General features: G+C 28.3%; 6 protein-coding genes, 1 long non-coding RNA gene and 1 pseudogene across 9 annotated transcripts; 3 read left to right on the top strand and 5 right to left on the bottom strand.

The window, feature by feature from the left end:
• Positions 1 to 1712: 1712 nt before the first annotated feature.
• LOC145183297 (rab3 GTPase-activating protein non-catalytic subunit-like) lies at positions 1713 to 35628 on the bottom strand. 2 transcript variants are annotated; one of them, XM_090084353.1, is made up of 37 exons: positions 35064 to 35628; positions 34848 to 34912; positions 34553 to 34679; positions 34381 to 34453; positions 34102 to 34149; positions 33889 to 33964; positions 32909 to 33007; positions 32075 to 32174; positions 31729 to 31830; positions 31173 to 31318; positions 30430 to 30518; positions 29337 to 29420; positions 28916 to 29055; positions 26253 to 26377; positions 26106 to 26164; positions 25472 to 25621; positions 24524 to 24603; positions 24098 to 24168; positions 23915 to 24002; positions 23269 to 23691; positions 23052 to 23068; positions 22658 to 22738; positions 22448 to 22547; positions 19641 to 19810; positions 17816 to 18098; positions 17207 to 17389; positions 16983 to 17086; positions 15508 to 15574; positions 15337 to 15407; positions 15217 to 15252; positions 14057 to 14131; positions 13820 to 13884; positions 12575 to 12725; positions 12358 to 12444; positions 7391 to 7600; positions 7070 to 7237; positions 1713 to 1977 (listed from the first exon to the last, which is right to left on the bottom strand). In XM_090084353.1, the coding sequence occupies exons 1-37, from the start codon at positions 35164 to 35166 to the stop codon at positions 1831 to 1833; spliced, it is 4263 nt and encodes a 1420-aa protein (XP_089940479.1). In that variant the 5' UTR covers positions 35167 to 35628; the 3' UTR covers positions 1713 to 1830. The 2 variants fall into 2 exon arrangements, 1 of the variants encoding a protein (XP_089940479.1); XR_016451571.1 differs by lacking the exons at positions 1713 to 1977; positions 7070 to 7237; positions 7391 to 7600; ... (9 more) ...; positions 17816 to 18098; positions 23052 to 23068 and having other exon boundaries at positions 19642 to 19810; positions 23256 to 23691.
• A 430-nt stretch (positions 35629 to 36058) lies between these two features.
• Positions 36059 to 36985, bottom strand: LOC149889428 (guided entry of tail-anchored proteins factor 1-like). Its single transcript, XM_090085540.1, has one exon. The coding sequence runs from the start codon at positions 36851 to 36853 to the stop codon at positions 36362 to 36364; it is 492 nt and encodes a 163-aa protein (XP_089941666.1). The 5' UTR covers positions 36854 to 36985; the 3' UTR covers positions 36059 to 36361.
• A 1359-nt stretch (positions 36986 to 38344) lies between these two features.
• Positions 38345 to 38689, bottom strand: LOC145183449 (UPF0728 protein v1g117062-like). Its single transcript, XM_080058803.2, has one exon. The coding sequence runs from the start codon at positions 38687 to 38689 to the stop codon at positions 38411 to 38413; it is 279 nt and encodes a 92-aa protein (XP_079914929.2). The 3' UTR covers positions 38345 to 38410.
• Positions 38690 to 42708: 4019 nt separating this feature from the next.
• Positions 42709 to 91947, top strand: LOC145183845 (lysosomal-trafficking regulator-like). Of its 2 annotated transcripts, none has more exons than XM_090086423.1 (55): positions 42709 to 42951; positions 43153 to 43215; positions 45700 to 45776; positions 46055 to 46208; positions 46453 to 46516; positions 52003 to 52980; positions 53285 to 53447; positions 55789 to 56701; positions 57067 to 57246; positions 58046 to 58387; positions 58512 to 58569; positions 58750 to 58859; positions 61070 to 61617; positions 62042 to 62180; positions 62417 to 62597; positions 63023 to 63194; positions 63672 to 63828; positions 67666 to 67905; positions 68004 to 68177; positions 69792 to 70079; positions 70218 to 70413; positions 71020 to 71699; positions 72016 to 72102; positions 72264 to 72349; positions 72522 to 72639; positions 72802 to 72911; positions 77963 to 78034; positions 78160 to 78239; positions 79599 to 79722; positions 79808 to 80141; positions 81818 to 81886; positions 82184 to 82312; positions 82521 to 82682; positions 83005 to 83060; positions 83175 to 83363; positions 83457 to 83599; positions 83721 to 83811; positions 83993 to 84054; positions 84331 to 84383; positions 84578 to 84664; positions 84756 to 84821; positions 84913 to 85001; positions 85591 to 85749; positions 85927 to 85993; positions 86077 to 86230; positions 87472 to 87612; positions 87989 to 88092; positions 88234 to 88347; positions 88451 to 88670; positions 88893 to 89302; positions 89426 to 89565; positions 89672 to 89769; positions 89863 to 90016; positions 90196 to 90267; positions 91394 to 91947. In XM_090086423.1, exons 2-55 carry the CDS (start codon positions 43168 to 43170, stop codon positions 91521 to 91523), a joined length of 10032 nt encoding a protein of 3343 aa, XP_089942549.1. In that variant the 5' UTR covers positions 42709 to 42951; positions 43153 to 43167; the 3' UTR covers positions 91524 to 91947. The 2 variants fall into 2 exon arrangements, with proteins under 2 accessions (XP_089942549.1, XP_089942548.1); XM_090086422.1 differs by having other exon boundaries at positions 84331 to 84389.
• On the bottom strand, positions 75037 to 76431 carry LOC149889427 (uncharacterized; annotated as a pseudogene).
• An 808-nt stretch (positions 91948 to 92755) lies between the features above and the next one.
• On the bottom strand, positions 92756 to 95113 carry LOC149889426 (uncharacterized). Its single transcript, XR_016452224.1, has 2 exons — positions 94894 to 95113; positions 92756 to 94497 (listed from the first exon to the last, which is right to left on the bottom strand). It is a non-coding gene; the product is annotated as an uncharacterized LOC149889426 (long non-coding RNA).
• Positions 95114 to 97624: 2511 nt separating this feature from the next.
• Positions 97625 to 98831, top strand: LOC149889425 (ornithine decarboxylase antizyme 2-like; the record flags this gene model as incomplete). Its single annotated transcript, XM_090086424.1, has 5 exons — positions 97625 to 97733; positions 97978 to 98108; positions 98260 to 98414; positions 98501 to 98586; positions 98686 to 98831. Coding segments are annotated over 5 exons (597 nt in total), but the record flags the coding sequence as incomplete, so codon positions are not given.
• A 6827-nt stretch (positions 98832 to 105658) lies between these two features.
• LOC149889424 (testis-expressed protein 30-like) lies at positions 105659 to 107600 on the top strand. The gene is made up of 4 exons (XM_090085347.1): positions 105659 to 105847; positions 106163 to 106402; positions 106732 to 106777; positions 107177 to 107600. Exons 1-4 carry the CDS (start codon positions 105839 to 105841, stop codon positions 107536 to 107538), a joined length of 657 nt encoding a protein of 218 aa, XP_089941473.1. The 5' UTR covers positions 105659 to 105838; the 3' UTR covers positions 107539 to 107600.
• The last annotated feature ends 4568 nt before the right edge of the window (positions 107601 to 112168 follow it).

Genomic DNA, 112168 nt, shown 5'->3' with positions numbered 1-112168 from the left:
ATGATGATAATAGTAATGATAATAGTAATAATAATAATAATAATAATAATTATTATTATTATTATTATTATTATTATTATTATTATCATTATTATTATTATTATTATAATTATAATAATAATAAAATTATTTAACAAAACATGATAGTCATTAATTAGTTGCGTTCACGTACAAAAATAATTACGGAAATCAAAAAAAAAAAAAGAAAAGAAAAAAAGAATATTTCAATTATCTTTGATACTTCTTTACACTTAACCCAATTCTTAGCTGCTTTATACTTGCTAAGTTTACATCGATTCTTTATTAATTCATTAACTGTAGATTCAGGGGAAAAAGTAGTATAGATGGTTTGAGTTTTTTTTTCCACGTTCCATTTCACTTTTTTACATTTAAATTTCACTTTTTTATATATATTGTAGCGTTCATTTTACATTTCATGAGCACCTTTACCGAAATCAGTTCAGTACTCAAAAAAAAAGTTTACGCGTTATGGAGAATCTATTGATATAAAATTATGTAAAGGGTTTTCAAAGTTAACTTATCATGTCCTTGTTAAAAAAAAAAAAAAAAAAAAAAAAGACAGGTTGCAGTGCTTATCAATGAATTAAATCAACAGCTTAAGAATTTTGACTTTTGCACATTAATCTTGTTTACGCAAAAGCAATTGCATGTTTTTGGTTAAAATGTTTCAGCAAATAATTTTTTTTTTCTTTGAAGTCCTCGTCTTTAACGGACGTTTAGTTTAACTTTATTGTCTCAACAAGTTTAGATGTTTTTAAATGTATTATAATCAACTAAATTAATAACCTTGACTGCTTCATCTAAAAATTATAACTTTAAAAAATTTTAAATTTTACAAGTTGCCTCTATTCCGCTCAAATATTTTCTAAACAACATTAGAAGTGTTGAGATGGTGGCGTTCGTTGCATACCCTTCATTAGTTTAAAAAGGGTTTTTGAATAAAGGTTCTCACTAAAAAACTGTATTATAATGAAGACTAAAAATAAAAAAAAAACAAACGAGAAAAAGGATAACAGTGTTTATTTTGCAGTTGACTCTTTTCATCGCCATCTTTTGACCCAGTGCAAATTTGTAAAAGGATTTCGCATTTTATTATCTCATATCTTTTTTTGATGGATTAAAGTTGGGACTCAGTGTTATCTTCAAATTTACAGGAGATTAATTTAAAATCCTCAATCAGAACCCTTTTATGCATGATTTTGCTTTTTATGAGCCGACGGATTTTTGAAAGAGATCTTAACGAGACATGCAAACAAAACCTGAGTTCCATAAAAATAAAATATGGAGGAACAAAAAGAAACGTAAAATGTAAATCTAAATGATAAAAACATCCAAAAAGACATTTAAAAGTTATATAAATATGAAGAGAAAAAAAAGACATTTAAAAGTAGATAAATATTAAGAGAAAAAAAAAACAGTGACAAAAAAAATTCCAGCTGAGGATATCAGAATAATTTTTTTTTTACAAAAATTTTTTTTTTAAAATTCTTATAAAGAGTAAAATTTCGTATTGAAAAAAAAAAAAAAAAAAAAAAAGATTTCAAAAAGAAACTATTAGAATTAAACCTCTATTAATCGTAAATTACGGATTTATAGTTTAAAAAAAAATGTGATTGTTAAAGTTTTAATTTATTTTTCATATTTTTATATTTGGACAAACTAGAAAAAAAAACAACAACATTTTTTCAAAATTTTTGAGAATGCATTTTAATCCTTAATCATAAATAGTTTAAAATCTTTTATCTTTTTATTAAATATAAAATATCTTATTAAGTGAAAATTATTTTTAGATACTGGACATGTTCGCAATTAAACAAAATACTGTAAGCATTCGATAAGTTCTCTAATCAACTTCGAGTGTTTGGAATTCTTCGTCGTCGTATTTGAATGAAGGAATTGAAGTATCTCGAAAGTACTTGAGAGTGTAGGTTGACCAGCGCGAAATGTTGACTTATCCTAGAAAATTAGAAGCAAGATCAGTAAAATAAACTAAGACAAATTTAGATCTTTTCATAAATAAATCTTTAAGTGTTTAAACTATTAACAATGTAACAACCAAGCAAAACAATCCTCGATTATCTAAAAGCAACGTTTGTTTAAACAGTGAGAGGAAAAATCTTAACTTAATCAAATAAAAAAATATTTAAAAAGATTTTTTTTTCTCGGCATCAAGATTTAATATAATAAAACTCATAAAATAACAAAACAAAAAACAAAAACAAAAAAACTGCTGATTCAGCATCGCAAATTTTCACTTAGTTTATAGAAAATCCGATGGAACAAAAGTTCCACATCAAGTCATCTGCCCCAGTGAACCACACTTCTCATTCTTGCTCAAAATTTTGAGCACTCATTAACATTATAAGGAGAGAATATATAAAACTTCAGCTCGAAATTTAAAAAAGTTCACGAGATTTCGGAGCTTGAATTTCGACCTGGCTTCCATGAAATCATAAATTTTTTTAAAAAGTAGACAGAGAAATAAAAGCTTGAAATTAAAAGTTGCCATTTAGAAAAATTGTACAGCTCAGTACCCCTTTCAAGTGAGCTTTAATTTTTTGTAGAAACTGTAATGGCTGAACATACAGGTTATGGTAAAAACTATGAAGGCTGAATGTCCAGATTATTACTTTCAGTCGATTATTTATCACTATCGTTAAATACATCACAAAGATATAATAAAAATATAACAAGTCATGCTGCGTAATATCAGCCAAATTATATTTGAAGTTTTCTAATTATATTGAAAAACAAGAAATATTAAATGAAAGGACGCGCAAAGTCGATTTTTTCGCATCGCTAGTGGATGCCATTATTTCTTTCTTAATTGAATGCTAGTTTAGCGTTGTATTATCATTTTTGTAGAAAACTAAAATTCCCAACTAGCCAAATAATTGTCAACTACCCAAACAATTGTCGAATTTTGAATTGTAAAGGTAATTACAATAGCTGTAAACAGCGCCGTGTGAAAAATGTTAGCTTGAAACAACCAAAATGATCAAGATACTTGGAGACTATACTTAATCAGCGTGAGCACCATAGATTTTTAATGTTCTTTCTTATTGTTTACCAAAACCAAAGCAATTGCCTGCCAGTATAAACCGAGAAGATAAATTTTTATTCATTTTTAAGACAAAAGATTGCAAGAAGAGTCACATGAAAGTAATAGTTTATAATAAGTATACCTTGTGTCTACCACCACCTTTTCTAAAATTGAGATTAGCTTCTAAAATTGGGATTAGCGTTACATTTTGTAAAGTCATTAATCCAAACAATGGCCTTGTCTACTACTCACAGCTCTTTGAGTCTGGTAATTTAGTTTATAATTGATCTTTATGTGATTGATTTATTGGAAGAGTGACGTTGATTTCTCAAGCTTAAGATCTCAAGTTAATTGACGGTGACAAACAACTTTCATTACAACTGTTCCGGTGGAGCTTTAAACGGAACGATGTAAAATAATCCAGAATCCAAGACAACCACTAGGTTATGTGTCGTGATGCAATACTTGCACGGTGGAACTAGCTTGAACATTACTTTATCAATTCATTTTTGTGAAAAAAGCTGCTGCTATATATTTGAAAACATAGTGCATTTATTTAATGATCTATGACTGATGATCATAAAACCAATCAGTATTACAACAAAATACTCAACAGAATTACGGACTGTCAGGCGATTCATCAATTAGATGATCAGTGTAATTGGCTTCTTTTGCTCGATACACCAGCGTATTTAGCTTCTTTTGTTTATTGTTACCTAAAATATCAGAAAGTTTTGTCGGTTTGATGTATGCTATCTTTGTCATTTAATTTTCTGAATAAATAATTTCTCAACTGTCATTTATTACATAGTGTTCGATGCAGAATTGAACGCTCTTTCTGAAGATGCTATTCATTTTTAATACGCATTTTAATTTTCTGTTTTTTTAGCCAACTGTAATGAATGTCAATGGGCAATTTTGGTAAATTTTCTTGTATGAGTTTAAATTGCAACAAAGCGCTGCCAAATCGACTAGAAAGATTAACTAGGCATTTGGAGTTAATAGTGTCAGCGAATGCACCATTCAGCGTTGATTCACGAAATTTCATTCAGGAGATTTAAGCCTCCATGCTGAGTCTCGTAGTGGTCGAGCTACAGTAATCCTGCAAGAGGATCTAGCAACACTTTCTTGGATCAATCCTACTACATGGCAACCACACATTTCACAAATCACCTTTCGAAAAATGAGTTGAACGTAAAAGTTTTGCCTCACCCACCATACTCCCCAGACCTTCCACCAACCGACTACCACCTTTTCAAGCACTTCAATAACTTTCTCACTAGTAGAACCTTCGTCAATCAGGACCAAAGAATTACGTTAGTATTTGAAGAAAAGTTCACAAATAAAATATTGGAATTATCGAAACATCAAACTGGGGTTTAGGTAAGCTAAATATTAAAGAAACGTATACAAATTTATATGTAAAACCTATTCGCTTTGTAGAAAAAAAAAAGAGTGTATGCTTGAAGAATGCGAGAAGCATCCTGGAAAAGAGGCGTTATTGATTATATTGAAAAACTTTTGTTGAATATAATTTTGAAATTACATACAAACAATGGCAAACTGCTATGTAACACTATTTGACAGCAGATTCAAAGATCATTCAACTTACAGTATTAAGCCTTCAAAAACTTCAGATCCACTCTTATCTTGTAAAAACCATCTGTTTAAAAGCCAAATAGGCACATCAGACGCTATGGTAGAATTTTCCAAAAAAAGCAATTTTTTTGAAACCAGGTCAAAATTCAAGTCCCAATGGCTATTTTATACTATGAGCTAAAATTTTATATATTTCATTTTTTTAAAAAGAATAAACCAGTGTTAAAAATTTTAAGCAAATCTTAAAACTTCAATGTTTTAAAAATATTGAATGATATGAATAGGGGTGGTAAATTAATCGGTATTTTGAATTAATCGATTAACGATTAATTTTAGCTAAATTAATCGATTAATCGATTAATTTTCGATTAATTTTTAAAAATTTTTACGAGTTTCAAAAAGTATATTGCTACTCATTAAGGTTTTATTTCTATTTTTTCGTCAGATATGATCTTAAAAAACATAAGTTATTGTTAATATTAACATTTAAACTAGTTCGTTACTTAGTAATAAACAAACAAGCAGCCCTAAAACGTCTTTCTGCTTCTATAGAAGACGGGGGAAGGCTTGGAATGGCGTTTTAAGTCTTTTATAAAGCGCATAGTCTTTTTCCAGTGCTTTCAAATACTGACACTTTACGTTTAATACAAATCAAAATTTCTTGAGGGGATGAATTACAAGTCCTTTAGCTGTTCCTATTGATGAAGTTGTAGGTGATAGAATTTCTGCTTGTTCTTCAGCTTTAGTTTTTTTTCTCATTGGTTCCATATTAGAAGTGGATTTAAACTCAGATGCTACTTCTAATTCACTATTCCTTAGGTTATCATTATGTAGAAACAAGCGTACATACATTTCTCTTGCTGTTTTAACAATACCATTTTTCTTTGGGTACTTTAAAAGATTACCTGGTGATTCTAAATCTGACTTATAGTCACCCGGATTATCTAAATGGCAAAGTAATCCAACAATATTACAATTTCTTCTTTCATTAATTCTCTCAGAGACAACAGTAAATAAATTTTGACCTTTATTAGTATTTTGCTCTTTAAGATTAAAAACAAAATAATTTTTTCAGATTTCATCAGATTACAGTCTTTTTTTCCCAATGCTATAAAACATAGCTCTACAATATGAAGAGCCTGAACAATATCAGAGATCTGTTTTATTTCTTCTTCTTTTAAAATCAAATCAGTTCTGGATATATCCACAAGAGCTTTTCCAATAGCACTTTTTAATTCCAAGAATCGTTTTAACATACTGATTTGAGAACTCCATCCTGTTTTAATATCAGAATAAGCTTAAGCTCTTTTCCTAAATTGGCTTTACAAATGTTTTGAAGAATATCATTTTAAGTGGTGATTTTCTAAACATTTTGACTTTTTTACAAACCTTTGATATAAGAGTAGCATAGGCCTCATTAAACTGGGTTCCCTCATCAACAAAACTATTATTTTCTTCATTCCAGCATTCTTCATTGTCATTAACATCATCAGGATCAGATTCACCTTCTGCATTTTTATCATCCTCATCATTGATTAGTTCTTCTTGAGTTGTTTCCATTGCTGAACTCTTTTTCTTATAAAGAATATCACATACTGCAAGATAAATCTCATGGCAATTGTAAAGTTGGTGAATAAGCCCCATTTCTCATCCCATTTTCTTCATAATAGAAGCACCATCAGTGATACATCCGAAGATATCAATGGTCAGATTCAATCCGGATTCTTTCAACCAGGCTATTTGTACTACCGCACTGAAAATACTGTACAATCTCTGTAATTCGAATTTTTACGGGGAAAAATAAAAGTTTGAATTAGAGAGATTTTCGAATTATAGAATGTTGACTCTTCTTAATCGCATTTCACGGTGACTTTACATTTAATCAAATTACGGAAGTTTTGGAATTATTGAGATTCAAATTAGAGAGATTTTACTGTATATTATTTGTTTACATTTCACAGCGGTACGAGGTAAAAGTTTATTGTCAAAAAACGCCGAATTTTTTTGATTTTTAAAGCAACTTTAAAAATTAAAACGCTTGAAACGATTTTTAAAATTATTCGATTAATCGGTTGGAAATTAATCGATTAACGATAAAGCTTTTTTAATCGATTAATCGATTAATCGTTAATCGGTTACCACCCCTAGATATGAAACACAATTTAAACAAGTTTTTGCATCTTCATTTTTCTGCTTTTATTGTGTTAAATTTTTTTTTTAGAATGAATGATCTTTTACATACACAAAAATCTTGATACAACATCATTTAAAATATTGCAAAACAATCGAATATCATCAAAAATCATCTAGCAATATATTAAACTTGAATTTCTGTGCAAACCAACTTTTGTGCTTCTATGTAAAAAACATACTTTTCATTAACTCTGCTAAACAAAAAACATTTACCGATATAACAATTGATTGCAGCCATGTGTAAATGGTAGTAGGAATTCTGCTGTAAACTTCAACATTTTTAGTGACATCTTCTTGTAATAAACTTCTTGCTAATCGCAGACCAATTATATCAATCATCATTACAGAGAACATCTCTTTATCTTGGATGTATAAGGCCATCTATGAAAAGCAATTTTAGTTCTTAATCACAAAAAAACGCTACAAAACATGTTTATCAACAAAAGGAATTTACTAACAAAATAAGAGAAAAAAAGAAAAATATAACAAAAGAGAACAAATCTTGGAAATTCCATCCAGAAAACATCATCCTACTTCCTTTCCATCATTATCAAATCCAGCTGCATAGAGATTGCATGCAATATGGCAGCGCAATAGATCTTCATTCAGTTGAAACCTTTTTCCAAGCTCTAACACAATGTTTAAGTTCCATAGTAAATTTGAATTATCATTTCTCGCCTCTTTGTCTTCAAATGTCAAATCCAAGTGACATTTTACAGCAGAAGTGACATAATTGATGCAAAACTTTAAAAAAAAATGATAATAATAAGTTGACAAAAACTTTATTGCACCATCTTATACTTTTTAATTATCCTGTTTAATATATAAAGTTAAAAATTTGCTTTCTAAACTTTTAACAAATGGCTCCACTTGCAAATATGTTTGAGTTTTTCCTTTATCTTTCATTAAAAATTAAAACTTAACTTAAAAGTTTAACTACTGATAAAGTTCTTGTTGGAATAAAAAAAAATGTCTTTTATCATTTTATAACAAATGTTATGATAAACGAGTCCAAACGCATAATTGATTTGTCAAAAAAATTCATTGTCTATAAAAAAAGTCTATAATTGCCAGAATAAGTCTATAAAACCAAACTGAACCAAAGTCTACTGCCTAAAATCTTGCTGTACAAATGATAAGTCACAAAGCAGCTCCTTCAATTCTGAAAAAATAATTTATTTGTCAAAAGGAGACTTTGTTCAGCTGATCTTTATAGCTGCAAGAGTTTGTTGTTTAGACAAAAATCTTTTGTGAAGAAAGTTACTAAGATAGAGATAAGAATTAAACTGTTAAAGATTTTTTAAAAATTGCTGTGGACAATATGAGTCAAGATTTAAATACTTCCAGTAATAAAAGGAGAATGTACAGTGCTCAGGAGAAAATGATGCATAATAGCTCTAAGAGCTTAACATGATGAGTGTTTAATTATGATCCAGGGTGTTTCTCCAATACATAGAAATGATTTTAGATAAAAAAATAAACACCTATCTAAAGTTTACAATAGCTGTCTATTGAAAAGGTAAAAAGAAGGTAAATTGTAAATTACTGAGAAATAGATCATCTCATCTCATTTGCTTGATCTTAATTCTTCTTTGGGATTTTCTTGATTATCAAATCAGAATATAGTTTCCTCCAATTTTCCCAATAATTAACTTATTTTCTTGCTCTTTTCTCTCAGGTTACATTTTTTTTCTCTCAGGTTACATTTTTTTTTTTTGAAACTTCTTGTTCTTTTAATGAACTCAGGCTCCTCTAGATTTGATGGGTTCACCATTTTCACAGAAATTAGGCTCGCAAAGCTGACCCAAAAACTTTTTCGAGAAAACAATTTCAATTACCATAGAAATTAATTTTTATTTTCCAACGGGGACACCTAATAGACTTGAACAAAATGGGGATTAAACACCTTTAACCTTTTCCTACCTCAAAAGAGGGGTTTTTTGTTGTTGGTTCTGAGCAAATACATTTGCAACCTTTATTTAGCTTTGAAACATTTTTTATTTTTAAAATGGTCTACAGAAATAGATGATGAATTCACAGGTCTGATATATAGATTTGAAGCATTCTTAAAATGGGCTTAAAAAATGATGTCAGGTCAAAGAGCTCACACCTATCCAAAATTAGTCTCAACCTCAATTTTAAGAACCAAAAAAAAATCAATGGAGCATTAAGCTACAAGGTCTCAGGTACCACAGATATCAATAGTAAATTATTTAATGTGACTTTAAACATTTAAAAAAAAACCATGACTCTTATTTTAAGAGCTGTATCTTTGCGCAAATAAAAGATATCTTACTTCTGTTTTTAATGCCTAAAAACTGCATGCCAAGGCTTCATTCTATTAAAATAGATTTATGATGGGGCTCCAAGCATGATCAGTAGCGCAAAATACTAAAAAATTTTAAACATGTTTTCTTTATTGGCTTTAAAGTTTAGAAAGACTCTTAAAATGGCCTTAATAAATATGGAAACATTCTTAAAATGCAAGAAATGCGTGTAAGCATAAGATAGAGAGTATATTTACTTCAACTTCTTTTGCTTTACCTGTATTTAATGGAAGTGTTATAACTTCTGTTGGCCCTCTCCTATGATGTTTGCACATGGAGGATTCTTAGTAAAGCATTTTCTTTATTGCAGGTAATGTTAAGATAGGACAGCTATTTTGTGTTAACTCTTTTCTTTCAGTATACTCTTCAAATATTTTACCACAAATTTACAGAATTTTAATTTTATTGCCAATTATAAAAACAACATTTGCTGCTTAATTTATAACTTTAATACCTGTTCAATCCACTATTACTATTAGCTGAGAAATCACAATAATATTAAGTGTGTGAAAAATAAATTTAAATATTGGAGTATTTATAGATGGATCCAAAAACTGTAAAATTTGAAGAAAACATCATTGAAATTTAGGTAGTTCTAGTATGTTACTATCAAATTTATTTGTCTATTTTCACAATATCACCATGACACTACCTTCACCATGTTTTACAATTGGCACCGCACACTGTTTCATCATCTGTAAAGGTTATTTGTTGACATCCTGATTGTTTCTGATTAACCACACTTCCAGCTTCTTCCTTATTTTTTGTAATGTAAGTATAAATTTTAAACTTTTTTTTGGAATTTGTCCCATTGCTAATTGTGTTTCTACTAATAATTCACATCTTCTACTGATATTTTGCCAATATTGCAAAAAATATTAACAAAAAAAATAACAAAATTACAATTATTATTGAACTTTACTATGGCAAAACTACATCATAACTTAATCTTTTGAAATAATAGAAAAGAATAGCTAAATAATTGTTTCTTAAGGTCCTTAACGTGAAAATTGGTCTTGAAAAACCGCAGAAGTTAACATGGTTTATTTAATGAGTATATTTACGTAAAGAAATGGTAAACAACCACTTGAGACAATATGAAAGCATATACTGTTTGGTGAATTTCAGTTTGATAGCTTGGGACAAGTCAAGTTTGGTGTATTTCAGTTCTATGGCTAACTTAGTTAACTAGAAGCTGTAATACACCAAGTTAGCTTCTATGGCTAACTGATTAGTGGTTTTAGGTACTGGATAGGTGTCTACAGAAGCTGCTTGATTTATTGTAACTATAATCCCCACATATGAAATGGACCAGTAGGATCTTTTGAATTCTTCAGAATTAACACTATAAGGGCTGCCCATTCTGAGTACTGAACCTTTTTCCAAACAACCATGTTCTTGTTCAATCCTTGTTCTTAAGGCATAGGGCACAAATCTTGGTTTAAAAATTTTGGTCGTACACCCTCATACACAGGTATGTTGACTTTGAAATCTTTCAAACACTCTGAACACTTCAGGGAAATTCCTCTATTAATGTCTTCACTCTTCAATAGTTCTAATATAAAAGTTAATCACTCTCATCCCCTTAAACAATTCTTCTCATTGTAGGTTTACCATCTGCATCCAGTCTTGTCTCATCAATATAGGTACATTTCACTTCAAAAAAGTAATAGGCACACTGCAAGATTGCTCCATATAAATCACTTTGACCAGTCCTATAGCTAACATAACCCCAGAGTTTGTGAACCTTTCATTATCCTCTTTTACTCTTCTATATGCAGAAAGACCCAGCTACAGAGATAGCTACCTTTCATACAAATCTCATTGCAATTGATTTTTTCATCAATAATAACTTCATCTAGATTTTCACTTACTGAATACAAAACTGAACAATCACTTTCAGCATTATCTACTTTAATAATGTTTCCTCCAGATGATCTCTCCCTAATCCCAATCTGTTTCACTCCAAGTTTTATTTCTACCATCAAACTATATGGCCTTCCCACATAACATATTGAATTATGATAAAGGCAGTTATTTGCCAGATGACCAATGTATTTACATCTAAAATATTCCCATTTCCCATCTCTTTGAATTTGTTTTTACAACCTTGTACACTCCTTCTTGCTCTAAAGGGCTTTCTCTAATATGACATATAGCTTTAGCATCTATATGTTGTTTCATATGTCCTTACTGTGTCCAATATTACTTCCAAAGTTAGATTTTTTTTATAGTCAATAAATTTTGTTGTAAACTTAAGCTTTTAAGTAGTCATTCAAATTTTCACCAAAATCACAGTGTTCTTATAATCTGCATAACTTAGCGATATAACCATTTACTGATTCTCCAGCTTTTCTGTGTCTTTTATAAAATTGAAATTGCTGAGCAGTGGAGTTTGGGATTGGCTTTAAATGGCTGTTCATTAACTTTGATATTTGAAGAAAACTTTTACTTTTAGTGCCATTTTTACAAAAACATTTTTACATAAGTTCACCTTTGAGTTTATAAGCAGGTCCTCTGACATATGACAAAAAAACTACTTTATATATTTCTGCATCTTTTAAGCTGCAGACCAGTTAATTACTCTCGAATCTTTGAATGTACTTAGCAAAATCATCATTATCCATATCCAAACTAGAAACATCATTTGAATGCATTTTTATTTTTGTCACCAATCGGTATAACTCTTTTAAAAAACACAATAATTAACTCTAGTAAATTATTAAAATTTCCACTCAGCCACAAAAACTTTACTCCTCTTACATAGATTCCCCAATCAATCTGGATCTCCTGAGAACCCTCTTATATATAACATCATAAAGTTTTTTCAATTTGAAACAACATGTTTTCCATGGTCTTCCCCCTTATGTTCCATTTCTAAAGGTCTGTCTTCATTAAACTGCTTGACTATTCAATATACAATTGACTTGTTAATTGAGTACTTGGTGGCAATTTTTTTTTTTGTTTGACTCCTTTCAGATAACATTTGATAATGTTCTTAATATGCTAAATAATATTTGTTTCCTGCCATATATATATAACATATGTGTGTGTGTGTGTGTGTGTGTGTGTGTGTGTGTGTGTGTGTGTGTGTGTGTGTGTGTGTATACACACACACAGACATGCGTCTTATAAAGAATAAAAATATATATATACACAAATATATATAAAAACCTGTTGACGATCAGCAATAATTTTATCATCAAAGTGAGTAGAAAGAACAGGTGTTGCATGAAGGTTTTGTGTTAAAGCATGTTTACCCTGAAAGACAAATCTACATATTTAGCAGTTAAATATAATATAATAATATAATAATATTAATAATATATAAAAATATAATAAATAAATAAAAATATAATAAATTTTTTAAATACATTAGGAAAAAATTTACCTTGGTGTCAAACAAAGACCGAGGCTTCACACCTCTGACACACCCATGCATAGTTAAGTAAAGTACAGTCACAACACACCACAAATGTTCCAACATGTAAGGATTGCATAATGGTTCATCAAGAGCTTGTTCAACAATTGATCGTTGAGCACTGAAAGACAGAAAGGTATAGATATACATTTATTCGTTTTTAGATTGTCTTATACATTCATTTGATGAGATTTGATGATATAAGATTACAATTAAGAAGTTTCTCCACAGTCCTCTAGATTTTGCTTATGATCCTGTGTAACTAATGGTGAAATCTGTAACTTACAATAAATTATAATACTTGATTAACATCAAATCTGTGGAGATCTTAAGTCATTAGCATGTTAACGAACATATGAATGGATTTAAAAAGCTCTTCTGCTTCCTCTGTTTTTGGGTTATTGAAATGATATCAAAAACTTTTGACAAAAAAATCTTGGGACAGTTTGTAATGACAAGATAAAAGACTTCACAGTTGATGTAAAAAAAGGAAAATATGTTGACAAACTACTGCTGAATGTTCCAGATCAAGTGCCCTAGTACCAAAAGTAAGCTTACAGTTGCCTTGTGTGACCATCTTGCAAAATTTCTAAACATTACAATTAGATGTGAGGTTGATGATGGATTCAATAAATATTTGAGATAAATGTTCTGATTTCAATGCTATAAAGAAAACTGTTCCAGCATTTAAGGTGGTAAATGATTTGTCTGATTAAATGTCTTAAATCTTAGGACATTCTTCTTGAATGTCCTAACTCTAAGGCTCTTAACTAGATAAAGATTGAATGACTTTTTTTTTTTAACATTGATATCATTAATTTTTTAATTTTTTTTGCACTTAACTAGTTTTATTTAACTAATCAGTTTTATTAAGGTATCTCATATTAATTATCAAATATATAAAATATGGTTTTGAAAAGACATTGCAAAAGATTTTAGTAGATCTTGGGGTATCACTTCTCATTATTTGATTTCAAATAAAATTTTATAAGAGAAATTAGATGGGAGCAGGGGGAAGGGGAAGGAGGGAAGCGGGGTAATTGAAATAATTTTAAAAAAATCTATTGTCACCCTAACCTTCTGATATAAATACATCTATGCATAAATACATAAACACAATTATTACCCAATCATGATAACAAACGTTAAATAAAATTCATCAATACTCAACAATAACTAAATGTAAAAAAAATATTTTTTTTTTAAAAAAAACACCTCTTATTTCTTCTCCAGATATACTCAGGCTCAAACTGCAGTGGAGGATCATCAGAACTTTCAATCTAATACAGTTATAAGAATCAAAAATCATAAGTAAATTTGCACAAGGGTTATAATGATTAGCACATGTTTGACAAGATTAATTTAAAAAAAAAAAAAAACTTTAAATACCAATGGCAATCACAAAACATTTAGTAAAAGCGATTGTTAATCTTTCAAAGAAAATATACTTACTTCCATTAACTTTTCCAACAGCATTTTTGCAGCATTTAAGAAACTTTCTAATGATTTGTAACCAAGCCCAACTGCCTGAAATGATTATAATAAAATTATAGCTGCAGAAAACTTGTCTTTTTAGAAATTTTTATTCACCAAGAACACAGAGTAATCTTTTTTAACCTTAAGAATTAAATTTCTTTTTCTTTAAACACAGCAGCAAAAAAAATTGTTTTTTTCAAAAATGTGAATTGTAATCTACAAATATATGCATCTGTATGCATAAAAATAGTATACAGTACAATCTCTCTAATTAGAATCTCTTTAATTCGAAAACTTCCGTAATTCAACTAAATGTAAAGTCACTGTGAAATGCGCTTAAGAAACTCTTTTGTTTAACTTTCTATAATTCGAATCTCTATAATTCGAAAAACCTCCATAATTCGATTGGATTTTTTGGACCCTTTAGTGAGAATCTCTCTGTAAATCGATTTTTTTATTTTAACTGTTGAGTTTTTTTTTCAAATTTCAAATGTTTTGAGTTTTTGAAAAATGATTAATGTGAATTATTATCTTTTGTTTAAAAAACGTCATGGCATCAAAGAGACCGCATAAAGAAACCAATTTAAAGTGGAAACACAATGTTCTACTGGGATTGGAGAAAGGAAAAACAAATAGAGGTTTTGAAAATTTTTGATATTCCACCAAACATTCTTTTAACCTGGAAAAAGAATAAAGATAAATTCATCAAGGAAATTTGGCTAAACGGGTGAAGGTTGATACGTATTATCATGTCAACAAAGCTGTACTTAAATGTTTCAAACAAATGAGCTTATATTCAAAAAAGGCGATCTACAACTACTGACTTTTTTTTTAAATAAAAAAGTTTAAAACACACAATCTCTATTGCATTTAGGCCTAAGAATCACTATTTGTTTTTTCATTTCTATTTGAAAAAAAAATCAACTTTCTATAATTCGAAAATCTCTCTAACTCGAACTTTTATTTTTCCCCATAAAGTTCGAATTAGAGAGATTGTACTGTATAATCATGAGCTATTTACAAAAATCCTGATGCTTTATAATTATTTTAAAAATTTTTTGTAAGTTTGGAGTTTTCAATTTGTTTGTGTTTTCCCCCTGGTAAACAAGAATATTCTACATAACTAAAAATTTCACCTTTTTACATAGTCTATCTTTAGGAGCTTTGCCAACCTAGAAATAAGGTTAAAAACACTTAAAACATAGTGCATTTGTATATTTTCCATATAAATTACAAAAACAGATAAAAAGAGCAACCTTTTCAACAAGATCAAGTAATGATTGGACACTTTCTTTAAACACAGCTTTCCAAAGCATTACAGCCAGCCCTAAAAAGGCACAATTGTATAAGATTTTTCAATGGTTTCATGTGGTCTTTAAATTTTTAAATAAAAAAATAAATTGAATAATATCAGCTAATGAGTTCACCTTTTTGCAAACAAGAATTATTAATACAATTCAAATGCACAAGTGCACTGGAAAGCATGGAAATATCCTTAAAAAAAAAGAAACTGACTGTAATTATGCTTTCAAAAAATTAGGCACATTTTTTATTATGGTTTATTTAAAGTATTATAACATAGAAAAAGATAAAAAAATTGCTTATCTAAAAATAGTTTTTTAAAAATAAATTGTACATCAGGATATTAGAATAACCAAAAATAAATAAATAGAAAATTAACATGTTAAATAAATATTAAAAAAACCTCCCCTTCCCTCCCTCCCTGTGCTTTTGCATAAGCTTTACTAGATTGAAAACTGATGATCAAACAGGTTGGGGATCAAATTGGTTATATATAGACTTATTTATAATTTATTTTGCAAGTTGTTGAAACTCTAACTTTGTTGGAACTACTATATTTATACCAATCAGACAGAATGCCAATGCAGCTCTCTAGCTAATTTCATCAGCATGCTGACTGATAGCATCTTTCTAGCAGTTGATTCAACCTCTATATATTGTATTAACCTATCCCTTTATAAGTTTAAGCAAAAATACAAACACTGCCATCAAAATATTGCAACCTTGGTACAACAGAATGGTTGCTATAAAATTTAAGGTAATCTTTTGAGTCTATTCCTGAGAGTCAGCAGCAGTTTTATGGCAGCTATATGTAAAAGAATATTAAGTAAATATGTTTCTTACTTAAAAAAAAAAATTTCTCTTCACCTTTAACAAAGCTTCTTGCATTGTTATGAAAATATTATTATGAAAACCATTAGATTTATAAAACAAAACAAAACTAACTTTTTTTAAAATACATTTTCACTGTTTTTTTAAACACTTGCTAAAAGCTCAAATCATAAAATAATAGTAAATTTGTAAAACTTAGTAAAAGCAAATCTGCAAACAACTGCTTTCTCTACCAAACAACCTAAAAACTAATGCCCATTTTTTACTTTGTAACTTTTCTATGATCTTTTGACTTTTTTAAAAAGAAAAAAAAAAAAATTTATTAAAATTTGCATTTGTTTAAATTTATTTTCTTAAATTTTTTTTTTTTCCATTTTATAAAATACTTAGTAATGAGATCTAGCAAATTGTGATGTAAAAATGAAATGGTGAAAAGCCAAGAATGTTCAAGTGCTACAATAATTCATTACACCAGTTTTACAGCTCCATACCCAGTGATTTGTAAAATGCTGCAAATTTGTTGCTTTTTTATTTTCTAATTTAATTACTTAACTGAAATCATTATCCAAACAAAATAACTGACTGAGAATTAAAATTCAATATACTGCCTAACACCATAATCACCAAAAAAAACAGTAAGAAAAATGTGTGTGGATGTTTTGCTGCAAAGCTATGGGCATTTTAAACATTTACTGCAGTTTTAGGTTTGTATACCTGTATATTGTTATTCTTTTTCAAATAAATATTAATGATAAAATAGGAAAAATACCTCTACATCTTCATTCCAAATCATAACAGCCTCCCATGCACAATGCAACCAAAGTACATCTTTATCAAGGCTGTAAGGGAAGGTTTCCCGCAAGGTAACTAAACCTGTTTTAAAATGGAATCATCTTATTTACATCTTTCTGGTTTTTCATTGTAATTTTTACAAAGACAAATTGAAATACCTTAAGTTAAAAGTAATACAAAAGAAATAACATAAATTTTTACTTTGTAAAATGTAATTTTCATTTTCAGTGACTACTTCAGGAACATCTTCTGACTCCATAACAATTCCTTTATTAGCAACTTTTTTTGCATTAGTGACACCAAGGCAAGGGCCAGGTACACCTTGCCGAACTAAACAATCTGCAACAATTTGAGCAAAAGCGCCAAATCCAGCATCTAGCACTCCTACCAACAAAAGCATATACATACATACATACATACATACATACATACATACATACATACATACATACATACATACATACATACATACATACATACATACATATATATACATATACATACATAGATATATATATGTATATATAAAATCCCATAAATGATTGAAAAGGTTTCTGACCATAATTCAAAAAATATTAATGCAGAAATTTCTCACAACCTCACAAATATTGATTACATTTTTAGATAATAAATTACAATTATCGACATATTTTTGACAGCAATTTAATGTAAGCAGTGTTGAAAGTTCATACATTAATTTATAAAATTTCTCACGAATAAAAGAACTTTTTTAGGTAAAATTAAACATTATAAAGCTGAAAATGAAAAATTAAAAAAAAAAAAAAAAAAAAAAAAAAACAAACAAAAAACCTTGAACTGAAAAAAATGGGTTTCTTGATGAAACCTTTTTGTTTTCGACCCCTGTACTTTTGTGTTTATCTCCTGCTTTACATAATGCTGGGTCATAGTAATGCCTATGTTGTTTAAAAGTAAAGTTCTCTTCACCAGATAAAATCAGGTTAGCATGATTTGAATGGACAAAACAATCAAGTTCTACAAGATTTTCTAATTGAGCTATCAGCAGATTCCAATGTTCAATTTCTACTGTTACAGCTTCCCAGCCATTGCTTGCAATATCACTTTCATCTTTCATCTAGTCAAAAAGTTGTAGAAATTAAAGAGCCTCTCACTATAAACAGAACCTCAAAGTACTAATAAATGATGTGGGAATACAACTTTTTAATTTGAACTTGAGATGAATCAAATATATTTAATCTCAAGTCAAGTTCCTTCATTCAAGTAACATTAAATAATTTTTATAATTTAAGATAAGGTTTCTATTTCAATTTGTTTATAGTTTTTACTTTTAGAAGAAATTATATACAAATTGCTGCTAACAACAATTAAAAAATTGGCCTAAAGCAAAAAGTAATCTAACAAGTTTTTAACCTACATTATTGTATAGTATATATTTTTCTCTCAGTGTAACTTTTCGTGGAGCCCAAATGTTCCTTGGTGCTCCAAAATTTAAGTAGCATAATTTAGCATTTTAGACATTAATTCATATTAAATATGATACCAAATGTGTACACATAAAAACAGTCTGGAATGATAACAAACCATGGGATTTTTTAAACATTTTGAGAACCACTTAATCAGCTTTGATTATTGTTTTGTTATTTTGAAGCAAATTTATCTCCCTTTCAAATAATATAAAGGTAGTTTTAAAAAAGTTGATTGTAAACAAATAAAATTTATTCGCAAGTAGAAATGAGAAAATTAATTTTGGACAAGTTACCGAAATATCCTGAAATGCTCCAATTAATTCGCTAGTGAAAAAGTATAGAGTTTAAAGGAAAACTGTCAGTCATTATCATCAAACTGTGGAGTGAAGGTTGGAAAGAAAGTCAAAAAACCAAGAAAGAAGCCTGTCAAGTTTAAAACTTGATCAAAAAGTGATCAGGGGAATCAATTCAAACCCAGAATACTCCATTTAGGATATTGAAAAGAAAACTTGTGTTCCCAAGTCAACAATCCAGTAAGTCAAAAAGAGATATGGCTACAAACATACAGGAAGCAGAAATACCCTGGAATATCCCAACAGCAATTTAGTGAAGGCCAAAAACACTGTTGAAAATTGCTACAAGAAAAACTTCAAGGAAATCAAAAGTGCATTAGAATGGATGATGAAACTGCAAACTCAACTGTTCAACGTTCCCAGCTCAGCAATTATATACAATCTGGAAAGAAAAAAAAAAAAAGCCTGACAGTTTGCTAAAAGCAATTAAAACCAAAATATTTGGCAAAAAAGTTATGGTTTGGAAGCCATCTGCTCATGTGCTTTCAAAACTCAGGCATTTTATCATAAACAGAAACACTAACTTTGAGGTTTACAGGAAAGAAAATATCCACACCACAATACTATGTGATTTTTATTATATAAATTGAATATTTAAATAAAGTTAAATAAACATTTTCACAATTTTCCTAGATAAATAATTACTGAAAGTTGTTATATTCTTTCATACAACAATATTCTGAAATTGCAACAAATAGTGTAAATTGCAACAACTTGATCTGTGTGAAGATGTTGCCTTCATTCTTCACCCTAGGTGATGTTACACTCATCTAAAGAACATTTTATTCCTGCAGACTTTTTTTAGAAGTAAGTGAAATATATCAAAGTACAAGTTACCTTTATTTTTTGAGCAGAGCAATTAAGCTCAATTGCAACTGAACGGCATATATAAGCAACAACCAAACTTTGGCCGATCATAAGTGATTGAGAAAGTTTATCTCTAACACACTGCCACCATTGACAAACACTTCCAACAGACAGCTCTGCTACAATACTTTCTGCTCCTCCTAGTAGATGATTAAAGAGTATTAAATTAGATGCAGAAGGTGGTTAAAAAAAGTATAAAAATAGCTTTAAGTGACTACACTTAAATCTATTTTTATACTTTTCTTGTAATTGTAAATTGCAGTCCCTTAAAATCTACTCACACCATAGATCAAATTTAACACTATTTCAGGCGCAGCAGGCACATCAGGAGTATGAACAAAAAATTGCAATTAAACCAGGGCTTAATAAATAGCAGGCTTCCTCACTGTAAAATGGTTTAGAAAATGCTGATAACTTTTGATGGCCAATGATAATTTTATATTTCCATTCATCTTTGAATAAAACTTTTCATTCAAAGATGAATGGAAATATAAAGTCACATCTCATTACCAATTAAATTTGTCAGGATTTTGTTATATGGTAAAGAATGAAGTTTGGCTCTTTTAAACTGTTATCTAGTGTAAAACAGCCTTTAAAACTTTTAAGGCTAATTCATGCAATTTATATACTTAATAGCATAATATTTCTTGATTTGTGACTAAGACCATCTGAATTTCATAGCAAAAGTTTGAATTTTGCATCTGATAGACTTAATTATTCTTGATAGACATTTTTAATCTGTTGCAATGACCTTCCTGTCATTCTTAAAAGCCATGAGAGTTAAAGATAGCACTTAATGATGGTACTGACAGCTATTGGCAGAAATTTAGTTCTTTTGCAGTTTTTTTTTAAATTTTTATCCAATTGAATTTTAAATTTATTTGTGCTGTTCAACTTTTTTCATCTTAAAATACCTAAAATTCTTACAAAAAACTATCAAGAAACAACAAAAAAACTTGAAATAAGATAAAAAATAAAGCATATTACAACCTAATGTAAAGAAGAATATCAATTCAATTGTTATGCTGAAAAACGATAAAGAAGTGTTAAAGAAGAGTTATATGTTATCAGAGAGTTAGAAGAGATCTTAAAAAAGCCTTTGCAGTGGCATGATAAAAGGCCAAGTTAAATGCACATTGCAGTTATATATATTAAAAGCTGTTTCTTCCAAATCATTTTTTAAAATAATTTATTGAAAATAATTTACTGTAAATAAACAGCCAATTTTGTCTCATGTTTATAATGAACAACTTACTTATGATAAAAACCAATTTTACTGTTCTCATATGCCATTAACAAGCTGTAGAAAGAACAATCAAATATATAAATGCAATCAAAGATGTAAATGCAGCCGATCAAAATATTGACACAAAGCACAGCATGATAAAACAAACCTAAGTGCTGCAGTTAGAATTGATAGCAAAGACTTTAGATTTTAGCTAGATTTTTTTAACAAATGGCTTAATTTTTCCCTCTTACTGTTTTTTAATATGGTTCAGCTGTTGCAAGCTACAAACATAATTTAAGTCATAACTTTACATTTCAGTCATGCTTCATATTTAAGAAACAATATTGTAGATAGTATTGTTTGGTTTAATCAATAAGTACTAGCTTAACTGCTGATGTTTCTTATTTTAATTGGAAAAATGAAAATGCAAGACAGCCAAAACGCCAGGTAGAAAATGCATGAAAAATACAACTGCCCCAAATTTTAAGAGAAAAAAAGAGAAAAAAGTAGAGAGAGGAAAAAGAAAGAGAAAAAAAAGTTTATTATATGGGTTTAGGTGTTAGTAAATTTGCATTAAGATTTTGTTGTTCATAGATCTAAAGTGTTAGAAGTTAGCAAGTCTACCATTACATAAACCACTCAAGAACACACAAACACACATACAATGCATACAACACATACCCACACACATACACAAACAGACACTGAGGGCAACCCAACACCCATATCATAAACACCCAAACTCCATACATAACAAGAAAACTCCAAAATAACAAGAAAAAACGAAACAACCACATCAGGAAACACCACCACCCTTACATTACCAAGAATGTAAGACCACAACTCAAGTAAAAGTATAACACTGACCAGCAATATTTTTTGAACTCATATATTCTATCATTAAAAATACAGTGGGCGTTGATCAATTATGAATATTTTTTAACAAATTTCAAACTGACAGAAAAATGTTAATAAAAAAACACACAATATGACATCTATTAGTCAGCAGGAGCACTTAATTTTGATAGATATTTTTAAAGTTTGTTAATTTATATTACAAGCTGTCATTTTTATAGAAATCGATGACACACTTTAGGACAAAAAAGTACTTTTCTGCAGAACAATAACTAAGAAAAGCATCCAGTAATGTATCTTTTCAAATTGTCAACCTTAATTTTAAAAAAATTATTGTTAAATAATCCAAATGAAGAAATAGTACTTTGATTCTATAGGAAACTTTAATTTTGACCAAAAATCTAAAAGGTTCTATGTATAAATATTTGTTTCTAAATCATTTGTTTTCTTTTAAGTATAATAATATATTATACTTAAAAGAAAACAAATTATATATTATAAGCTAAGATAAATGTTAAAATGAACCATCAGGAGTATGAACAAAAAACTCAAATTTAAAACCTTAATGACGATTTATTTTGGACATAAAGATATATGAATATAATTATAGCTGTTACAAATGTGTAAAATTACTTTTTTAATTAAAAATTAAGTTTTTTTTTAATTTAATTTTTATATAAGCAGAAAATTTTACCTTTTAAAGAACACATAGATGATACAAGACAATGCAACAGATAGAGAGTTTGAAGATTTAAAATATTGTAGCCACCAAGACTAAAATCTATCAACAAAATCTAAAAGTAGATTATACAACAATCAGACACAAAACCAAAATAAATCAAAACAAACTTTTCTGAGTAACTTTTGTCAAGGTATTAGCAAGGTATTAAAAAATCAAAACTACCAAAAGTTGTTTAGGAGGCAACTTTGAAGCCTCAAGAATTAATGAAAGATGACCATCAGATAACACACCATCAATTGCATTCTGAAATATATATAACAACATTAACAAGGTTTAAACTAATATCTTGCAGAAGTAAATCTTTACAAGATTTTAAGTGTAAATTGTAAAAGAATTTTTGTTTGAATTTGTGTTCTTTTGTAAATAATATTTTAATCCTGAAAAATTCAAATTAGATTCTCTACTACTGTCAACCTTTGTTTGAAATCATTATAAAACATTTTTGAATCCCCATAAATTAAGTAATATAAATTTAGAATGTTTATAATAATAGTACTTAAAAAAACACATAAAAGTACTTAAAAAAACAACATAAAAAAACACATAAGAAACAAACCTTAAAAAAGAATGCACCTGAAAAAAGAAATGTTTATAATAAAATATCTTTTTTGTAATGCAAAAATTTCCCTTTTTTAAAAAGTTTTTTCTTTAAATATTGATCGAATTTTACATTTAAAAAAAAAAAAAAAAAAAATTAAAAAGTAAATAACATTACACACTTCTTTTATCTCAAAACTCTAAAAAAAATTATTTTGCATACATAATAAGCTCACCAAGCTGAATAGAAAGATCTGATCCTAAATCCTCCTTGACTTCAATATTGGGCAAAGAATGAGATGTTGAACCATCTTCTTTATAAAACCCATCTTTAATATCAATGTGAAAGCAACCAAGAAACGCAGCTACACTTAACTCCTCATAAGAACACAATCCTTTCTTTTTGTCTATACAGATATTGTTGTAGTTGTTAATGAGGTTTATGAACTTTTTACATTCTGATGACGTTAGATGCAGCAAAGTCTCAACAGCTTTGTTTTCATCTGCACCATTAAACTCAGCTGAAATATCTCGAGCTGATAATTCAATATTGTTTATTGATAAATAAGTATCAATCAAATGGAGCTGTACATTACAATACTGTATGAGCTTTTGTCGTTCAGATTCAAATTCTAGATCTTCTTCTTCATTGGCATTTACTATAAAATTAAATCATCATGATTATCAATTATGATGATCACCTTCACGATCATCATGATCCTGATTGATGACCATGATAATTTAGTTTTTTTAAATGCTGAAATATTCAATAAAACATAACCTCTGAGTCTCATTTTATATTATTATATATTATATATTAGGATATGAATTAAAGGTATATAAATAATAGTTTAGGCAAAAAAAAAACCCATATAAACTTACATTTACTAGTTAACTGTTTAATAATTTTTAGCAAGCAGTCTCTAAGGAAATCTTCAGGCAAAGATGAAGCCAATATACACTTAACAGCCTGCCAATAAAGTATAACAAAACAATTCATAAAATACAATTTTTTTTGTCATTCAACTTTACATGACATTTAACTTTCTACAAAATTCAATTTACATTGTGTTGTGCTGAAGGGACTTGAATTTCTATAAAAGTGCTGATAAGATTTTTGCATGTTTCTTTCATATCTATGAAACAGTAAAATAAAATTTACAATTTTAAACAACAATATATACTTAAACAAAAAAATGATTTTTTTTAAAATGAAAATGATTTTTTTTTAATTCCTAAAAAATTAATTCATAGAAATAAAAAATCAGATGAATTTAGATTTTACCATTTAATTCTACAAATTTGTATTTGCTAAAATCTAACTTCTTATCTAAAATATTGCTTACAAAAATTTTAAAAGTTGAAAAATGTTAAAATTTTAAGAATTGAAGTAAACACTGAAATGATCTTTCTCAATACTGTTTAGAAAATGCAATATTATGAAATGACCTTTCTCAATGTTGTTTAATAAATGCAATATTATTAACATACCACCTAAACAACCTTTCTCAATAATGTTTGATATTCTTTTTAACAAATGCATATCCTTTGCTTGGACACTGTGTATTGTGCTAAAAAAAAAGTGACACCCCAACATAAAAAAAATTTACTTTATAGCTATAATAATTGAAATCAAACATAATTTAAAGCGCACTGAGTTTTTGAGATCGAAATATAAATTTCTGTTTTAACAAAACTTACTTATGTTTACATGTAAAAGGTTTTCCTGTTTTTCCTGCAATTTCTTTACTATGGTTTTTATGTGTAATATGCATTTTATTTAATGATGAGCTTTAATTTATGAATCTCTTGTGGAAATTTGACACGCACATGTAAGTTAACTATACAATGAGTAAATGACAATTATCTCTTAATCAACTTAAAAAGCTTTTTGAGCCAACTTTCAACAGGAACATATAGCTAATATAGTAAACATCAACAAAGCAATCATTTGGAATGGCACCAAATGATATCAAATGATACTAAATCTCATTTTCTCTTTACAGCTTGACTCCTGTCCACCACCTTGATATGATGTGTTCTTATCTAGTTTTGTTTAGCTTTTTTTATATGTTATTTTCATTTTTTTTAATGAAATGATAAGCTTTATAATATGTAATTTTTACTAAATAATATGTAATTTTTACTAAATAATATGTAATTTTTACTAAATAATATGTAATTTTTACTAAATAATATGTAATTTTTACTAAATAATATGTATTTTTACTAAATAATATGTAATTTTTACTAAATAATATGTAAGCTTTATAATATGTAATTTTTACTAAGTTTTTTAGATGTACATATAAATTGTTTTACACCATTTGAATTGATTTAATGAAAAGTATAACTTTTTAAACTTTGAAGTCAAAAAGAACAGGATGATTCTATTGGTAGATTGCTATGGGTAGATTATTAGAGAAATTAAAGGTTTACCTTAATGCACAGTGAAACGGAATGTGAACAGCTTTGATCAAACCATCCATTTGCAAAAGGATACATTGATTTATTTGGTTACAACTGCGCAACACCGAATTTGAACCAGAGGGGGTTTGACCAAGATAACTATAACCATTGTATATCAATCTGAAGAAAAAGGGCAACCCAACAAAAGTAAGAATATGTTGAAACAATGAAATCCTGATAAAAACAAATAACACTTTTTTTTTTTAAAGAAACAGTTATATTTTTAAAAATGCTTATAAACTACATTATTAAATATAATTTAATAATATAATTTAGAAATAATGATTTTTTTGGCTTATTAAAAAAAAAAAAGTTTTTAGTATACGCCTAACTTTTAACTTTATTTAGAAATTTCAAAAACACAACGATATGTTGCTGTTGTTTTTTTCCCACATTTTTATTAAAGCTTTAGTGTAGTTCTACATTTTAACTTTTTTTTTTTTTATGTCATTTCATTCATATTTTGAATTTTACAGTGTAAATGACTTATTTTATAAAAATATGATTAAATAATAAAATAATGATAAAATAAAAATAACTAAAACATTTTTTAACTTTTTTAAATGCTCCAACAAAGAGTAGAAAAATAAAATAAACTTTTTACCTACAGTCTTTACCGACATGAAAAGCTCCGACTCTTGTCCCATGCTCAGTCAGATAAATCTAAAATATTAATTATAGTAATTTTTTCCAAAACCTCTTTAAAGCAGAGAAACAACTAAAACTAAACAGTTATATATAAAACCTTTACCTCTAAAATACCTCTCTTTGGTGCATAAATGATAAGAAAAAGAGATCTCCTGCAGGAAACCTCTTTAGAATTATTATCAAGTTCTTCCTCAACAACAACCCACCCACATTCAGCATCTCGATAACCTTTCATTACAAAAAAATATATATATTAGAAGAAACAGCTTTAAGGAAAGCTGGACTTCTGCAAATTACATCTGTCACTGAAGGCAGAAGAATTGCTAACACTAAAGAAATAAACTATTAACTGTCCCAAAAAATTACAAATTGAGAAGATCCAAATGAAACTGTGTGGTGTAATAATATTAAAACACAAAATAATAACAAAAAAAAAAAGAAAATTGTGATATTGTTAAAAGACATAATAATAACAAAAGGAGAATATTTGTGCATTTCACAAAATCATGTCATCAATTCAGAAAGACTGATAGTTGAACAACCATTCATTTTTTAAGAAGTTAATGACCCAAATCAATCCTCAAAACTTTGTAAGAATCAAGTGAATTAAAAAACGATAAAATTATTGAAAAAATGATTTGGCCTTCTGAATTACCTAAAGTATCCCTATTGAATGAATTACCCTTTTATGGGATGAATTAGACAGAAATGTTACAAAGTTAATGCCCAACATTGAAAAAAGATGTGGCAAAAAAACAAAAAATTAGACTTTCAAATTGTTATGCAGAATGCCATGAATATGTAAAGCAGTTATTGCTGTTGAAGGTGGCAAACAAACTACAAATTGAATAATTATTTTCATGTAATCCTACATTAATAGTCACAGAGTATACGATATAATATAATACTATAAATGAACTAAAACGTTATATGATCAAAAATGTACGAATACTTGTACCTTAAAATTGTAGGTGGTTTTATGAATACCCATATCTTTTTTGTTACAATAGCTGAAAGTTTTTCTTCAGAATTTAAACCTCCCTAGTGTTTGTTTTATTTCCCTTGGGGTAAATTCAAAAGTAAGGCTAAACTACCATACATACCTTAAAATGTAGGTTTTGTTTTTTTGGTAATAATTTCACAATGACTTGTTTCTGTTAAAATTTTGTGTGATTATTTCTTAATTGCTTTAGGTTGAATTCACAAAAATAGATTGTGACAATGACTTTTAGATTTTCAGGTATATTTTAAAATCTAGATTTTTTTAAAAAATGAAGATCAGAATTGTGAAAGTTCACAAAAATAGGAATTGAAATTACTCAAAACGGTTTTTAATTGAGGTATAATAGAATGAGATCAAAAGTTCAACCTCAGGTTGAGACCCGAGATGAAACATCAAGCTGCTTCTTATACAACAACTGTCAACATTAATATAAATATTTGTTATTGGAATTTACTTTTACTTAACCCATTCCACCACAATTTTTTTTACATATTTTGTTAATTAAAACACTATTTAATTTTTACAAGTTTTTATTTCAAAGAAACCTTAACACTAAATTATGAGTAATATTTACATGAATAAAATTATTGACAATGATTTTTTATGCATAAAATGACCACGTAAAGACAGACTGGCGAAACACCAGTTTAGTGTTTCAATACCATAATGTAGTAGACTGGCGATTCGCCGGCTTTTTGTGTCAATGGGTTAATATACATTGTTATATTTTCTTTTTTTCATGATTTTTTTCATGGTTTTCAATGTTAACTTATAGGAGTTATCAGTTCAAATATGTTGAAGCTGAAAAACTCAACGTGGAACTTAAAATGTAGGTTTAGTATTTTTGTTTAGTATTATTGTTTAGTACTTATGACCTGAACAGGACAGTAAGATTTAGATCTTTTTTTTTAAGTTGAAATTGAGGCCCTTTTATTACTGAATAATTGCCATATATAGTTATAACTTAATTCTTTAATTTAGCAGTCAATTTTAAATTACAAATAAAAATGTGCTCTAAATTTTGGAAAAAAATTACATTATGCAATCAGTTTTCAGTGAAAACTTGTCATGGATTTAATGCTAAAAATAACATTTTTTAGGTGATTTTCTTTTTTTAATTTTCTCCCTCATTTGTCAGTAAAAAAAAATTGAAAACTCTGAACAAGTAGCTTCTTTTGAACAGTTGCAGACATGTATACAATATAAGAAAATGAAATTTTAAAATGAAAATTTATTCAAAATCACCATGAGAGCCATGATTTGTCTTTGGTTTTTCTTTGAAACTATCCTTGAGCAAAATATTAAAACTATTTTCACTTTATTTTTAATCTTTAACATAACATAATTTTTAATGTTTAACATGACATAATAACATAGCTTAACATAACTTTTAGCTTATTTTTTGCACAAAAATGGATAAAAGTAGGACAACACTTAAATACGCTAAAAGTGGCAGGTACCATAATGCACTTCATAGAAAAATATCAAATGTTAACCCTATCATTTTTTATTTAAGCAATATGCAATAAACACACTCATTGTGATTTGTTAAAATGAACAGAATGCAATAAACACACTCATTGTAATTTGTTAAAATCAACAAAATGCACATAATTCAATCTTATATTTAAAGATTATTCTCAATGAACTTAGTTGTTCAAATAGTATTGAAAAACAACATAATACTTGAAAGGTTAAGGTTACAAGATAATCATGCCATAGATACTTAATTGAAATAATAAAACAAAAACAAAAAAAACAACCTTTCCACATTCTTATCATCAACCCAGTTTGTGTGTCGAAAAGGAAAACTCTGTTAAATGCATCATTAACTACTGCTAATTTACCAATAGGTGCTACAACAATATTCTCTGAGCAACGATGCTTATCATGTAAAAAATACCTAAAAACAATTACAGTGATTCACAAATATTATCAATCATAACTTACTTTATAAATTCCATTTAAACTGTAAGGCCATCAAATAATTTGTACTTTGTAACTTAATACATTGAAAAAAAGGTAACATTATTTCTGGTCACATCTACTTCATCAAATCTGTATAAATACAGAGGCACTAAACTTTTAAAAATTCCAATCAGACAAAAACCATTTTTGGTGAAATCAAGAAGAGTTTTATTGTGCTTACTGATAAAAAAAAAAAAAAAAAAGGTTTACACTGACCTACTTGAAAGATTGGTACCAGCTTCAACTTTTGGTTTTGTAGGCACTTTTGTATTTTTTTCCTGTGTCATTCCCCACCAGCCTCTGTTAAAAAATATGATAAGTTATAGTAAGATATAATATTGAACAACTGTTTTAATCTAATTGTTTTACAGAGTGTCTTAATCCTTGAAATAATCCATGAATTCATTTTTTACCAACAATAAAAAATTTCAATATAAATCTTAAAGAATAACAATAACTGTTTGATATCAAACAGCAAGATTTTTATTTCCAAACTTTTTCTTTAAAAAATGTTTTACTTTTTTGTTGCATTTTTTCTTTGAAATATATTTAGTAAGTGTTCTATATGTATATTCAGGATAGGTATTACTTATGTTGTAACAACACAAATGAAGTTGGTTCAATTAGAGAACCACAGATTTAAATTTGATTGAAAAAAAAAAAAAGTTAAAAAATTAATGATAAAAATTATAAAAATGAAGATCTGATGTGGATCAAAAAACACAGATTTAAAAAATGATTTCTATATTTGAAGAATTAACCATTTGATATTCATGGCAATTTTTTATTTTAGAAATGTCACACTGAGAAATTTTAAATGCTCATAGAGAGAATTTATTTGACAAGAAAATATTGCATCTAACCTTAGTAAAACATTTTGGACTAGACTACTTTGGATAATCAAGTTTTTGTCTTAAAAGAATCAATAGAAATTAACAACTGCAGTTATTTTAAAAAACTTTTAAGCCATTTTTTTGTGTATTCATTACGCTGCAATATATTAACTGCAAGCTGTGACTAATCAACCTCCCCTTTGTAATCATTTACATCTCATTTATATCTCTATAATCATTTACATCTCATTCCTATCCTATCGTTCTCTAAAAAGAACGATAGGATAGGAACGAGATGTAAATGATTATAGAGATATAAATGAGAAAATCAGAACAATAGGAACAATAAGATGCCCTTAAATATTAGGTTTATGTTGAAACTTGCTTTTCATTTCAGTTAGAGATTATCTGCATGTTATTTTACATTATGTTAGATTGCAGATTATTTGGAGATTGAGAATTAGGAAAATCCATACTTTGCAGCTGTAAACTGTGATAAAACTGCTGATGTAAGCTTGCTTGCAACTGCCAATGCAACATCAGATATCATAGGCGGACTACTTCCCTAAAAAAAAGGGTAAAAAGTGATTACAATATTACTCCAAATATTGCTTATTACTATTGATTAATATCACTTTTATTTATTATATGATATTGTCCATTCTTTTAAAAAATGAACAATAGAAGTTTTATTGTTTAAAAAACTAGTAAAAATTTGTGTTTAATTAAGAATATATTCACACATTCTTAAACCAGATTTACTGAATAAAATCCTCAAGACCACAAAAAACAGTGTAGTAGAAAGTAGCTGCTGTAGTAGTACACATATGTAAAAGGTCTTTTGAAAAAAAAATTGTAAAAAAAAATATAAAATTGAATTAATTAGTTTTATCAAAAAATAATAAACATCAAAATAATTTAACTTTTGATTAAAATATCACTTCATAACTAAGATAAGCTAAATTAAAAACTGTCTGAACAAATTTGCTAAAAAAAAAAAAACTACCCAAATATTTTGTCTTTTTTAAATGAAACAGGTTTTATTAATTTCATCAGGTTGTATAAGTTACATTATTTGTAAAGTGTATAAATGATTTTAAAGTTAAAAAGAAATTATATCAAAAATTTGATTTTTATTCAGTTGATTTTTTGCTGGTATAACTCTTGCCAAAAGCAAATATATCATAAGAACTTTAAATACTAAATACAACAAGCTTACTTCTAAAGCATGATATACACTCAAAAATTTGGTTTCTCCTGTTATAATGAAATGATTGAATGCAGGTGCAGATCCACGAACTGTTTCATTAAAGCCAACATTACAAGCTGTCATAAGTCGATCAAAAAAGCATGGTGTAAATGTACCTGCAAAAAAATACTTAAAAGGTAAAAAAACAAATTTGCTACAAATCATAGTTTAATAAATCATAACTTGTTTAAAAAATATTTATTTATTGCAATAACTTTGAAATAATAAGCAATAAATATCTTATTAAAAAAACTAATAAAAAACATCAATGTTGTTGTTGCCATCATCAACTTTTTAAAAAGAAGCATTTTTTATTTATCATTTTTTTTTTTTTTTTTTAAAGTTATCCTACATTATTTTAAAGGATTTTATTTTTTAATGTATATTACATTTATAAACATTATTTTAAAGTATGCCACAAATTTTAGTTTTTTTCTAATTTTTCATTACTGTAAATGAAATATTTCTCATTTATTTATCTAATAATTATTAATTTCCTGAAAAAATATGACTATATAATACTTACCACAGTTTGCAATATCTGTTATTTTGTTAGCGTCAGTTACACGCCATTTTCGATATGCAAGAGATGGGGAGTCAACCACTTCATTGATCAAGCTTGCTTTTGCTAAAAAAAAAAAAAAAAAAAAAAAAAAAGAAACAAATTTTTTAAGGACATTTTGGTTGATAAATCAATTTAACAAATGTAAATATAAATAAAATATAAATAAAATGTAAAAACACACATTAATTAACCAAAATCTTATTCCTATTCAAATACCAACAAAATAAATCTTTATAACAAAAAATGCTTTATTTTTGCCACAAAGACCTCCTTAAAAAGTAATTTTTAAGTAAAAAATACTAAATACCTTTTGCTAGCTGGTTTCTACAAGCCCTTAGAGACTGGTACAAACTAAAACCATCAATAGTGACAATTGCTTGAGAATACATGATCAACAACTCATCAACCTTAAAATTTGTTAAAAAAAAGTAGTTTAAAACAAGAATTACACAAAAAAAAAACTTTATTTGGGTTCTAATTAATTTTCATTTAAGTCCATTTGTGAATTTTGCTTCACAAACTTGTTGATTGAAAATTAATTTGAATTAATCTTGCATATGCTGTTTTGGTGAAACCAGAAAAATGTTTTTTTAATCTGCTTCTGACAATAAGTGAAAACCTCAGTTTGTGATTAGCCAAGGATCATTACCATCAAAAGTTTTAAGATAGCCTTGAAGGTAATTTTCTACATAGTTCTTGGTAAAAAGATAAGCATCAGAAAACTATAAATCTATTGTTTTTTTTTACACAAAAGTATTTTAGAAGTTTTTGTATTTCTTTTTTTATTTAAAGTGTTAAAATTATTTGAATAAAACCTCAACTAGATGTTAAGTTAATTTTTTTCAAATAAAGTTTAAAATTTTGAACTTTTTTGGTCTAGCGGCATTAAATAATAAAAGTGCGATATACCATAGTGTCATAATATTACATATGATATTCTGGGGTATATATAACCATATATGGCAATCTGTTACATTTAAACTTTAAAAATGTTACGCTTTAATGTATAAATATTGCCAGTATTAATTTTATTCATCGTTTAAAAATATCACCATTATTTTTACTTGTCCTAAATTTAATTGTTATTTTCCCATCTACTTCGATTTAATAAACTTTATAGAAAGATCTGTTCAAGAGGTACCTCATTCATTCCTTGAGTTAAAAAATATTGTTTTGTCTTTAACTTTATTGAAACAACTGGAGCATCATGAAGAAACTGAGACAAAAGCTGGCTACCATTCTAAATAAAATATTTTAGCATTTAATTGCATATTTTAAACAACTATGGTAATGACAGGTTCATTTCTGATACATACAATTACATAAATTCATTTATGATAAAATAACAACATATATAAGTTCTTCAAGTAAGCAACTGTATCTATTAATTCTTTAAGCAATTACAACATGTTTTAGGGACAAAAAGAGCATTTTGTATGTCCTGTGCTGACTAATAAACTTTTTTTGTTCTGATTGCCAAAACCAGTTAAACCAGTTAAAATGAGTTAAAAAATAGAATAAATTTTGTCATAAAAATAGTAAAATGGATGATTAACACAGCTTTTAACCAATACTTTTTTTTTTTTTAAAAAGCATTTTATGCTAACAGCATATAACATGCATTTGATTTTCAACCTGACTACTAAAAAAATCGTTAAAAAGCTTTTGGTTGGTTTGGTTTGGATGGCTTTTGGTCGGATGATTTTAAATTTTGAGTTAAGTAAAACATTCTCATTTTAACAAGTAAATGATAAATATTTATCAACACTTTTTAGGTATAAGATAAATATAATTTTTGAATATTTATAAAATCATTCATTAATCTTTGCTTCCAGCATATTTATTTGTTTAAATCATCTGCCCAGTGTGCAGAACTAAAACAAAGTATTAAAAAATTGTTAAGTAAATAAAAGTTTAAACAACATGAATTTATCGTATAACATCAAATAATAATAATAGTCAGCACCTTTTTTCTTATTTTCATTTTTTATATCTATCTTTTTATAAGTTTCACAAATTTGTTAAAGTTCTGAGAACATTTTAGATCATGGAGTACACAAGATAAAATAATTTGCAACATACTGATATTAACTGAAAAACAACTTAAAAGATGAGCCATACTGTCATAAATATGCGAATATATCCAGATGAAAAACCAGCAATTATACAGGTCCAATCAGGATTACCCTCAGATGATCTAACAAAAATATACTTACAAAAAAAAATCTTTAAAATCATATCATCCCTTAAAAATTTTTTTTTTTTTTAAATCATATAAAATCCTCCCCTCTTTCTTTTGGTTAATATCATTTAAAGACATAAAACAAAACAAACCTTTGTTGTGATGCCAACGGAACACATACAACACATGTGATAGAATCACTATAAAATACAAAAAAACAAAACAGTGATGAGCATATTGAACATTATTAAAATAACCTAGAACTTTTTTTTTTTTTAATTGATAGTGAAAACAAAAAAACATTAACCAATAGATATAATATATATATAATAAATATAATATATATAATAAACATAATATATTTAATAAATATAATATATATGATAAATATAATATATATAATAGATTTGCAAAGAAAAGCATTTGCTTACTCATCTTTAGATGAAAGATTCCCACTCCACAATAAATCATAAAAAAATTTATCATTCTTAGTTTCACATCTTTCTAAAAAAAAAAGGCAAAATATTTTAAGCAACTTTAGTGATTGTGGTAATTAGTAAACTAATCCAAAAAATCCAATCTAACTTTCAGAAAACAATTTACTTGTCAAAAAGATACATTTATTTCCCTTTGCAACAACAAGCAGTTCTTCAGAAGGAGACATTGCTACACAACATTCTTGAAGCCAAGGCTTTGCTTGCTTGTTTGTTTTTGAGATATTTAAATCAGTCTAGTATAAGAACAATGTGTTCTTTAGAACTTTGATTGGACCACTTTTTTTATTATTTTGAGGATTAATATCTTATTAAGGGATAACACAATAATAACTTGATCTGTAATAAATAGTTAAACAAAAAATGAGAAAAAAAATTAAATTTTGAATGTTTAAAGTATTTACTTCATCGGTAGAACTTTCCCAGTCATCTTCCCATTGATTAGCAAACTTGAAATTGTCTCCAAAACCTTTATATTAAAAAGGGACAAACACTTTTATCTAAAAACTTTACTTAAAAACAAATTTTTTAAGAACTGTAAGCATAAAAAGTTAATTTTTCTAATTCCATTAAAAGTCATTTCAAACTAAATAAATTTTTTAGTTGATTTGTTTGTTTACCTTTATCTATGCATTCTTCCTCTTCAACATTAAGATCTTCAAGTAAGCGCACTACTCGATTAACGTCCTGTATAGAGCTAATATGTTGAAGAGTGCATGACATTTTCTATATTAACATCTGTAAAGCAATCAAAATGATAATTTCTAGTGAAAAATATCAATATGCTTTGACCTCTTTAAATTATACAAAAATTTATTATTGAAATTATTGTTGTTGTTTTTTTATAGATTTAAAAAAGTGATGAAAATCTAATATTAAACTTGAAGCTAACAATTTCAAGTAGAATAAAATTCCCTTTTTTTTAAATTTAGTTAATATAAAAATTTCAGTTACAGTTCATAAAACAGTTCAGATATTGAAACTATTCTTGTAAACAAATTTAGAAGAATTACGATTGTTACTATAATACTTTACACATGAAGACCACACTGGAAAAACGATCAAGCTACATTTTTATTGTTTTGAGTAAACTAGATTCTAAACTTCAAAACACCATAGCTCACTTATTTAAGTTAAATATCTGTGTAATTTGATAGGTTTTCTAGTTATATAGCCAATTATTATATAGTTAAACTGCAGCCGAATATAACAGGGGGAAAAACCCAAAAAAAGCAAAAATGTAGCTTGATCGTTTTTCCAGTGTGGTCTTCACATTTATATGGAATTGAATTATTTAAATATTCTTAGACATATTTTAGTTTAAAAATTCATTTATAAAATATCTACAATTGCTGCATTCTGCAGCATTAAAATCTAAAAAGCTAAGATTTAATACATGCATTGATAATTGGGTTTTGATCACTGTAATGCTACATTACTCATCAAGCATTACAAGAATTTATTATAATTTGACATTTTTCCAGTTTTAATAGATATATAAACATCTTGTTTTTTTCACTTCATTTAGAGAAAATTCCAGAAAATTCCAGAGAATTCTTAACAAAATAAAAAAAGTAAAAGCAAGTAGAAAGAAATAAGAACACATTTCAAATTAGATAAACTATTAAATCTGAAACCTATTGTTAAAAAAAACCAACTCCAGGTTATTACAAGTTACTGCAAACAGTTATAGTATAAAAGAATATGCAAAAACATATTTTTATTTATATTATTTTCATTATTTATGTTGTAAGTATTTTTATAAGTATTTACTAAAGGTTTTTGTCATTATAAGGAAAGAGAAATGTTGCATAAAAAAAGAAAAATGCATGGTTAAAGTTTTTTCAAGGATAAAATGTTTCAGAGCTATAAAGTAAAAATATTTCTATTTATTACAATATCATTATCTTTTAGACATTTAATATAAAACTACTTTAGAAACCTGCTTACAAACCATCAACCAAAATGGTAAACTAACTGCACCTTCTATATTGCAAGGATATGCAATAAGATAATGTAAATAGGGAAACCAGTTCTTGGGTAGAATAATAACTGGATCATAGCAATATTTATAGAGAAGAACAACTGATAAAGTTGTGAATATACTATTCATTACTAATTTAGAAATCCAATAGTACTTCAAAATGTCTGAAGCTTGACTTTTCTTGATTCCACTTAGTTTATCTGTAAGAAGATTAATTTTTCTTTGCAAACGAGCATGCTTTGGAAATTCATTTTGAATGCTTATAGATCCTTGCTCTCGTCTTAACGAAAGCAACTCCAAATTTATATCACTTTGTAGTTTATGAAATGATGTACAATTGTTCATAATCCAAGTAACATATGATTTTAAAACCGTAGACATCCACTCCCACAAAAATACCATGAATGTGACTGTTATAACTAGCATTGCTTAAAGCTTGATAAAATTAAGAATCAATACATAGCATGTAACTTACAATATTTATGTATAACAAAATGTAATTATGTATATATTTTAGAATTTCGATATTATTACATAAACATATTATTAACATTTATTATTTCTAACTATAAAGAAATGTTTCTGAAAATGAAATCTTTTTCAGAAAAAGTTTCTTAAGTTCAGTTCATTAATTTCAACTGTTTAATGCAGTTAAAAAGGTTACTGATTAAACAAACTACTTAAAAATAAATAAAACTTCTTAAAGTTGACTATTTTGTTTCAATCTCCTATAATTACTATTTGGGCTAAACCTAAAACCAATTTATTTTATGTGTAAGAAACTTATTAAACTCAAAAATGCTAAAAAATTTTTAAAAAAAAACTATTTTTTTCTTCAGATTAAAGAAGACAAGGAATACATGATAGAATTTAATAATACTGTTTTAATTTAAAAATTAAAATGTTTCAATTGAATATTTTTTTAATTGAATAGTTACTGAATCGAAAGGGTATAGAATTATTTCATAAATTCAATTATTTTATGTTTCCATAGATTTTTACTTGTGCAAGTAAACAAATTGATAGCAATAATAAACAAAAACTTTCTTTTAAATTCTCAAACTTTATTTTTTTTACTTTGTCTTATAGATAAACTTTTTTAGAGAAAGATTTTGTATAAATACTTATAAAAATATTCAAGCAATAAAACTTTCAGTAACTTAAGTTCAGAAAATTAGTTGGTGATTAAAAATTTTCATCATTTTATTCATTAAAAAGGGTTAAACTAAATTTATACTACTAGCTATTTCAATTGTAGCAATAAAGGAAATTTTTTACTAAATCTTAATTTTAATAAATAATCAGGTATTACATTATTTACACTGTAGCTTTTCATTTCAAAAAGTCAATTTAGACCTTTAAAGACAAAAGAAAACAGATATGCCCATTGAGCTATTATTCTTAGATTCTTGTTTAAAAAATATAAGATTATTGTATTAGTCAAAGTGCAGGTAATTTATTGGAAAATCATTCAGCGTACATTACATTAGTGTTTTCTGCATTTAAAATTTGTATTAGTCATTTTTGAATGCTGTAAGCATTAAAATTAGATAAATTTTATTAAAACCAAATTTTAAAAACTCAGGACAGTTATTTTCAGTTCTGAATGAACTTTTTTAGTTGCATTAGACATTTAGAAAATAATTCTGAATAAGAAAATATTTTCAATTTTCAATCAAGATAGATAATTAAGAAGATAAATAACAAAGTGTAATAATTTGGAATTCTGATTGGAACAATTTCTACAAACCTTCCTCAAGATTTGTAATGTGTCAAATCTAAAATTACTATTTTATCTTTATTATAATTTAAGATTAAAAGATATAAAAGATCAGAATATTATTAATCATAGCTTCACTTTTATTAAAAGTATAGTAAGGTATGTTTTTAACTAATTAACTATTTAAAACAATCTGATTATTGACATAAACCTTAACATTTCATGAAAAAACTTAACGTTTTCTTAAAAACTAATCTAAATAGCTAATAACATCTAGAAACACAATCAACTGCTTCAAAACATTTTGCATCTAATTTCCCATCACCTCCAAACACAAGCTCTTGTATTTTACAGGTATATACAATCTCATCATGAACAACTATTTGAACCATATTTCTTTCTAGTGTTTTTTCAAGAGTAATATTGTGATTCTGCTCCTGGAGTAAAGAAATTAAACCCTGTAACCGATCTAACCTGTAGTCAACTATTCCACAGGATAGGTATGGTCCATAGAAAATGGTTACATCTTTTTTTTTATTCATCTAAAGAGTAAAACAGATATAATTAATCAAATTATATAAATACCATATATCTATATTTTTATAAAATATTTACACTTCTTATCTAAGCACTAAATGCATTATATAATAAAGGTACAAAATATTATGTTTTAGGTAAAACTTAGTTTTTTCTTATAAGAAATATATGGTTCAGACATAAACACATTTGAAAAAGATTGTAATGCATGGCTATAGACATTAACATATTAGAAATTTACAGAAATAAATATAGGCCTATTATGTAAGCAGTTTATGTTTTGATACCAAAAAACTAAATTCAATTGACACTTTCAATTATTTGGATGCTTAATTTATAGTATATAAAATTTAGAGAAAGCAAATAAAAAATTAAATGATCGTTTCTATTTGAAAATGAAATTACAAAACACATTAAAACAGTTTCGGGTCTGAATGATAATCAAAATACTTCATTGTTATAGGCATAAGACCAACTTTCCGAGCTCTTCTAATATTTTGAGCAAGTTCTTTCTGTTTGCTTGAACACAGTCCAGTAATCCGCCCACTATATATTTTGCCTGTATGAGGAGAAATAAATTGTGATAAGAGACGAACATTCTTATAGTCAAGCTCAATTTCAGGATTTCTATGAGGACATAGTAAGCATCCAGTAGGTCTATCTTCTACATCTAATCGCTCATATCTTGCTTCTAAAGCCTTCATCTTTTTGTCTTGAAATTTGATTCTACCTTCTACATTATGATATTTTTTGCTGTCAACTGAACTGCAATGGAATGATTGTACAGGTACATAAGCAATTAACTTGGGATACCTTAGAAAATGCTTTACAAGACTGTGACAATTCATAATATATTATTATTCACCTGCAACAACAATCAAAAAATTGAACAACTCTATTATATAAATGATACATAGATAGATACATAGATACATACATACTTACATTATATATATATATATATATATATATATATATATATATATATATATATATATATATATATATATATATATATATATATATATATGTGCATGCTACACATTGGCCATCCTTAAACTTGCGCACTTGTTTTCCTTGGAAATCTATTATCAATTGCATGCTTTTATTATTAACATTAATTGCATGCTTTTATTATCATTAACTAAGAACTAAAGAAGAAAAAAAACGCAGAACTGCTCTCAAATAAATGTTTAAGCCATGTTGGTATTTGATAAGTATCGATTTTTTTTTTCTTTTTTTAATAGTTATGAAAAACGATATTTTAAAAGGGATCTTTAAAATTGCAGTATCGTTTCTTGGCCTGGTTAATATTCGGTTGTTTGTTTTTTTTTGTTTTTTTCTTTTTATTTGCATTAAAATTAGAAAATTAGTTCTGTTTTTATACGGAAAAAGAGAACAAAGAACAGCATCCTTTTAAGGCATCAAATGCCAGATTCTTATTTAATAGTTATCTTAATAGAGTGTCTTTTTTTGATACCGTGCTTTTTTATCGTTTAAAGTGGTACTGTGGTTTTTTAGTAGAATATGCCGTGCTTTTTGCGCTTTTTTACTAAGGTCTGAAGTTCCCGAAAAACGGTTTTTCGGTTCTTCGGTTCTTCGGTATTTTTCGGGGAATCGAAAGGAATCGAAGGTTTCGGTTCTTTATCAGAATCGGAATCGAAATTTACCGAAATTTCGAATCTTGCCTAAAATAAGGAATCGAAAAGAACCGAAGTTATCGGTTCCTTATCAAATTAGGAACCGAAATTTACCGAAGGAACCGTTTTTCGGTAATTCCAGTCTCTGAAATGAATCACAGTCTCAAAGTCTACTACAAAGAGCTAAAAAAAGGAAACTTGTACTTGAATCACCAATGAAAAAATCACCAATGAAAAAAAACCCTATATATGATGCATCTAAAGATTTATTTAATACTGAACCTAGTGATAGTTCTACTAGCGTAGCTTATAGCAGTGCTAGTAGTAGTCGCAAGGGCAGCAAGGACAGTGTCACTGATCTCACTGATAGTGATTTAGAATAACTGTATTTTTCAACTGTATTTCAACTGTATTTTTGAAAATAAAAATTAAAAAAATTCAAGTTTTTCAATTCTTAGTAACAATTTCGATTCTTTGTAGCATTTTTGATTTTTTGCGATATTTCCCGCTAAGAACCGAAATTGTAACCAAAATTCCAATTTCGGTTCTTAGCGGTTCTTAGCAATTCCAAAATTCCCGCTAGGAATCGAAAAGAACCGAAGTTATCGGTTCTTTATCAGAATCGGAATCGAAATTTACCGTAATTTCGATTCTTTCTTAAAATAAGGAATCGAAATTTACCTTTATCAAATTAGGAACCGAAATTTACCGAAGGAACCGTTTTTCGGTAATTCCAGTCTCTGTTTATTACTGCGATTTTCGTCTGTCCCTTCGGTATGTCAGATTTTATTATGTTGTGAAACAACAGAAAATTTGCTAAAATAACAAATAAAAAAAAAAAAATCTGCTAAAATAACAAATTTTATATATTTGTGATTTGTGGCAAGTTGAGAAAGTCCGACGTTTTATTAAAACTTCTGGCGTCCTCCGCAAATGTTTTAAGGAAAGCAATAAGGAAGGCTGCACAATATAAAAAGGCCCTTAAGATGGAGTGACGAACTTTTAAAGATTTCATCTTACTGTTTTAATTTATTAGTTTAAACTTTATTTTTGATTAATAGACTTGAGCATATGAACAAAAATCAAAATTGATACCTAGTCAATCATTTAAGATTGCATTTTCATGTTATAAATACTTGCATAAAAGTATAGCATATTTTTATTGACATGTTACTTGATATTTATTATAAATACAAGAATTAGATTATGAATTAAAAAATATAAGAAATATTTTGTAAATACTTATGTGTTAAAACGTTATGTGTTAAAAAAATTGTATTCATCAAATAGACAGTCTAATTGTTAGTTAAAGCTGGTAATACATCATAGTGGTTAAAGCTTCATTCTGAACAGTAATTTGAAAAAACCTTTTCTGAAGATTTATAACTAACATTTAAAAACACTGTTCATCTTATGACGTTCATTTATTTGAGCTTAAGTTTGTTTTTTCAACTTCAATAGAAGCACAACAAATAAACATTAAGCTATTCTTGAGTGCTTATTTAAAGTGGGATTCTAAAATACTAAGGGGGGGGGGGGGAAGGGTGTGGGAATTTATATTGGAAATATATAAGTGAGGGGTTCTTATTTTACTAGGGTCTGGGAAATTTCTAAAAAGCTATTCTATTTTACGTTGTTCAAGAAGATAATTGTATTTTATGTTCAGAAATCTTTTGAGATACTGTTCAAACTATAGTAATGTCAATTTCTAATTAGACGGAGCCTGTACAACAGTCATACTACTAATTTAATCTAAGTTAAACAGTCAGGTTTAAAACTTGATTTTTACTCACTAAGTTATTTTGAAGTTCATAAACATTTTCATGGTTACCTCATTGTAAATTATATAGCAAAAGTAACCCGAAGTAAAGCAAGAGAGACAAACTTTTGTTGAGAAAAAAGTGAACAGTTTCAACAACTATAACTAAATTTACAGGAGCGAATTCTTTGAAACAACGATGAATATTTAGATATCTTTAACATAAAGTTTATCTATAGTTTATTATATTCATCGAGATGTGCAAACATAAAATCTCATGTTTTCATTATTCAACAAAGGAAAACAGTTTGGATAGAAGACTTTCTTATATCACTAAACTCATGGCCATTTAAGTGGGAGGGGCCGAAGAGACACTTTCTAACCTTCCCCCTCTTCTTTATCTATATCTACTTCTTGAAAGCTATAAAGTTACGAGTAAGAAATTTTTTTTTTCTAATTTAGAATTGAGCATGTTTTTGCTGTAACCTATTGTTATTGTCATTTATATGTCATTTACACAAAAATGTGTAAATGACACATTTTTGTGTAAACGACATTTATTAGCTAACGGTAAGTGTTAATTTGTATCTTTCAAAATAACACCCACCGCTAGCTAATAATTTACCCCGTTCGCTTTAAAATTGTTTTCGACAGCCCTAGTATCCTTTTTTTCTAAATTTATTCGTTTCTTTTTTTAAAAAAATGTATTAAACCACCTGATAATTAGTTTAAAAAAACACTAAACCACCTTTAAGAAACTCAATGTCGCGTTTGTAAAATTACAGTTTAAGTCATGTGCTACTCGGCTTTAAAGAAGTGTACTTATCAGTCCGTTATCATTAGAAAATCTTAGTAAAACTTTAAAGTTGTACGTTCATTTTAAAATTTTTCTTAGTTAAACGTAACCTTTGACTATTTTCATTAAACTCAACCTCCCCTTTGAACATTTACTTTGTGAAAAAATATCTTTTTTTAAAAATTAACGTGGTTAATCTAAAACTTATAATTATCTTGATACCCCTTAAAAAATTAAACTTGATATTTCACGTGAGTGATTTTTTAATTGCAGTTCTGATCAAATACAATGGAAATAAATGTGTGGCAAGAATACCAAAATTGTCCAGATGAAAAGGTATTGTGTATATTTTTTAACTCTTGCTATATATATATATATATATATATATATATATATATATATATATATATATATATATATATATATATATATATATATATATATAAACACACACACACACACACACATACATACACACACATATATACACACATATACATACATACATACATACATACATACATACATACATACATACATACATACATACATACATACATACATACATACATACATACATACATACATACACACACATGTGCATTACCTAATCAAATTATAAGCCCATTTTTATGTATTCAATTTTACTATTTAGCTTTTTTTTTAAAAAATGATATGTATATATAATTTTATATAGTTTCAACGCCAGATAATGTTTTCTAATAACTAGATCTTATTGTTCATCTCATTTGAAATTTGTCTTTTTAGAAATTCCCAACCAATTTTTTATTAGGTTAAGATTACCATTCAAACCGAGATCCTAAATAAGATACCTTTGTTTGTCATCAAATATTGTCTCCTCAAGTTTCTTAATTGATTTTGCTGTATGGCATTTATCTTACATGAACATTTTCAGTTCAAAAGATTGTTTCTCTACTACTCTTTTTTTGTTTCTCTACTACTCAATATAGAGACCTCCCAAGTCAATGGTCATTTATTATAGACCAAAACAGTTTTGGAGCGTGTTTTATGGTTTTTTATGTTTTACAGAATTTTCAGAAGATTTTCTCCTAACAAACTGAGCCTTGTGTGGTAAATTATCTATTATAGATTCATTGCTAAAACAAACCTGCAGTTGAAAAAAGATCTTATTTGAATTACATTTTGATTATCACTCTTGTTTTCATTGTTGTTTGTTAATGTAGTTTAACTATGTCAACAAAAAGATTGCTATATATTCTTTAACTTACAGGTGTAATCAGCAGTATTGCTTTGTTATAATTTGGTCAGTTTAAGACATTATTTTTCATTTTATTCTCAACTTGCTTTCTGCTTTTAGTTCAAAGTAAATACATCAATTGAAAGTCATTTCTGCAGCGTTGATCCCACCTTGTATAAACATTTAAGTAATAATATAATGATAATTCTTAAAGAATTTCAAATTTACAGATGGTTTAGTGCATTATCCTATATATTTTAAAAGTATGATAAAAGCAAAGGAGATAAGCATTACAAATAGAAGTGCGATTATCACTTTTCACAAAAAACATTATTCTGTTTGAAAAGTTGCAAAGAAAGTTAAAACATTCTGAATAGGAGTTCAAGGGACAATAAAGAGACTTTCTAGCCATTGTCTAAAGGATAGATTGCAGTAAAAAGTTCTCTGTTAAAGATTGAAGTAAGCAAAGATACATTGGGGTTTCAATATATACCATACATCTGAAGAGAAGATGATACCAGTCTGTATTGCTCCAACATTTAAACACAGTGGTGGCTCAGTTTTGGCCTGCAGATGTTTATCATCAAATGGCGCAGCTGACCTTTAAATCCATGGCATATTAAAGAAGGAGGCCTATAGAAATATTCTAAAGTATAATCCAAGTCCACCAGGGGTACATTTAATGTTGTTCTGTTGTTCTACTACAAAAAAAATGTTCTGTTACAGGATAACAACCCTAAACATGCAATAGTATGTAGAGAAAATATAGAAAAGAAAGAATGCAAGAGTTTCCCATAGCAACTCAATGAGGTTCAAATTCAAGGATTTGAATCCCATTGAGTTACTATGGGAAGAATTAGACTATAATATCCGAAATCATTTTCCAATATTCAAAAATAACCTCTGGGACTTTCTACATGATGCCTGGGAGAATCTAACAACAAAAATACTGGAAAAATCAGAATGCCAAGATTGTTTAAGGCAGCTATTAAACAAAACAATACATTTATTTTTAACAAATACAATAGTTTTAAAAATCTATTTCTATTGAAAAAAAATACAAAAATGTATTTTTTTCAATAGAAATAGATTTTTAAAACTATATTTATTATGTTATTATCTGTAATTTACACAAAATGTTTTCAAAAAAGCAAATAATTTTATGCAAAAATACAAGTAAATGCATTATTTTTAAGTAACTCCAAACTTTTGGTTGGTAGTGTACAAGCAAGCTAAAAACCTTTACTGTGGCCATAATGGAATTAAACAAAAGTGAAACCTTTAATTATAAGATTTTGCCTCTTAGTTTGTTAACTTTGGAGCTCCTAGACCACCCTTAAATCTGCTTTTATTCTAAATCAATTCTGCAGGTGTTATATATATATATATATATATATATATATATATATATATATATATATATATATATATATATCTGTGTGTGTGCAACAATATATGTACGCATATGTGTGTGTGTGTGTGTGTGTGTGTGTATATATATATATATATATATATATATATATATATATATATATATATATATATATATATATATATAATATACACACACATTCACTCACACACAAATACACATTTTTTAGTTAAAAAGTGACATCTGGAAAAATCTTGTGTTTCAAAGTATCACTGATAGTAAAAATGGCTTTGCATCAAGCATTGGGTAAAGTTTTTTTTAATAAATTTTAAAAAGTTTTGTTTGCAGCATTTCCATTTATAATTTTGTTAAAATTTAATTTGAAAAATAATCAAGAAACTTTTATTTAGCAATTTACCAAAATGAGTTAAAAAGACTTTCTTTTAACTTGTCTCTGAGTTTATCTCATATTATATCTGCTATTTGTGTATTGCAATAACTGGGATTTAAAAAAAAAAAAAAGAATCAAACTTATCAAATGTTTGCATATGAAGATTTAATTAAGACTTCTTTTTTTTTTTTAGAAATGATTTTTGCAATGTTCTTGCTTCACAATTCCTTTTGAGTGTTGATGAAGAGTGTATGCTAACTGGTGATGAGCCTGATCATCTCTTAGATTTTTTATCAAAAGGTTATGGACTCCATTTAGTAGTTGCGATCGAACGCTACGGAATAAAAGTAGTTCCTAGTCAAAGTTTTTTTTTTTTTTTTTTTAAATTACTCATCATAGCTTGTAAATAAGTTATATAAGCTAAGTCAATAAAAGTAAAAAAAAAGTGTAATACAAAAAATAACAAAAAATATAGTATGCTCATAGTTGTTATTAAAAGATGTTCTAAGAAAACACATTCTATAAGAATTTTAAACTTTTAGAGTTATCTTCATGATAAATTTTTTATTTATTTTCACATTTACCTTTTAGATTTTAACATGCTGCAATGAGCTATCTAGTTTGCTTTTCTCTCTACTTCCTCTTATATTACAAGGTACCATGATTCTTTTATATAACTATTAAAGAGAAACCTATAAAAGATTTTTTTTTGGTTTTTTTAAAAACTGTTGCTTTAAACAAAAAGTGATATAAAACAGTTGAAGTATTAAAATAAGAATGCACAAAAATAAACTATTTTTCATCAAATGTGTTAATTTTGAAACAAATTTTCAGGATTATATCATTCCTAAAATGGAAGAGAAAAATGTTTTATTAACCTTTTATCTTTTTTTAATTTAATAAAACACATTTTGTTTTTCTCTAAGAGCAAAGAAATGCACAAATATGTAAATAAGCGGCAAATATAATCTTCAGTGACAAAATGAAATTTAAAGTAGATCACTCCAAAGTTCAGAAGAAAGGCAAAAAAAAAAGTTGATAAATTAATTTAAGTCTTTGAAAAACAAAAACTTGAAAAAAGTGCTACTTAACACAAGTTTAATAAGTTCAAAAATTGATAAGTAAAATGCCAGAACACAACAATTGCTTTAAAAATCTAGTTAGTATTATTCAATACTTATTTTTGTCCTTGAATAAGATGCATTTAAATTATTTGATGCCAACAGATCATTTTCTTAAAAGTGAGTACCAAACTCGGCTTAATTTGATTTTTTAAAAGTTGTTGCTCTAGTTGTTGCTATAGTTGCTTGGACTATAGCAACAACTAGAGCAACAACTTTTAAAATCAGGTTAGCCAAAAAAACTTTTTGGTTGTGGTAAATCGTATGTCAAATATGAGTCATTAAACTTGATTTAAAAGAATGCTGATTTGATCTTGGATTGATTAGAATTGACTCTCAGCTGCTTGCTTAACCATAGCTCCTATTCCACAGCTATTCTTTTTCCATGTATTGCTGCAAAGAAATGTCAGTAGAATTTTTTTTATGAAATTTTTCTTAACATTGCAGCAATAATGTCCTTGTTTTTAAATTGAAAAGTGACATTGTCACTGAACATAAGCACTTCTTTGACTTATTAGGAATAAATTGAGGGATTTTGTCAATTAATATTACAACTGAAGACTTTGTATAATCAGTTAAATCAGAAACAAAGTGGTGAATATTTTTAATTCAATGTGTTCATGATTGAAATTTAGATTTGACAAAAATGAGCCGCTTGTGGCTCAATTTGATCAAAATACTTTACATTTTCAGCCCAGTTAACTTGGGTTACCACAGTTTGTGTGATTTTTTCATTGAAACTCCCTTCAATTTCTTGAAAATTGTTAATTGGCTTTGTTTAACAATCATGTGTTTGACAAGTTTCTTGTACTTTACTGCAATATGCTGAATAAGTTCCACTCCAGTAAACTTCTTTGAGATCTTTTTGATGTTTGCATAACATTTAGTTTTGGGTTTTCTCTGTGAGTGCAAGGATACTTTAAAGTCAAATTTGTATTTTTTGAATTGTTTTATACTTTTGCATGCAGTGCATTTTTCAATGACACAATCAAATGTGTTTGGCTCACAAACAAATATTTTTATCATTTAAAATTGAAATTTGATTAAAGGCACTTGAATTGATTTCTTTAACACATCTAAGGCAAATCGCATCTAATCAAAACCTTTATGAAAATTGCAAACACAAACATGTGGAAATTTTATCACAAATGTAGCTTTGAGTCCAATTTTGATGTACAAATGCTTTTCCTCTAATGAAAGTATTATGCTCTGAAAGCTTCTAGAGTATAATGCAGATGATGTATTGCAGTGTTGTTTGTTTTTTCATCAGGAAATTGAATCCAAGCAAAGACATTTTTGTTGAGTAATTGTACTTGCAACTCACTATCAACAAAAATCCTAAAGGCTAAGTTATCTGGTTTAATCCTCCTTTGAGCAAAAATGTTAGCACCAATATATAGGAAAGCAATTTTTAAAACTAGTTGACCAACATTTTCCATTGTAACACAACCTCCACAAAATGTTTAATAGAGACTCCATCAAAGTAAACTACAGCTTCATGCCAAGCATGAAAGACAATAAGTTCACACAATCACCACATTTTACAAAAATTCACCAATCTTAAAAGAAAATCTAGTACCTGCATAGGTAAAACAAAATGTCCCTTATTTCAGTAATGTATTACAAGAAGCATATAATACCAAGCCATTGTCACTTCCAATAACTTAGAAAAAAAAAAAAAAATGAAAAATACTACAAAAGTTGCATGCTATGCCTGTAAAAAAAGTATCTGATCATAATGCATGAATACAGAAATAGATATAAAGGGTGTTTAAAATTGCACAGTTTTTTTATGAATAAATAAAATACAGATGGCATGCTAAATTTATCTGTGTGTTTTTACATTTAAGAAGTGTGATGTATGACATTTATAAAAATGGCTTCATGCACCATACAACAATCTATTCAAATTGTTGAATTATTTTATGAAAATTAGCATTCTGTGAAAAGTGCTTTAAAAAAATTAAATAAGTTTTATGGTTTGCATAATTGTCCATCTGAAAGCACTATTCATCAAATTGTTAAAAAAATTTCAAAAAACTGGTTCAGTAGAAGATATAAAAACTGGAAATTACCGTCATAGTGGACGTTCACAAGAAAATATTGAATTGGTTTGTGAAATTATTGCTGAAGACCTTGAAGTGTTCATTAGACAATGCTCACAACAAGTTGGACTCAACAACATGGTGTATTTTACACAAGGATGTAACTTTGAAGGCATATAAGATTCAAGTAACATAGGAACTTAAGCCATTATATCATATAAAGCGTCGTTCATTTGTCAATTTTATAAATGAACGAGCAGCTTTTTTTTCTCACAAAATCAAGTTTTCCGATGAGGTACATTTTGAACTTGGTGGCTTTGTTAGTAAACAAAATTACCATATACAGTGGAGAAAATAGAATTAGCCTCACCATGTACTGATCCAATATTTTGTAAATCTGTGAACAAGTTTGTGCGGTACATCTTTTGTTTCCACACACATATACTTGTTACAAACAACAACTTTTTAGATTATAATATAGCATAATTAAATTGTGGTACATTTGATAAAACCATAAAATTCATAATACTTGATATTTGCGGTAACAAATAGAATTAGCCTTATCAATAATTATTTTCAGTTTACTTGTATATTTTGATCTGGTGATACACATTTGTGAGTTAGTTTTTTATTATTATTTGTAAGTTAAACAAAGACTGTGAAATCAGTGCTCATAAAGTTTTTAACATTTGGTTTTTGATACCTTAATTTGAAATGGGATGTGGTAAGCGTTTAACGAATGAAGAATTAGCAGTAATCAAAGCATACAAAGATACAGGCTTATCTAATCGGGAAATTGCAAAGAAAATTAAAAGATCTCCAAAAGTGGTTAACAATTACTTCAAGATTGGCGTTAATTATGGAGCTTATAAGGGAAGTGGTGGCAAACGTAAAATTGATAATTGTACTAAAGGAGTTATTGTACATGGTGCTGCTGCTCAGCACATGACTGCATCTCAAATTCGTGCTGATTTACAATTACCTGTATCTGTTCAACGTGTGAGACAAATCTTACATGAAGATCCAAACACAGTTTGGAAAAAGCATAAACCAAAACCAAAACTTACTGCTCGTCATAAAAAAGTTAGATTACAATTTGCAAAAGAACACATGTCTTGGCAAGAAGAGTAGCATCAAGTTCTCTTTAGTGATGAAAAAAAGTTCAATCTAGATGGTCCTGATGGCTATTAATATTACTGGCACGATCTTCGAAAAGAGAAAGAAACTCAGATGAGTCGTAACTTTGGGGGTGGAAATGTTATGGTTTGGGGGGCTTTTTCCTTTGCTGGAAAACTTCCACTGGCATGGATTTCAACAAAAATGAATTCACAGGACTACATTGACTTATTAGAAATAAGTTTACTTGAACATGGTGAGGAATTGATGGTTGAAAATTTCACTTTCCAACAAGATAATGCTACTATCCATAATTCAAAGGTTACAAAAGCTTAGTTTAGAGAAAAAAATATTCACGTAATGGAATGGCCCGCACGTAGTCCAGATCTTAACCCAATTGAAAATCTATGGGAAATACTTTCTAGAAAAGTTTATGAAAATGGTAAGCAATTTGAATGCACCTTGGAGCTGAAAATTCATATCAGAGAAGCTTGGAATGAAATATCTGTAGAAACTATCCAAAATCTTGTGACTAGTATGTCAAACCGCATATTTGAAGTCATTAAAAATTCAGGAAGCAATACTAAATACTAAATGAGCATAAAAACAAAATATTTTCTTTATTTTTTGTATATAACACTAATGAGGCTAATTCAATTTTCTCCACAAATTGAATCCTTTTAATTTTTTTTCCACTTGTAATAAATTAAACATACCAATTTATAAACTTTTTAGTTGTAGTAGAAGTAATAAGAAATAAAGTAGATTTCATAATTGTTTCACTGTGATTTTTGTTAAATTAGAACAAAAAATAAAGGTGAGGCTAATTCTATTTTCTCCGCTGTATGAGGTGAGGTAAATTGACGGATTATTAAGTAGAAACCTATGCATCCTAAATGAGTCACTGTTTGAGGTGGTGTAACTGGACCTCCTTTGAAAACACTAATGTCAATGGTAATTGATATTGTCGGACTGAATTTTTGTGGTCTGAATTAATGAATACTGATCTAGAGAATATTTGGTTTCAACAGGATAGTGCTACATTTCATTCTGCTAATAAAACAATCACTTAATTGTGTACCAAATTACAAATTGGACATGTTATCAGGAGAAATGATAACATTAATTGGCCACCATGATTATATGATTTATCACTGTTGGATTATTTTCTTTGGGGTTACATGAAAAGCCAGATCTATAAGAATAATCCACAGTCAATTCCTGAACTGAAGGATGAAGTTATTCATGTTATTGGTGATATAGAACCTCATTTTGTCAAAATTTCATTAAAAATTTTAACAAAAGAGTGGATGTCTGTAGAGCTGCCCAGAAGAGGCCATTTGACAGATACTATTTTTTGTATGTAAATATCATAACTGATGCTTCAATTACCAATAAAATGTTTTTGAAAGTGAATTAAAGTTATGTGTTTGATTTATTCTCAAAAAAAACCATGCAATTTGAAACACCCTATGAAAAGAAAATTTTTCTATCCCAATTTGACATAGGTGATGAGGCAAAAACTCTTTCTTTTTTCTTTTGATGTGTCAGTACACATACCACTTTAGTTTTGTAATTTTGTAACTATTTTTGTTTTGTATTTCATGGCTGATGATTACTGCTAGACATGAAACTTTAAGTATCATAAATAGTTGTACTTCCTTCGTTTTTGTATGTATGTATGTATGTATGTATGTATGTATGTATGTATGTATGTATGTATGTATGTATGTATGTATGTATGTATGTATGTATGTATGTATGTATGTATGTATCAAATTTATATTTTAAATTGATTTTTTAAAGTGGGAAGTATCACTTTTTTTTGCCTTTTTGTATGTTTTTTGTTGTTTATTTAGGGCAATGTTCTGATGAAGACAATTTCAGTTTTATTGAATCATTATCTGATAAATGGGATGTTGTTTCTATAAATGCACAGTTTAAAAAGTTAATCAGAGACATTTTTTCAACAAAACTTGCATCATTGAAGCTAGAAAGCAAAGTAGATAATTTACCAACAACAACTTTATGTTTTGATAGGACAGTTAAACGGAATCAGTTATTTCTATTATTGGCATCTGGTTTTCTTACTCTTATGCAGAATGATACAATGCGTAAAAATACAGCTACAAATATTGATTTTATAGGTAAATGTTTATCAGTTGTTTTAGAATGTGAGGCTGCTCCATTGAGTTTTATTTTGATTAAACTGATAGCAGTGTTACTTTACCAAGCTGGATGTTCCCGAATTGGTGTAAATTTGATTTTATCAAGTGACTTTTTTAGCAACTTTTCTAAAATTTGTAGTTTATATTTACAATCTGGCCTAATTTCTGGCTATCTTGTTTGTCTTAACACCTATATTGCATCTCTTGCATGTCTTAATCAGTGCACATCAGTACTTTTCACTTCACCATGTAAGCACAGTGATGTTAATAAACTTATTACTCAATTCATCAACAAAGATTTTTTCCATTTATTAAAACAAATACTTTTAAGCTATGATCAGTATAGCCATTTAGATTCAGACAAGTTTTTAAAATGGAGCAGGAGTTGCATACATTATATATTTAAACAAATTATTAAGCTCAGCAAAATTGTAGAAGAGAATAACTCTTGTTGTATCATATGGAAAAACAGAAAAAAGAAAATCTCTTATCACTCTGCAGATAAAAAAGTGGTTAAATCTAAAAATACCACAAAAGACATGATGATTAATTTGTCTGTGGAGTCTCATTCCAGTGATATATCTGACATTGAGAATTTACTACTGACATCTGACGAATTCAATATAGATAAAAAGCTAAATGATGCGAAGGTAACTGGAGTCAGTTCAGGTCAGTCATTTTGTTTTAAAATTTAGCAGCATGGTTACAAGTAACTTTTACACACTGTAATTTAAAATATTGCTTATACTTTGAAATCTAACAGCATGCATTGTACAAAAAACAAGTTGAAATACTGAAGTTTAAAAGGCAATTATAAGCAAATCTAAGTATAGTGCTTAATCAAGTTTTTAAAAAATTTGGATTTTATGAACATAAAGTTTTTATACAGATTTGTTATACATTCAACTGATATATGACCTGAAAAACTATTTTTTGAGAACTTTTTAGTCTTAGAATACTGTTTAAAAATTAGGTGATCCTGTATGTTTCGTTTCTAATTGTGGAAAGTTCCTCCTCAACTGGTTTATGGAAGAGAACAATGTCTATATTATAGAACAACTTTTATATTCTCTTAGCAACATCAGTTTGTGTCAGTGCATTGATATTGATTCAACTTTAGTATTAATTCTGTCTCGGTAAGTTTAATAAATTTTTATATCTTTCTGTTAATTTTTTTAGTTTTTTGAACAGTTTATAGAAAATAATTTATTGTAACAAGTAACTTTTGCAATAAGTAAAATAATTAAAATAATTAAAAATTCTAGTAGTTAAGTTTATTTTTATAGGTATTGTTCTGTTAATTTTTTAGTTTTTTGAACAGTTTCTAGAAAATACTTTATTGTAGTAATAAAGTAGTTAACAGCTTTGATAATTTCATGATTTATGAAATTCATGGAGTTAGTCTTGTAAAAAGATTATAGAGTAAGTAAACTTTATTTGTATTATGAATTTTCAAAAGTTTATTTGTAATATTATGAATTTTCAAAAACTTTAAAAAAAAAAAGTTTGTTTACAAAAAAGTTTATGTTTTACACATTTGCAAAATGCTGCAAAACGAAGTCTGTTAAAATTCCTTTGAAAATTTACTTTAAACTTTTTTTTATAAAATAAAATTACAATACAGATGTTTTTTACCTATCAACTTGCCTTAACTTACAAATTTCTACCTGGTATTTTAACTTACAATAATTTCTACCTGGTGTTTTAACTTACAATAATTTTTACCTGGTATTTTAACTTACAATAATTTCTACCTGGTATTTTAACTTACAATAATTTCTACCTGGTATTTTAACTTACAATAATTTCTACCTGGTAATTTAACTTACAATAATTTCTACCTGGTATTTTAACTTACAATAATTTCTACCTGGTATTTAAACTTACAATAATTTCTACCTGGTATTTTAACTTACAATAATTTCTACCTGGTATTTCAAGGCATCCATGCTCTTTGAAAGTAACATCATTTTATAGATTTTATGCCTTCATAGCATAGTTACGTGTATTTGTCACAGAGTGAATTTCGGCCAGAAAACTTGTTATATGCTGCCATTATACTTAAGATTGATTTTTTTGTAAGTTACTCTAAAAAGAAGTTGGAAAAATTTTTTTTTTTTTTACATTTGCATTTCTTAAAGACATTTTTAGATAAAAACATGGGACTTAAAAGATTTTAAAAGAATCATATTGCATGTTAAGAGAATGTTAACTAAAAAATAGCAAAGAAATTCATTAAACATTAAGCGTGTTCGAAAATCTAAAGTCTTTTTTTTAAAAATCCCACACCAGCTCATATTGTTACTTTATAGTAATAAATATCAAATAAAAAAACAATAATAAACATAACTTTGCCTGCTTGAATAAAATTTCTAATCTTTTTCATAAATCTCCCATGTTCTTTTTTGCATTCAGAAATAATCTGGTAAAACATTTTAAAGAATAAAATGTTTTTCTCTTTTTATTATAAAGCAATTTTGAACCCCAGCTATCAGCTAAAGCATATATTATTGTTACTATTATTATAATTGTTGTTGTTGTTACTAGTGTTATTAACAATAATAATGATGATGATGCTGATAATGATGATAATGATAATAAAAATAATGATGATAACAATAACAATGATAATGATGATGATGATGATGATGATGATGATGATGATGATGATGATGATGATGATGATGATGATGATGATGATGATGATGATGATGATGATGATGATGATGATGATGATGATGATGATGATGATGATGATGATGATGATGATGATGATGATGATGATGATGATGATGATGATGATGATGATGATGATGATGATGATGATGATGATGATGATGATGATGATGATGATGATGATGATGATGATGATGATGATGATGATGATGATGATGATGATGATGATGATGATGATGATGATGATGATGATGATGATGATGATGATGATGATGATGATGATGATGATGATGATGATGATGATGATGATGATGATGATGATGATGATGATGATGATGATGATGATGATGATGATGATGATGATGATGATGATGATGATGATGATGATGATGATGATGATGATGATGATGATGATGATGATGATGATGATGATGATGATGATGATGATGATGATGATGATGATGATGATGATGATGATGATGATGATGATGATGATGATGATGATGATAGTTTTTTTTTAATTGTAGAAAGTTTATATCTGCTTTAAGTTAGAAAAATTTTGCTATTAAAGGTTTTTTTTAAAAACATTTCCATATAAAAAAATCAATAAGTTCTAACAATCAAATAGATAAAAAATTTTTACAAAAGAAGCTGCTTCTATTTATTTAGTATTTAGTAAATAGAAGCAGTTTTATTTATTATAAGAAATTTTTATTTTCACTCTGAAGAAGCTTTATAAGAGAAAAGAGACTTTTTTAAATAAATTATGTTATTTAGTGATAAACTTTTTTATTTCTACAGGTCAGAGACAATTAATGAATCTGTCATGGATAAAACTCTAGCTTTGGTTTCACATATCCTGTCTACAAGCCCATTTTCACAAAATCAATCTATACCTCAGCAAATTAATGGCACATATGATGAAACTGATAACAAAAACAAAAAGACATTTCAGGCGTTCAATTTCATTAACAAACTGAATAATTTGATCAAAAGTTCTTTTGTTATTACGCAGCGTGTAATCAAGCATTTTGCATGTCTTGTATTAAATATTTCCCCATTCATGCAAGAAGTTTTACTTTCTTTGATCATACTTCCGAACTTTAAACTTTTTCTACCCAATGAGTACTTTGAACATTGTTTTACTTCTGTTGCAATTTCTAATGAGTCAATTGTTGAAGGATTTCTGTGGCTTATTCTTTTGTATATGCAGCCTGATGAGCATTCGGTTGATTTGCTTTATTCATTCAATTATGTTTTGGCATTACAAAATCTAGCTATCAATAGTAACTGTCATCTTGCTTGCAAATCTGTGGAGATACTTAATCAAATGTACAAAGTTGTATCAGCTAGTAACCTTACAGTTTTAAAAAAAAGTGGCATTGAAATTCAAAAAGCTCACATAAACATTATAAATACTTTTTTTATTGTGGCTTGTGAGCTGTTTAAAAAACCAATTGAAATTCTATTTACTGAAAATACAGTTTTGGTATATGTTCTTGCAATTATCGATTCTGTATACAAAGAGCATGAGATAGTAAAAACAGAGTTTGACAAGTATGAACTTATAAATAAATGTTATGTCATGTATGAGGCGCTAATGGAAAGAGCTTCTGGTTTTTTAAAAAGTAATCTTGAAGAACATTTTGGCGATATTTCTACTGCTTTAGTGTGGTTGCAGGTTTTAATACGGTTGCTGGTTGCTTCAAACACAGTTAGTAGCAATATTATTTTTGATAAAAAATTAACTGCATTTCTTCTTATGAATAGAGAATCAATGTGTTTTGTTAATTTGAAAAAACACACAGAAATAGGTTTACATTTAAAATTGACAAAATGAGTTAAAACTACTAAGCATATAAAAGGTGAGGTTTTTAATTCTTTTAAGACTTTTTTTACATCACCTGATTTTCAAAATTGTTTAAGCATTCAAATGGATATTTTTGAAAGTTATGTATTTTGAAGATCAATTTTGCTTGCAACCCTACATTATCTCAAAAAGAATAAAAAATGATTTTTAGAGCACACATTTTTGTTTTGTACTTTTACTATTTTAAAGTGTGTTAATATCATGATTAGAACAAATGCTTGAAGGAAGATATTACAAATCACTTAAAGAATTCATTCATAAGTCAACAGGTTCTTCAATCACAAATAAGACAACATGTCTGCTTATCTATTGTTAATACTTCTATCTATCCACAAAGAGTGTTTGTTCCTGAAATCAAAGAACGAAATGGTTCATTTTCTTTTCAAAAGGTACATTTTACTGGTTTTTTAAATTGCTTGTTTAGTACTAGGAAAAGTTTAAATATTATAAAAAAATTTTTAAATATTATTAGGAAATGTTAAATATTATTAGGAAATGTTAAATATTATTAGGAAATTTTAAATATTATTACAAAATATTAAATATTATTATGAAATTTTAAATATTATTATTAAATTTAAAATATTATTAAGAAATTTTAAATATTATTAAGAAATTTTAAATATTATTACGAAATTTTCAATATTATTACAAAATTTTCAATATTATTATGAAATTTTTAGTATAATTACAAAATTTAAATATTATTACAAAATTTTCAATATTATTACAAAATTTTCAATATTATTACAAAATTTTCAATATTATTATGGAATTTTTAGTATAATTACGAAATTTAAATATTATTACAAAATTTTAAATATTATTACGAAATTTTAAGTTACAAAATTATGAATGTTAAGAAACATTTGAATGCAAGTTAAAATTAAAAAAAATAAAAGTTTTTTTAAAACTTTTTTTATAAACTGTCAATGTAATATGCATAACTACTAACAGAATTTATACTAAAAACATATACTACTTAATTTATGAAAGAGTAGCACTCAACCACAATCAAGCAAAGATACTATTCATAATTTTTTAACAGTTCAGGCTAACTAAGATATATGTTTACTTATTCAACACTAAGGTATATGAAAACAATATCAAAAGTTTTTGGCAAAAAAATTCACTGATAAATCATTTAAATTTTTCAGATTTTTTCTACATAATATTTTTTAAACTTAGTCTCAAATAGAACTGTCTGATGTCGATCTTCAAGATGTTTGTTTTGGTTTTGAAGAACAAGGGTATGAAGCAGATGAAGAGTCTGATGAATCTGAAAAAAATCAGTATGCCAAACACTCAGTTCCTCGCCATAAACCTATGTTTTCTAAACAAAGCATTAGTAAAGGAATTTCTTTTTCTCCTATGATTGATCAACCATGGTTATGCATCGTGCTTTTAAAGTGTTTGATAAGGTTTGCTCAGGAAAACTGTGAAAGTGTTGGACTTTTGACAGAAGTTCTGGAAGAACTTCACTTACAACAGCTTTATTCACTCCAGAATAATAAAGTGTTATATGAGCAGGTGTTTTTTACAATTTGCATTTTTTTTTTACATTTATTTCAGAATAAATAATTTTTTTTATATAATAATCCTTTAAATAATATATTTATATCAAATCTTTATAACAGTGGTGTTGTATTCACAGGGTTTATTTGGTATTATAATTAATGACTTGTCGACCTTGCTTACAGTGAATCAAACAGGTAAGTCTATACATTTTTAAAATGTTTTTTTTTTAATTATTTTTCCCCTACAATAAAAGTGATTATCTCTTATGTTTGTTTTCTTTAAAATTGTATGCTACGCATGTTTTCAACATTTACTAACAAAAGATTTAAGTAGTCTATTCACTATAATGTTGAGTTTTTTTTTATTTATTTAAGATTTACTCAAAGTGACAGGCAAGATGATCTCTCAACTCTCTTCTTATTCTTTAACTGCTCCTGAGCTTAAAGGGTTCCTACACCTGTTTAAACTGGCAAATATACCTAAGGTAAAAGTATATAGTGGCTTCTGGTTTATTTTAAGATTGGTCATTTTGTACTCCAAAAATGTAAATTGTACCTCATATCTCAAGAATCAAGGGGAGTGATTTTATAATGTGAAATGAAGTTATGGTAGTATTTTTATTAAAGCTCTAACTAAAATGGTTCCTTACTTGGTAAAAATGGTTCCTTACTTGGTAAATATGGTTCCTTACTTGGTAAAAATGGTTCTTTACTTGGTAAAAACATATCCAAAAATTTTCAACAATTATTTTCAAAAGTTGTAGTAAATGTCAGTTTAAGAATGTGGTGAGGTTTAAAGTTGCATGTTTGACCTTTATGTCAAACCATATTTGTAACAAATATACTTAGTCAAGTTAAGACAAATCAGGTATGTTTGGTACACATGTAACAAAGATACCTGAGACACCATATTTCAAATAACATACTAATTTGTATCTTAGAGAAGCTTCAATAGAATATGATGAAAATTGTGTCATCACTAGGGACTTGAGCAAGTGGTTCAATTTATTTTGTTAGTTCAAATATTTTTAGACTCTTCATTTGATTTACCTTTGGTAAAAGTTTGGCAATGGGACCAGTGAGCTTATTTTTTGAGTTGGTAGGTCCCATCCATGTTAAAATGAGATATTTAAGGTTAAATCATCAGAATGCAACATACAGGCAAAAAAGTCTCTTTTGAATAAGTTTTTCCAATCAATTCTTTCTAGATAAGTCATTATCACACCCTCCCTTCCTGAACTTGTCCGTAAATAAGTAGAATTTGAACCAGTAATATCCATTATGGTTTGATATATTCCTTGCTTGACTGTTTTGTTTTTTTTTCCTTTTGCATGTGAGATCATATAGTTCAGAGATTGCACTGATATCTTTCCTACAACTTAACCTTTTGGTGGAACTCTCCAGTAATTAGCCCTTTAGTCAACACCATCACAGAATTATTCCTTTTTTGTACATAAATTCTTTTAATGAGTTCTTCTGCTACTAATTTCTCTGATGAATCCATTTCTTCATCTACAATTTCTAGCTCTCCAAACCTTTTTTTGGGGTCAATTTTTAAGTAAGACACTTCAAGATCAAAATGTTTTCCTTAAATTAAACTTTAAACTTGTGAGAAGGTGATATATCAAATCTAAGTGAGGCTAGTGCTGTGTTGGGGATCTTAATGTTGGTTTTTCTATTTGAGCTTGCTGCTGAGGTTTCTTGATTCAAAAGTTCTTTAGATTCCTGACTTGGAGACTATACATTTTCAGTGTATAGGTCCCCAGTTCAAGAATGCAATTTTCAATTTTGGTTGAATAATCTGGCAGGAACTTTTTTCTCTCTGAGATCTAACCCAAACTAACCCCAGTAGAGATATTTCTCTTTCTCTAGAGACAATTACACAATATAGGTGCCTTATTTGAACAACTGTTGTGGACCCTGACCTACTAATAACATATTTAACATAATCAACATTAATATTATCAAATAAAAAATTAAGGTTTAATTAAAAAAAGTTTTTGTGGAACCTTTCATTTATTAGTAGCAACCAATACCTTTCATAGAAGTTGCAAGTCATATTTTTGGGGTCACTAAAAACAATTTGATAGACATAAAATAAGTAAAATATCAAACTGTGGACAAATAAATGAAATAAATCAAATTAATTTATTTCACTGAAACTTTGTGTCCTTTCACATTTACAAAACTCATCTGTCGACATGTTTAATGCTTATATAATATTTAATGTTTCATCTTTAATGCTTAGTAAAGCATTATATAATTTTAACAAATATTCAGTCTTCTGTCAGGTATTTTCATATAAAGCACCTGGTCACATTTTTACATTTTTACACTGTTCAAAACCTTTGCTTTTTTTGTTGTTAAGTTTTTACAAAAATTTTTGTTTGTTTATTCTGAAGCTCAATAAAAAAACACAATGACAGAATAATATCTATCCTACAGAACAAAATTAATTTTTTTTTTTTTTTTGTAGTTTTAATATTATAGGATAAAAAATTTCCTTTCTTGTAAATTATTTTTAACTACAAAAAATTTATAAAAATAATAATTTAACATTGAAAAATATTAAAGAAATTTATTGTAGAGTACTTATCATGTTTCAATTTCCAAGATTTCCAAGAGCGTAGAAGATTATATTGAGCGTGGAATATTTTCTTCATTGTATAAATTTTATGTTTTTTGGTTTCTATAGAAATGGCTAGCCTCTGTCTTGCTGGAAATGAGTGAAATTGCTTCTAAAAGGTTTGGACCTCAGAAATATCTTTCTTTCCCTGTTCAAATGAATATTGGTTGGATAAACTCAAGAAGAAAAGTGGCTTTATTTCAATGCCAAACAGACACAAAGTCTCCTCAACAAGCAGACACAAAATTAGTTCACAACATGGAAAGTATCCAGTATCATGGAGTCTCAAAAAAAGATGAGGAAGATGGGAGGAAAATTTTAAATTGTCAAATTCAGCAGCGACCAGCATCTGAAGTTGCTCCTATTAAACTTCAACTCAAAAGTAACTTTTTATGGCCTGATAAAGAGTTATGTTTTTCTCTGTGGTTCTGTCTAAAAGATGATCTTTTTAGCAAACCAAATGAGTCAAAGCTTCGAAGAAGATTCAGTAAATTGAACTTCTCATTTGAGCAAAATGAATATATTTCTGAGGAACTTATTCATTTATGTTCATTTGGTGCTTTAAATGCAATGTTTGAAGTTTGGTTAGGGACTTCAAGTGGACTTCTGCAGTACAGGTAAAATGTTTTTTTTGTAGGGAAAGCACATCAGGAATTTAGAAAAGATAACCAAAAAAAAAAAAAACTAAATTTTTTTTTTTTAAGAAATAAAAAGAATAAAATATTAGTTTGCAAATCCTTAAAAAAAATCCAAAAATTTATTAATCTATTGTAAATTTAAACAGTAAAAATTTAAACAGTAAAAAAAAAGTTTAAACAGTAAAAATTAATTCATGATGAAATTGGTATGGTTAAAGTTATTTAACAATACTTTAAAGCTTGACAATTACTTTAAATTTAACAATACTTTAAAATTAGGTATGCTTAAAATTATTTAACAATACTTTAAAGTTTGAAAATTACTTTAAAATTTAGCAATACTTTAAAATTAGGTATGCTTAAACTTATTTAACAATACTTTAAAATACTTTAATAATTATAGATGGGTAGTTTCTAGTTATGGCAACAATGAGGTGTTAAGTACTTTTGATCAAGTTATTGTACCGCATCGTGTTTTGTTCAATGTTTGGAATTATCTAATTGTTACTTTGTTAGTTCCATCTGAACCTCACACTGCTAAGGTTGATTTTTTTTTTATTTGTTTAATGTTATATGTTCATTCTAAACCTCATACTGCTAAAGTTGGGTTTTTTTTACTTGTTAAATATAATGTTCAAAGGTTTTAAGACTTTAAGAAAAAATTTGATTTTTGTTTGATGCACTGAAGATATCATGTCAAGTTCAGTAGATGCTATTTTAAAAAAAATTTAAGAGAAAGCTGCAAAAAAAAAGGCTAAAGTTATAAAAGTTTGTTTAGATTGTCACCTTTTTGGATGGTTGTCAACTTCCTTCAGTTCAAATGAAATACCCATGCCGATCAGTCCAAAGTCAGGCATCATTATTTGCACTTATTGGACATGGTTTAAATGAAGTTGAACTAAAGGCTAAAGTATTGGCTGGTAAGCTTCTCGATACAGGTGTCTTCATGGTGTTCCAAGGTATCTATCAATATTCTTTTACAATAGACTTTTAAGTAATACTTGTTGTTAGTTTTTTTAATTTTTCATAAATCTTTTGAATATTTTTAAAAGGAATGCAATTAATGTAGAAGTTCCATCAAGGTTTAATGGTTCCAACAAAATCTAAATATTTAAGCCTATAGATTTGGTTCTCAATAAAAACGAAGACTGAGGAGGGTTGAAATAAGTATTCTAAGAAAGAGACAATTTGTTGTTGAAACAAGTTGTTTTTTAAACATTAACTATAAATGCTTCATATCCAGTTATGTTAAAGAATGAGAAATTAACTTTACTTATCTGCAGTTTTGGTTTCTCCTACTTTAGATCTGCACCCAAGTTAACATAGCTAACATCCAGGAGATTTATCTCTTTTTTTCATTTAATTTTAAACAATTTTTCTTTAGGAAAACATTCCTTTATGCAGAAGCATAAAAAAGATGCTCAAACTCAACTTAATGGGGTTGTGGAAGAACAAGTTATGGATAAGATGAAAGCTATATATATGTATTCTCTTGGACCTAATAATGCTCATGTCAATATTGAAAAAAATGAATACTTCTCAAATCAAGGGACAAGGTATAATTTTGTAATTTACTAAAATTAAACATAAAAAGATATCTGCAAGTTATGTCTAAATTAATTTAAACATGCTGTTTGCCATTACCATTTTCCATTTTTTAGAGCTTGAAGATGACAAAATTTCATATGGTGACTTCCTGTCGCCCTTTAGTCATATTTTTTTCTTCCTGTCCTTTTTTTTTTTTTTTTTTTTTTTTTTTTCTCACAAGTTCACTCATACCATAGTATACTAACTCACTTTTTGCAGTTTCTGAGTTACAGCTTGATATGAGGACACCAAATCATAAGATTTTTTTATCACTGTGAACCATAGTGATTGTTGTATTCACACAATAAAACCATATGTATAATCATTATTGTAAGTTTTTTGACTTAGTTCTATATGGTTTAAGATTATCCAATTCTTGTTTACATTAACTTTTATTACTTTTTCTATGACTTTTTACATTTTTACTTAGTTTAAATTTTTTTTAGTCACATGGATTCGTCTTTAAATTGGGATAGTATTGTATTCAAGGAGCTATCATTTTGCATGAATGTTGTTACTGAAAATCTTGTTGCAAACTCAATACCTCTGAAGTTATTTGAAAATCCTTTAGAGATTCTTTCTTTATTTACTGCTGAGTTGCAGGTAGTTATTCATATGCACACTTAACTGCAAAATTAATGCACCACTTATACATTTTGATTTATTTTATTTATTGTCAATATTATCATATATTTTGACAAACATATTAAGAATAGAGCAAATGAACACAATTATTTTGATGATAATGAAAAAATTAACTTTGCGGATGGTGGAAAAAAACAAACAAAATATGGTTTATTTAACAAAATAAAGTAAAATGATTATTATTGTTGTGCACACTAATACAGCTTAAATTGAATTATTTTTGACTTAACAATAAGTGTTACCACTTCTTGATGTTATTACAGCCTGACAGCACAGTGGCATACTTTCAATTAAAGATCTAATAGTTTCTTGAGGTATATCTTCCCACAGGTAGATAAGACTTTGTCGTAGCTCATATAAAGTGGCTTCTCAAATGTTACAAATGAAATAACTTTCATTTGGTCTTCTGTACACTCTTGGGCAGCACTCAGAACTTACAAGGCAAAACCTTGACTCATCTGTAAATAGGACCTGTCCCCAATCATGTATTTCCCAATTTATATGTCTCTTTGCTAAAGTCAGTCTGTTTCTTTGGTAGTCTACAGACAATCTGGGACCAGTAGCTGCTGCCCGAGGTGGTAAATTCAAAGCACAAAGTCTTCTTTTTATGGTAACTTGACTAACAGCAGTTCCATGAACCTCAGCAAGTCATATTTGGAGACTTTGTGCAGTAGTGAACTGTTCTCTCAGTGTTCAAAGCAATAAAAATCAGTCCTCCACAGCATTGGTAGCTCATGGTCTTCCTTGGCTAAGTCATCTAGCGTGATCATTGGTCTCTACAAACCTTTGTAGAACCCTAACGACTGTTGTATGAGACACTCCAAATCTTCTACCAAGTTGGCAATTTGTTAATCCTTCATTGGACAAAGTAACAATTGCAACATATTCATCACGACTTAAATTTCCTTTAGAACACTGCGTTGCGAACAGATGTGTTGCTCAAATGACTGTTATCTTTTCTGTTGCTCAAATGACTGTTATCTTTTTTTTTTTAAATCCATTTAAAAGCAATACATACTTTTCTTTTAGAAGTGAGGTTTAATTACAGCAAAACATGCTACTTATGAAAAGCTGCTATGATTTCAAAATTAAATAAGGAAAACGAAATAAAACCTACCAAAGTTGTAACAATAAAGATTATTATCATCTTTGAAATCGATAATTCCGAGAAATACATAATATTTTTCAAAATAAGTTGGAATTTATAAGTGGTGCATTAATTTTGCAGTTAAGTGTTAATATGTTTATTTTCAGATTTTCTTTTAATATAAATAGTGACTTTCTAACTAGATGACTTTCTCAAATATTGATAGTAATATAAATATAATATCTCTATCACTATAAATTTCTCAACTTTTGTTTCTAACCCACATCACAATCTCTTACAAACTAATACTTCCTTACTAACACAATTCAGCATCACCAAATCAATACAACTAAGTTACATTTATTTTTAAGAGCTACAAAAGCAAGCTTTAAAAAAAAATAAAATTGTAATGTGGAAGAAATATCAATCAGATATGCTGTGCCCTTTCTCAAAATCCCTGTTGACAGTTGTAATAAAATAAATTATCAGTAAGCACTTCATTTTTCTCATCATTTGTGTTATTCTGTATATAGTAGATATGAGTGATTTTCAATAATTTTGTGAAAAACCAGTTGCTTCAAACTTCAAGAGAACCTTAATTAGATCATAAAACAATTATGTGCAAAATATGAGGGTGAAATAAGCTATAGATCTTACTGATTCTTTCTTATTTTGACTTAAGTTTTTGAAGTTTTAGATCATTATTATCATTATTTAGGGTAGGACTTTTTTTGATGTATTACGATGTAGAATAGAACATAAGTATATATGTTTTTTCAATTTTAAATTTTTGTTAAGGGTGTGTAAGGCTTTTGAAAAATATTCAGATTACCTAAAAATTCATAGAATAAACTGTTTCATGTATAATTTCACTTTTAGCTAAAAAAATAAATTAAACAAGACTTTTTTGTCGAACAAATAAAAATAGTTGTCATCAACTAAATCTGTAAGTAACTGATTCCCTAATCTTTACAATGTTGACAGGACAGGAATTGAGAGATTCTATCTTCAATATGTAGTTCCATTCATATATCTAAATTAAACAAAAATGTTAGCTTTCTACATACAAGCAAACAACCATATTGTACACCAACCGAGCCATTTATAAAAAAACATAAGAGTTAACACTTCTTAAGTATTATTGTCAATCAATTCTAGTTAGGTGAAAACTGTTAGGATTTTTGTGTAAGCTTAAAAAGTTACTTATTTTTTTGATTACTAATAACTAAATTTATACAAATACAAATTAATACTAATTAATTTTTAGGGCATGTTAATTGGATACATGTTTGACTTTCAAAATAAAATTACAAATGCTAACAAAGCCTTTTTATAAATTATTTAAAAAACTTGTTGAAAAAAAAACTAGTTTTTATGTTTAACTGTTATGTATTCTAAAAACTCTAAAGTTAGACTTGAATTGAACTTCTAAAAGACAATGGCATCTTTTTTTGCTTCTAAAATAAAAAAACCTTCAAATTTAAGTATTTGCTGCTGCCATTTTTTTTTTTTTTTTTTTTTTTCCAGTCCTGAAGAATATGAATAGTGTGATGTCTAACATTTTTATTACTCTATGTGTTTTATGTTTCAAATGATATTTCTATTCTAAATAATCAAATTTTCTGTGCAATATTTACCCTTAGAGCTCTTGCCTGAAGATTTTAAAATACTCTTGGGTTTTTTTAATTTGTCTTTTATTACTGCAATCAGCTGTAATAATGGTTCTTCAGCGAGTATAATCACCAATTGAGTTTTTTAAAGTGTCAAAAAAAAAAAATTTTATGTGGTTCAAAGAAATTTAATTTATGCAAAATTAATTATGCGCAATTAATTATGCAAAATTAATTAGCGCAAAAAAAACATTGAAAATCAAAAACAAAAACCCACACTTTTTAAAATTTTATAGTAAAAAATAATGAAATAAAATTTTTTACGCAGTTTTACATGACACTAATTATTATAAAGATAAGATAAACTTATTGTAAATATACAGCTATACAGAGACAATAAATAAGAAATAAAAAGCTGTTCTTTCTGCAGGTCTACCAAGTTAATTTTCAATTCTTTTAAAAATGAAGATGAAAGTGTAAAGAATTTGTGCAGAAATAATGGAAATTTCACTTTAAAAGAACTTTTGGTTGGAAAGGAGAGTAGTGGGAAATAAGTTTTAAAAAAAGGTAAAGTGCAGGAAAATACTTGAATAAAGTAAAAAAGGAAGAGGCATTTTTGAGAGCTTTGTTTTGAGGGATAAAGTACACAGCAATATAAAGACAATATAAATCATGTAAAGAAATGTTGGAAAGAATTTAGAAGAATTAATAGAAATATTTAAGTTGTATAAAAGTTTGCAAAGTGATTAAATGTATTTCAGATCAACGTGTAGTTGCATCCCATACATATATTCTCGCTGCAACAAAATTTAAAACAACTTACAATTGTTTTTTACATATTTTATTTTGTATTTTATAGTTATAACTGTATGTTATTGTATTTTCACTAACTGTATATACAATATATATTGTATGTGCATAATATATATTGTATATACAATAACTGTATGTTATTGCATTTTCATAGTATTAACTAAAAATAGTAGTAATTACCTAAAAAGGGACTAATTCTTGATGTGTTTATCATGAATGTATTTTCAAATGATAATTTTGATTTGTTACTTAAATTTGTATTCAAGTTTTTTATGATTAATTTAGTCTTCATTAATGCTTGTGTACAATCCAAGTTCGTACAATGAGTTTCTCCAGTTTATACCCCAGTTAAAAACCAATGGAAAGATACAACATACATACCTTAATGAAAATGATGATCAACATGATGGCATCACGACTAATGTAGAGTTATTAGGAAATATTCAATCAAATACACATTATAGCTTTCTTGAAGCATTAAACAATTGTGGTGGAATTGCTGTGCTGATATTTCTTCATGCTTTAGTGAGCATTAACCATAAATATGAGATTGTTTTTTATAAAACATGATGCATTTAAGTATGAATGTTTTCTCTATATATTTTTTATATATTTTTTTTCAGGTTGCTGAAAACTCACATTCAGAAGAAGTCCATTTGTTTGTGTTGAAAACTATATTTATTAGTCAAACTTGTTGTCTGTACTTGCAGAGAGAAATGAATGATATGGCTGGCTACGTTCTCATAAATCATGTGTTAGATTGTACCCCAAACAAGCCTGGTCTTAAACTTCTAAAAGTATGTTAGTTTTCATTCATACAATTTTTTTTTTTTATCAATATACAGTGTTGGAAACAAATGTTTGTACATACAATAAATTCTTTCAAAATAATTGTACACAAAAGCATTCCTGCAAAAATAAATTTACAAATAATAAAAATGAAAAGAAAATAGTGTCTAGTTTTTGCATTTACATTTATATTTTAAAATAACATGTGTATAGTGATAAATATGTGTATAAGAAGAGATTTTCAAATTGTAGTACAAGAAAGGTATAGGAAAAAACAGGCTCATACATTTTATTTATTTAAGATGTTGATGTAACAATATAGTTAATATTTTTTGAATATACTTTGGTTTTGTCTTTAATTTCAGCACTTTGAATTCTTCTATCCAGTCCTTCCCAAATTTTCTCAATGTGGTTTAAATCTGGGATGAATGGAGCATATAACCAATGTTATAAAGCAGCTATTGCTTCACTATATGTGCTGTATGTTTTGGATTGTTATCTTTTTGGAAGTAAAATCATGGAATTGAAGTTTTTGTGCCCTTTGAAATAAACTTTTCCTTAAAATGTTCAATTTCTTCATCATAGTTTAATAAATATAAAATTTCCAACAATGTTGGTTGCCATGCACTTCCACAACTTTGCATCCACTGTGTTTCACTGTTGGTTGCCATACATTCCCACGTCATTACATTACCTCCATTGTGTTTTACTGTCAATTTGATATTCTTTGTTTAAGTACTTCATTTGTCATTTTCCAAACAAATCTTAATCCATCTGAATCTCATGTTATATTTACTTTTGTCACTGAATGTAGCCTTTTTCCAAAATTCATTTGGTACATTTATGTTTTAGCAAATGTTTATGCTGATTTACATAACTATTAAAAGGTTTTCTTCAAGAATTACAAGCTTAAAATCCAGCATTTTTATTTTTTTGTTGTCTTTGCTGTTATAGATGTTCTTGCAGCATTTACCAGCTGAGATGCAATGTTTTTAGAACTTTCAAACAAATTTTTGTTTATTTGTTTGAAAATATTTTTTTAGATTTCAGAGATATTTTCACTGCCACTTTTATAAATGAACTAATTTTGCATCATAAATTGCTTAGAAATACATAGTTTAGCCTTAAACTGTAAAGTAGGGTAACTCCACAGCAGCAGCCCAATATAATTTCCTCTTGAACTGTGTATGAATTAACATATGAACTGTATGAACACTTTTTTCCTATTTATTTGCTGTAAAATATTACATAGACTTTCATGGGAAATCTGGTTGATTGGTTGGAAATATTTGAATGATTGAACAAAAAATGTTTCTTAAGATGCTTTTTCCTCCGAGAACCACATCATAACCAGATCAGTAATGTTAATTTATTGTTTTAAAAAATAAATCCCCCAAATGTGACCTGTATGAACACTTTTTTCCTATACCTTTACTGTAATATAATTTGAAAATCAGTTCATTTGTTACTGTATTCTTTTTATTTTCAAATATAAATGTAAATGCAAAAACTAGATACTATTTTCTTTTCATTTTTATCACTTATACATTTATTTTTGCAATCACGCCTTTGTGTACAACAATTTCAAAAGAATTTATTGAATGTTTTTTTTTTTTTTTTAGGTTCTTTTTGAATCAATTTGTGATGGGCAAGTCTTTTACCCATTGTATGATGGAGAAATTCCTGAATTTGTTGTAAACCCATCTACTACTGCTGTTGTGAGAAATGTATGCATCTTGCAACTCTTATTGAAAAACTGGAAATTTTTACGAAGGGCAGGTTCAGCTGTTCATGAAATCTGCCTTACTGTTTTAAAGTTTTTGGTGCGCTTTGACCACCCACATTATAATTTTAATGTAATGCAATTTCAACGAGCTCGTGTAGTAGAGAATATGCTTATGGGTTGCAGGGTAATTAAATTAGTTTTTTCACTGCTTTTAATCTTTTGTTTAATACTAAACCTTTATTTGATGGAAAAGGGAAAAAGGCTCTTTTCATTATTTTTCTTTTAATGGTTTCTAAAAAATTTATTTTTCTTTTTGTAATAGGAATTGCAGCAAGAACAAGCCACAAAACTAGAACCATCATTGTGCAACTTATATGTTGATATTGTGCATAATCTGTTGGGAAAACCTGTTGATTTGCCAGTGTTGCAGTCTCTTTGCAGTTTCCTTATAGCTACACACCCAACCATTGATACTTTAAATCTTCACTCACCAAAGAACTTTTATTTAATTCCAAGAGGTTCCAAAAAAATATTTTTAATCTTTTTTCTTTATCATACTAAGTAATCAAGATAAGATTGAAACACACATGTTTCAATCTTATCTTTTTTATATTGGTTTTATATTATTCACACATTGATTTAGTTGTGTAGTCAGGTTTATAAATATCAATAACTTTATTAAAAAAAGAATTTTAAGAAAATTTTAAAGAAAAAACACAAATAATACTGTACATAAATAAGAGTATGCTTCATTTTCACCTCAAAAAAATTTGCCTTTTTGCTTCACTCAAAATTCAAAGCTGCTTTTACTTGTAGCAAAGTATTCAGTGAAAACAAGGTATTAAAGAACTTCTAATAAGTTGACTGTTATATTTTTAGTTATATTTTTAAGCAAAATATTCCCATACAAAAATAGATATAAGTTTTAAAAAAATACCTGAGTGTATTTACATGATGTTTTTTTTTTAATAGTTTGGTTGTGTTATTAATTCTGTGGTAAATATCAAATAATATATATTATTATTTTTATATAGGATTTATAAGTAATATTTTAATATATTGTTTCTCACAGAAATTAATTTTTTATTTTGCTAAAAGATTAAAAGATGTTTGTTTTTTTTTAGTTTTTTTAAGCAAACATAGCCCTTATTCAAGATTGCTGAGTGAAAAGTCATCAAGACGAACTTCATCATTTAATGATGCAGAAGAGAAATTAGGCCTTTCTATAAAAGATCGTAGCACCTCACCTCAAGTGATACTTTCTCAAAAAGACTCAACACCTGGAAGTATTATGCACTCAGAAGTAATTATTTTGCGCAATGATAATAGCTCTGATTCCTCATCTCCATTATGTAATGCAAAGCCACCAAAGCAATCAAACACATTGAGGATGCCAGGGCATCGTAGAATACAATCAGATGGTGCAGTTCACCTTAAATTTTCTGCTGATTCTTTAAAAAATAAAGTGGTCACAATAACAAATTTTACTGAGTCTCAAGAGTATGATATAATTTCTGATTCTGAGCTTCCATCATCATTTGAAGGGCATGAAGAGTATCTAGTTGTTGATGGTTTTATTGAACAAAAGGTGGGCAGCTTTACACCTCATACAAATTTGATAAATTCACCTGATGCTGACTGTCTCTTTTTCTTAAGACTTGGCTTGTTAGAATTATTACAATCTACATTAAAGCTTTTGCCAGACAATCTTCTTAAAAGAGTTTTTGGGAACATACTAAAATTTGAGCACTTGCTTGTTTTAGTGAATCAACCCTCTGATAAGTTAAGAGAAATAGCTTTAGAGGTATGTGAATGCTGTTTTTAAAGTTAAAAATAAAAAAAATCTGTATAGTTTGTTTTTATCATCTAAGATTTACATTTTATTATAAAGTTATCAAGCATGTATCTGTAGTCTAATTTTTCTGTATTACAATTATGTGTAATCAAGTTATTTAATATATTGTAGTATATCTTTGTGATTGCTTACACCAATTATCATTTATAACTACTTAAAACTAAAATTATTAAATATTTATAAATTAATGCATATTAAATACATAATATAGTTACTTAATTTATAAACTTTTAATTATTTTAAAAGAGATGTTTTGTTTGTTTAGAACCTGTTTATATATTTGGAACGTGGAGGTAGAGATTGCTTTTCTAACTTTAACAAGTTCATGGGGTTTCATTTATTGGCAAACATTGTAAGTGTTAAAACCTTTAATAGAGAGTAACATGTTAACAGGATTTTTATATCTGTTACTGTGTTATCATATCTGTTATCATGGCACTATATTTCTAATATTTTCTAAATAAAATGTATTGATTTTAATTAACAAAACAATTTGTGCTTTTTTAAAAAAAGCTTCACCAACATGAAGTTACTGTGAAGATTATTGAACTTTGTTTAAATGTCCTGAAGATTACACCTGTGCTGTTAAAAGATAATAGGTATTTGTTTTATTTTTTAATTTTTAAGTTTATTTAGTTTTCTTGCTCCAATAAATGGCTTTATTTTTTTTTTAATGTTAAGAATTGATAATCATGATAATTATGATAATTATGAACATAATATGTAATTGATAATCATGCTAGATTTAATTACATGATTTCTCTTTGAAAGTTCGAAACAAACCATTGAAGATGCAAAAAGAATAATGATTGCACCATGTATGGTTCTTTTGCAAGATTCTATACAGAAGCCTGCAGGTTTTGGCTTACTGGTCAAGTTTTTTATCAAAGTGGGTTCTTTTTAAAATTTTTAGTTCTTCAAAATTATTTTTTATGTTGGACTGCTTTCAAACTTTAAACAGTGTTTGTTTTTTGTGAGCATTTTTTAAAAAAAATAAAATGACTGTCTTAGTAAAAATATAGAAATAACAACTAATTTTCTTGATTCAAAGATTTTAGATGAGCAAGAACGCTTACCTTTATTAGCATTTGAAAATGGTTTTGCTGACATAATTGCTAATGTGGTGATTGGGTTGTGCAATGAAAATTTGGGACCAATGAAGTAAAATTCACTAGCTTTTGTATTATTTTTATATTATTTATAACAAGGATGTAAAAATATTTAGATCTGATATTTCATGTTTTTAGAGCTTTATCATTGAGTTTGAGTTTGCCATACCTTCCCAAAACATTTGCCTTACCTTCCCAAAACAGTTTGCCATACCTTCCCAAAACATTTGAGTAGCTATACCTTCTTAAAAGCTTTTATTTCTTAATAAGAAAAAAGCTTACAAATTTTTCTATATACATTTTTTATCAAGGGAAATTTTTATTGTTGTCAGACTTTATATGCTTATTCATCATTTTGTTCATTGTTCATAGTAAAACATCAAACTACCTGTTAATGATGCATGTTTAAATATGTTTACTGACTGTATACATGCACAATGAAATAAAATATGTATGCTAGACCAATTCAAAATTCTGTAATAAAAAAATAATAATAATTCAGTTTCAGTTGCGCTAGTTTCTAATTTGATGTGGTTTGTATTCAAGAAAACTAGTTCAAAATTGAAAGCTTAAATAATGGTGATAAAACGGTAAAATTCTTGCATGAGTTTGATGGAATATAAATGTTACTTAGGTGTTTCATACATTGTTTTATCAAAGCATTTCATTATTTCATTAAGCATTATAAAAGTGTAAGGAATGATTGACTTTCTACTCTGCTGTAAAAAAGTTTTTCTTTTACAGTTCATTTATAAAAGAATTAAAAATTTTCAGATGATCAAATTAAAACAGGAATCTCATCCTGTTCTCATTTGATAATCTAAAGTTTAAAGTTTAGCTCTATCAAGTGTAAGCACGTTTTATTGAAGTCTGTTGCTCAGCACAGTCATTGGTGACTTTGTGCTTGCTGCTTTTTGCTTGGCATTTTGTTAAATAGGATCCCTGGATTAAAAGTAAGAAAAATTGGATCAATTTTAAATGCATCAAACCAACTTATTGATCTTTGTGTGACAAAATCTGACTAATTCTTTTCCTGAAAGTGTGCAACTGATTTTGAATAAACTCTTCTGAAATCAGTTTTGATTAGTGATATTTTTTTAGAGCAGCAATCAAAGCCTCTTTAACTATTTGGGACAAAGTCATAAAATAATGCAAATCTAATCAAATTTTTGCATTTTCTTAATTACAATCTCTGCTACCTGTGTGTCAACAGCACCATAAGTTACCAGAGTTTGGAGTAGATAAAAGTGATTGTACAGAGCATTAAAACTGTTTGGAGCTTGAAATCAGACTTTCACATAAATGGTTATAATCATGGCCTTCTATAATAACAGGCCTTGACATTGTGCAAGAGGCTGCAAAAAACTGAAGGCCAATTAAAAATTTTGTTACTTTAATCGATACACAATTTATGAAGAGCAAATTAATTTTAGAGTTTTAGAATTTTCTCATGTAAATTACTAACAAAAATAAAATTATTAGAGAAAAATAGCAGCACTTCAAAAATCAATATATTTTGCGGTATTTCACGTTGCCAGAATAATATCAATGTTATAATTAACACAATTTGAAGACTAAAAACATAAGTAAAACCTGTTGGTAATTATTTTCTTTAAATACAATTCTGTAATCAACAAAAAGAGTGGATAACTAAAAGCCTAAATATAATGATGAAAATGATCAACAAAAAAATCCATCCTACAAAAACAATCTTTTTATGTATATATATATCTATAAAGTAAATATCTACAACTCCAAATATATTGAGTTATAAAGGCTTAAAAAAAAAAAACGGTTAAAAAGTGTAACAAGAAAATTTTAAAAATGAAAAACTAAAAATTCACAAAAGTTATGATAACTTCAGTATTTTCATCCTTGACTCTCTGTTACTACTAGGAGTGGTGATAAGTGCATGATTCTTTAGCAAAATATTGGAATATACTCTGCATTGCTTTTTTGTTATTTCAAGTCTAAACTTAGCTGCTATAGAGCTATAGATTGAAACTGAGTAATACAAAAGGTCCTGCATAAAGACCCAGTGGCACCTGGAAAAAATAGAAAGCAAAATAATGACCATTGGACAAGAGTATCAGTAGGGACTTGAAGTCCACTCCTGTTTAGACTATTCAGATAATTTCCATATTTGCAATAATAATTAGTTGTATCATCATAAATTTTTATTTTACTTTTTTACACATAGCCAGCTATGTAAACTATAGTTATTAATGTTGACTGATTAACTGAGTTTTCAAGATTATGCAAATTATCCAGCAGTTCTTTTTCATCAGTAGAAGTATCTCTGCAACATATATCACAAGTATGACCATTAATGCCATCTAGAGCAATATCTAGTTTTAAAGTCAATTTGGTATGTTGAATATGTATTTTTTCAATTACAGATTTAGCATTTACAAAGTAGGTACCTCCTGATCCCTGTGAAGCTTAGAAAAAGCTTTTTTAATTGAATCTTTTGAAAACCAACCTAACAAAACATATTTGGCTCCATTACTCAATAACATTTCCACTAAATCAATTAAGCCATAGCATGTATGTGCCATTGGTGTACTGGTATCTTCTGTAAGCTGTTGGACTCGTTTACCAAAAGACTTTATAAAATTTGACAGCTTAGCAGTTTCATGTAACAATTGTAACTGTGGATCATCAACTGAGTGGATTTCACCACATAATTCATTTCTAAAGCGAATGCCAGCACCAGGTACTTTGACATTGGTAACACACCAAAAAGAAATAACTTTTTCTATAAATATGGCAGTACCTTCAAAAGCTTTATTTTCAATGTCTGGGTTCTAAAAGCAGCAACTGTTTCTTCACAAAAAAAACACAAACACAACTTCACAGACTGTCTCTCTATTGGTTTTGGATAAACTGATTTAGCTGTAAGTTTAGAAAGTTTAAAAAGACTATTGCACTCAGCTTTATATAACATTTCTAAATCACTCCACTTAGCCAAGAAAAGTGCTCCATTATGCAAAAATTGAAGCTGACCAGTCTTTTCTGTTAACCAATTGTTTCGTATAGATTTTAAAAGATGCACATAATCATATAATAAAAATGTACCTGATGTTGATAACTATGTTTTACTTTCAACTGTTTTAAATGTTGCAAAAAATCGCTGATTTATTTGGTTACCATCAGTTATTATTGCTAATGTCCTACCATTATCAATATTATTTTTTGTATCAACAATTAGTTAACATTTTGCAAATTGGAATTCAGCTGAAAGATTTGCAACAGGTTGAGCTCTACATATCAACTCTGGACCCCCAAAGAGATGTTTTATCATAAATGATAAAATTGTTGTAGCCAACTTTTCAGGGTGGTTTACTGCATGACCAAACAAAGTGCCCTCTGATAAAGAAGTGAAGCTTTAACATACACTTCATCAATTAAAAGAATACAGTTTCTTTTCATTGGATCTGAACTCATAAGAATTTACTATTTATGAAGTTTAAGTCATTCATTGAGCTAATTTTTGAGGTCAGCTGTGTTAGAGTTCAAATACTTGGCAACTTGGAGTCAATCCAAAAACAGTCATACAAACTTCGTCGCATAGCAAGATATTCATATGCCCAGCATATAATAACTGGGGTATATAAAATTTTACCTACAATAACCTTTCTCATGGCATCAAAGTGCTCAAAAATAGAGTATTAGATTGGTGAGAACTTTCTATAGACTTCAAAAATCTAACTGCTTCAAATAAAGCAGATTTTGTTTTTATTAATGTTATTCTGTTTGTAGTTAAAGATGAAATATCACAAGTTTTGCCATTGTGATAAGCAACAAAAGAAAAATCATCAAAAGTTTCCAAAAGCAATAAAGGAACACCAAGTTTGAAAATTTTTGACTGTGTGTGTGTGAACTTTTTTCATTAAGCTGAAATACAATACAATCATTGCTATAAATGAACATAGATTAAATGTCATCAAATACAAGTGTATCATCTTTTAGTAAGACATTTAAATCATCTGGTAAAACATTTTGAAATCTGCTTGCTGCCATTTTTTTGTGTGCTTTGTTTGGTGGTGTTGGTAAACAATTTGGTGGTACATTTTTAAAAATAGATGGTCATTTTTAAAACTGGTAAAGTAACTTATCATTAATTCGACAATATTAATACAACTTTATAAACTGTTAGTTATTACAGTATCTAGTTAGCTGTTAAATCCTAAAGTTGCTTTATATAACTTATCAACCAATATAATTTCATAAATTACTAAAAAATGCACAATTGCAGACTTCACTTAAAGTAAAAAATCAAAATGTAAAAGTAGTATTATAAATTGGCCTTCAATCAAACAACTTTATTGCGCGATGTCAAGGCCTGTTATTATAGTACCTGACTATTGCACAATGTCAAGGTACAATTCTAATGAAAAGTCAGGTACGGTGAAGACCCTGTAGATAACAAATAGATTCAACAAATAGATTCACCAAATAGATTCACTTGATGATAGGCTCTTGCAGAGCTAAAATAAATTACATCATCACTTGATGATGTAATTTATCTTAGCCCTACATGAAACAAAATAGCTATTTTTAGTAAAGTGAATGCATGGGGACCCATAGAACAGCAAGAAAGATGAAGAAACAAAAGTTTGTCAAATGAAAGTAACAGATATAATCATTGCAAACATGTTTTGTTTTAGGCCATTATTTAAGATACTATGATTGCCTCGTTTCGTCTTTTTATTAATATGAATATTGAATGAGAAGTATTAGTTTGCTGACCACACTTGTGTGATTCTATGTTTTAAAAAAATGAGTTTCTTCCTTTTAAAAAAGTTTAGTGATGTTTTTTTCTATTTATTTTACTTTATTTGGATTTTTGTAACAATATTATCCTCTTATTTTGTAACAAATACTTGCTCATAAAATCTTACCTTCTACCTCCGAAATTCCAGTAACTTTAATTATTTTTAAAACTTTTGTATGGCTGCTATTAATACAAAGTTTTTCTTTAAGAAAAAATCAGTCTTTCTTTTTGTTTGTTTGTACATCTTAGCGAAGAAATGTTTTAGCAAAGAATACTTGCATTAAGTTTATATGTTAAAACCATTAACTAGTGATTTTTCTTTGTAGTTCAAGCTGGAAAAGAGATTGTTTCAGTCAATTTCTTTTGTTGTTAGACTGGTTGGTCAAGAAAGCTTGTTGGTATGGCAACTGGTTTTATGAAATGTTGTTTCAGCTTATGTTTGTTTGATTCTTTTTTAAAAAAAACTTCAGAAGTTATATTCTTACGTGAAAATATGCAGAATGAAATTGTTTTTCTTTTTCAGCACTTGTCAGATGGTTTATTTTCAGATGTACAAGGATGTGCAATTGATGTTGGAATGCATCGATGTAAAGAGAAAGACAAGTATTTTATTTAGTAGTAATATTTTTAGGAATAAGTATAAATTTTTAAACACTGAGTTAGGAATCCAAGTCATTTCAAGTAATCCAAGGATTACTTGAAATGACTTGGATTCAAGTACTAGATAATTTTGTTAAAGTCTTTGTTTTTTACAATTACCTTTTTTCATGAGTATGAGCATAGTGATGAAATCATCATTTTAAAGAATTACTTCTATTAAACACAGATCCTTTTATTACATAAAAACACTCAGTAATTGATTCCATGCTTTTTTTAAATACTTAAAGCAATAACCAAGTAATATTTTTGTTAACTATTAGCATATATATTAGTGTCTGAAAACAAGTAAATATATAATAAAGAAGTACTAAAGTCCAAAGAAGAAATATCAACAGAAGTCTGTAAATGATATGACATGATGATAGAAAGAAGAAAATTTCTTTTTTAATCAATAATGACGTAATGATAGAAAGAAGTAAATAGAACGTTCTTTTTTTTAAAACAAAGTTTTTTGAATGAATGATATTACATAATGTAAGTAAGTAGTGAAAAAGAAAATTTTTATAATCCATGCAAATGGTTGTATGGATTAGGAATGTGCTGACCATCTTATTCTAAATTTGATTATTATAAAAAATTATAATAAATATATTAAAGTACTTGATAATCCTTGGATTCCTTGATTGGTATGGCATCATGTACTTGAGTACAAGCCATTATCAAGTTTATTATAATATATTTAGTTATTTTATTATAATATATTTATATCATAATATATTTATTATAATTTGTTATAATTTAAAATAAGATGGTCAGCACATTGAAATGAAATCTTGTTATGTAATAGAATAATTATCTACTAAAAGCAATATTAACTCAATATGATAACAATTCTCCCCTCAATATATTATAAGGTATTTTAAAAAGCTAAAGGTTTGATTGAAATTTGTCATGTGATGATTTCGCAACATGACTACTTTTCAACTTAAGTAAGAGTATGAGCCGGAATTGATCTTGAACCTCTCAGTGGACTGCATTTTGGGGCTTGGCAAATGTAGATAAATCAAATATTCTTATTGGAAAATATTTTTTAAATAAAGTTATTGAGTGTAGATCTTTGATAACAATTATTAAGAAAGCAGACAGTAGCTTGAAACCCATACTAATGTTTACAACATGTTTAATACACAATTTTTAGATGTAAGAACCATATCATATTGTTTACAAAATTTGTAGATATAATAGTAAGGGCCATAAAATATTGCATGCAATTTATTTAAATAGAATACTAAGAGCCATAGCATATTGCACACAATATTTGTAGCCTATACAGTGTTGTAGTTGTATTTTTTGATTTTTTAGCTGATAACAACATCCTTCTTTACAAAACCTGTCGTTTCTTAAAATATTATTTGATTCAAGCAGCATTTTCCATATTTCAACATCCAAATTCTTACATGTCATCCTTATGGTGCTCAGCGAGTAGGTAAGTTTTTTAAAAAACTGTTTTTTAACTGTAAAATTAGAGTTGATGCTTCTACCTATTTTACTTAATATTCATTAATTTCTAGTCAATTTCCTGGTTCTCCAATTGTTTCTCGCCGTTCAGTACGTGGATTTGTTGCTCAAAGTATTATGCCCAAGATACGTGGCAGTAACTATAATAAAGTTCCCTCACCTGTTGCCACGCAAACTGATATTCAATTGACTTTTCAAGAAATATTGAATGATGCAGTTAAGTTTGTAACTTTGTTCAATAAATGTGAGCGAGCAACTGAAACTGTTATGTTTGGTCATACATTAAAATCACTTCAAGAAACAAAAATGAAAACTGGAGGAGATGCTGACCGAGAGTTTTGTAAATCTCTATTGTTGTGGCTGTTTAACAGTGTCAAGACAGCAATTGTAAATAAATTATATTTTCGTAATCTTGTTTGCTAAATCTCAACTAAATAGTATTCTGTTAAACTAATTGTTACCAAGTTGTATATATTCATGTTTCATATCAATTAGTTTGCATTTGTGTTAAAGGTTCTGAACTATTTTAAAATATACACTAATATTAATTTAATATAATTAACATAATTTAGTATAATTAGTTAACATAATTTAGGATAATTAACATAATATAGTAAGTTTGTTATTTTAAAGCTTTTCTTTTTTTGTTTAATATTTTATTTTAATGGTTTATATATTTTATAAAATTTAATTCATTTTGTGTAACGGGTGACAACTAAAAAACGAGACTGGATTTAAAGACACATATCTCTTTAAAGAAGTAGGATAAAACAAAAAGGAAAAATGTTCTAGAAAGTATTTTTATTCTAGTTTTTATATATATAATCAGTTGTTCTCAATTAAACCATTTCTTCTGACTTTATCAATTAGGCCTGGTATAGACTGAGCTAGGCTCCGTATGAGCTCAATATCAATTTTATTAAGGCAATAATTGATTCTAGAACGTAATTTTTTAAGATTTTCTGCATGCCAATTATTCTTGTAGACAAGGCCTTTCAAAATACTCCAAAAATTTTCGATAGGATGACATTCTGGCAAGTTTGCAGGGTTATCCGCTTTCTCAACATAATGCACGTTTTCCTTGTTTAGGTACATGATTACTGTTTTTGCATAGTGAGATGATGCTAAATCTGGCCAGAATACATATGCACCATCTGAATGATACTTATTGATGAATGGAATAAGTCTCTTCTTAATACATTTGTTTAAATAGATTTTTTGATTTACAGCCAGTCCACTTGGTACAAAATAAGGCCGAGAAATTCCATTTTCAGAAAAAGCAATCCATAGAAGTAATTTCTTTTGAAACTTTTGTTTTGTTTGGTATTTAACTGTAGATGGAGTAGATTTTACATCACTAGTATAAAATATATCATTTCCATTGATACTGGAGTGATTTAGCGTGAAATAAGACTCATCGTCAATGATTGGTTTACGATTTTTGAATTTCTGACATAATCGACTGCACTTAGTTCTAGCTGCTGCTTTTTGCTGGTCAGAGCGTTTTGGAATCGTCATTTTTTTTCTTGACTTAATATTTGTTCTTTTTTTTAATGTTTTATTAATGTGTTGCTGAGTACAGTTGAACTTCTTAGCTGCCTGTCGTTGAGAAACTCCGTCTTTATGGTCAAACATGAGTTTGAGCCTTTCAATGTTTTTCCTGGTCATTTTTTTAGCTTTTACTCCACTTCCTTGAACTCTTTGGTACCCAGATTCACTTTCAGCACGTTTAATTATCTTGTAGATAGTACTTTTAGGTATATTCTCAACTTTAAAGTGGTCATAAGTGAACTTTTTACCAGCATTTTTGTAATTTGAATAAAATTCATACACACGTTTTCTAATCTCTTCTTGTTTTGAATTTATTTTTTTATTCATTTTTCTATAAAAACTAAAAATACATAAAATATTTAAAAACTAGAATAAAAATACCTTTTAAAACAGTTTTCCTATTTTTAAAATCTTATTCCTTTGAGAAGATATGTGTCTTTAAATCCAGTCTCGTTTTTTAGTTGTCACCCGTTAAGCTGGTTTTTTTCATAATAAAAATTTGTGCTTTTTAGGGAGCTGGTGTACATTCAACTATTTGGGTTTCTTTGTTGAAAAATATGAAAGATGAGTTGATTGCACAAGTGAGTTTCTTATCTTTTTTTAGTGAAAATACTGTCAAAATATTGTAATACATGTAATCACATACACACATACACACATGTGGATTTAGAGATGCTAGTAAATAAATGTTGATGCATGCATGTAAAAAATTCAGATTCAGTGTGTGAAACTCAAGAAAACAATAAAAATGGCATTTGTCTAGCTACTTACATGGTTTATATATATAACTTTACATGGTTTTGCTCTGGTGGAAAGCTAAACATTTCTAACTTTAAGTTCACTTGCTATCATCATGGTATATTGTTAGTTTATTTTAGGGCACACATATCATTCAACATATTATTTCACCTTTACGATGCAACGAAATTCGGATTTATTTTGCAGAATTAATTCTTGAAAACTTCAGCTTGCTCCAATACATGCTTCTGTCAAACAACATTCCAAAGGTTGAGTTTTTTTGTTGTTTTAACTTTTAGAATATAAGTCTTTATATCTGCTTTTAAATTCAATGTTTGTAACAAAATTTCCTATATTTTGTTTTCTGTGATTATTTGAGTATTCTGTTTTGCATTATTTTAAAGCTAGATAAGAGTAAGGTTATTCTTTGAGTTTTATTTGATAAGGAAATTTTAAAGTTAATAAAATCTTTATTAGACACAAGAGAGATTCTATGCTTGTCTCAATAACCTTCTAAATACTCCTGTTAGTCAACTGTCTGAAAGTGAAGTGAAAACATTGGACAAGCTTCGCATAATGCTTTCCCATATGAATTTGATAAGCATCAGTGACCAAATACTTGTAGAAGAAATACGAGAGGTATTTTAAATTATTTCATGAAGGAGAAATTTTTTTTGATTATATTATGATTTCATGTTCTAAAATGCTACCATTTTACAATGCAAGATATTTTTTTTGTGTCATTTAGCTTGTTAAAAATGGTTTTAACTTATATTTTGTAAAGTAAAAATAGCTTTAATTTATGATGGTTTTTACTTATATATTCTTATTTTTAAAAAAAAGCTTAATACAAATTAATAATAGAAAAATTGGATAATTAATAATAGAAATTTTATAGTTTTATTGAATTGTCTGATGTTATGTAGATTTATTCAAAAATTAACTGAAAACTTGATTTTAGATAAAACACAAGAAAAAGGAAGAAGAAATGGAGAAAACAAAAATTGCTTTTAAAAGGTGCTTATGTATTTGTAATATTTTGATAAACAGTTTATATATGTGGATTATTATTATTTTTTTTTGGTATAAGTCTTTTTTTATTTAACAAGTAAAATTTTTTTTCTTTGACAGAATTATTGATCGCAATGAAAGACTGTGCAACTCTATTACAGAGCTAGGTATGGAAGTTTCTAAAGTTATTGTGGATGTACAAGATAGACTGCGGCAAAAACTTCTACGAGTGATTCGTGGCTCAGATTCAAAAAATATGGAAGTTCGGAAAGCCTGGAAAAATGTTATTCAACATCTTACTCAAGAAAGGTGATTTGTTCACTTATCTTCTTTTTTGTAAATAACTGCAACACCCTTTTGCATCTTTTTCAATTAAACGTAAAATGTCTTAATTTTTTATAGAGCCCCTTGGTATGATGAGAAATGTTATCCATGCTCATGGCAATTAGATCCTACTGAGGGACCTTCTAGGATGCGAAAACGATTGCAGCGTTGTCACCTAGATATTCCTGAAAGATTTTTTTTACCTAATGCTAAAGCTAGAAGTTAGTGATAAAAAGTGTGATTAAACAATTGAATTTTTATAAGCGCAAAATGTTTTTTTTTGCTTATGAAAATCAGTTCAGTTTTCAAAAATCATTTAAGTTTTGTGTATTGCATTTCTAGAACAGTTGCACCTAAAACCTCTATTATCTTATCTCTTTGATGAAAGTGGTAAGCCTGCAGCATACAGCTTCAAAACAAATGATATTATCAGGTATTTTTATGCATTTGTAATAAATATATTTTTAGTTTGTTTGCAGTTATATATGTTATCACATAATGCATACAAAATCATATTATATTAATTTGTTTGCAGTTATTTATATTATATTATTGCGTACAACATACAAAATCCTGCTTCAGATTCTGAAGATTTTAAAGAGTTTTTTATTTAGATTTCCTTATCACTGCCAAAGAGTAACACCAGCTGCCAAGAGTGCTGGAGAATTTTTAATCGGTAAGTTTTTATGATAAATTTTTTAAAAAACTTATTGCTTTTACTTTCAGCTTCATTTTGTTAGTTTTTAGAAAATCAACCAATAACATGTAAATAAATCAACGAATAACATGTAAGTAAATCAACCATTAACATGTAAATAAATCAACCAATAACATGTAAATAAATCAACCAATAACATGTAAATAAATCAACCAATAACATGTGAATAAATCAACCAATAACATGTGAATAAATCAACCAATAACATGTAAATAAATAGTTTATTTATCTTAGGTGAGACGCATATGTATTTTGTTGTTGAAGATACATTGAAAGATGAAAACAAGGCACAAGTATTTTTCTAAAAACATCTTTTTTTTTTAATTTTATTTTTGCATTTTATTTTTCTTTTATATGTTTTATCAAATATTTTGAAGTCTTGAGATCAAAATTTTCCAACTATTATAATTTTAAACATTACAATTTAAATCTGCAAAGCTAATCAGCCTACTCTAACTAGTCAAATTGTTTTCACTAACAGACATTCTTCAGTGAGAAAGACATTATTTCTATATCATGGAGGTATGAAGAGATTCGTGAAATCCTAAGAAGACGCTATTCACTTCAGGTACTTTTTATAAAGATTTAAGTGTTATTTAGAAACGTTTTAGTTTTTTATATTTCAGCGAAAAGTTAACTTATGACATTTTATTTTTGAGGATAATGCTTTGGAAATTTTTTTGACATCAGGACGAACTTTTCTTCTTGCTTTCAAAGATACAAAGGTAAATGCAGTGTGTTGTTTTAGTTTTTTTACCTTTTTTAAACCTTTTTTCCTTTAAACCCCTAAAACCTAAATTTCTTTTCTTTCATAAGGTTCGCGATGAAGTGTTTGATCATCTGATGTCTAGAGAACTACCAAATTTAGTTGCTACAGCCACCGACCTTAATACATTAACAAATTGGTAAATTTACACAAGCATATGACTTTTTATGATCAAATAGAATTGAAATGTTGAACAATCTCTTCTGTTTTATCTGTGTTTCTGAAAATCTCTTCTTTTTTATCTAAATTGATCAAAATTAGTAGAAAGAGCACAATTGCTCAGCAATTTTGTTAATCAACTATTAACTGATACTTTTTATTTGTTATTATTAATTAGTATTGGTATTAGTTTATCAATAAATACAAATTTTTAATTCTGTATTATAACAGAAAAATAAAATATTGGGATATTTTTTTAATGCAAAAATAGTAAAAAAATAGCTTATTTGTTTAAATATATATTTAAAATATATGTTAATATATATTTAAAATATGCAACAAGATTGTTATATATATTAATATGTATTTAAAATATATAACAAGATCTTGTACTGCTGGTAGTTTTTCTCAATTATATTCATAATCAGAAATATTAAAAAAATATGATTTATTTGAAATTTTACAGAAACTTCTGGTATTGGACCTCATAACATAAATAAAAGTTGTCAATACTAAGGTTTGTAAAATTTTCCAAGATTGTTTTTATGTTTGTTTTTTTTTCTTTACAGTTGGCGCGAAGGTTTACTTACTAATTTTGAATATCTAATGGAATTAAATAAAAAAGCAGGTCGTTCATTCAATGATTTAATGCAGTATCCTGTATATCCATTTGTTCTTGCTGACTATGATAGTGAATTATTAGATTTACGATCACCCCAATCTTACAGGTAAAAAGTCAAGTATAATTTGTGTTTTATTTTTTCTATTAAAAGTATTTTTAAAAAAATTATTTTAATTTTTTAAACTTTCAAAGGTTGTATTTTAAATTTAAAAATTTTTTGTGTAAAATTTTAAAAATGCATAGTGTAAGCTTTTCTTGAATATTTATTAAAAATTTTCTTTAGAAACCTGAGTAAACCTATTGCTTGTCAAGATAAAAATAAAGAGGAGAAATACATTGAAAATTATAATGTATGCTGTAGTATTAAGAATTTAGTATTAATGCTTTTTTACGCTTTATGACAAATCTTTCAAAGTTATTGTTCTTTGTTTAGTACTTAAAATCAGAGTATGAACAAAGGAAGCTCTTTGACCCAATACAAGCAACTCCACCTTATCATTATAGTTCTCATTATTCAAATAGTGGCACAGTGTTGCATTTTTTGGTTCGCCTTCCACCTTTCACCAATATGTTTTTAATATATCAAGGTAATGTTGGTGTTCCCCTGTGGAAATATTTCGTTTGAAACTTTAAACTCTTTTTTTAAGCTTCCTTTTTTTTTTGTAAGAAATTTGATATTGTATTGACAAAACATTATTTATTGGATGAAACTTGATATTATATTTACCAAACCATTTACTTACCTAAAATAAATGATTTGCTAAAAAAAAAAAAAAAATTTTAATTGCAAATCATTTACTTATAACAAAAAAAATGTTTTTTTTTGTTATAAGTAAATGATTTGCAATTAAAATTTTAATTTACAAATCATCATGTTAATATTTTCAATTTTGATGTCCAGTATTTCAAAAACATTTAGTCTGTAAACTGTAAGATGTTTTGTTCTTCAAAAACTCTAAAGCTACAAAATTATACTGAGCAGCATGTTCATATAAAAATTTTAATTTGATAAAAATTTGAAGAATACAATTAAAATTCTCCTGCCAAATAGTGTGGCCATTCTTTTTAAGAAGCATTAGGAAACAAAAGCAAACAGATATTTAAAAAAAGAGAGAAATTTATTAGGGTCTAAGTGGTTCTGTTTTACTTTTTATGCTTGATCACAACTTGAGCCTAATGACTCTTCTTTTACTTTCATGAAATTGATGACATAATAGAAACCTTGGTTTCTTCATAAAAATGTCTAAATTCTTGAATATTTTACAGCCAATTTTTACTCTAGTGACATCCTGAACAGGGTTAAACAACTTTTCTAAATGTTCTAGAGATCCAGGGTTGTGCTTCAAAATCATTTCTCTCAAAAAAATAGAGTGATAAACATTGTTTTTGAAAAGCATTTTGGTCTAATGAGAATGAGGCTGATAAAATTGGTTGAATGATCAAAACGTTCTTATTTTTGTAATAACTGTGATATTAACGAAGATAAAATATTTTTGGGTCATAGATAGTCTTTTCTATTAAAAATTACCTTGTATAAAATATTGTCCTGATGAATAAAAATTAAATACTAAAATGTTCGTCTTGTAATAATTTTTAAAAGCAAATGAGTCCATGGAGATTTTATGATATAAAATTTGGGGAACGGTTTAGAAAAGGTTGGGAACCACTAAACTAAATGTAGTCGACTAACTTTTTAGTGTAACAAATTTAGTCAACTAACTTTTTAGTATTTTTGTCAGCTTCACAGTGACAAAAATGACAGTCATTACAAAAACAAGAACGTTTTGATTCTCACATTTTAAAAATACTGTTACATTTTGCCTTGTAGATAATCAGTTTGATATACCTGATCGCACTTTCCATTCTATAAGTACAACGTGGAAACTATCTTCTTTCATAAGCAGTACAGACGTTAAAGAATTAATCCCTGAATTCTTCTTTTTACAAGAGTTCTTGCTCAATAATGAAGGTAATGTTTTGTTAGTTAGGGGGAAAAGTTCTATTATTTAGTCGCAATTTATTGATGTTTGTGTCAATTGATTGACATTTATATCAAATGATTGACGTTTACTTCAATTATTGAATTTTGTATTAATTTATTAATAGATGTTTATTTCAATTTATTGATGCTTATTTCAATTTATTGATGCTTATTTCAATTTGTTGACATTTTTATCAATTTATTTATATTTATATCAATTTATTGACTTTTATTTTAAATTATCGAGGTTTTCATTTTTGTTTTTTGTTTTTAAATCAGAATTTTTAGCAAAACAAAATTATAAATTAAGCAGTAAAATTATTTTTCTTTTTTGAGTTTAACCGCCCTAATATTGTTTATCTAGATTTTAACATGGGTATTCGCCAGAATGGTGAGCCTGTTCACAATATTGATATTCCAAAATGGGCACATAACAACCCACGATTGTTTACTTTGATTCATATGCAGGTAGGATATAAGTAATGGTCAAATTTAGAAATACTCTTAAACTGCAATATACCTACTTGGAAAAGAAAAAAGAAAAGAGTACCAATTAAAAGAAATTGAAGTTAATGTGCATAATAACATTGTATATATTACACATAATAGGCGTTGGAGTCTGCTTATGTGTCTGAAAATCTTCACAACTGGATTGATCTTGTCTTTGGGTATAAGCAGAGTGGATCAGCTGCTGTTAAAGCCACTAATCTCTTTCACCCTGCTGTAAGTTTTATCAGTTCGTTAAGTATAATATGTTCTTTGTTATTTTGCTCGTGATGTTTTTCTTTTGTGTAATAGACGTACTTATTTAAACGTATTTATTTAGACGTATTTCGGTGTTGACGTGAATGCGGTAAAAGATACTATTCATAGACGGGCGTTGCAGACAATGATTGAAACATACGGTCAAACACCTTTACAGTTATTTTCAGCAGCCCATACTAAAAAAGTTACAAAACATACATTGGTCGAAACATTAATATCTAACACTGTTGAAGTGATGTTGTCTGAAACGCCAAAGGATTGCATAGACGGAGCAAATGAAGGTTTTTCTTTTAAATTTTTCCGTTACTTTATCCAAATGTTTACAGCCAATTTATCTTATGCTAAATATCAATTTCGTGAAGATTCAAATCTTCGTTAAAAGATCTGTTTGATTAGCATTGCATGTTCCTTAGATAGCTTTCTATTAATATAACTTATTTTTAGGTTTTTAGAACTGGACTTCGTTTAGTAATCTCTCCTTCTTTTTTATTTTCTTTCTTCAGTTCAATGTGCTCCTTTTAAATCAGTTGTTGGTATTGATTGGGGAAATTATTGTGGATCGCCGTTTCATGAACAGCCTGTCGCTCAACATTGGCAAAGTTCTTCTGTAACTATTCATCAGATCACCACTTCGTCAGACTCGTTATCGGCGTATTTGTGTGGCGCTAATGCGTGTGTTTTATCAAATAATTCTCTAGATACAGTGACATACGACGTCGGTATGTTGACATGGGGTTGGGCAGATTCAATGCTGCGTGTACAGCGGATAAACGGCGATGTGAAAAAAATATTTGCACCAATGCGACCTGATCGTGTTACATGTTGTGCTTATGTTCCTGGTGCTGAAATACTATTTGTTGGTGGAGAGTCCGGAGTTTTAAATGTTTGGCCTATTAAGTACTCAAATAAAGAGGTTAAATTTTTGGCAAAAAGTTTTATCTAAATATCTTAAATTTTCAGCTAAAATTGACGTTCTGTTTATCTTTTCTATAATAGTTGTATGAATTTGCGTCTGATGAAAATTTCTTTTTTTTAGCCAATTCTTGATATTATTGGCGCAAAGCAAAATTTGCTCGGTCACGATGACGCGATTACTTCTATTTCCATAAATCAATCGTTCAGTATTGTTGTTACATCGTCAAAAGACAAAACAGCTATCATTTGGGACTTAAATAGGTATAATATATATATATAATATAATATAAATCTTTTTAAGTTACAGAAAAAGAATCGCCTCAATAGGCTCAATCTTATCGTTTAATCTCTGATAATTTATTACTAGGTTATGTTATATTCGGAGCCTTCCACCACATGAAAGTAGCGTTGATTGTGTTGCTATAAATGATGCGTCTGGTGATATAGCAACTTCTTGTGCAGTCGGTAATTTAGTAAAGATCATCATCTTGCTTATGTTTTATTTTGAGACGGCCGCGTAAACTTATTACGTATATTAAATTTTGTTCATTTTTACAGGCAAACACAGTCGAGTGTATGTGTGGACTGTTAACGCCAAAGTTGTCGGCAATTTTTTTACGAGCGATCAAGTAAGGTGCTTAGGTTTTTCGTGTCTATCAGATGGCAAAGCTGTCAACGTTGTTATTGCTGGAATGAGTAACGGCGAGATAAGGTATGAAGCATTTTTTACTTAAGATATTTTTAGTAAGTTTTTTACTGCATATCATTCATGCTTTTATTAATTCAACTGAGTGATTAGATAATAGGCCTCTTAATTTAAAGTTATCGCCGCAATAACATAAGCTCCAATTCGAAAGAGGCACCTTGTAAAACACTGTTTTTTCATAATAGGTTCTGGGAGACGTGGACTTTACAACCTTTACGCAGGTTACTGGCTTGTAGTTCGAGGCAACCTATCACAGCGTATGTCAAATTTCTTAATAAAATTTTTTTAATGTTTTTTTTTAAAAATTTACTCATCACAGGTTACTTGCACCTTAAAAAGTGTAAGGTGTACCTTAAGATAGTAGGTGTACCTTAAGATGTTGTAGTTGAATTTTGGTTTCTTGTGTCTTCAATTGGAAGAGCGTTTATGTTATACAGAAAAATAGCTAACCCCATAAGACAATAAAATTCCTAACATTAAATCCATTTTTTGGCAAGTATTCACTGAAAACTGATTGTAATTTTTTAAAGAATTTAGAGCATATTTTTATTTGAAACCTTAAAATTGACCCTTAAAATTATATATCAAGTTATAAAAACTTTATGTGGCTGTGATCGATAATAGAAGGGCCCCAGTTTCAACTTAAAAACAAGATCTAAATCCTACTGCTGTTCAGGTTATGAGCAAAAACACTGCACTTAAACTTTTATTTGCATTTTAAGGTGTACATTAAGCTTTTTATAGTTTTAACACATTTGAGCCAATAACAGGAAATGCTTAATGAAAAAAAAAGAATATAATAACAATGTAAACTAAAAGTCCTATTTACAAATATTCATATTAAAAGTTATAAGTAGCAGCTTGATATTTCATCTCGATCCTTTTAACCTGAGCCTGAACTTTTAATCTCATTCTATTATACTTCAACTGTAAAAACAAAATTAAAAAGCATTTAGATTTTATATTACTATTTTTATGACCTTTTACATTTATGATCTTCGTTTTTAAAAAAAAATCTAGATTTTAAAGTACACCTAAAAATCTAAAAGTTATTGTCATTATTTATGTGATTTCGAACTAAAACAATAAAGAAATTATCACACGATGTCTTAACAAAAACAAGTCGTTCCTAAATTATTACCAAAAAAACAAAACCTACATTTTAAGATGCATGTGGTAAAGGGCCTTTTGCATTTACCCCCAGGGAATTTAAATGAGCAGTAAGGAGATTCAAATTCGGAAGAACTTTCAGCTATTGTAACAAAAAAAATATGGGTATTCATAAAACCACCTACAATTTTAAGGTGCAAGTACCTGTACATTTTTGATCATATAACGGTTTTAATTCATCTATGTTAAGTTACTCAATTACATTAAATTTAGCGTTTCTTTCTCTAATTACGATTCGTCTTACTTGATATCTGCTGACAGAACAGGAAAGATTGCCGTTTGGTCTCCAAATGATATAAACCTGATTAAAACTCCTTTATTTGTGATTGTTGGTAACAAATGACAGATAACGAAAGACTGGCGCTGTTTGTTGTTTTTACACTATTCTTTTCCTCTCTATTTTAATATAATTTATTTTTACTTTGGTTTACAAAAATATATTTCTATCTCATTTTTTAGTTTACAATAGTTATTTAATAAAAAAAAACCTGCTTAGAAAACAAATATTTTCTTATAATTTTTAAGTATTTCATCTCATTTTATGACGCAGGAGGACGTTTGTCATAATAATTCCTCTTTTTAAAAAAAATGTATGTAAAATAAGATTATGCATTTTCAAACTTTTATAATTATTTTAAGAAATTTTTTATATAAAAAAAATAACTTTATTGTATAAGACTCTTGTTTTGTATTGTAAACGTTTTTAAAGTTTGAAGATAAATTTTGTTGAAAACATTTTTATGTAATAAAAAGCCAAAGATTGTCAAGTATTTTGCAAATTTTTTAAAAAACCCAATTTTCTAAGCTGATGATATGTATGTATATGATTATATAGCTCACTGATAAATGATTGATTACTGATTGCCATTTTCAGTCAGTAAAAATAGTGCGCGAGAGGGGGAGAGTGGTACACATTTAGCACCGACGTTTGGTTTTTCTATTTTAAACGAATAATAACGATTAAAATAAAAATTTCTGTATAAGTTATTTAACATAAATCTAATTTAAAATGATTTGTATATTTAGACATACAAATTTATAGGATTTCAGAAAAAAAATTGCGATACCTCGCGTAATTTTGTTTTGAGACTGTGCTGAGGTTACAACTCGATTAAAATTAAATTCGATTAAAAACAAATTTTAACTAAAAATTTTACATATGAATGTCAATATATTTACACCAAAAACCTGGCTGTTTTAAACATATAAAGAGTTCTGTTTTAATAAATTTCGGAAAATTAGATTTATTTTTATCAACTTAATCACGAATTTTTATTTTCATCGTCGTTATTCGTTTAAAATAGAAAAACCAAACGCCGATGCTAAACGTGTACAACTCTCCCCCTCTGAGTACAAACTTGAAGAACGCTATAAAAAACAACTCCCTAGACCATAAGTTGTAAAAAAAAAAAAAAAAAAAATAGTAAAATTGTAAATATGAAAAAAGTTTATGAAAAGGAAAAAAAAAAAGCAACAAAAAAAACTTTTTCTGAAATCTTTTTTTTTTTTTCTTATGAGAAAAAAAAACAGATGAGAAAAACTTTTTCGATTTTAATGAAAAAAATACTTCTCTCGTTTTTGTTAACTAAATGTATTTTTAAAATATAGGCAAATTTTTCATTACGTGTTGGTTATATAAAAAAAGTAGACTAATTATTTCATTATGCAATTTTATTTTTAAAAAATTTTTAATTGATTTTGAAATGTGAATCCATTGAAACTATGAATCCATTGAACTATGAATCCATTGAAACTATGAATCCATTTGAACTTCCTTCTCTTACACTCTAATCAACATTTTGCAATGTCGTTGGTATTTATAACATTATTAATTATTAAATTTTTACAATTAAAATTTGAAGAAAGTAATAAACTACTTTAAACGTTTCTGAAAGAAAGTTCAAACGCGAGTAAAACAAAATATAGAAAAATAAAGAAGTATTTCAGTAAATAGTAAAAATAAGTAACAAAATATCTCAAGACTACAGATTAAAGAAAATGGCTAAATTAAATATTGGGCTGATCAACTCAGGTTCAGTATTGTAGCTGCCACTGGGCTCATCAGTCAGCACCTAATTGTGATACATCAAAGTCCGAAGAAGAGAATGACAGTGATGGCGCCATTATTACTATCAAAGTGAATATATCCCATTCTCATCATCCAGATGAGGATGGCATACAATTGCTTCGATACGTTGATTTGTTTTCACTACTTTTATGGGCGAAATTATGCACAATTAATACTAGTTTTGCAGCTGTTGTCAATCTATCACACTCAGAATTTATACGGGAGAGGCGACTAAATGTTATCTTAATATACGCGATTGTTGGTGGTAAACACAAAAGCTCTTCAGTGGAAACAGCAAAAAAATCCAAACCATGTACTTTGTTGTTAAGTTAAGATGCATGCAAATTTCTCTCCTGCGCTTTCAGAGTTGCTCTTTGTCTTTTTCTGTCAAACATATTTGATCCTAAAATCTAATTGCTTGAAATTTGCGGTGTATTCTACACGAGTGCCATTATTTGTTACATCCATTCAAAAAAATTTAGATTTCATGCACGTTTGTTTCCTTTTATTTCATTAAAAAAAATTATCTCGTTTTTTACACAGAGCATTTGTTTGTGTAGGGGGGTTTTGATTTCTGAAACAAGATATTTTGTAGTATTTTAATATATTAGCCCTGCTTGTAAATAAATAAATTTAATACAATACGAGAAAATTACACAAATATTTTGTTTCGATACAATCTTTGTAACTACGTATGCAGTAATTATAGCGTTACAGAAATCTAACAATTTTTATTGAATCTAAACAGAGTAATGCAATCCAGTAGAAATGTGTTGCACATGGGTCAACTAAGCGAATGTTTATAACGTTCTATGAATTACTTTGGTTTCAATGGTATTAGAGTTTGTAAATTTATAAACATTTTTTCATCGAGTTATGAACAGTAAAACAAATCCCTGGCGTCCTATTTAGTGAATTTGAGGAGACATAGGTCAGTAAATTCACTATATCAGCAGTTATTTATGATCTAAATAGGACCTACAGGCAACCAACTAAGACCTGTTATATACCTGTTCAGCCAACTGTAACCTGTTATATACCTGTTCAGCCAACTGTAACCTGTTATAAACCTGTTCAGCCAACTGTAACCTGTTATATACCTGTTCAGCCAACTGTAACCTGTTATATACCTGTTCAGCCAACTGTAACCTGTTACATACCATGTATATTACTGGTGTGAACTTACTCTACTCACTGGCTCGTAGAAGTAGTGAACTGGCGTGTATGCAATACAGTCTTTAGATTGATGCTAACAAATTATTTAAACAATCTCAGAATATTTTTACCTGTCTTCCATATTTAGAAAATAAATAGACACAAGTATGTCAATTATTTATTATTATAATTATTATAGTTATTATTAATAATATAATTGATTTTTAATATTATTATGATTATTATTGCAAAATGTAATTTTTATCTGATATAAGTAATATTTAATTGATAAGACATTGGTTTAATTGAAGAAAACGAAAAAAAAACTGTATAATTTAAATTGGTATTTTACTGGGTATTTTATTATTTGCATAAGTTTATAAAAAAACATCCTATACAAATCGTACAACTTATGATATAGAAATGAATAAAAGATTGATTTTCTAAAATATTTCTAAAGTCATTTTAGTAAAAATTTATTTTTACTAACCATTTTCTCTTTTTCTGTTCATTAACTTTTTCTAAATCTTTACTACTTGAAACGCTAACTTCAAATCGATTATATGGCCTAAATTCTCGTTAAATTCAATTGGAACTAAAAACGGTGTGCAATCATAGTCTGTTCCTTAAACTACGTCAATCAGACATCATAGAGTTTATGAAAAGTACCATTCACACCTTCACACACGCCAATATACTTATTATTATGCATATAAGTTTAAAAGTATGTTTGTTAAATTTTGTTATTTTAACTAGATTTTAACATTAGCCAAAATAACAAAATTATCTTCCCCAAATATTTACTATACAATGTACAGAATTGATCATTTGTTACATTAGGAGCATAAGGTTTTGTCAGGTTACACGACGGTAATTGTTGTATTTGCGAGTTTCTTCGAAAGCATTGTCTAAACTTTTGTGGTTACTACTTAGAATGTTTTCACTATTTTATATTCGGTAGTGTAACATGAACCTTGTCGGGTTTTATTTTAAAGCTTGTGTTTTCTGAGAATCGAAAATACTGCGATTTGAAAAATACCATGTCTTAATAGTATAGCTAGTTCTTTTTTCATATTGGTTCAAGTAACTTGTTGGGGGTGGGGTGGGGTGGTGGTGGTGGTTTCTGTTGGGGGAGGGGAACTATGAAATACGATGAAAGCAATTCAATCTTTAAAAAATCTGCTCCGCAGATGGTTTTTTGGAATTTAAACTAAAAGAATTTTCAATTACAGCAGGAAAATTTAGGTAAAAAATTTGTTTAAAAAAAAAAGATGTAAACAAAGTTTTAAACGGGGGGTATGCACTTCACGCTGCTTATGATCCGCTCCTGTGGGTGCACGTGAAGAGGGCTTACTCTTAATATTAGGCTGAAACATGAGGACGAATTTTACTTTAAAAACCTTCGCTGAATTGCTTTAGAGAAATCGGCTTTAGAGAAAAAAAATCTCCGACAACTCATTATTTCGTCAGTTTAGAGCTAAAAGTCTCTAAGTACAGTTTTTTTTTGATGAAAATTGAATTAAACGTCACTAAGTGAATACTTTTTAACGTTTTGTAATAAAATTAAAAAAAAAAATAAAAAAAAAAATCTATAACAGTGTTCAAAATATTTTTACGAGAAGAAAATTTCACTATATGAATTCTCTTTTTTCCCGCGTAACTTATGTGTAAAAACCTTTGTTTTCTCCAAAATGCAAAATTTGTACTTAGTTTTAGCTTTAAACCGACGATTTCTTCAGCTTGGAATTAAAAACAGGATTATTAGAACATATTTGCGTGTTTGTCATTTACGCATAAAAGTAGGCAAAAAATGAGCACTATTTGGTCTAACCACTAATATAAAGAGAACACATAACATGTTTGTCGTTTATGCATAAAAATAGACAAAATATGACAGTTATTTGGTCTAACCACTCGTGCTACTTTATGTAGTTATGAAATTATGTTTATGTTGGACAAAGATATACGAAATTGCTTATATAATTTTAGCAATATGACGTCTGAAAATTGGTTTTCATAAGAAAGTCTTTATTTTAATAGCCAATCAAATAGAATCGGTTTGTTATTTCATCCTGTTTTGCAATTAAAATTATCTATAAAATGAATGTTTCGGCGCCGTTCATATGTTATATATGTAGACTGTCTTTATTTGAAGTTAACTTATTGTGATCTTGTTACTAATGCTAGTTAATGCTCTTTTAACTTACCTACGCTTATACCATGTAGAGTTTAACTTAAACATAAGTTCCTAGGAACAAGGTTGTCAATCTGATTTAAGTTGCAGTTTTACGAATGTCACTAGTAAGTCTACCTGAGCTTGTTGTTTATTTTTAAGTCAAAATAAAGAGTGGGAGTTTGTTTTAAAACCCTTGATCAAGGAACGAATTACTTCACCGAATGTTAACAAAATTAGTTTTACATACTTCTATGTCAATGAGTACGCAATAAAACTGAAAGAGAACACTTATCTGGAAAGAAAACTTCATCTCATAAAACAGATCAGCGAAATGTTGTAATGATAAATAAAATAGATTAATTTTTAAGTAATTTACAAAATAAGCTTGACGTCGAAACGAATGACGCAAATTAAATCCTTTAGAGAATAAAGCTGTAAATATATTTGCGACAATAGTGTGATGGGTTTACTGGTAAAATACGTAGTCTCTGTTTAAAAATCTCAAAAAAAAAAAAAAAAAAAAAAAATTGAATTAACATATATTTTGAATCTTTCCAAAAATTACTCTTATTTTTCGAGTGCATTTTTCTCAGTTAAAAAAAATTAAAAACAAAAAGTAGAAATAAGAATTCTATTTCCTTTTTTGATATCTAAAAAATATATATTATTTTACGGGGTTTTATACTGTTTTTTAATTGAAACTTCCACTACAGTTTGTTTTGGATTACAATACGAAGTACTTCATGTTATTTCTAATAGATATCTTTTATTCATAAGTTCCCGCTCACCGCAAATGCTGGTTTTTGTTTTGCAAGAAGACTGGGTCGGATATCTACGAAAGAGTGTTGATCACATGATAAAGATATTGTTTTCACACTACAAATTATCGACGTTCTGATTATATTTTGTTTATATATCAGGAATAATCTCTGGGATGGAACACAAACAATAAGTCGTTCAGAATATAAAGTATTCAAGTGTGCAACTCCGTAAGTAAATACTCATGCGACCGAGGCGTGTTCTGAGCTCAATGACCGAAAGTTGAACTCTACCTATCACCTTTTTTTTGGAAACAAACTGCTGCGGCAGTTTTTATGTAAAAATTATTCCAGAAACAAAAAGCACAAGAACGCCAAGAAGGAAACGAAAAAAATGTAAGGTTTTTTTTATCATTTATTTTATTCTTTGTTAACTAAATCTTTTCCTACCGGTACATTAATAAAGCAACAAGGATTAGTTATATACACTCTTATTTGTGATGTCTTTTCTAACTTTAATTATGTTGTTTTAGATAGAATTTTTTAAACTTTGTCAAGTTGTAAGAAGAAAATTCTGTATGTTTTAATCGTGTTGATTCTTTATGAAAATTCACTGAAAAAAAATTCTTATTTTATCTAGGTTTAAGTCTTACAAGAGTGGAAATAAATACACGTGCGTTGGATGATGGCGTTCCTAATATTTCTCAAAATGAGCTCATTGATATTTCAGAAGGAGCAAAGGGAAACCACTTCAGAGAAGTGCTATTTCCAGTAAATACTTTTATTCATTATAAAAATCGTGCTATAAGGAGTCAATAAAATCATGCTATAAGGAATCCAGTATTTACACTTACTGTATTTCCTACTAGGCTTTATAAAACATTGAACTTTTTTAAAACATTAATAGATAGTGTTATTTTAGAATGAATTTGAACAAGATGGAGTAGAACTAACTCACTTTTTATTTGAATTTAAAGATGGCAATCACTTTATTTCCTCATGGAATGGCCTGAAGATAAGCAACATTCTGTTTGTTGAGATTTCCAAAGGAGAATTATTATCTGGCAGTAAAGAAAGGTATATATATAGAATCTACGCTTAAGTTCTATGCTTATGCTCTAAAGTTCTAAAAACCAATTTATTTTTTTAAATTTTTTTTCCAGTTTTGTCCAACTTCTTGACTATTCTGAGGAAGTTATAGGAGTTTCAACTCTTATTCTTTGTATTCATAAAGAGCGGAAAGACAGAGGTTTTATTTTTGCTTCTTTAGAATTATACTAAATGGATTTCTTATTAGATAAAATTCATAGTTGACTGCTTCAAAACTAACAAGTTATTTTTATTGTAGAAGATGTTCTACGTACGTTTATGTTCCTTGGGTTTCAATTAGTTCACCACAGCAGTATACCAATACTACCAATCAATGAGAATTTCTTGTACATGATGTACTCTTTTGATGAATGATACAGATTAAAGACTCATAAAACTCTAACTTAATTTTGCTTCACTATCGTTCAATATTTAATTTATCTTTCATTTAATTATTATATGTTTTTTTTTTTTTTTTTTTTTTTTTTTTTTTTTTTTTTGTAATTATGTTTAATTTCATGATTAACTTTTATTTGTTTTTGCATTATATTTATATTTTATTTGAAATTTAAATAGAGCAGAGCTTATAATAAATTATTTTTGTGATAGCTGTTTATTTGTTTATTATTACAAAATAATTTAAGTGCTTATTTATTTTCCCATATTGCATTGTGTCATATGTTCTAATTATTTTTTATTACTTTTAGTTTTTACTTAACTACTAAATACTCATTTATTACGAAGTTGAATTATTTTTTAAACTCAATTACTTCATGATATTCTGTCTTACTTTGTTTAAGTAAGCTGATACTTGATCAACAAAGGTGTCACTCAGTGTTTTAATCATGTGGTAATTTGAAAAAAAACAAAAACATTAAAAGCCGTTTACCTTAATCTTCTCCATATTATCCTGATGAGGATTTGTAGAAAAAAATAAATCATAACTTTGACAGTTTAAGAAGTGCTTAATTTTTAAACTTTTTTTTTAAAAAAAACCCAAAACTAAAGAGACCTAAATTTTTAAACTTTAAAAAAAAAAAACCCTAAAACTTACGAGACCTAAATTTTTAAACTTTAAAAAAAAAAAAACCTAAAACTTAAAAGACCAAAATTTAACTTCGCTTTTTCATTTTTGTTGTTTTGTCCCATGAACCTAATTTGACAAATGATCGAGTCATCCAAACGTCACTCATTTTGTATATAAGTCGTCAATTTCAGTATTATTCTGATGTTGGAATGTTAAATTGATATATAACCGAAAATGAAGATAAAAACAGATGCGTGTTTACTGATTGTTTGTTCTATGTGGAAATATGCAAACAAATTTTTGATCTCATATGGTTGATAAGTAGATTTGTTTACAATACTTGTCTTTTAGGCTTTACCTACTGGATGTTCTGCATCAGCTTCATATAAAAAGTTATAGCTCTATAGTTTATGCATCTTACAATTAATTAGAAGATTAGAAATCTTGGTGTTTTTCTATGTGCTAAGTAAATAATAGTGAAGCCTGCATATGAGGTGGTGAGAGTCAAAGTGGTATAATTCCATTTAAACCTTAATTCCATTATTACCTGTAAAAATATTAACAGTTCAAACAGTTTCAATAAATTAAACAGTCTTTTATTAACATCATCCAATATTTTCAAAATCTCTAACATTAAACCTGATTTTTTTGCACTTAATGGTATAAAACGCTCTGCCCTGAAAAGTTGCATTGAAGTGAGTTATATCACTTTGACTCTCACCACTTCATATATTGGTTATGGGAAAAACACTTATGCAAGAGCACCATTGTCCAGCGGCGAGACGGCTCTAAGATTTTGAGGCTACATCCAAACATTACTTTAATCTGAGGTGTTCCTTGCCCATACAAAGGTGTGTTGTGTGTATTTTCTGGGAAACATTAAGCATCGGAGTTTGGTTTTTCCATTTTTTACTATTAATAACGAATAAAATAAATATTTCTGTATAATTTGTTTAAAATAGCTCTAACTTAAAATAATTTTTTTATTAAGACATGCAAATATACAGGATTTCAGAAAAAAATTGCGATACCTTGCAAACCTTTTGCCTATTTTGTTTCAATACAGTGAAGAGTTTTTGTTTCAATACAGTGAAGACTTGCTATTCGATTAAAACAAATTTTAACTAACAATTTTACGTATGGAATGTAAACATATCACACTGAAAGCCTAGCTGTTTTAAACGCATAAAGAGTTTTTTATTAAATTTTAGAAAATTAGATTTATTTGAAATAACTTATACAAAAATTTTTATTTTAATCGTTATTAATCGTAAAAAAGCGAAAAACTAAACTCTAATGCTTAGTGTACATGTATGTATATGCATGCATGTGTATGTATGTACACGCATATACATATGCATATACATATATTTGCATATGTATATACAGGGTGTTCACAAAGTTTCTTAACAATTTGAAAAATTTATTACAGTAGCAGTTTATGATATATCTAAACAAGATTGGCTTTATTTTAATAACTGTTAAAGTTTTTTAACTATTTAATAGACTTCTAAATGGGTACCATTAGTTACACGAAGCACATTAAGTCGGTAATCTATTTCTTGCCATGTTCGCTGAAGCATAGGTCCATCAATGGTGGCGATGCCATTATGAATCTTTTGCCTCAGATTTTCCCCCTGACCCCAGATCACATTGTGCCTTAATTTTCGTGAAACATGAAAAGTTGCCTCATCACTAAAACAGACTCGCTTGAGGAATGCTTCATCCTCAGAAGTGCGTTCCAATGTTTTTTCAGCAAACTAGACCTATTATTTAGCTCAAGAGTCTTTAACAGTTGAACTTTCTAAGCGTACAACCAAAGTTCTTGTGGAGGATCTTGTGCACTGTTGAACCCATTAGTTGCAACTCTCTGGCAGCAGTGCGGATGGACTTCCTAAGAAAACGAGTAAAGGCTTGTGAAATACGATCAACACAATGTTTTCCTCGGATGTTCTTGATCGCTCCCTCCTCTCTTTATCTAATGCTGCCCGTGTTTCCATGAACTTCTTGTGCCATGTACGAATGGAAGGACAAGATGGTCGATCTCTTCCATCCTTACATCTGTAATTTCTTTGAGTCAAAACATCCGTTTTTGTTGCAACAAACCGAGATACACATTGTGCTTTTTCTTAAGGAGTAGCCATTTTAGGAGTATCTGAAACACCAAGATTTTATGTAAAAAAAGTTTTAATATTAAAATATATATATATTCTTGTCAAAAAATTATCAGGCAAAAGTAAAGCCGATAAAAAATGTTGTAAAATGCAGAGAACGTTAAGCTATTGGAATTTGAATTGACGAGCCTAGTGGGGGTCCTGGTACATATATACATCCTAGTTACTTGCAAAATGTTTCGAATCAAATCCTGAATCTTTAAAGATGTTTTAAATTGTATGAGTAGCAATCAGTTATCAAATTTTTGAAAATTTTAAAATTTATAAAAATTACAAAGCGTCGGTGTTTTGTTTTTCGGTTTTTAACGAATAGTAACGAATAGTAACGATTAGTAACGAATAGTAACAAACGAAGCGCAAATTTCTATATTATTGTTTTAAAATAAGTCGAAGTTAAAATAGTTAACATTTAGACATACAATGAGATTATAAGATTCCAGAAAAAACATTTCGATACCACACACACCTTATGCCATTTTGTTTCAACGATTTAAGAGCTCAGAATTGCTATTCGATTAAATCCGTTAAAGTCATTTCTTTAAAAAAGTTTTAAGTAACAAATTTATGTAAAAAAAATATGCTTTTCTCATCAAAAGCTTTGCTGTTTTAAACACATAAAGAACTCTATTTTAATAAAACTTTAGAAAATTTCTATTTTTTTGGACCTATAAGAGATGGACGTGCAACCTTTTGTTTTACATCAAAGAGGCCGCAGAAATCAAAGAGCCATGCGAGTTTCCGACAAACTCTAAATTTTCACCCGTCAACAAAAAAATTTATTAAAATGACTGCCCACAGTTTTAAAACAGAAACTCTGATCACGTGGTATTTTTAAAGACTTTTTTAGCATTTGTTTAATAAGACTGTTCAGGATAAAGTAACTACTTCACGCGTTGACAAATTACTAAACAAATTACACCAAGGTAAAGGAAACTAGTTGTCGGCACGAACAGATTTTCATCATTTTTCCAAGATAAACATTTGTAAATTTGGGAACTTTTTTCGTGTAAACAAAGTTCCGTCAATAATAAAATAGACTTGTAAGGTTAATTTTTAAAATGACTAAAAAAAGTATAGCGATATATAAAAAAGCTTAAATAAAACTTTTTGCCAAGGTTTGGTGTCATTCAACTCCTCGGTCCTTCATTCACCAGGCTTAATTTTGTGTACTTTTTGAGTATTTTTTCCTATATGTCGCCATTTTTTGCCTCAACTACTCTATAAGCTCCATAATATATATTCCACTATGCATTATTAGTTTATATATAGCTGGTAAATCATGTTATGCTAAAATTAAATACTTAGTTATTCTTGCGGTTTGCCATAAATTGGCTTCGCTAAGTTTTTTAAAACTGTGACAAATTATTTTTTTCTTTATTGTACTTACATTCATTTTAAGTATAAGTTATTTATCCTTACCTGTATATATTTCTGTTGTTAAACATAAAAATAGAAAATTCTATAATATTCATAAACTGGAAGTCTACAGCAATATAGTAGATGGAGTAGTTCCCTGGACATGAAACCAATATGCTCTAGGTAGCTACAAAACTAGTTGATATTTTGTATTATTTATTATATCTCTAGTTACACATGTACTAAAGTAATTAAGTAAATGATCTCAATTTCCATATTATCATCAGAGTTATTTCTTAAAATATTAAGAATATCTAGCTATATAAAATTAAGCTTAAAACCTGGTTCTATTGCTGTTTTCTTGAATAACTAAAAGGAAGTTGATGTGACTGGTTAGACGAGACCAAATATTTTCGACGAATCCGACAGACTTTAATATAATTTAATTTCTATTGTTTAAAACAAAAGATTTGTAACAATGCGCAACGAGCATGGTTCGCAAAAAAAAACAATAGAAGGCACGTCCATCTCTTATAGATCCATGATCTTAAAAGACTGATTTAGAAGTTGGTTAGTTTTTGGTTAAAAACCCAAAATTCAAACGCCGATGATAAAGTTATTTTAAAGCGTATAAATTATAATAATTATAATTATTTTAAAGCGTATAATTTGTCTCAAGAAAAAATTTTGGTCTCATTTAGCATAGACTCATTTATCAGAAAATGACTCTTTTCGTGTCATGAAAAAATTTCATGCCCTTGACTCATAACAATTAATATTTATAATTTTTAATCTTTATGAATGAGAATAAGAACTTGCGCCATGCAGGTTAAATTTACTCTCCGTTGAAAAAAATATATAAAACTTTTATCCAGTTAAATTTTTCGTATTTAACCTGTTACTTTATTTTTCGTATTTAGCTTTTGCAACATTCTTATAAGCAAGAAATATATTGATATTGATTGGTTGAGAGCGAGTTCCAGAAAAACTGATTCTCTTTCTCAGGTTGTCTCAAAACTGAAGGAAAATAACCTTAGTGTTCAGAAAATTGTTGGTAAGGATATGTGATGGAGCTGCCACTATGAATGGAAATTACAATGGTTTATAAGCAAGAAAACCGGAACTAAACGAACGAGCTTTACATATTCAATCAAGCTGATTGTCTCTATCTGGGTCGTATTGAGGATTTAAAATTTAGCATACGTTTTCAGCATAGGTGAAAAAATAACTGAACAGAGAGATAAGGCATATTCATAAAAAGTAAACTGAGAAAACCGATTTTTAAAGTTTGAAGACTTACTCTAAAAAAAAATGTGTTAATGAACCAAACAGCTATTGTTTTTTTAACAGCATTTTCAATTCTGCATCTTGTGTGACGTCACGTCTTCAAGCATACTCAATTCATTATCTTATAAAATGAGTATGTTTGAAGAGTCTTATGAAAACACAATAAGTAATTGCTGCTGACTCTGATAGGCAGTAGTAAATAGGCACGGAAGGAAGTTGTAATTAACAAGCAAGGAACCATGAAGCTCCGAACAGAGCTTCAAGTTTTTTATGTAGCTCAAGTAACAAAATCAAAAGTTTGGAATCAAAAGAAAACTTTCAGTATCCTTTTATGAAAACCACTTCCCTTGTGTTACTCCATACCCATATATTACCAACCACTCTTTATTGCCCTAAAAACACAAATTAGGCAACCCTTCCACAACCCTGTCTGCAGAGGGTTCTACAAGGTTTAAGCAGGGCTGCAGAAAGCTTCGGAGGACTTCGATGAAGATTTTAGCTGTCGGTTCTCAGGTTTTTAAGAAAGAAAAACTTTATTTAAAAGACGAACTTTACATTCTTTTCTCTACAAATCTCCTTTTTTTCAGTAAAAAAACGTTTTTCTGACTTTTTTATTCGCCAGTTTTTGAATAATTTCTAAATAGTTTAACTTTCTTGCCAAATTCAACTCAACCGATAAAATTACTTAATCGATCTTGCAAAATTGCAGATCTGTAGTCTTTTTTTCATTCGCCCAAAAAACATTGAATGTTCTTTCTGCTCCAGCAATTTATTTTGGAAATCAAAAAAAATATTCTCAGGATGATTACCATATTTGGAACTTTGGGCTTTCAGTTGTTAATTGTAAATCTCATTCAGAAAATTGCTTGGCGATAAATCATTTTTTAAAAAATTGACATAAACCGATTTCAAATTTGTGGTTTCCTCAAACACATCCATTTTGATGTCCTCCTTATAGGCTTTCACACCATTTCATTTCCAATTCAATTTCATAAACCTTCATGGCACATTAAACTAATTATTTAAATTTTGTGATATATCAAATCTCTCCTTAATACCTCTTAAAAAATTATTCTAAATTTTATCAATTGTCCAAATTATCCAAAATGTTATCAAATTTTTTTTTTGTCAATATTCATTCGAGTCCGAGAGGTTCAATGTTGTGTGTTTTGAGGTTTATTTTCGGGTTTAATTTTTTCACTCTGTTTTTCTTAAACAACTGAAATTCTCCACGAATTCTTGGTCTTCTTTTCAAAATGTAGACCAGGCCATAGAATAAAATATAATTAGTAATATAACTTAACAATTTAATATTTCATGATATAAAAAAGATTATTTGTTAAAAAGAATAAAATTAATTGAACTCGTTGTTTTTATTTGATAACTACAGGAGAAGACCAACAGTTGTCTTTTTTTTTCTACTTATCTTCTGTTTGTATAAAAAAGATGTAAAAAAAGTAATGTAAAAAGGCATTCATGTTTACTTCTTTTGTCAAGCCCCCTATGATTTCAAGGCCCCGGAAATTCGTCCTGTCTGACCCGCTCTCTGCTAGGGTGTAAAGGTCACTATGATAGAGGTAATTTTACAAAATTTTAAAATTCTTTTGAATCTCGCAAAACATTTTTGATTTACACATTTCTTTTATATTTTTCTAATTTGTTTTACAAATACTATACATATATAGCTAAAACATGACAAAACGATTTCTACATATTTTTTACATATACATGTTGTGTAGACATTATGCATGTACATTTAACATAAAAATGCAATATCATGCATAATAAAGTATGTGTACTTTTGTGTGTGTGTATGTGTGTGTGTGTGTGTGTGTGTATGTGTGTGTGTTTTTTTATACATACATTTATCTTTGTTAACATTTTTTATTCAGAAAAAAGTGGATTTAGTTGTAGGCAAGAAATGTATATCTTCAGTGCTTACATTCCCTTACAAAAGAAATAATTGGACTGAACATGGAGTATTACTTACCCATGGAGCTGGTGGGGATATGAACAACAAATATCTTATAGCGCTGGTTGATTTACTAAATAGCAATGGGTTTGTGACATTTAGATTCACTTGCAAATCACCAAATTTTGCTTACCGCTTAAAATGTTTTATTGCTGCTTTGGTATGAATACAAATTGCCTTCTTCCTATTTAGCTTTATTTCTTATAGATGAAGTGTAAAGTAACCATGTTATAAATAACGCACTTAAATTTTACATATAAGTTTCTTGTTAAAATAGTTTTCACAGATTTACTATATATATATATATATATATATATATATATATATATATATATATATATATATATATATATATATATATATATATATATATATATATATATATATATATATATATATATATATATATATATATATATATATATATATAGTAAATCTGTGAAAGTTACTATATATATAACAGTCATCTCGAAATATAATACAAATTAGGAATATTTCAAAGACCATGCTGGTATTAGAAGGTGCATTATTGGAGGTATTTTTTGCAAATACATCTTTTCTTTTTCGTTAATTATAGTTTGAATTATATTTAGTATGCATCTTACATATTCTGTTATATTATATGTGTAATATTGTATTATATTATAATAGTATATACATACATACATACACACATACATACATACATACATACATACATACATACATACATACATACATACATACATACATGCATGCATGCATGCATGCATGCATGCATGCATACATACATACATACATACATAATACATACATACATACATACATACATACATACATACATACATACATACATACATACATACATACATACATACATACATACATACATACATACATACATACATACATACATACATACATACATACATACATAGAACTAGGTGATTTTTAGGTCAATCAATGGGTGCACGTGTTGCTGCAGAAGTTGGAACAATAAGAAGTCCTGATAATTTCATTCAAGGGATTGCATGTTTCTCATACCCTTTGCATAAACCAAGAAACTATGATCAGCTTCGAACTTCCCATCTAATCAATCTTAATTTCCCTGTGTTTATTGCAAATGGGACATCTGACTTAATGTGCAGAAAAGACCTCATGGAATCTGCTTTAGTTAATATGAAAACAAATACAACAATGCATTGGGTTAAAGAAGCTGATCATAGCTTGAAAATTAATGGTTCATTTAATGAAGAAGTAGAACAAGTTATCAATATTTTTTTAGATTGGTGCAAATATATTTTGGGAACAAAATGAGTCAATTTTGTTTTATATACATGCAACCACATGAAAATAAACTTTATTAGAAAAGATTTGTTTTCCCTTAAATCTATGTGTTTACTTAAACTGTAGTAATCATGTAACAGCATGTATATTATGCAAATTATGCCTGCATAATTTGCATAATATACAAAAGTTAATATTACCTTAGGTTATTTAAGTTTTAAGGTGCAATATCCGTATTAGGTCTATAACTGTACCAAAATAAAAAAGTCAAAAATTTTACAATATGTTGACTAAAATATCAATTTTGAAGCAACTTAAAAAATATGAAGTAAAATGTAGTAGTTGCAAAATAAATAATTTTTCGTTAAGGAAGATTTTATCATTTTTTTATGAGAGTATAATAAAAACAACCAAAAATAGGAAAGGTAACTTAGTAAAAGTGTTTTTAAAAATCATTTTTCTAAACTATTATATTACTCTTTTTTCACTCAAAAAAAAAACTTCACAAACTGATAAGTTTATATTTTTGCTAGTAAATTCTTGATACTCACTTTTATTATGTTCCAACACAAAGTTGTTTTAAAAGGAAACTACACAAGAACAAGATCACATGATTAGACACCTTTTCATAAAACACGTCATATATGGTTATACACATCAAGGGTCCATCTCAATTGACGGATTAAATGATATAGTCTAGCAGGCTACATATCATTCAATTCGTCAATTGAGACGGACCCTTGATGTGTATAACCATATATCTATAATGCTAATGTTAAGCCACCATCAGAGTTGGAGTAAACTCTTAGATGAGCCTAACTAATTATAGAGTGCTCAATCAGGCTTATTTAGATCGTCTGAGGTAGCCCCAATTATTACAGGCCTGAGACCTGTTGGTTGGTTAATCAAAGGTCTCAGCCAATAACCGTTGGGACTACCTCAGATGGTCTAAATAAGCCTGACCAAAGGCTCTATGATTATCTATGATTTTTTTTAATTCAGCAAAACTCGGCTGAGCTAGGGTGCGCTCACAGACATAGTAACGGATGAACGACGTCGCACCGCTCGCCCTTCAAACCAACCTACAATTATTCCACATTTTTATGAGGTAGACTTAGCGGTTATGGGCTGAGACTTGTCGAGGCCAGTGACTGGGTGAACCTTCTTGGTCAACGCTCTGGGTCTTACAGCATTCGGCGCGGCTTGCGACAGTGTTAACGGTATCTCTTAAGAAACGGATCCCATGAAGCGACCACCATTGAACTTTGCTATAGCGTCTACCACGATGAACACGTTAACATCGACAGACAAGGTTACAGACGCTGTAGGAGTTATATTTATGGTAATAATGCTACCGTTGTTTCTTATTTTCAAGCTTGAGCCATGGAGGTGTTGATTGCTAGTGTTTTGGAAGTCGATGGTGAGGAACTGACATGTACCAGCATACCAATCATTAAAGGAAAAGGTTTTGGGCGGATAACTCAATGGCAATCATATTTGTTTCGGGAGAAGCTATGCGATTCTTACCGGAAAGACATCGGCAAGTTTCTTCATAAATCCTGTATTGAAACAAACCGTTTGAGTATAACAAGTTGTTCCTCCTCTCTATAGCTATGTCTACAAGGGTTGAGAGTTGGCTGAGTCTTTTCTAATTGGTGTGCGAAATTAACGGAGTTGAGGCTGGCGATAACAATATATTTCTGACTGTCGCAAGCGGTATTGACATCAAACAGCCAGCTGGTTAGAGTACCAACTTGCTGAATCCTCCAATGGCGAATAATATTTTCAAAAGCCTGGTCATCGCATCCTTTCATCAAACAATCAGGAGAGGAACTCTGAGAGGGAGACATAAATAGGTCACGCATAGCCCAATAGTCCCTATAAGATTGAATACTTTGAAGTTCTTGACCCAATCTGGATACTCATTTTGTCTAAGTTATCTAAGTTAGTTAAGGAACATGGAGGAAATTCAACCATCTTTGATAGAGCCCCAAACGAAGTGAGAAGATGGAGTCAGAAATTAGCTAAGGATACTGATAAGGAGAACTCCGTAAATGAGTATATTGAGATAATTAAAATGAAAATAAGCACAATAGAGAGGGAAGATATTGGAGAGAGGCATGAATCACACGAACAGCAGAGACAGCAGAGAGATAACCTTGAATGAACAGAAAGTGAATATTCCAATGCTGAAGTCAGGTTAAGACAAACAAAGTTAGGCATGAAGAGTCAGTTCCAACGGATAAGCGAACTAGTTGATTATATCACTTCTTTAAGGAGTGACCTCATATTGGGTGAAAGGATCCGCCTAATATTTAAAGAGCAGGGGATCACAGTGCGGTGCTGGCAGCTATCGCCTAATCGATACGCTGGTTAGTTACTAGCCTAGGTAGAGTACTACTGGCTCCTATTGTAGCACCACCAGAACCTGACCCAAAACCACCCGGTCCTGAACCCCAACCGAAAGAAAAAAGAGTTATGGTTAGACTTAAAGACGCGCTTCGCTGGCTCGTGGAGAAGGCTGCTGACGCATTACTTGGCATAATCGGCTCTGGCCGGCAATCAAGCAGACGGGTGCAGAGTTCTGTCTTACCTGTGTTCGTCGCGCCGACATTAAGAAGATGACCTTCAATCGGGTTTACTATTCCAATTAGTGGTACCCAGTCTTTCTAAAATGATGACCGCCAATTGAACTATTTTGTTAGAGTGAGTGTAAACATCATGGTTGCAGTGAACGCACGAGATGCCCCTGTCCTCTGCTTTTCTGACTTGAGTCGCTAGGCTAAAATGTTAAGAAACTATGACTCTAATGGGGTGTGTAAGTTTATCAAGGACTACACCCTCACAATGGAACACTTGATTGAAGTCGTTTTCTTTAAAAAACTGACAGGCATCTCAATCAGACAATATCTGATGTTTGGGGCGATAATGGGTAAAAAAGCTGAGGTGCGAGCCCAGATAAATCTTGATTGGTCTTGACTGGTTGTTAAGTTCCAGAAGGTGTGATATATCAGCAATAAAAGCTATATCTTTGCTTGCAAGATGTTTACCCTCTCACCTGACTATAAGAAAGCAGTCACTGACGTTGTGTAACACAGCGCAGTGGTTGGTGTCGGAGCCCTTGCCATTTCTTAAGGCTTAGAGAAAACTAAGCTAGTGTCGAGGACTGAGCAGCGGTTTGATATACGAGATGCCAAGAAGTTGATCGGCTACTTAATATTCGGTGAGTGGCCTCGGCAAATGATGGTTGATAAGAAATGGATCCCTGCCAGCCTCACTCCTGGCGATTGAGAAATCGGAGCGGAACTCATAGTGATTACGAGCATGGCGGCAGCTTTTGGGATGGCTACATTCAGCACCATCACGAGCGCGGCAACTTTCACTGGCAGCCAAGTCGCAGCACAAAAGCTCTCAGGGAAAGATATCAAAGATGAGATTGAACGACATAATAAAGCCATGGAGGCTCTCACTAAGGCGCAGCAAGACTACGCAAAGAAGCGCGCCGAGAACTTCGATAAAATTAATGTTCGCCTCACAGCTGATGCATCCAAGTCTCGACTCGACGACTATGTGATGGTGAGCCGTCTCTATCGTGAGATGATGAATGCCAAAATAGAGGAGCCCGACGAAGAAATTCTCAGTCTTTCTAAAAAATCCGAATTCTCATATTATTATACGCTTAGCGATCACGAGAGGATGCGAGAACACGGATACGTTGCCGCAGCCGCAATCGCCGGGGGACTCGCTGGATGGCACTTTACGTCAGACGCGAAACATAAAAATAAATAAAGAAAAAAAAGAAAAAACGGACCGGCAAGGCCAAAGATTTTCCAGATAGGCTTCGAGCCCTCGCGACTGGTCCGTTAAACCTTATTTTTTTTTTTACCCTTCAAGTCAGTCGATAATCGGATCTTGGAAGGCGCTAGCCCACAAATTCCTAGAGGTGATGGTACCATCGCATAGTCGCGGATCAGGATGATCTCGTTAGGCACGACATAGGTTAACACTAGCTCAGGTAGCGATGATATATAGTTTTTATCGGCACTGGCACCCAGAGCATTTCTGTAGGTCTAGATTGCGATAGAAAGGTCCACATAATTCCCGTTCTGAAGATTTATCACAGCTATTGCCAATATTTTTTCTTCTTGAGAATTTCTCTTGAGTTTATATCAAGGCTTTACGGATTTCTAATAGAATGTCAATCCCGTACGAGCGCCTAACCCAAACCCTGAGAAACAAAGGTTCAGCATAGGATGAGGAAGTACGTCCTTTAGCGAATACTGACCCAGAAACTTTCTGGCAAAGAAAAATTCTCTTTTCTTTAGTGAAGAAAGCCGTCACGATGGAATCTGATATTTACCGTACAACTAAAATCCCACGGATCTCGAGATTAAATTTTATTTAGAGAAAAAATTTTCCCCATAGTGTATAGTGAGGTAACTCGACGTATACATGACAAAATAACTCCGCGAGGTGAACTGTTAGACCTTATGCATGAGAATGCATATGTATTGGTCAAAAAGATATGCAATAAGTACTCCAACTTTTGCCAGCACTATCCCATGCGATGGGTTTTTTTGATATTTCAAGCTTTCTACATTTTACGGGTAGTGAAAAGGAAAATAAAGATGACAGAATAAGAAAGATTAGAAATATAGTG

The sequence above is a fragment of the Hydra viridissima genome, unplaced genomic scaffold, assembly GCF_058129835.1.
Source record: "Hydra viridissima isolate aposymbiotic clone 2 unplaced genomic scaffold, HvirCarnegie_v1 scaffold_4, whole genome shotgun sequence".
NCBI classification, from domain to species: Eukaryota; Metazoa; Cnidaria; class Hydrozoa; order Anthoathecata; family Hydridae; genus Hydra; species Hydra viridissima.
Note: the sequence above shows the minus strand (reverse complement) of the source record. Positions and strands in the feature narration are given on the sequence as shown.

Coding starts and splice junctions, on each gene's coding strand:
- LOC145183297 (XM_090084353.1), bottom strand. CDS start 35,166: ATGTCATGCACTCTTCAACATATTAGCTCTATACAGGACGTTAATCGA. Junction 26,378..28,915: donor GATGATAAGAATGTGGAAAG/GTTGTTTTTTTT, acceptor TTGTAATGAAAG/GTTATCGAGATGCTGAATGT. Junction 15,408..15,507: donor TAATTCTTGTTTGCAAAAAG/GTGAACTCATTA, acceptor GTGCCTTTTTAG/GGCTGGCTGTAATGCTTTGG.
- LOC149889428 (XM_090085540.1), bottom strand. CDS start 36,853: ATGCTAGTTATAACAGTCACATTCATGGTATTTTTGTGGGAGTGGATG.
- LOC145183449 (XM_080058803.2), bottom strand. CDS start 38,689: ATGAATAAAAAAAAAGATGTAACCATTTTCTATGGACCATACCTATCC.
- LOC145183845 (XM_090086422.1), top strand. CDS start 43,168: ATGGAAATAAATGTGTGGCAAGAATACCAAAATTGTCCAGATGAAAAG. Junction 56,702..57,066: donor TGCTGGTTGCTTCAAACACA/GTTAGTAGCAAT, acceptor TATCATGATTAG/AACAAATGCTTGAAGGAAGA. Junction 86,231..87,471: donor TATGTTTTTAATATATCAAG/GTAATGTTGGTG, acceptor TTTGCCTTGTAG/ATAATCAGTTTGATATACCT.
- LOC149889424 (XM_090085347.1), top strand. Junction 106,403..106,731: donor AATGTTTTATTGCTGCTTTG/GTATGAATACAA, acceptor AATACAAATTAG/GAATATTTCAAAGACCATGC. Junction 106,778..107,176: donor TAGAAGGTGCATTATTGGAG/GTATTTTTTGCA, acceptor GGTGATTTTTAG/GTCAATCAATGGGTGCACGT.